The following is a 144,179-nucleotide window of genomic DNA, read 5'->3' on the forward strand; positions in this document are numbered from 1 at the left end:
TAATTGGAGGTGTCGGTACTTGAGGAACAATCACAAACCATTGATCTACCAATATCAAACATTCTGACGATCAGAAGAAAAACACTAACAGGCAAACAAACGAAGGCATGAGAAACTATTTCCAGGGAAAACGCAGCACTAGAAACAAGGGTTAAGTAAAGAAGATTTCACAAAATCATGTAAAAATGTGTTATTTATACAACTATAAATTAATCAATTATGTCTCTTGTGAAGGGTTGTCTCATTGGAAATCCTATCACACCATCTTTTTTAAACCATGATCTAATTTTAAATGGTATACACAAGAAAAAAAAATAGATGAAATTGAACATCCTTTTTATATGGTATCAAGTGAATATCATATTACAAATTTTATTATAGACACTTCCTACCACTTATGATTATATATAGATAACCGTATGACAAAACACTGTGAATCGATCAATTTTGATTCAGTCATACTTTTATCAAATCCTAAAAAAAGAATTCTACTTGCTTTTTAACTGTTTAAAAAATCCCCAATCTACAAGAATGTTATGATAAAAACATGAGTATACAAGTCGTTTTTCAAACAAACATCTGAAACTGTAACACAATGAACGAATTACAAACACGAAGTGCTAAAAGATGTGGATATAGCCTGAGAAAATGTGGCGACAATTTTTACAATAAATACTATCAGAAATGTTTATCATCTTGCTACCCTTCATTTCTCGGGAAAACAACGGAAGATATTTCAAGATACTTGGTGCTCATAATCGTCACACTGTCGTCAATGCAAGGATACATATAATAAGAAAACATGAACATTTTTAGATGTTCAATTGTTAACACACTACCCGCGGTTTAATTTTGTGCTGCAAGAAATTAACCAACAGAAAGACAATGTACACTACGGGTACCAACTGAATTATTCTTATTTTACAGTTGCTGGGACATAAGTAATTTACCTGTAAAACATACACTCAGTGTCTTGTCTGAATTTATGAAGTTCTCAAATTTTAGGTATATCTGTACTATAATGATGGACACATCCTCGTACAATTGACTTAAAACCTTTTTTGCAAATGGTGTTAAGTTAATAATGATTTGTTTATCTCATGACATGTCATTACTAATATTCTACAGGAAAATTTCGTGGTGAACATGGATTGTAATTATAAGCCTCAGTTGCGGCATTGGATTGAAAAAAAGTTAACAAAAAATCTGCACTCAAACGTAGATTAAGAAAGGTGTTGAAGTTCATCAAACTGACAAAATCAAAAATTATCAAGCAACAAAATGAACTGAACAACAACTGTCATAAGATTAGATTAATCTATTATTTAGATTCTGCTATCGTATCTATTTCAATGTATTTGTTCCTTTGTGGTTTTTAAAACTTGTATAATTAAACAATGAAACACAGCAACTCTCTATGTTTGTTGACTTTTTCTGTCTTGAATTGGGACAGGCACATATAGAATGTGTCAGATTTGAACTAGTTTGGTGGCACCAAAGCCTCCTTAACCTGAGGCAAAAGTTTAACGATACAACATAAGACCTAACTATAAAAATCAGTTGAAAAGGACTTAACTCATCAGATCGATACAAAGCAATCAAACACTATCAAAAACATAGACCGGACGTGGTCTGGTATTTATACACCCCCACATCAACAAAGACACTTAGTCTATATCTTAGAGAACTCGCTGTTACTGACAGCAACTAGAAGTACAAAGCCTATAGCAAATAAAATGAATCTAAGACTACAATTTGTAACATAGCAAAATGTACACATCCAAAATCAAATGGTTGTAGTATGAAGACGTCACAAACCGTAAGGGAAAACATGACCTCCTTCAATGTCAATATTAAAGATATCGACAGATGGCCATTTGCATATTTGTATAACAATAACATTTGGTTTGGTTTTAATTTAATGATTTACTGATAACAACATCAATACCTATATCAATATAAAAACATATCTACACTTTCTTTTGATAAACTTACAGATTTCAAATAATGACTGATGTCTTCTTCTCCTGTATTTTAAATAAAAAAAATCTAAAATTTTCAGTATTAACGTGTTTCCTGTTGTAATCTTGTTATTAAATGCTTTGTTGTCAAAAGCCCATGACAAAATAATTCCAGTTATCTATTTCAATTGCTAACAGTGTTTCTTTTCTTTTTCTTGTTCTGGTTGTGCAATTTTTTTATTGAAATGTTCATTTGCATGTTTATCTTTTTAATGTCTGTGTTTATTACTACGTTTATAGTTTGTTAAATGGTATCACCAAGCCGTTTAGAGCTTAGGTGTATTTATTCATCGTAGTAATGTTTTAAGTATTTGACTATTAAGAAGATACCATCTTATTGCAAAACAATGTAAAGTTTATAATACAAAATACAGCTAAGTTTGAAGTCCTAAAACATTTTTTTTTATCTTAAAGTTTTGAAAACAGGGGCGAAAGATACAAGAGGAACAGCCAAACCCATAAATCAAAAATAAACTGACAAAACCATTGCTAGAAATGAAAAAGACAAGCGGACAAATTATAGTACACAAGAAACAACATAGAAAAATAAAGACTGAGCAACACGAACCCCACTAAAACATGGGGTGATCTCAGGTGCTCCAGAAGGATGGGCAGATCCTGCACCACATGTGGCACCCGTCGTGCCTTTTAGATACATCAGTCAATGCTTTAGATTTTCTGTTTTAGAATACTACTTGCAATATTTGGAAAATTACAATTATTCCATCATGGTCGCATGACCAAAAATTTCTAATATTTTTTTCAAGCACAATGATATTTCACGATGAAATTACTCATAGTTGTTCATCAGGAATATTTAAAAAACAAATCAATTTTAAGTCAAGCTTATTGCAAACCAGGAAGTTTTTGAAAATCTCTGAATTAAACGTAAACTTTAAAAATACATGTCAATTAAACCATAATCAATATGATATAGAATGAAATGTTTCTAACATATTTTGCTTATACTAATGTTCATATGACAAGAAAACATTTTGTATATTTTGATACTTAAAGCAAATTTGCTGTTACAAGATTCAAAAGATAAAAAGCATTCATTTTTTTACATAAATAAGGCCGTTAGTTTACTCGTTTGAATTGTTTTACATTGTCTTATCGGGGCCTATTATAGCTGACTATGCGGTATGGGATTTGCTCATTGTTGAAGGCCGTATGGTGACCTATAGTTCTTAATGTCTGTTTTATTTTGGTCTTTTGTGGATAGTTGTCTCATTGGCATTCATACCACATCTTCTTTTTTATATATTGAAGAATACAATTTATTTTAGATTTGAGTAAGTGTAAGGTTCTAAAGCAACTACTTTATAAACAAAAATAATCTTTTATTTTAAAATCTCCAAATTAAACATTAAAAAGGGGCGCTGGCTGTTAAATTCATTCTAACTGATTTGACTCAAATTCTGATATTTCATTTATAACAAAGTAAACATTTATCCAAATTTAAAAGAGTTTAAAATAAACAATTTACAGGGCATTTACTCGACAATATGGAGCTTAGTTTTGTGTGAATTATAGTCTAGAAGCCATTTAATAAATATTGAGTTGACCTCTAAAAACTCTTGATTGTTATATAAGCGATAATAATATAGATATGAATATATAGCGAACTCGTGTAGTTGAATTTTGTTTTGGTCCGTTAAATTCCATATTATAGACTAAAATATATGTTTATCATCATTTTACCTGTATAAGAATGGTGTTTTGTGGATCGAAATGAGTGATCGTTGTTTCAGTTTCAATATTAACATTTTTTTTAACTTTTACTTTAAATCATAGAACATGAATTCATTTGTTATCCATTTCTAGTTAATGCGTTAAGGTGAAGTTTGCGTAAATATATTTCGCATAATAGTGTGTTCATAACCTTCAAATCTATGTAATTGTTTAAAGACTTATTGTTTTATAAGTTGCTATGCTTGATTCTAATTTTTGAAAACTTAGGCCAATTAGTTTTTTGTATCGTTCGATTGTAGGCCTTATTAACATTAATCTAAATCCATTTAAGTGCACAATTAACTGAGAAATTAAAAAGAAAAAGAATAGAAAAACATTTTTTTTTTCGAAACAACGTTTTTGCTACTGTGATACTTCCCGTTGACTATGTTGTACACAACCCTATTGGTTTTTTTTAGAGATTTCAAGTAGATAGCTTCTGATCACTTCAATAAACATGAATACACTTGTCATTTGATACGTCTCCTTGACAAGAGTAGGTCTAGTCTTCTCAAGTACAACAATAGAGACAGGTGAAGGTCAATTAGTGTTTGATGTATTGGAAAGATTAATGATTAAAAGTGTTTAAGAATAAATGACCCTTTATACTGTTGTCTACCGATATATAAGTATTACATATTTGTTTAACATTTCGATAAGTCTTTGTCTTGGATCTAAATGCATTGCGTCATATCGTATAATATTAATACGAGTAACACTAACAGATCAGTTTGCTGGTCAATCTTTAAAAAAAAACACGCTATAATTTTCATATAGAATACACAATACTGAAATGCATAATTTGATTGAACAGTATGTATATAATGAGTTTAATAGATGAAATTTTTATTAAGATGACCCTCATCTCAAAGATTAAAAACGGAGAGCAAGTTTGTAATTCAAATATCTTTACGAAATTTTGGAGATCGATTTTGAAAAAATCCTATTGCATGCCATTTGATAGATTTATATATCAATTTACTAGGTACACAACATTGAAATCACAAAAATACTGAACTCCGAGGAAAATCCAAAAAGTCAAGTTCATAATCAAATAGCAATATCCAATGCTTAAACACATCGGACGAATGGAAAACAATTGTCATACTCCTGACTTGGTAGATGCATATGTTCGTATGTCAAAAATGGTGGATTAAACTTGGTTTTCTAGCTAATCAAACCTCTCCTTCGTATGACAGTCGCATTAAATTACAAATGACATTTAACGAGAGTATCAAGTTTATTTTAACGATATTAAAAGAAAAGGTTGTTAAACAAAGCTAAGCTTAAAATTATACAGGTGTAATTTTATTACAACGAACTAATAATTAACAAATGTTAGACTTTTGCAAATACCAAACACAAGGTAATGTTTTTCTCGGACTGTTAATGACTTCTTTACACTTAATCCATTTGATGTTGGATGTGTACGGATTGATAGTTTAGTATTATATGCATGATTTATTTATTAGTTGTTTGTGGCTTTGTAGTATTATATGCATGATTTATTTATTAGTTGTTAGTGGCTTTGAACTAGCTGTCAGATAACTGCGAGTACTCTCAGATCTGTTCCTAGTTGTTTTTTGTTGTCGGAATGTACAAGTACCCGGCCACGTCCACTTGAATGTTTGTCCATCTGATGAGTTAAGCCTTTTTCAACTGATTTTTATAGTTCGTTGCTATGTTGAACTGTTATGCCACTGTCACAGGTTAGGGGGAATGTTGGGATACAGCTAACATGTTTATCCCCGCCATACTATTTATGCATGTGCCTGTCCCAAGTCACGAGCCTGTTATTCAGTGGTTGTCGTTTGTTTATGTGTTACATATTCGTTTTTCGTTCATCCTTTTTTTTTTTTTTTTATATATATTTGAGTTAGTTTTCTCGTTTGCATTGTTTTACATTGTCATATCGGGGCCTATTATAGCTGAATATGCGGTATGGGCTTGGCTCATTGTCGAAGGCCATACGGTGACCTATGGTTGTTAATGTCTGTCATTTTGCTCTCTTATGGACCGTTGTCTCATTGGCAATCATACCACATCTTCTTATTTTATATATAAAGTAAAGAAAGTGTAGTTTTTTTCTTTAAAAATAGATATACTCTGCTCTTTGGTCGATTTGTTCTTTGACATGTTCCCTATTTCCATTTTCAATATAATAGATACAGGAACCATCAAAACCGAATGTTTGTCTATACTTCCTCATAATATTGAAACTTTCTTTCAACCATTATTGCTTTTCTTGTTTTATGGTTGGTTATTGTCTGCAGCGGGAAATAGCTTAATACAGTTGTCAGTTGTACCCTGCAGTTGTGGTGGCGATTCATATTATTCTATCCCCCTTTATGCTTTATAACAATGGGAAAAATTATAAATAAAAACAACAGTAGCATACCGATGTTCAAAACTCATAAATCGACAGAAAAAAACCAAATCCGGGTCATAAACCAAAAACCAAGGGAAACGTATTAATGGCAACATGATTTATGGCAACAGATCGTTACAGAAAAAGCGGAAGCTACGAAGGCAATCATCTTTAAATACATTTATTTGAAAGATATATTTAGGGGAAATATATATAAAACACGAATCCAGGATTGGTTGTCAGATAGATATCTTGTTGAATTTTGATACCAATCATGGGACGATATATTTGCAGTCATAAGATCATTTAAGGAACAAATGAAATATGGCGCAAAAAAGTATATTGGATTTACTTTGTCATTTTGATGAGCAGGTATTACTTAATTTATTTCACTAGACGTGGGGTGGGGGGTTTAACCGGTTCGCCTTTTTAAAAACAGTCCATCTATAGGCAGGTGTCTCGGGATAACTCGTAAATAAAGTGTCAAGTTATTCATCACAAAGCACACACTCACTTCATTAGTATATCGGTTTTGTGACACTGATAGGTTATTAGAAATCACCTATAATTATCATCCTTATCACACACATCTTTAAATAAACTGTCCTTATGCAGATTATGAAACGTAAGCTCCGCTCGATCAGTTGAAAGAACATTTGTGTCTCGTTATATCGAATCATTCAGTAAACAAAAAGTAAAAGCAATTCACTATATTTCACGAAATGGGAAATCACCGAAAATATGACACTTGTGAAATGTTTTTTACATTTTTGCATAGTTCTGAGTTTTATTTTAACATGGGTAAACACAGTAAAATAACAAGTGTATAAAACTAAAATAAATAAACAGAAATAGATTAATAAAATAAATATTATAAAAACATAAATAAAAAACTTTGACTCAATAGGCTCACATCAAGTATAAAAAAATCAGACACACATGTCTTGCTAAAATACATGTACATAAAAAAAACTATTACATACATATGAGCAAATTCACTTGCAAAAACATCGCATATCCATATAAATTATTTACAAATACAATAATGTTTAGAAATCACTACATAAACATTCTAGTTAACTGTTTAGGTTTCAATGGCACATCAGGAGAGAAAATTTACAGTATAAAACCGAAGGCAAAATTCAACGCCGATCTATCAATGTCAGTCGTTTATTTGAACAAGTTAATGAACAAAACCAAACCATAAATTCGATTGAATGGTACTACTGGATAAAAGTGAATAAACTGACATAAAAATATCGGTTGTTTTGCCTGTTCCAGACTTCAGATAGACACCTGCTAAGGTACCTCATTGTTCTGTTCGGAGAGATACAATGCCTTGAATTGTTATACATTATCTGGATATTTGAAATATATATTCACAAGATAAGGTAAGTTTATTGTCTCTCTCACAGGTAAAGTCCAACAGTGACTGTTGCACTGGAATTCGAATTCCTGTTTTTCTGATTAAGTGAACGGTTGTTGTGTCTCTAGTTTGTGTATTCTCGTAACTTAGCCAAAGTCGCTGTAACGAACACCAAATGTCTAACTGTTTTTTCAACTACACAACTAAAAACTGAAAGGAAAGAAGATGATGGTCTGTTCTGTCTGCTTTGTATGTTCTGGTACTTATCATTTAAACTATCGCCACATCTTCTAAAACAAGATCCGCATTCTCTAGCAGCTCGTATTTGTGATTCATCCATTTCATGTGTGTTTTATATTATGATTTAAAAGAATCGAAATTAATTTATATAGTCATTTGTGCAGCCTATTTCAAACGACCTAAGGATTTTGAATTTTATTTTTAGAAGCAATTGCAAGTGTATGAATCAGTTAAACAATTATTTTAAGTACAAAGTCATATAGGTAAAAGTAAATATAGATCAGACAGGTGACATTTGTATTAACCAGGAATACATGTTTCATTTGGGGTTTTCATTCCGTTAACATGTTTTCATTAGTGAGTTGCTACATTTATGCTTTACTAATGAAGAGTCATATCAACTACATGTTTAGATTCCTTTGTTCCTAGATATTTGATCAGTTAATTGTTTTGAGTTAGATAGGATTTATTTAACATGTAAACAACTGTAAGACTACTTTCGCTTTGTTGAACGGAATTATTAAAACGAAAACCGTCTGAACTGCTTGAGTAATTTCAAATATAAACAAATATGTCCTTTTGAATTTAAACTTTAGAAATCCTTGGCTTTAATAAATCTGAAAATATGCCAAGGTCGATTATTATCTGTCATATTTTATACGATTCATATACCTACTAAACTATAACGAAAAGTTATTTTAAGATTAATCTAAACATGATTACTCTACCTGAAAAAAAATAATAATAAATCCTTCGTAATGTATTGCCAAAGCATTTACAACAACAAATAATTAAAGATAGTTTTGACATACTAGTATACCCTTCATGTCTTTTTGACAATTAAAGTTGCACTGTCATTTATGGAAATGTCATGTCGAGACAAATGAACTTTTGCGATAAATCTTTAATTTAGACCAAATGTGCGTTTGAAACCTTTTTTAGGCTTCATATATAAAATAGTAAGCGGTTACATTTATAGGAATATAAAGGCATATGAAGGCCGTACGGTGATTTATGGTTGATTTCAGTAATGTTTTGAAATAAACAGTAAAAATAAGTTGAGGGATACCGAAAAGACATTCAAACTCATAAAACCAAAATAGAATGACAACGCTATGGCTATAAATACACGAAAAATAAACAGTAACAATAGACAAACAACAGCGAACAAAAAAGAAAACGCATAAACCAAATATTGAAGTTATTAAAGGAAATATGTAAAGTTAAGCAGAACCAGTCCCTAATGTGGCAGTCGTTGTGTTAAACAATGACCCAGTCAAATTCAGGGGAAAGGGGAGAGAATTGTGGTTACGCCAATTGAAACATATACGTTGTCATCTATGAAACAACAAACTCGTGATGGCATTCGTAGAATATACATTTGTTGTACTTGGGACTTATTTTAAATTTACTACTTACAACTCTAGGCTAAGTAGATTCTTTGAAGGCAGCAATTTTTAAAACAAGTAAATACAAGCCCAGGAATTTCGTATCACCTTGGGGATAAATACTCCTTTTGGAGGTGTCGCTGGAATGTTGCTGATTAGAAATGAAAAGTTCGCAAATAGGAAGATTTGTCGTAAAGTTTTGTTTTCAACCGATCATCATTGTCAGTGTCTAGATGTTAGTCGATATGTAGAGACTTGACTTGAGTGTACATAGAGGCAATATTAGTAAATCACTATTCAAAAGTCATGAATCGATTGAGAGAAAACAAATCCGGGTTTTAAACTAAAACCGAGGGAAACACATCAACTTGAAGAGAAAAACAACTATTGTGTGCATATTTAAAGTTAAATCCGCTAGATGCGTACCGTGTAGAATTATTCCATGAGAGAACACCATCTATATACCGGAAAGGTAAATTGAATACGAAAATGTAAAAGGACGCCACAAAAAACCGTAAATTGTTTATATTTATCAACAAATGTGCAGTTGGTATGATTTCAGTTATCTAAAAATACGTTTTAGTTCTATTTGTGTCGAGTCATACGATATAAAGAAAGTGGAAGCACTTCCACTGAGTGTAAGAATAAGACTTTAAAGATGTTCGCAACTCTGTTGCAAAATAACAAGCTGTTTAAAAAGACTGCTATAAATTGATAGTATTTAATTAAAGAGACTAAAAAAACAACAACAAAAAATTAAGGGTCCGTTTGTTTGTTTTCGAAATATAAGCCTTTGAAAATGAGGCGGGAAAAACAATCTGTTGATTTTTGATTCACTTAAAAATTGGCGTCTTTTTTAAACCGATGAGAAAGAACAAGGATTTTATAATATTTTAATAGATGACGTTTTGAACTTTATGTAATCAAATAATGGAAAGAAAAAGGGGCAAGTGGGCAAACTGTTTTGATGGTACTACATGGTTCAGCAAATTCCTGAGAAACTACTGTTCGGTTTTTTGATTCCATCGTATCTTCTTTATAACTATCATGTTTGTATACTTATTTCAATTTCTGAGGTAATGTTTTTGGATTTGGCTATTGTGTTTGTTTCTTTTGGTCATTTAGCCCTTCAACTGTTTCGGTTCTTTTATATACGTGGCTGTTGATTAAAAATTTGCCTTGATGGTTTCCGATGAAAGTAAATTTAGAGAAAAGCGCGTTTTACAGATGAAATGCTTCAAGTGTTGTTTCCTTTTTTCTAAAGAAATCTGCTTGTCACAAGTGTTTTATTTCCCGTAGCAGCTTTTTATAATATCATATAACCAATAACCTAGGATGTATGGCTTATATATATAGGAAGATGTGGTATGAGTGCCAATGAGACCACTCTCCATCCAAATAAGAATTCATAAATGTAAACCATTATAGGTCAATGTACGGCCTTCAACACGAAGCCTTGGCTCACACCGAGCAACAAGCTATAAAGGGCCCAAAAATTACTAGTGTAAAACCATTCAAACGGGAAAACCAACGGTCTAATCCGTATAATGTATGCATGTACTGCAATTATCCGTTACAGTGTTAGTTTAATATTCGATGTAATTGTGTTCTATATTGAAACAATAGTTGCGATTGGTTTTTTTCTATACTTTTATTTCAACATGAGTATAAATTGTAAAATAAAAATTGTAAAAAAATAAAAATAACAGTTTGAAAAAATATACAATAACAAAATCTGACTGAATAGATTAAAGTTTAACTCCATTGCGGATACACATTTAGTGGCGTTGGGTATAGACATGATTGATAATATGTACACACTAATATTACAAAGCTACTAACAAGATAAACATATATAACATATAGCAAAGGTAAAATAAAACCAAAACATTCATATGAGCAAATCATCAGGAACAAACATTAGCATTTTTAATTAACTAGTGCGCAACTGGTAATGGCTTGATATTAAGTGGTATAAGTACTATTCAATCAATGTTCAAATTTTGATGACTTGAAACATGACCAATATGAATCAGTCTGTAGATAGATACTTGTAAACGCACCACCTAGCGCCAGTCAGATTCATACTATTGCTTGGATTGTTTGTATCATGATTTATACATCGGCATTGTTTTAACGAGTTACGTTACAAATGCCGTCCTTTACTGATAACGTTTATCGGTGAGTGTTGTACTGGATTTGAAATTCCACTTCCTGCTTCGGAATGGCTAATTAGCTGATAGGTGTTTGTTCTCTTAGTTTGTGTATTTTTGCAATTTCGTTACAATCGCCGTTAAGAACATCAAGTATCTAGAGGTTTTCTCAATCACAGAACCAATATCAGAAAGTAAAGTAGATGATTGTCGGTGTTTGTACTCATTATCTAAGTTATCTCCACATCTCTGAAAACAGGATCCACATTCTCTGGCAGTTCGTTGTATTTCATCCATTCTGTTTTACATTACTTCATGTGTATCTGCTAGGATTTAACAAACACATGTATATATAATCACGGTGGTATGAACACATGTTAGAGTCATTGCATGAGATCCAGGCATTTTCAAACCTAATTTAGGAACACGTGTGCATGTATTTTTTATGTGAGATCATTTATCTCTAGAAATATACAATCTATATATAGATTAAGTAAGGTAAAACCAGTAGCTACAAGGAAGAAATAAAACGTGATATATGACGTCATTTACAAAAAAAGTCTTCCATAACGCATACATAAATATCTTATGTACGGGTATCCATGTATTTTTTTTAAGATCAATATCTCTATAGATTTATGGTTATCCAGTTTAATCTATATATATATTGAGTCAGATAAAATCAGGAAGGAATAAAACGTTTAAATAACGTCATTTTTAAAAGTAGTCTTCCATACCGTATACGTAAATATCATAAGTTTACGGGCGTCTGTATATTTTTTATGAGATCATTATCTAAATTTTTATGGTTATCCATTAGGATCTATTTATAGATTGAGTCAGATTAAATCAGGAAGAAATAAAACGTTAGAAATAACGTCATGTACACAATTAGTCTTCTATAACGTATTCGTAAATAGCAAACGTTTTTGATAGTTATGTCATAAGAGGGAAATACAAAATGTCCGATTTTTTATTTAAGGAAATTTTCAATATTTTTGTCATCATTAGTAAAAACTATGTAATATTGTATGATGCATATTATGTATTTCAAACATCTGTAAGGTGATTCATAAATTGTTATCTAATGCTAGTGGACAGCATTGTGGTACTTTATGTATTAATACCCATTCACACAATATTTAAAAATCTTATCAACATGGTTTATGGATAAGTAAACTATAGCGCATTTAGTATTTAAAACAGTTGTGAATAAAACTTTACTACAGTTTTTTAAAACAAAATATAAGTTGTCCTTACGTAGTCAAACGTCAAAAAGCCTTATTTTTGAATACAGTTAAGGGTAAAAGCTAGATTAATCGTCATATGTTATTGGAGAAATATACAAAAGTTTACCTGTTACATACATTTATATAAAAAGAGATTTTTAAATCAATCTAAAAAATATCGATTTTGACATTTAACTATTTAAAAATAATCTTTCAGTATTTATAAATAAGATTCATGATGTGCTTCCCTCGGTTTTAGTTTGTGAACAGGATTTATTTTTTTATTAATCGGTTTATGACTTTCGAACAGCGGTATTCTTCTGTTGCCTTTATTTATTCATAGATACACTAATGTTTTAGTAAAGGGTATTATCAAACATAAATTTGGTTTCTTTATACCCAAACTTCTTTTTCAAACATCTTCTTTGTACATTATAAATAACCATTTACATATAAAAGATCTGCACACTAATTGATCAAGTGAAATTTAATAAAAGAATTTATTCGTATCATAAATTAAAACATTAAAAATAGAATAAAGTAAAAAGTTGACAGTTAAAAATAGCCAATTATGATAAATTTAGATATGAAAACCTTCTGATATTATTCATTTGTCCAGTTTGAGATAATCACATTATTATAAAATCAAACAAAAACTCTTTCACTTGATCTTTAAATATCTCAAATTCCTTAACCACGTGAATAACGATTATATAAACATAAGTTTAATATCGTATGCTTAATATGATATAAAACCAGAGCCACAATGAATCAATCACAAATAAGGACTGCGAAAGAATGTGGACGTTTCTTAAGACGATTTGGAGACAATCTAATTGATGAATACAAACAAAGACGACCTTTATCGTCTTCGTTCATTTGCATTCTTGGGAAAGCAACAGAACAGACTTCAAGATATTTGCTTCGTTTAACTGCTTTAGTGGAGACAATACACGAATTTACAAAGTAGGATTCAATAATCAACAGCCAGTTGTAGATCGAGCCAAATAAGATTTCCAAGTTAATGTAAGAGTAGTGATACTGAATGCATTGAATGCAAAGAGTTATTCATTCACATTAACAATGACAATAGAAAATAAATGTGCCTTAAATATCACATCAAAATGTATTACCAAGTATATGTTTGTGAGCGCACGTAGTCTTGATTCAAATGGAGACAGACAGTTTATTTTTCTGAGCATTGGAAGTTTACATTATGGTTATAAATATTCGATGCAATTATATAAATATTTTACGTCGTTTATATTGTATTACACATATCAACTCAATTAACCAGGACTTATAAAAGTGGCATGAAAACCTTGACGTTGCCATGAACGAGGTTTTCTGTATTATTGTGTGTTTCTGTGGATGATCTCACAGTAGGAGGTGTTAGCAAACATTATGATTATGATATACTGTAGTAGAAATTGTTATGGATTTGTTTTTGAATTACGTTTATGCAAATGACTACAAGTGACATCAATATATATACTTCAATTTTGTAATTGTATATAACTTCCAGTTTTTATCTTTGTGCTACACATGTCAGTTTATCATATAAAATAAAAGTAAACTGAAATTGTTTTCTATTAGTTGTTCAATTTCGTCAAAACCAAGCATTTGAAAGCTAAGGGTGTATCATGAGCAATATTCCAAAATGGGATAACTAATTCTATACCTCCCCCCAAAACAAATAAAAAAGAAAATGTACGCTGAGATCTCCAACATGTTGAGATTTATAAACCGATCAGTATTTATAGCACGTAAAAGACAGGCTAAAAATAACAGCAAGACTTATTCTCCTATGCTATGAAAACAGACGTAAATCGTTCAAAAGTCAAACATCGAGAAACTAGAATAACACAAAAGCTGCGCCGATGTTCAGACAAATATACATTTTGAGATTATCATTTCGTACCGACTCTTCCAGTAGGTAACACATGACACAGGGTGCGAATTTCGGCAATAAACGTCTCTCCACTGATGCTTGAATAAATTTAAATATAAACAAGTACGGACATTAACTAGCACACGTCCTTCACATTGGTCTTTAAACCGTTATCAGTACATAATTTGTATAAGTAAATATAACTTATTGTAATTGGAGATTTTTAATACGTAGCAATTGTCAGTCAAATGATTTGAAAGAACTATATACGAACTATTATCCATTAGATCAATTTCATGACTGGCACTTTGACAAGTTATTATTTATATCTACAATTCCATATGAGGAAGTTTTGTTTCAGAGAAAGACTTAACCTGATATTGTGTGTGTATATTCCTGCATATCAAGTAACGAATCCTTGTATTCAAATACGAAGTATGGTCACAGTACGTAACACTCATTTACTTTTAAAAGAGAAAAGAGTACAAGTCCCTTTCATTTTATTTCCAAATCACTTAAATAAAGTGGAGCAGCCGCACTTGTCATCTGATACGTCTATTTGACAAGTTCACTTCTAGTCTTATATGGAGGGTCAATTTAAATTTTTAAATTGATATTTGGAGCATTTGAGAACCAGTGAGCCATTATACCTTTGTCTACAGATATATAATAATTACTAATTTGTAATTGTACCTTTATCACACGAAGACAATCTTTATCATACAGCGTAAAACTGTAATACCAAGGCGTACTGTCAAATATGTTGACATACTGTATTAACCATTGACCTTTTGAAACATCGATACTAATATATTAAAGGACTTGATGATATTCAAAATAAGGCCCGTTTTTTTTTATAGTTAATCTTTATTAGATAAAAAGAACAAACGGAAATACGCTTTTTGTTTGACGAAATGTGGATAATGATATAATGGGAAAAGATCCTTAGTATGAAAAGGACACACAATTCAATTATTTAAACAAAAATCAATATGTATTCGACACATATTTCGGGAAGTCGAAAATGACTTTGCAATAATATAATTTAGTTATGTTGTATATTTGCAATGTATGTTTACACATTTTTTGCTGCCGGATACTAAGTAAAGCCACATGGATGCACACACTATTTTGCAAATATATCAGAACTATATACGACTGTCCTATATGTGAGAAAAACAATAATCTTTCAATATCTTTTAATCAACCATTTATAATGCAGTGGTTGTCAAAGTCAGGAATTTTATAGTTGTTGTACATGTACAGTCGTTTCATGGGTTGCCTTATTCAATAAACATGTACACACAAATTTTATAGTCAAACACATCACATAAACTTAAGCAAATCACGAAGAACACATATTCGCTTAAAAAAGCATATTTTTTTAGAAACAGATGCGGTAGGATATTAGTTGAATAAAATTATATAATATCAAAATCCCTATAAATATAATATTATCTAGATAAAACTATTTTAGGTATAAGGAAAAAACCTATAATTTTGAAGTTACTTAATTTGAAAGATTAGTCAATCGCAATGTCCGAAGAGGAACTACATAAAAGTTTTAAGATTGATTAAATTAAAATTCGTCAGATAAATTATTTTGATAACATATGTGTCATGCCAGCTGTAAATTCTATATCACAATCGGTTTATTTCTTACGAACACCGATATACTACTGTTGCGTTCATTTATTCATGTATGCACTAATGATTTAGTAAAGGGTATTAATAAACATAAATTTAGTTTCTTTATACCCAAACTTTTTTTCAACATCTTCTTTATACATTATAGAAAACCATTTACATATAAAAGATATGCACACTAATTAATCAAGTAAAATTCAACAAAAGAATGTATTCTTACCATTATCACACAGTGAACAACACATAAAAAATAGAATATAAGGAAAAATCGACTGCTAAAAATATTCAATTACTATAAATTTAGATATGAGTACCTTACCATAGTATCAATTTATCCAGGTTGAGATAATCATTTTATTATAAAATCAAACACAAACTCTTTCACTAGATCTTTAATTATATTTAAATTCCCTAAACCACGTGAATAAGGAGCATATCAACAAATGCTTAATATCTTATATCAAATTGATAAAGAGTAAACCGTACAATGGACGAATCACAAAAAAGAATTTCTAGAGAATGTGAACGTTTCTTAAGAAAATTTGGAGACAATTTAAATAATGAATACAAACAAAAACCTTTATTGTCTTCCTTCTGCTCAATTCTTGGTAAAGCAACAGGACATACTTCAAAATACTTGCTTCATTTAACTGCTACAGTGGCGACGATACACGAATGTACAAAGTAGGATTAAATGGACAACAGCCAGTTGTAGATCGGGTCAAAGAAGATTTCCCAGTTAATGTAAGGGTAGTGACATTGAATGCATTGAAAGCAAACAGTTATTCGTTCACATTAACACAGTGGCCATGTACTATGACAAAAGAAAATAAATAAACGTGCCGTAAATACCACATCAAAATATTACCAGGTATACGTAGTCTGAATTCAAAAGTACAGACAGTTTATTTTTCTGAGCAGAAGAAGTTTATATTATGGTTATAAAATTCGATGCATTGATATAAATACTTTACTGTTGGTGATCTCACAGTAGGAGATGTTAATAAACCGATATAAACAATTATGATAATATTTAGTTGAAATTGTAATTGACGTGTTTTTGAAATGAAATTTCGTTTATGCAAATGACCAATGCAAATACTTCGATGTTGGAATTGTATATAACTTACATTTTTTTTTATCTTTGCGCTATGTAATCAGTTTATAATATAAATGCATATTGATATTGTTGTTTTCTATTCGATTTATTCGGTCAAAACCAATCATTTGAAAGCTAAGGATGAGAAATATCCAAAAATGAGATGAACAATTTTCTTTTTCCCCAAAACTCATAGAATGTACACAAACCAATTTAAACCACCTTTTCAGATTTGTAAACCGATCAGCATTCACAACTCATCTAAAGAAACATTGACGACAGTAAAAACTATCATAAAAATATATAATCTCATAGTTGGATGATCAACACTATGACAATGATTTAAAATAGACGAGAAAAAAAAAGGCAAACAGCTGTACACAGCAAAGAAAACTAAAGACCGAGGATCTAAAACCAGAAAAATAGACATTTTGAAATAATCATTTAGTACCGACTCTTTCAAATAAACGTTGTAGATTAAATAAGGCACAAGGTGCGAATTTTGTCAATACAAGTCTCTTCAGTGATGGTCGAATCATTCTAAATATAAACACATACGAACGTACACTAGCACACGTCCTTCACATTTGGTTTTTAAATCGTTATCAGTGCACTACGTATAAGTCAATATAACCCACTTGTCATTGGATATTTTTTATACACAGTAATTTTCTGTCAAATGATTTAAAAAAAACTACACATAAAACAATTATCAATTAGATCAACTTCATGACTGGCAAATTGACAAGTAATTATTTATATCTACAATTCCATTTGAGGAAGTTTTGTTTCAGAGAAAGACTGAACATGATTCCTTATATTTAAATTTCAAACTTTATCGTCTTCCTTCTGTTCAATTCTTGGTAAAGCAACAGAACATACTTCAAGATATTTGCTTCGTTTAACTGCTATAGTGGCGACGATACACGATACTACGTATACCTGGTAATATTTTGATGTTCCTTTTGAAATAAAGAAAAAAGCTCTCAATTGAGCGTTAAATGTATTGACAGGGTATCGATATTGACTGATTATTTGGTGAGAAGTGTATCATAGGTAGCTATCCCTACCATGAAAGGCTTTGTTGTCAAGTGTACATGTACATTGATTTAAGTTTTAATTGCCCTTGATGTTCATTGCACTGAAACTATTTTTGCTTGTATTAACTTTATTGTTCATTTCGTTTTTATGCTTTTCAATTTTGTTTTTGTATATTCTTTTCTACGAAATTTGGATAATAGTGTATTCAAATGAAGAGATGTATCATACTTGCCAATAGATACAATCATCTACCAGATTTAAAACAAAGTGGAAATGATAGGATGATGTGTGTCAGTCAAAAATGAAAAAAAAAACCACATCGTGTAAAGTTTATCAAAGGCTCGAAAAAAAGATATGAAACAAAACACTTTACTCATTAGACAATAATATGATAGACATATACAAACTACAACCACTGATTACCGGCTCCTGACTGTAAACAGACACAAAAAGAATTTAACGGGATTAAACATGTTTTTGAGCGCTCAACAAGAGCTCTCTTACAAGAAAACAAACCCTAACATTAAACTATAAAGTAATTCACCACACACAGCGAGGCACGAACTTTACTATTTACATTTGGGTATGAACTTTTTCAGTTGACATAATTATCCTAGTTTTTTTTTAATCGACAAATGGAAAATAAGGATAATTAAAAAGGCACAAGATTATCAATATGGTTTTCCGTTTTTACATCTTTACTGTTCTGTCAGTAAATATATTGGTTACGATTAACAATTTGTTTATTTTAAACGTGTTAGTATTCTTTGTTGAACGGAACAGCGTATTCGCTTCTGTAATCGTTCCCTTTAATCATTATGTACCTATAACACTAAACATTAGTGTCTTAAAAAGTTTTCAAGTGCTATAACGCTTCCAAATCACTGTATTTAACGTGAACATAGACAGACTTGTTATTTGATACGGCTTTTTGACAAGATCAATAATAGTTATCAGTGCGACGATAAACGAGGCGTGATCAAGTTCAATAGATTTTTGTCGCGTTTTTGTAGATTGAATATACAGCGTTTACGAACAATTGAGATATCATACCTTTATCTACAAATATATAATTATTACTAATTTTTTTCTTTTTTAATAAAATAGATTCTTTATTGCACAATTCTCTGCTGTTTACAACTGACTCAACTCACAGCATTCAGTCGGGTATTACTAATTATTATTACTAATTTGTTATTGAACCTATTGACACGAAGAAATCTTAGTGATATAGAGTTAAACTGTTATAAAATGGCATATCTGCAAATATAATCATTTTTCGTTCAGTGTATATTCATCTGTTTGTGTACGTGAGTCTTTTGTTTGTGTTAATCCATTTCAATAGATATTTTACTGTATATTTCTATCGAAAGTCGTTTCTTTTTTTTTTCTTTAGATAAGACCGTTGGATCTCCCGTTTGAATGGTTCTACATTAGTCATTTTATGGGCCCTTAATTGCTTTCTGTTCGGTGTGAGCCAAGGTTGCGTGTTGAAGACCGTTCTTTGACCTATAATGGTTTACTTTTATAGATTGTGACTTGACGGTAGAGTTGTCTCATTGGTACACAAATTACGAAAATGGATAGACATGTATCTGTATATCTAATCATCAATACATTCAGTCGATGTTTGAATCAAGCTAATGTACAAAGTACACGATTCTTTTGAATGATCTTCCTCGATAAAAGAGGGACGAAAGATACCAGAGGGACAGTCAAACTCATAAATCGAGAATTAACTGACAACGCCTGGCTAAAAATGAAAGGACAAACAGACAAACAATAGTACACATAACACAACATAGAAAACTAAAAAATAAACAACTCGAACCCCAACAAAAACAAATCCGTTAAATAGTCTAATTCAGTAGGTCACATTTATGAAAGGGAAAGGGATTGTAGTTACGACGTAAGGAACATATCCGATATCATTTGTGAAAAAATGTGTACACACAGATATTGCCACATTATTTCCTCAGAATTTGATATTGTTTTCTAAATAAAAAAAGTTGTCGATAAAGCAATTTTAATATACCTGCTTGTTCCATTTTTAATTCATGAGGTTTAATTCGCTGTTAAATATTCGTATTTATATAATAAATGTATTTATATCTGCAAAACAAAAGTCTCGCAACGATTGTTGAACTGGCACTTGAAATCCTGCTTCAAGCAACGGAAATATATAAAACAACGGTCATTGGTCGGTGAGTTTGTATATCGTCGCATTTTCGCCAAAGCCTCTGTTAAGAACAGCAAATTCCTAGATGTGTTTTAGATCACAGAATTCATACCACATCTTTTTTTTCTTTATCTTATTTTTATATCAAATCAGATAGAAAAGATGATAATGGTATGTGTTGGTATTCATTTTCGAAGTTGTCTTCACATCTTCGAAAACATGATCTGCATTCTCTCTCAGTTAGTTGTTTTTCGTCCATTATGTACGTTGTGCAAATGACTTTTTTGTTTTTGTTTAAATTATGAACCATTTGCTTATATACTCAACCATTATGGTAGTTGGCAGACAACCTAGGATTTTTTTTTAGAATCAGATGTAATAGTATATTCGTTATATAAATAAAAAAGAAGATGCGGTATGATTGCCTATGAGACAGCTGTCCACAAGAGACCAAAATGACACATACATTAACAACTATAGGTCACCGTACGGCCTTCAACAATGAGCATAGTCATCTATTAAAGACCCCGATATGACAATGTAAAACAATTTAAACGAGAAAAATAACGGCCTTATTTATATAAAAAAATGAATGAAAAACAAATATGTAACACATAAACAAACGACCAACACCGAATTACAGGCTCCTGACTTGGGACAGGTACATACACAAATAATGTGGCGGGGTTTAACATGTTAGCGGGATTCCAACCCTCCCCTAACCTGGGACAGTGGTATAACAGTACAACATAAGAACACACTATAAAATTCAGTTGAAAAAGGCTTAACTCATCAGATGAACAACAATACAAGTAGACGTGGCCGGGTACTTATAAATCCCGACAACAAAAATACAGTAGGAACAGATCTGAGAGTACTCGCAGTTATCTGACAGCTAGTTCAAAACCACTAACAACTAATAAAAATATCATGCATATATAAGTTATATATATCAAAATCTCTATAAATATAATATTATCTAAAACGAATTATATTTAGAAACAGAAAACAAAAAAAACAAAAAAATTGAAGTCACTTTTTTTTTTAGAGTTACGTCAATCGTTATGTCGTTAGCGGAACTTCATAAAAGTTTTATCAGTCGATTAAATTAGAGTGTGATGGATAAATTATTTTGATGAAGTTTTCGTCATGTACGGTGTAAATGCATTATCATGATTATTGTATGAAATCATTGTAAAATTAAGAAAAAAAAAACAAACATATTTTCGCTATGTAAGAACACGCGTTTTCTATTTTGTTAAGGGTTTGGGAATGTTTTATAAAATTTTGAAAAAAAACCTTTTATCAATCAAATCATTTCCATTTTCGGTAATCTTAACGAATAAACAATAATTGTATATTGGCATTGTATACAATCGACAAAGATAAAACACTCAGAAGAAGACCAAAAGAGATATGTGAGGTATAACTTATAATGCAGGTTAACCAAAAAAAAAAACAATAGCTTTTTTTTCAACGGCAACTCGCTGATTACAGTTATGAGAAATAAAAAGAAACTTATCATTTGATATTTAAATTTAAATATTTTTGTAAATAAAACAGTTAAACGTGCGTTAAGGTCAATCGTTATCGTACGGTACAGTATAAATCGTTGACCTACAATACAATTATAAACATAGACTCTTTAAATTACTACAATTATGACTAATACACCCGATTTATAATCGTAATACAATGCACCATAACGTAGTACCAGAACTTTAATAACAACAAGTATTTCCTAATTATTTTACACACACATTTTCCTACATCTTTTGATAAACAAATTCTACTTGTCAAGATAATAACATGCTGAAGTCATTTTAAAAACGAATAATTGTCGAATATAAATCGTTTCAATTAAACCCCACGCATGTGTTTTATCTTAAATTAATGTAAACTGAATTGAAGCATGGTTATTAGACTTAAATTTATGTATCTAAAAAATGCAAATTAATATTTGTGTCATTTATGTTGGATCTATCTGCCATCATATTTGGAAAACTTTTGTGAGATCAAACAAACATAAAGTTTTGAACAATAAATGTTTAATAATATGTAGCAACTTGTGGTAATCCAAACGGAATTCTAAACAATTCTGAAGATTCGTATCACAATAATTCAGTAATATTAAAACGAATTTTTATCGCTCGTCACTATTATTCACCATACTCTCTTAAAAAAATTGAATACATAATCTTATTTGAAATTCTTTTTCCTAAATTGTCGTAATTTTAAAGTTTTGTAGATATTTTGCAATTTGAACTAATGTAATCCATGGATTTTTTTTATTGATTTTCATAACCAGAAAATGAAACGAAATTGAAAAAAAAACAACATTCACCGTTGTCTAAGTTGACACGGTTATAATGGTTAGCACGTTGAATGAAATAAAAGATAAGGATACAGAACAGCGGATTTCAGATCCTTATTTGAACCAGATGATTATTAGTATTTGAGGAGTTATGGTTAACATTTCTTATCATAAACCATGTAAGCGCTTAATTCTTCCCGTGACATTTTTATAAAGCTTGTCTTTGTTTTGGTTGGGGTTTTGCTGCCCAATCTTAAGTTTTCTATGTTAACTGCATTTGTAAACGTTATTTAATTGTCGACTGTCATACAAGTGCGAGTTTAGCGCTATAAAACCCCAGATTCAATCTACCATTTTCTAAATTTGAAAATGCCTTTACCAATTCAGGAATATGACATTTTTACTTTTTGTTACATGATTATTATCAGAATGTCCTCTTATAGTCTCCAACGCCTTTTAATATTCAAACTCAAATGTGTTGAAATAAACTGCAAATGACAATTTCAATATTGTCAAATAAGATAATGATAAGAAGTATGGTTTTTTTTTCTCAATAAAAAGAATACAAACGGCAAAAGATATATATATTTTTTAATAATTATTTTTACACATAAAAAACAAATGAACATACATTATGAAAAAAGAAATGATTAAAACATTAACACAATAACAAAAAACAACAGATTTTGTATTTTTCACTCCTCATATTTCAACATCGCACATGCTTGTGGAGTGGAATCATCGTCACTTTCTATGTGACTATCTACGTATGAACATATGTTTTTGGAGAAGTCTATGTCAACATAATTTGTTCTGTTTTCACTACCATGAATGTGAAATTTGTATTCGTTTGGTTTTGGTTCAAAACTAACTTCAATATAGCTAAGTCTATCAGGACCCTAGAATAAAAAGAAGAATGCATATTCAAATAGTTTATAATATTGTACATTTGACATCATTTCCCTTCCTCAACATAAAGTTATTCCCATAGAAAAAAGAAGTAAGTCAGATGTTTCTATGTTATCATTTCTACCGCAGTTTTGTTTTCCTGCTGTAAGTAACTCGGGCGCAATCACGAATTGGTTGACCGTTATTAGAAATCTGTTTGACAAATAGCAATGTACATGTTCAATTTTCAACACAATACCGTTGTCTAGCTACCAAATCTGACCTACCAATTAAGACGTATCACCCAACAGGTTTGAGCATCAAGTTGGATGCCACATGTTGATCATGATCTGTCTACACTTCGTGAACACATAATATCATCCCTAGTTATTGGTTAGGTTCGTGTCTCGGTCTATCAGGTGTTATCTGTCTTAATTTTGTGTTTCATATATCGTGGTCATTTTCCGACTATGAGTTCAAATGTACCTTTTGTATCTTTTGTCTCTATTTTGTAATGTTTCTTCTATTTAAAGTTTCATTTGATTTTCCATACCACATTGCGACATGTATTTGACAAAAAAAAGATATATTATTGCAATCTTTATATAAACTACACGAACCTTCTTTGTCGCCGGGTTCATAGTTCTGCTAGCCTCTCCAACAGAAGCTACAATAGAAATTCCCTTGATGAAATAATATCATTTTCAAGAAAAGAATTCAACTATAGTTTCCCCAATAACACCAGGTTTATCCTACAGTATGATCACGAATGCAATCAACATATTTTTGTTAAACTAGAAATAAATCTAGATCTTTGTATTAAAATTCAGACAATTATGCGCATTATAATTTAAAATGTGGTATGTCGTTTTTTATCATTGTTTATAGCACAGGGCCGAATCCGCTAACTGTTTGTGTGCTTAATTAAGTAGCCCTTGAGAGTATTACAAACTAAGGAACAAGTTATTGTGAACCGTTAATTTTTATGAAATAACATTCTCAATTTAGAATTATTTAAATTGATAATATTTTGTATAGCTCTTTGTGCAGGTGGTATTGTAAACGCGATTCGTTTTTTTTTATTGTTTACATCTTATCCGCCCTTGATTTTATATTGTACCTGTAACAAAGTAATGACCAAAATTAAAATCGATACTACACACATAAATTTGTTGAACGACACAACATGTATGTGTCTTTATACACTAGCAACATTTTTGAAATCTTTGCTCTGAATAGTCGTTACTTTTGTCATTTCATCAATTGCGTTCTTTTCCCGCCTTCGACAATATGAAAATAAAATTATTATTAATGGGTCGGAGTGGGGATTGCCATGGCGGGTAAAAGACACGCTAAATGTATCAGAAACGATTACTATCTGGCACATCCGGTAGCGCCGTGTAGACCTTTGATAACTATTTATTTATTGTTTAGTTTGATTTTAGTGCACATTTAACAATAAAAGCTGATGGAATTGCATCACTTACCAGGACTATAATTTAATATGCCGGACGCGCGTTTCGTCTATATAAGACTCATCAGTAAAACAGTTTGCAAGATAGAACTAAAGGTATATTAATTGTTTTCTTTTCAAGGATCTAAGCTGCGATGATACTACTATCACTGAACTAGTATACATATTTGTTTAGGGGCTAGCTGAAAGGCTCCTCCGGGTGCGGAAGTTTCTCGCTGCATTAAAGACCCGTTAGTGGTTTTCGGCTGTTGTCTGCTTTATGTTCGAGTCGTTGTCTCTTTGACACATTCTTCATATCAATTCTCAATTTAAATATGATTGAATTCATTAATTCGAAAGTATTTATCATTATACCAGACATTAGAACATAATTAATACAAATTATACAATTATCTATAAATAATAAATCAAACATATCCGATTTAATCGAGCTGGAGCAGTACCAAATCTCAAATACAAATGTTATAATGTAAGAATGACGCAACGCATGCAAATAGCATGAAGTTATAACATTTCACAATCTAACCTCCATTCTCTTGGCGTTTTTCAAGATAGTTTCCTTTCCGTTTTGGTGTTGTCGAATACGAGACGGTCTGTCCTATAGTAAGATTTGCTCGTCTGTCAATAGAAGAATATACAGGGACATCTAAGTTCTGTGCGACTGCATTTTGTGCCACTGCATTCTGTTGTACATTGTTCTGCATCTCGTAAACATTATTTTCAACAGCTCCAACGCCAACTTTAAATAAAGCATTTTAAATGTACAACTAGATAAAAATGAACTTGGAAAGTTATTTTTACAAAAGTTGTTTCAACACGTACCTGTCAAACGACTACCAATAAGTGACTGTGTTTTATTATTTGCAGGCTTGATTCTTTATCAATTAGACTTAAATTGAAACAGTCAAAACATAAAACTAGATAGAAAATGAACTTGAAATTTTATTTCTACAAAAGGAGTGGTTTCAATATGTACCTAACAAACGAGTATCTGTGATTGCTTAATTGTTTGCACGTAAACATTCGTAATCATTTGAACATTAAAGTTGGATCATCAATGCTCTTCAACTTTGTATTTGTTTGGCTTTATAACTATTTTGATATGAGCGTAACTGATGAGTTTTATGTAGACGAAACGCGCGTCTGGCTTACCTAATTATAATAATATTCACAGGAAGGACTTATATTAAAGACATAACACATTGCACATGCCAAAAAATAATCTTCTCGCAAGTGCACAATATTAGTACAAGTTTGCAATTGACCGTAAAAGAAATGTTAAATGGGAGGACACTTACAATCTATATTTTCAACATAAAATTAGCAATATTATCTACCAATTTCAATTAGAATGACATTTCCAAATATATATTTATATATATTCATAAAAAGATAAAAATCCAGTTTATTTATTTTGCATTATATTTCAGTGAGGTGTAAAGCATACCTTGGTAAATGAACTGCTGCCTTTTGAAGCAACTACAAATGTAAAAGTATAAAAAAATAAATTTAAAATATGGCTAGACAAATTTAAATGTTGACGAGAGAAACATGTTATGTTCTTATGTTGTACTAGCACACAACTGTCCGCGGTTATGGAAGCTTGTGCGCAACCCCGTCACATTATGAATGTGCTTGCTCCATTTCAGAAGCTTGCAGTTTGCTTGTTGTCATTTGTCTGTGTATCACATTTGTTCTTTGTTCATTATTTTACACATACGGTAGGCCGTAAGCTCTCTCATTTAAATTGTTTCACATTATTCAGTTCTCGTCCTTTTATAGCTGACTATCCAGTATGGGCTTTTGCTGATTGTTGAAGGCCGTACTGTAACCTTTAGTTGTTCATTTCTGTGTTAAGTGGCATTTAGGTGTTATCTTCTTGGCAATACTATTTATGAAAATGGAAGCAAAGCCTACCTGATTCTCTCAAGTGCTTTTAAGTTTCCTGGAAAAGTGAAATACGCAATTGATATTTATGAACTAGAATACAGACTATTTAGATCTTGACGTTTGAAATGTATTCATTTAAACATGTTGTTTTTGATTATTTATGTATATTTACATATCGTAAATGGAAAATAACTTATTTTGCTAATATGTTTATCATTTTAGTAACGCTTTATAGTAATATTCTATTTGAAATTCTTGTTCCATATTTATTACTTTTTATAGTAAGGAAGAATTATAACACAATGTTGACTGTTGTACTACTATTTATGACGTTTTAGACTATTATAACTGTTTCATTTGTTCACACATTGTTGTCAACTTAATGGAATTTGACGCGACTGCCATACAATTGATAGTTTGAGCTATCTATAAATCCAGGTTTGATCCACCATTTCTGAAAAAAACGAAAATGCCTGTTCCAAGTCAGGTATATGATAGTTGTTATCATTTTACTTTATGTGTTTGAGCTTTTGATTCTACCATTAGGAACTTTCCGTTTTGAACTTTCCTTGGAGTTCAGTATTTTTGTGATATTACATTTTCATAATATGAGATAGAACAAACATACCTTGACATACAGACACATTTATGCACACAATATATATTGTTGAAATTTTCTGTTTTGTCTAATAATGTACCCGAATCAATTGATGTTGCAGCCCTCTCTGTAGTATGGACATCTGTGTAAACAGATCTCATTGTAGCATGTAAAGTATTTGACTAGATAAACCTACCCATTTTATACTGCCAATACAGGACAACAATTGCTATTAGAAATGGAGCAACAAATACCAAAAATACGAGAGTCTTACTGTTACTGTCTTCTGCAGATCCTTAAAGAAAATATAATGTAATATGTTCGTTATTACCTCATTATATATACATGAAATATATAAATTATTTGCATTACTAGTTATCGTAGAAGACTCATGCATAACCGATTCGCTCTACATGGTGACTAAATTCGGCTCTCTTTGATTTCAGTATTATGTAATAGACTTAATGTGAAGTTAAAAGAATTACAAAACTCTCTGAATAATGATGTTTACCTGTTCTGATAAGTTTCATATCTGTAAAGTTACTGTCCCCTTTTATGTTTTTGGAGTACATTCGCATCAAATATTCAGTTCCAGGAGTAAGTCCATCGATAGAACCAGTGTGCATCCCAGGATCTGAGACAGGTATTGTATTCCAGTACTGAACATCACGTCTACGATACTGGATGTAGACTGACTGTGGAAATCCACCATGAAACCTTTCTCGCCACTGGATAAGGACCGTACTTTCCTTAGGAATTATCTTCATAATTTCTGGTGTTTCAGGACAACCTACAGAAGCAAATACATATCTTTTAAACGAAATGATGTTCGTTTTTTCTTATTGTATGATTCAATTTTTTTAATAGATGCACGTGTTTTTGGATTTGACATACCTCTGTAATTTTAAAGCACGACAACATATTTCTAAAGTTTATGAATGTAAATTAAATGTCACAATATATATATCAAGTCATGTACTTGTTTAAAGGTGATAATGTTAAAAAAGTAGTAGAAGGAATGAAACAACTAGTGGAGTAATATTTTCATGTTCAATTAAAAAAAAAAAAAACTTGAAGTTAACACACTATCTCATTTGATAAACTAGTGAGATATTAATGTTTTTGCAGTATTGTATAATATAAAATAAGGACTAAGTAAAAAAATATTACAAGTATTAAGATGATTGCTTACTTGCTGAACGAAGGGAAATGTTGAAGTTGGCTGATCCTAACTTATTACTCAGTATTACTGTATATGACCGGAAGTCATTTTCATTTTTTATGTTCATTGGTATGACCAGTCTACTCCCATTCACAAACACAGTTTTATTATATACTTTGTCCATTACCCTCCAAGTTTCCAGAATATAATTGTCTTTATAGTATTTCATATCACCATCAAAAACGGTAAAGTTCGTAATATCTGGAAAACTAACAAAGTCAACGGTAAGGTTGCCCTCTTGATCTTTAATTCCATATTGTGTGTTATTGTTGGAGGTAACAAAATACGGGTGTCCTGGTGAAATAAAAATATAAAATTGCAAGGCAAAACATGTACATAATATAATATTAAACAAGACAAAGATTGTGATCTAAAAATGTGTAATATGTTGAATTATTTAATTTTTAATAAAAAAAGTAAAACATCGAATAATTTATAATTACATCAATGGGAAAACAAAAGATGAAATTTAAGGTACAAATCTCATTATTGTAACAATGCTCATCTGGTGCAAGCAAATTAGTACCGTTTAAGATATCACGGTCACGTAAGCTCTTTTTATACTGTCATAATTATTCAAAATACTTTCATTTAACATACTAACGCAAACAAACTTGCAAAGAAAATTATAAGTATTTAAGGTGGTACCTAACACTACAGGGAGATAACTCTGTAAAATCATCTAAACGTTTTAATTACGTTGTGTTTTTAAGAGAATATTAAGCTTCTCAGTGATCAAAATTAGTGTTTGTCAAACTGCTATATAACCTGTGTGATTTTTCTGACAAAACGGTTGGTTCAAAAATGTTTAAATTTTTATATTTTTGTTAAACTTTGACAAAATTTTATGAAAATTGAACGAGCCAAACTAATTTTAGTGAAAGTGTTGGGTACCACCTTAAGTGATTCCTCGGGGCGTTAAATAAAATCACTAATCAGTTCAAATATGAGAAATTTTAAAGAAGAGAGACTTTAAGGAATGATATATCAAATTGGTATTCCTACCAAGAAGTCAAGAAAAAAAATACTGACCCTGTGCATTGAGAAAAAATTCTCCACGAATGAAAGAGTGGCTACCATTCAACGACACATTATTAGAAGCGTGACAAATATAAAATCCTCTGTCGTGATGGCGATCTGTCTCTCCTTTGGTGTTTGGAAGTATTAGTCTACCACTACCATTGTCGGGTAGATATCTGATCAGATCAGAATATTCAGACCTATGTTCCCACTGTGTAAATATGTAGTGATTTGGTACTCCATGAGCTGAACAGTGCAATTGTTTGTAGCTACCGCGGTCTTCAAATATTACATGTACCGTTGGCGGATCTGTGAGTATACAAACAAATTATGTGGTAAATTGAGGCGACAATAGTTTACCAATGCTTAATCATGGAGAAGGTTCTTTAATTTATATTATGAAACGAAAATAATCTGCATCATTATGTTAATCAGCAATATTAAGTGAAGATATATGGTTATACTAAACACTTGATTTTAGGTTAAATTTAAAGTGCACTATAATAAAGTCAAAATGTTTGTGACTAAATAATTGCATTTGTATAGTTTACTCAAGGTGTTTTCCTCTGGTATTATTGTATGGATGAGACGCAGGATTGTGACCTGCCATCAATCACGTGGTGCTTTCACCATCCTGATATTGAATATTGAACAATGGATATAGTTGACAGACTTACAATAGATATTATCTAAGTGAAATGACAATAGTATCATGCAAAACGAACTCAGACGGTTCATACTTAAAATGGGCATGTTTTAGTGTTTTGTGACAATCTATTCAGTAAATTATCATTTTTGTTTCAATATGTTGTGTTTTTCTTTAAGCAAATGTTATTTCCTTACAGGCTGTATTACTATTTTTGCCAACATTTTTTCCGGAATCCCATGACCCTTATCGTAATATTTGTAATTTAGAAAAAACGTGGGGGTGATAACAAATTTTCAGTGTGTATATATGCAACTAATGGACCATATATATCATGAGTATGAACATTATGAATTATATGCAATTATGTAAATTTTGGCAATTTGATAATGTTATATTGTGAAATTAACAATAATAGAACTTACAGTATACTTCAATGGTAACGATATCTGAAGCGCTGCCGGCCATATTTGTGACGGTGCATCTGTACTTTCCTGCATGTTGCCTATTTATGCTCTTAATGCTTAAATACGGTGATCGCTCATCCAGTGGACTTTCATGTTGGAACATTTTTTCCCATTTCAATTCTTTCACTTCGTGGTTTGAACTGTAGTTGCAATACAATGTCAAATTTGCTCCTTTCGGAATGCCCAGGGTTTTATTTAAGGAAATTGAAACAATTGGTGGCACTATTTACAAAGAATACATGTACATGATTACATAGAATGTTAACAAATTGAATGTCCATTGGATAAAACAACAATATACAATGTCTCGAAAAATAATTCAGCATTTAATTGATCTACAAGCTAAAATTGGGAATGGAAATTGGGAATATGTCAACGAGACAACAACCCGACCATAGAACTGACAACAGCAGAAGATCACCAACAGGTCTTCAATGCAGCGAGAAATTCCAGCACCAGGAGGCGTCCTTCTTAATACCATTTTTGATTTTCACATAAAACTTTATGAATATTATGGGTCCAAAGCGTTCAAAATTAGAAACTTAGGAATGTGTGCGTACAGAGAATCTTGTGTAGCGAAAGGACAGAAATAACACGAAAATACGAATAATCGAAAGCATAAAACATTCATCGACTTTCTACGACATTTTCATGCTACTTATACATGATATACAATATCTTTAAATGCATCTTTTTAATAATTCATGTTCAATAATAAAACGACAAAGATCATTATTTCCGCCTAATTAAAATGTTTCTTATTTATATACCATCAAAATGACAAACAATAAAACAACGATACCAAGCATCACTATAAACTATATCTAAGACTTGATGATTCAGCAAACATGTGTTACCTAATTTTCTTTACATAGTTATAAAAAGATGGGGTATGAGTTCCAATGAGACAACTCTCAATCGAAGTCACAGTTTAAACGTAAACTATTATTGTTCAAAGAACGGTCGCCAACACAGAGCACACACCGAACAACAAGGTATAAAGGACCTGCAACATGACTGGTATCAAACTATTCAAACAGAAAACCAACGGTCTAATCTATAAAAAACTAGTAACACTTAAGATCCACAGGTATATTAATAACACTGTAAAACCTAAATTAATATACTGGTGAAGACATTTCATTTTATAACATTCCCGCGGTAAAAACAAAAAATCAAAGAAATCTGGAGTGTTAAGTTCTAAACAAACAAACTATATATTAGACCTTTGATTTTCACGTTTGATTGGTTTTACACTAGTAATTTTGGGGCCCTTTATAGCTTATTGTTCGGTGTGAGCCGATGGTCCGTGTTGAAGGCCGTACATTGACCTATAATGGTTAACTTTTATAAATTTTTATCTGGATGGAGAGTTGTCTCATTGGCACTCACACCACATCTTCCTATATCCATAAATATAAATATGTATTAGTACTCACTATAGACAAACAATTGAACCGTGCGCTCCATAGAATATCGTGCTATATCACTTTTTGTCGCACATGTATAGTTTTGCAAATGGTCTTTTTGCTTTGGTTTGAAAGTATAAACTAACAACGGTGATGCTACTTCCTCAAGAATTTCATTGTTAACCAACCAAACTAATTTGCCATTTGGAATCCCATGAATAACAGTACAGCTCAATTTCAGTGCACGATTCAGATATCCGTACACAATGTGTTGAGAATCTTCCTCTAGTATCGTTAAGTTGCTTGGACTTGCTAAAGTATATCATAAATGTATACCTTTCATGAATATTTTATTCCAAGAAAAGTTACATTATTAATCAAAAACATATATGGATCAATTTATCAAACATGTTCTATTTAAGATAAAAATAGTTTAAGTTAAACCTATTGTACACCAACTACAATGTTTATGTACAAAAGGAGAGGAATTCGAATGCTTTTTACTTAAGCTTGTAGTCTTATAAGTTCGTGAATATATCTTTTTTTATATAAATAAATCATAAAACATTTGTCTATTTGTTTACCCGTACATATTTTAGCCTTGCAAGTTAAAATAGATAAGTAACCACTTTTATAAAAATACATTTAAAAACTAGGTACTTTCACTGATATGTCATGTATCAAATCATGATCACAAATGATAGGGCATTAAAGAAAAAAGATAAATAATCTATTTCTATTAACGAAAAAGCTTGACTGACCGGAGTTATACTTGGTGTGCAAGGAGCGTGTTTTTTTTTTCTACAAAATGTTTACAAATGACAAACAAGTTCTCAATTAATCTACAAATGATAAGTTTTTCGTTTTAATCAGATTAAGTTTTTATTGGCCTATTTCGCATTGCCATTGTTGCTTGTTGCAAATAATGGTCCGTAGTTGACCTCTTCTTTAAGGTTGGAAAAATAAAAATTGATAAAGAAAACAAACCAAGTAATGGCTTCGTCTATCGTCAGGTGCCTATATCCAAATTTGTCTAGACAATGTCACTAAGTAAATTACAAACACAGGACAATAGTAATACAAATATGGAGTTAACGATTGATTCAAAATAGTATGTAAAGGATGTTTTATCTGCTAGAAAACTTTGAAATTGTTGGTGATTTTAAGTATGTGTATACCTATTATAACAACTTACCTCCAATGTGTAAGGTAAAGAATTCATCCTTTGATGATTTGCTTCTGATACATTTGTACCGCCCTTCGTCTTCACTGGAAAAATGCCGAATTTGCAAGTTATACTGTTGACTTCCATTTACATGTATAATGGATAGTCTTTTGAATTTAGCCAAATTGGGATCTATGTTTTTTCCGATTGCATATGTGGACAATTTTTTTGGTCCCTGCCATATTATCGTTTCATTTGACGATTGATGACATGGTAGAATGACTGTATCATCTTCAAAATGGTACACAACTGTTTCTGCCAACGATTCTGTAATAATTTTACTAAATGAACTCATCATAGAAACCAGGACTAAATGGTTTTAAAATATCACGACATTATAAACGTTCACTTTTTAAACTGATTATATAAAACGAAAGTTCACATGTAAAAATATAAGTATTATAAGTTTAACGCGTTAATCCGAAGCATGAACTCTTAAGCCAATACTAGCCAATCATATTATATGTTTTTGGTTCATTAGAATGTTTTAGGGTTTAGTATTGCGCCCCTTTGCTGAAATAATATACATTGAAGGCAAGGTGCATGCCTAAGTCCGTTTCCTGGTGCAGGATTTTCTTGCTGTGTAAAAAAACGAAATGAAACCTGTTCTAAGATTGGTTTGTGCCATTGTTACACATTCCCTATTTTTATTCTTTATTGTTTTCATCATCCTCAACGTTGGTTTTTCATTTCTAGGCAATAAACGTATGATTATTTTTTAACATCTGTTAGTGACTAAAGAGGCTGCACAAGAAAATATATATACAAATAAATGATGGGAGATAAATTGCTTTACTTGTTACGCTTTGAGTCTTTGGAAATGAGTTAACGAAGTTACCAGGCTTATAATTTAATACGTCAGACGCATGTGTCAACTACATAAGACTTATCAGTGACGCTCAGATCAGAATATTTCAACAGTTTAACTTATAAACAGACATGCTAATAGGAAGCCATCAGGTTCCTTTCGTGAATACAGAACACACGACTGTTTAAATTTTCAGAAGAAAGACGATATATACAAAGTGAGTAGAAAATTAACTGACAATACCTCGGCTAAATAATTACAACAGTAGTAAGCCGATGTTCGAAAGTCATAAATCGATTGTGCGAAAACAAATCCGAATTACAAACTTAAACTGCGAGAAACACATCAAAATAAGCTAAAAAAGAAAAGACAAACGTACAAAGAGAAAACTATTAAAAATTTAACTAAACATAAACAAAAAAGAGTACACAAAACATCATGAAAATATATAATGCGACGTTTTAAAACAAACAGTGGTATTCAATCTTACCTGAAAATGTAAGGAAAAGACTAAACAGTTGTGAAATTCTCATTTTGTTAAGGTTTGTAAATCCCTAAAAATATAAATATATATTTACCATATCTGAAAAGATTGAACAACCTGTAAATTCGTTACCTTTACTCATTATTGTATTTTTGAAAATATCATAAAATCAACTTCAGTTTCGGGAATTTATTAAGTACTTTTAAACATTAACATAAAAAAGAAAATAAAATTACAAAAACACCGACCTCCAAAAATTCTTACGGAAAGTCCCTAGGCAAATTGAAAAATCAAAAATACATCTATCGAATTAATAACAGCTATCATATTCCTGACTTGATACATGCTTTTTTTGTAGAAAATGTAGGATTAAACCCGGTTTTATAGCTAGCTAAACCCCTCAGCATGACAGTCGCAGAAAACTATTATATTGACAACGATGTGTGAACATAACATCAAATAAAAAATCTTATTTCTGAGTTCGCAGTAACTGTTGACCCTTCAAACTTTACTGTGGCATTTCAGTCTCATGTTTTCTGTAAAATTGTTCGATGATCCCTCAATTGTTTTTGCCTTTTGAGTGACATCTCACTTTTGCATATTCCTTCTTGATGAAAACAGATAAATTGTATATATTTAAAATGTCAAATACTTACCATTATCTCTATATCATGATACAATACATGGCTTTAATTAAAAATTTCCTGTTATCAAAGTTCAAAATATAACAAAAAACAACCAACAAAAAAAAAAAAAAAAAAATGGTCTAGTAATTTCCTTCCTTTCATCTGACAGGAAATATTTATGTAACACATGTTTGATTTCACGTTACAATAATTTGAGTTCAATTCATTATGATTATAATTATTATTATTATGATTTTTATCATGTCTTTTATATAAAATCTGAAGTAGGTAGCATATATTTTTTTAAAGAATCCATTTCGATGTATGTTGGCGTTTTTTGTGTTTTGTACCGTTTTGTTTCCTCTTATGGTTACTGTGTTTCCCATAGTTTTTATTTTTCACTCGGATATGTTTCGATGTGTTTGTATTTTATCACATTTTTGCTGGTGTGTTTTGTTTGTGCGACTTTTTTGTGTTTCTTTGGTTCATATAACGTTACTCTGTACTTTTAAAGATCCCACGATTATGTGATTGTTCTATTATACGTCATGATGTTATTGTTCTATTATGAATTTGAAAACATTTTGAACGAAAAAAACAGTTTTACTTTTACTTGTGTAGTGGTTTTAACTAAATAATATATGTGAATTCTTAAAAGTTCTAAAGAAGTTCTGGATAGATTTAAATTTCGGTCTGTTTCTGAAATTAGTTATAACATAACTTTTGTCTTTTAACCCTGTATACCACCATTCCTCGTTTTAAATTATATATTTTTTTAAATACTTTGAACGACAAAATTATTTTATACTCCTTCCTATTTGACGTTTTCATTACTAACGTCAAACACGCAAAGTAATGAATATGATTTTTAAATATGATAGATACTTTTCATGCTTTTTTGTTAAATATTTGTTTGTTTTCAGCATGTGACACATGGTCTGTATCCATATTTTGACTTTTACCTATCATGTCTGTTTTGTTCACGCATTGTTGTAAATATGTCTGTCATACAAATGAGAGGTTTAGCGTTTTACAACCAGGTTTGATTCACCATTTTCTACATTTGGAAAATGCCTATACCAAGTCAGGAATATGACAGTTTTTGTCCATTCGTTTGATGTGATTTATCATTTGATTTTGACATTTGATAAGAGAGTTTCCGTTTTGAATTTTTGTTTAAGTTCAGTATTTTTGTGAATTTATTTTTTTCAATTAATTTTGATTGATGATTATTGAACAGATGAATAAGTTCCTCCTTGATTATACATATCATTCTCACAACACTTTTAAAAGAGGGTTGAAAGATACCAGAGGGATCGTAGATTAAAACTAAACTGACAAGGCCACAGCTAAAAAGAGAAAAGACAAACATACAAATAATAGTACAGAAGACACAACATAGAAAAGTAAAGACTAAGCAACATGAACTCCACAAAAAAAAAAGGATATCCCAAAACGGCACACCAACTCGTGATGGCGACCATTTGGAAATCTTGGTTTAATTGCTTCCTTGTGAGCAGAAATCCTTTATCAAAGAAATCATGATAGGATATAGAAGTCCGGGAATATCATATCAATTTGGAGATATTTACTCCGTATGCAGGCGATGCTGGTATGCTGTTACATAGAAGAAATCGAAAGTTCAAAATTGGAAAGCTGAAATAATCTTTGTTGTCGAAAAGTTTTGTTTTCAACCGACCCTCCTTGTGAATTTCTTGATGTGGTTCAAGATATGAGGCAGATTTAACTATCATATCTGTTGTGTCTTTAATCTGTAGTTCTAACATATCTAAAGCATATTTTGTGGGTATCACGGGGTATTTGTATATTATATATTTTATTTTATTATATAACATGTATTCATATATAACTTCTGAATTTTAGGTTTTGGTGTTTGCATATAAAGTCAAGGAAAAACTCAGAAACATCTTGGTCCCGTCTGTTTTCACGAGCATAAACTTGATGCGACATAATAGAGTTTTGAATCTGATCTAAAAACATATACTGATTTTTTTCCGTATATTATATCGTATCCTGTACTGGATATGCTTTCAATTCTGTATCTTTTTCTAAATATTTAAATTTTTACATTATCATATAAAAGATAGTTAATGAAGACTGATATATGTGACTGAATTTTTTAAGATTGCATGAATATTAAATTAAACCTAATAAAGTCGGGCCGTGCGGCAAAGCAAAAATGCGATTAATTTGTTCCGTTAATGCTGTCACTGTAAGTTATGTTGTGCTCGTAACATAAACTATAATAATAAAAGGCACGTTTCCTTTGGATATACTTTTATTAATTATGACATGTTTTTTTCGTGGTCTTTTGCTGACTTGTTATTACAGGTTTTGCTGTTATAGTGTAAATCTTGCTCGAATTTTAAGATATGCTATACAAACTCATTGTTCTACAATATAATCAAATCAACATTGTAGTAGATTGTCAGATTCAGTGTATGTTTTATGCGAATTTCGATCAATTTTACAGGTTTTTTTAACGAGTATGATGTGTCTCTCCATTAACAAAATTGGTATCTATATTGGTCATTATCATTTATTATTTCATATCGGTTGAGAATAAGATTCTCTTATTGGATTAAAAGGGGTCACATGACATTCATTATTCTTCAGTAATAAATTCCATCGGTCATTAACAGAAAAAAACGGACAAGAAAAGGCGGTCGTTTCTTATTGACAACATATTTGTTGAATTTGGAGGTAGACTTTTTCAACAAATTGTCGGCATTCCTATGGGAACGAACTGTGCGCCTCTCCTTGCCGACCTCTTCTTATTTTCATATGAATCGGAGTTCCTTCAGACACTTGTCAAAAACAAGAAGATCAAAGAAGCCAGGTTATTTAATTTCACTTTCAGATATATTGATGATGTTCTTTCCATTAACAATCCGAACTTTTCTGATTGGATTCCATTAATATACCCACCAGAACTAGAAATTAAAGAGACCACAGACACGGCTTCCTCTGCCTCATTTTTAGACTTATACCTCGAATTTGACATACACAGTCATCTCAGTACCAGAATCTATGACAAACGAGACGATTTTAATTTTGAAATTATCAATTTCCCCCACCTTAGTAGTAATATACCAACTTCACCTGCATATGGAATATACATTTCCCAACTTATTAGGTATTCAAGAGCTTGCAGCTCCTATTCAGACTTTGTAAAACGTCACCAGTGTCTGGGCAGAAAATTGATGAACCAGGGGTATGTCAAAGAACGTCTCGTCCTTTTTCTAAAAAAGTTCATCGGAAGATACCCAGAACTTGTTGATAAATATTCCGTATCAACTTCACAAATAATACAAGATGGTCTTGAAGTATAGATTTTGCGTACTGACGTTTGTTATCATCTTAATTACGTATTATAGTATTCTTTTATATGTCTTTTTTAGATATTCATTTGAAGTGACTCTGTGGTTACGTAAAACCACATACTTTGAACGGCAAAATTATTTCATTTATTGATCTTACTTTTACTTAAGGATCTTGACATACTATGAATGACTAAACTATTTTATTCAATAAGACTACTTTTTCTGTTTAGTCTGTTTTTTATTATATACATTTGACGTGAAACTGTACTTATGTATCCCGTCATACTTTGAACCACACCATTATTTTATTTATTATTATTACTTTTACTGTTAAATCTGGTTTTTGTTATATCTACTTTACGTGAGTCTGCATTCATGTATGCCGTCATACGACAAAATTATTTTTATGTCTACCTGTACGAATTTCAAACGCGCAATTTTACACCAGTAATGAAAACCTTCTATCAGTTATGGGTAGACTTTACATAGATAAATTCAGCCGTATTTGACGTGAAACTGTACTTATGTGTCCCGTCATACTTTGAACCACACCATTATTTTATTTATTATTTTTACTGTAAGTCTGTTTTTTGTTATATCTACTTTACGTGAGTCTGCATTTATGTATGCCGTCATACGACAAAATTATTTTTATGTCTACCTGTGCGAATTTCAAACGCGCAATTTTACTCCAGTAATGAACACCTTCTTTCATTTATGGGTAGACTTTACATAGATAAATTCAGCCGTATAAGAAAAGCAAAATGAGAATGTTAAATTTGATGTATGCCTTTTTGTGCTACGTTGTTACATTTGTTGTTTATGTAGTGATATTAAGATGATAACACAATATTGACTGTTGTACCCCTATTTTTGACATTTTTACTCTTTGAGTATGTTTGTTTTGTTCATGCATCGTTGACAATGTAATGGAATTTGATGCGACTGTCATACAAGTGAGAGGTTTAGCTAGCTATAAAACCAGGTTCAATCCACCATTTTCTACATTAGAAAATGCCTGTACCAAGTCAGGAATATGACAGTTGCTATCCATTCGTTTGATGTGTTTGGACTTTTGATTTTGCCTTTTGATTTTTGATTTTCCTTTTTGAATTTTCCTCGGAGTTCAGTATTTTTGTGTTTTTACTTTTTACATGATAATGACCGGTGGGGCGTGGTTTCCGTCTGATAATGACCGTTGGGGTGTGGTTTTCGTCTGATAATGACCGTTGGGGCGTGATTTCTCTGTAAATGACCAGTGGGCGTGGTTTCTCTGCTTAAAGAGATGTGAATTTTATAAAACATGTTCCTGTTTTTAATATCATATCTAAGTTGTTGAATTGTTTATTATATGTTTTCGTTAATTATAAAATTAAAGATAACTTGATTAAGTATTTATTGAAATGAATGGCAGTATTACTAAGACTGGCCTTCACTCTTTGCCATAGAAATCGTACAACTACTCGAGTTCACTGTAGGCATTTTGAATTTATGAGAATTTTCCAAAACATGGTTTTTCAATGAAATACACATAATAGTTTTTGAAAAACTGGTCATTATCGTGATACTTGGACTGCCCATAGGACAGTGGTATTGACTGCGACAGCAATAATGACCTCGACTTCGGCTCAGTCATTATCACTATCTTAGTCAATACCACTGTCCTGTCAAATGGCTCGTTGTAGATGCAGCAATGCAGGATCACTTCTAAGGACACTTACGCAATGAAATTCCTGGAATCAAACAATATGACAAAACAATTCGGCGTTTTGCGTTTTCATAGATTTGCAACTCTATACTCTGTATTTTGCCCTTTAATTTTCAAATTCGAACGTCAAGGATAATTATTATGTAAACGAAACGTGCGACGGACGAAAATATTGTAAATCATTGTTACCTTGCATGACTTATTGGTTATACCTCTATATCACCTTGTTTTCCCTTGGTCATTGTGTCTTTGTTACAACCACAAACATATCATTCGTTGGTGTCCTTAGCTCTACCTATATTGCTTAAATCTTAAGTTTTGCTGTGTAACGGTCACTCTTTACAAATACCAAACCCCAACCCTACACCACACTCATTATATCTATATTTTCTAGTGTTTTTTCTCTCTTTCCCTACATATCGTCTCTCCGTTTTCAATGTTTATGTCTAGCAAATCGTAAATACTATTTACTCCAACAATTTGTTTTTGAAAACACTATATTACTTTTGTAATAACATCACTGGTTGCATATTTGATCTTAGAATATCTTAACAGTTCTGCCGGATTTGTCAGTTTTTTGGAATTGTAGGTCCTCAATGCTCTACAACTTTGTACTTGTCGGCTTAATAACTATATTGATCTGTGTATCAATGATGAGTCCTACATGTATGTAGGCGAAACGCGCGTCTGGCGTATTAAAGTATAAGTCTGGTCCTTTTGATAACTATTCTGCTCATGTATTATGAATAACAAATTCATAACCTCCTTTTCAATTTATTAATTTATAAAAAAAACAGTCCCATTTTAATTCGGTCCGATACGCGATTATTTCATTCATAATAAGACAAAAGCATCATTTCGGCAATAGCTACACCTTCTTTTAATTGATGGTCTACCCTTTATTTTACAATTAATCAGAAATATCCAGATTCATTTTACAACATTAAATACTTTGCTTGAAATGTAATCGATACTAATGTCAAGGTTTGGATTACACGTATAACGTCTTGTTATGTAGGTGGAAAATAATTTGTATATGTACGTATGTATATCTTTTTATATATTTTTAATCAACTTCAATTGTTATGACATTGTATGTATTTATGAACATTTTGGTTGTGATTATTATTTAACTGGTAGATTATGTTTCGATAGCACTTGCATATGTGTTAGGTTTATTAGAAAACCAAAATTAAAGGTGTCTATTTTGTTTTAAGTAAATTCAATTTTCCGAAAATCCGAATCCCAAATACGTGACTTAAAAAGAATCAATGATCTACTTTCATTTTCGCTTCCTGCTTTACTAGGAATTTAAAGTCCTTGGTCTCCTACTTTTGTAATATGTGTTTTGATATAATAAACAGAAATAAAATCGTTAAAGGTAAGAATCATGGATCATTGCTTTTGAAGTTCATTATACCTGGTAAAGAATTACGTTGTATCTTATAATTTTGAATCTAATAATATTGTCAATTATATATATTAACATAAGATTTCACGATATTGACATTAAAACTTAATATTGCCTCCATACATGGCTTAAAATTTATGTTCTTTATCAAGAATGTGAACTGCTGATTAGTACGTATATTTGCATTAACAAAATATAATATTTTTCCCTCTTAATTGGTTTTAAATTTATTTGCGTTGGTTGCTCGAAATATGAATTTCATATAACACATAGAACATATCATATAGTTAAAGAAAACCACATCCAGGTGAATATCACATTTCACTCATATATACTAGGCAAAAAAAGAAACGTTACATTGGTTTTTTATTTGAAAATATCACATATATTAATTTCAAATATTTTCATGATTAAAACTAGTAACCTGAATGATTTATCTATCAAATTTACTCATTTATAAAAATATCGGAAATGACGTGACGTCATTTTCTGATTTCAAACAAATAACCATTTTTTCAAAAATTTACCTGTATAGAGTTTGAATCGAGTTGTCCTTTTTGTCATTTATTGTGTCGAACACGATTGTTAACAAAAGGTCGCATTAAAAAATTGAAAAAAGTTACACGTAAAACAATGCCCCGTCTACGCCAAAATGAGAGAGAACGAGCTATTCGGATGTTGGCAGCAGGAATGATTCAAGTGCAGGTTGCAAATCATATTAATGTCTCTAGAATGACTATTGCAAAGCTTAAGACTCGTCTTAGAGATACTGGCACAACAAATGATCCCACCCGTAGCGGCAGGCCACGTGAAACGACGTTACGTCAAGACAGACACATCCGCATCATTCATCTCCGGAATCAATTTGTAAACGCGTCACAAACTGCACGACAAACCCACGGAAGACATAACAACAGAATATCTGCTCAAACAGTTCGTAACCGATTGCGTCAAGTTGGTATAAGAGCTCGTCGTCCATTGAAGGGACCTATCCTTACGCAGCGTCACAGGATGGTGCGACTTCAATGGACACGGGTACGGATTCGATGGAATAGGCAAACGTGGAGACAGGTTCTTTTTACCGATGAATCTAAATTCAACTTGAAATTTAGCGACGGCAGAGACAGGGTCTACCGGAGATGCAATGAACGATTTTCTGATGCGTGCGTGCAGGAAACAGATCGGTTTGGTGGTGGAGGAATCATGGTATGGGGCGGAATTACCTACCAGGAACGCACCGAGCTCAAAATCATGGTTGGTAACCTAAATGCAACAAGGTATATGGACGAAATTCTGGCTCCAGTTGTTCTCCCGTTTCTTCGAAGACATCGTTTTAACCATGTTTTTTTCAGCAGGACAACGCCCGTTGTCACGTGGCACACATTTCGATGACCTTTTTGGAGAATAACCGTATTCGTGTGTTGTCTTGGCCAGCAATGTCTTCAGATTTATCACCAATTGAACATCTTTGGGACGACCTTAGACGACGTATCAGAAATAGCCAAAATCAACCGGAAACGCTAGCCCAGCTCCGGACAGCACTTTTCAGGGAATGGAACAACATCCCTGAAGATTTTATTCGACGTCTTATTGATTCCACGCGACGGAGGTGTCAGGCGGTCATAAATGCAAGAGATGGTCATAAAAGGTATTGACATGTTAACCCGAATTCTGTACTCGTCCTGTTAAAATTGTTCGAAAATGTGCAATATTGTTTTCAATAAAGAAAACTTGTTATTGTTCTCTTCAAAATCATGTTAGCTAACTATTCCATTATTTTTTTGTTATCAATTTCTTGTTATAAAAAATTTAAATGATCTTATAAGCATGTAACGTTTCTTTTTTTGCCTAGTATATAATGTTTACGTCGGATAATAAAACACACTCTAATGTTTTGGGACATTGAACAACATAGTTTGAAACAAATGAAAATAACACTATAGAGATAATATTCTTTCAAATTCCTTCTTAGAAATGAGTGCGGGGTGGTCACATAAAAACATATGTTACACACCATATCTGCCTTCCCAATCCAGGAGCCTGTTTGTCAGATGCTGTAATCCGTTTTTATCTGTAATGTTTTATTTTTAAGTCATTGTTTTTTCGTGCCTGTTCTAATGTATTGTATAATTTACTTCATAAATGTTTGTTATCTGAAGCTTGTATGATACCCCCACTGGTTATATATATTGACTTTTAAATATTAATTTATTGGTATTATAAATAATAGTCATTACCTACTTATTTTATTTATAATGAAACAAATAGATTAGTTCAATATTCGATCTGATATGCACTTATGTTATTTATTATAAGAAATAAAATCCTTCGTCACTACTCATTATATCTTTATATTGATGAACCTCTTTAACTGTTTATTTCAATTCATATGCAATATTCAAATACGGTGAACGTTCTACACCAATACAAAAACTTTGCATAATATGTAGTCCATGATAATGTCAAGGTTTTTCATTACACATACAAGAAGACGTTATTCTTATAGAGTGGAAGGGAAATTGCCAAGTGTTTTATCTGTATGTATATCATATCTTTTAATAATGTTTTGATTTTGTTTTGAATTACCTAAATTGTTTTTGCATTGCAAATATTTAACATTTGTTTTTTATCTTTCTTACAAGTATGTATTAACTGTCTGAGGATGATTTTAAACAAGTAGACTTTTTAAGACAAAAGTCAATTCTTAGTATAAGACAAACGAAAAAGGAGAAAGTACCTATATTCATCTTATCAAATTATTGTATTTCACATTCGCTTTCTGATCTACCGATAATTAGACGTCCTTGATCTAGTACTCTTAGTATGCGTGCATACAAATGATATGATAATTGAAGTTGGCATTCGCAAGCAGGAAGACTAAACACTCCTGCTGTTAAGTTGTTCTATTGTATTATTATTGTATTATTTAAAAGAAACATCATCAGGAACTATATTGTTTACCTTTGAATCGTTATTTTTATGTTTTCATTGATATATAGCTGTTTAGTCAGTACACAACCTAGCATTTATATTTACAAAAACATTATTTTTTTAAAGAGTTTTAAAATGATAATTAATATGCAAGTAAAACTTTATTATTGTTTCCCTTTTATACTATCGCGGTTTACTGATCAAATTACCTGTCTGATTAAACCTATGATAATACTTTAAATAGGACAGGTAAATATATACGATTACATATAATTAAAAGTGTATAAGTGCAACAGGTGAGAGATATACACATTATTAAAAAGGCGGAACCGTAGTTGTAAATTGAAAAGTCATTTGGTGATTCAGGTCTGTATAATATTTTACAAATTAGTAAAGTAAGTTTTCAATAAAAGCTGGTACAGTACGTTTTTGGAAATATGTTTTCACTTTGTAAAGTGACTGCAAATTGAGGCCTTGATGTATACGATTATTTATTATTGTGAATTAATCAAAGCGTCTTTATTATCGATATTTCTATTAAGTATGTGGAAAAACAATATGCTTATTCTAGAAATGTTTTTGTTAAATTAATTTAACTGCTTCAATTATTTTTTTCCAGCGATTTTCCAGAAAATTAAACACAAAAATCGTTGAGATCGAACTTTTGTCATGTACAATTAAATTGTTAAAAGTTAAAACCTTAAAGTGTTGTATATTGAGTTCTAGACATTTTATTTTCTGATATTGCGTTGCTTGAGTTTAAATTGATTGTTTAACCCTATTGTAATCAAATAACTGCATTGATAAAGCGAACAGTTTTAAACTGATTTTCAAACGTAACAAATTGATTGAAAGAAGACAAATCTGGGCTGCAAGTTGATACCCATGGAAACATATCATTTTCAAGAGGAAAACAAAGGAACTACAGGACAATTTTAGTGCAACGAAAACAAAAGTCAACATATATTGAAACGAACGATAATAAAAGATAATAGCTGCCATATTCCTGACTTGGTAAAGGACATTTTGAGAAAAAAAATGGTTGAACCTGGTTTAATGACTAGCCAAACCTTCCTCTTTATAGCAACATTATGTGACAGAAATACAGCACAAACCACAAATCCACGTCATTGATCGATATGATGTAACCATTCTTTCACTTTAAGTTATTTAGTTTTACGGGTTTTCTGGTTGACTATTTAATTTTCTTCCAAGTAAAGAGAAAGTTTGAGTAAGCAAATGCACACCAGGTCTATATCGTAAACAAGTGATGATGCGACTGATTAACTGAGGTTATGCTTGCTATAAAACCAGGTTTATTCCACCATTTTTAAGTCAGTAGTATTTGATATTTAAAGTAACCCAAATAAAAAACACGCGAATGAGACCTTCACCTTTTCCTTGTGTTTTTATTTAGCACATTTGGGACCCAGTTTGAATCGATTGACTGTTCAATACGATTACACTGCTTGATCGTGTGAGGATATACTCGCTTGGGTACATTTTTGATATTTGAAAATAAAAAAAATGCACCAAATCGCAGTCTATGTTACTTTTTCTGTACCGTTGTCAACTCCAAAATCTAGAATTATACCATGTAATAACGTAGAGTGCTAATCATTTTGAGATGTATAAGAACACAGCCACGATAATTCATAAATGTCTTAATTATTTTTATTTATAATCATTATTATACTACTATCATTTGGAAAATGAAAATATGCAGCCTCAGTTGTCATCACGTTCCTGTCGTAAAATTTATGAATGTATCTCCCACACAGTCTTAGTTTTTAATATCATAACTTTCGTCAACTGTCAAATTTTATAAATGTACTAGTCGATATCGTACATTACATTTTCTCTTAGTCGCACACGCATTTAGTCTCTTCTGTAAATGCTTAACTTACGACATGTTAAAAAATTTAAAACGATGAAATCGTTGTAATGTTTGGTCAAAAATCATATAAATTTAAGATTGTTATAGCTAGAATCAGATTAGTTTGTTATGATGAATATTACATTATAATCATACTGATGAAATATATGTGTTATCCGATATGTTTTAAGATAACTTCACTGATTGTTTGCTTTTATTTCTATTGGTGTTGTGTTGTATACTTTTGAGGCGTTAATATATATGTATTTATACCACATGAACTAATTCATTATTAAAAGCTATAAAAACTACTAGATACAGTTATGCCATTTGTTCCGTGATAACACGTTGTGTAATTAGCACATCTTATTAATCTAATATGTATATAAATCCCTCTGATTATATCAAAATACCAAATTTATTTAATACAGTTATTTATTCACTGTGTCTAAACCACACCGTCAAAATTTGTTCGGACTCGATGGTATCTAACATCGGGCACAATGACGGAACATCAATAGACAGAAGAAAGATAGATTTCTCCTTATTTTCATATTTTTTTCATGATATCAAAGAATATATATACATATACAACTATTTTCTATTGTGATATGCAATATTTTCTACAACTGTTCTATATTAACGGAGAAATAAGTAAAAATGCATGTCAAAATGACGAATTGAGTGAACCTTGCCTCGAAATTGTTTAATTTCTCGTTAAATTGTTCACATTGTACGGAAAGAAAGGTACGGAAAGATAGATACTGACACGAAGATTGCAAATTTAGTTATAATGAGCTTCTCAATACTTCTATTTCTGTGTATGGAACGAAAGAAAAGGGTCATGTCAAATTAAAATAAACCGGTTTCGTCAATGTTGTTTACTACACAATCACCCGGTTTCGTCTATATATATCACCCGGTTTTTTTTTTGTAAACAAACAAATTAATAAAAGGCAACGTTAACACGGATCTGAACATTGTTTTTTTGAGAATTTAATATATATTTATTGTAAAGTAAACTTGGCGTGTTAAAATATATTTTAAACGGGCACGTTTTGACATAGGTAATTATGGTAATACACATTTTCCTAATGAAAGGTGTATCCCTTATTTCACTTAACTTCAAACTAATTTTAAATTTGTCAAGGAGGGGAATTTTGTACCATAATTGGCAAGTAACAGCTGCGCCATGACCGCATGATACGCCCGTCGTCTTGTGAGTGAAGTTGTATGCAATAATCAGAAATAGTTTCTGGCGCACCATGTAAAAACCCCTATTCTTTTTTTACAAAAAACTCAATAACTCTAAAATAAAAGTTTGAATCATCACCAAAAAGTATAGAGATCTTAAGATTAATGTTAATAAGAAGTGAGTAAAATTCAAACAATAATCATAAACAGATTTTGAGATACATCGCCATAAGTGACCCCACCCCTTTTTGTTTAACCAAAAACATTCAATCAACCTAAACCAAAATTTTAAACATCACCAAAAAGTAAACAGAAGTTTGAAAGATTTATATAACTAAGAAGTATGTAAAGTTTGATGCAGTTATAATACTTCGTTTTTGAGATATGGTGCGACATGTTAAAAAAACCCACATTCCTGTTTCACTTACATTTCCTGTAACTCAAAAAGATTTAATTTGATTTTCACTAAAAGGTTTACAGATCGTTTGACCATTATAAGAAATGACTATGTTAAATTTTAAGAAATAAGATAAGCTGTCCTCAAGTTACGGTGCGAAATGTTTATGCTTGACAGACGGATAGATGGACGGATGGACGGACCGAATGACTGATAGATGGAAACGCAAAGAAATGGAGAAAAAAAACTCGTAATTAAAGGTCAATAAGTTTTATTAGGATGTCGGCCAAGTCGACTTATTTGTATATTTTGTCTTCCTTATCATTTTTGCTATTCAACTTTTAAATACATTTGAAAAAAATGTATAGAAATCGATAAAAAGAACTTGAAATTCGTCACTTATCTCATAAAGTGTATACCGAATTAAAATTTTGTAAGAAATAAGAAAACAGGGACATCCGCGAAATCGGATTATGTGAGTTGGATCATGTTTATTATAAACAAGGAAGAAATCGTAAGATCTGTGTACCATACTTGTATATGTTCCAGTCAAACCTTCTAACTTTTGACACTTGCAGCTTTATACAAATAGTTCAAAACGCTATGAATTCGAATCACTATGTCTCGCTTGTTTAAAAATACCAAGGAGAATGTTTATAATAAACATAATCCAACTCACATAATCCAATTTCCCGGGTGTCCCTGTTTTCTCATTTCTTACAATATTTTAATTCGGTATACACTTTATAAGATAAGTGGCGAATCTGGAAAACGTATAGGTTGCACGCCCTCGACCCCCACCTTTGGTTACCAAAACTATATTGATTCATGTATTTAACGATTTTGTAAAGCAAAAAATAATCAAAATATTGTTCAACTCGGCGGTATGTAAAAGCTGTTCGAATAACGTCCACTTTGAAATAAACTGAATCCGTCTGTCCGTATATATTGTCAATATATACTCATATAGAAAACGCATATTTAGAGAGCTTTAACCTCAATCTCCTGTTAAAAAATTTCGGCATGCAAAGTAAAATTAAAATATTTGTGTTCTATAAGAGTAGGAATTCAAGTGTTTGCTTATTATTTATTTAAATCTGAGACTCATATAAATAATAAGCCGTTGTCCGGTGAAAGAAGTTGCATGTTTTCCAACGACCCACAAAAGTCCTTTTCAACGCAGAAGTTAAATAATCAATTATAATGTAATGCGATTATGATTTTTTTTATTTGACCAAACCGGGTTATGCATTGTGAAATCTATGCCGAAACCGGGTGGTAAACATTGACGAAACCGGCCAGTTCCATTTTGACATGACCCATTTCTTTCGTTCCATACACAGAGATACAAGTATTGAGATGCTCATAATGACTAGTTTTGCAATCTCCGTGTCAGTATCTATCTTCCCGTACCTTTCTTTTCGTACAATGTGAACAATTTAACGAGAAATTAAACAATTTCGAGGCAAGGTTCACTCAATTCGTCATTTTGACTTGCATTTTGACTTATTTCTCTGTTAATATAGAACAGTTGTAGAAAATATTGCATATCACAATAGAAAATAGTTGTATATGTATATATATTCTTTGATATAATGAAAAAATAAGAAAATAAGGAGAAATCTATTTTTCTTCTGTCTATTGATGTTCCGTCATTGTGCCCGATGTTAGATACCATCGAGTCCGAACAAATTTTGCCGGTGTGGTTTAGACACAGTGTTATTGCGGTGCGTATATATCCATGTTCTTTGTCAATAGATTTGTCTTATGTAATTACTCGTTTTTACTTTTTAAGCAAAATATTATTTGATAACCTTCACATGTTTCTTTTTGCATATATACCAATCACTTTTCTGCATTTACGAATTGTGTGTTTTAAAAGTCTATATTATGGTTTTACTGAATCCCTCATAAATGTTCTTAAATTGGTGAATATTTGTTGCCTCACTATCACATAAAATTGTTTGATCGGATAACATCAACACACTCATTTTCCAGTGCATAAGAGTTATGATATCCCATAAGTTTTCACTTTTGTCTAAATCGAATAGTTTTGTGTTGTGGCTACATAGAAATATATAAAATATGTCCGTTTATCAGAGAAATTTTTCTTGTTCTATTTTATATGCAAATATCATTTGAATTAGAAAAATAATTATTTTAAAATGGGATGAAAGAAAATGTTATTCCTTATCGCAGCTTTCATGTGTTACATAACCGCCAAACATTTGGACTGTTGTGAAAGTGACAGGTTTAGCGCTATAAAACCAGGTTCAATAAACCATTTTCTACATTTGAAAATGCCTGTACCTAGTCAGGAACATGACCGTTGTTGTCCATTCGTTTGATGTGTTTTGTCATTTTATTTTGCAATATGATTAGGGAATTCCGATTGAATTTTTCTCGGATTTCAGTTTGTTTGTGATTTTACTTTTCAATAATGATTAATATAACTGTTTTCTTGTTTTTAAGGTTAAATGGTGATGGAAAAACATAACTGGCAAGTTGTACTTGTTATTGGGACACCCATGGGAAAAATTTCCAATATTAGTAAAATGTTAAAAGATCATATGTTTATAAAAGGTCTGCAATCAAATCGTTTTAAACCGTTTTCTTGGCACGTGGAAAGTGCAAAGTGTTGTGGAACACGCAGAACTGTGGATACAGTAGAGGTACTACACATGACATATTTAAGAGAAACCAATGCAGCAATTCAAACACGGTATAAGTGTGACCGTCATCGGATTACAATTTCCTACTTAGTATATCTTATAATGAAAAAACGTTTCAAATGCATTCTGGAAGTGCAAATGGAAAATATGAATCTAATTACTCAAGTTGAAACGTTTCGTGTAATTAAAAACTGGGAATGCTTTGCAAGCAACCGATATATCATCCCATCGTTTCATCTGCCCAACATAAACAGACAGAGTGGAGAAGCTGAACATCAAGTTAAAAGCATATTAAAGAAAATACAACGTAATAACAAATTAACAGAGTCACATTCCAAGAATTTTATAATGTAAGTAAATAGTCTATGAAAATTACATTTACTCAGATGAAGTTTATTTTACTAATTTATATAGAACGATAAAAATATAAAATGTGTTTGGTGCGTGTTGTCCACGAATGTTATCATTTACTATGGTATAAATCATTACGTTTTTCTCATTACAAAGGAAATGAAATTCCCCGCTCAGTATTTAACATAGCAAACATTTTTATTTTTTTCCTCTTTTTTAAAGAAATGACATTGACCTTTTTGGATTATCACTTTCATAGCTGGTCACGGATATGTACAATTTTTTGTAACCCCAATCTTTCTTTTAAAATTCTTTTTTTTACCCCAATCTTAAACCGTGATGTAATCGAATATTTGTGATTAATGTTTATATATAAAACATAATTATGGTTTCTATGAAAGATGGATTAAAAAATACCAGAATAACAGTCAAACACATAGATCGAGAGTAAATTGACAAAGCCATTGCTAAAAAATAAAAAGACAAACAAACAAATAATAGTACACAAGACACAACATGTAAAACTAAAGACTAAGCAACACGGACCCAACCAAAAATGAATAACTATTGACATGGAGAGGATATCGAAATTCATATACTGAGGTCATATATAACAACATTACTAAATTGATATACATTTCATCAATTGTATGCGTATTTTCGTCTCAATGACGTTAGCAAATAATAACTTACACGACTAGCATAAATAGAAGCGTCATATGAAATGTGTGATTATAAGTCATATATCTGAATAGAAATTTCGATTTCGGTATTAGAGTTCGTGTTGTTTCTTCATTATTATTTATAACTGTTGATGTAAATGTCTTTGGTTTTTTGGAGTCTTTGTTTACTCCTTGGTTATTGTCTTGTTCATCCCGTCATTTGTGATTGTGCTATGGTAATTTTTGTATTCGTGTCTTTCGTGTTTGGTTGTGAGGTTTATTCACATGACGTTTTGTTTTTCTTTGTTGATTTTTCTCTTTTGTTGTTTATAGTTATTAAGATTACAACTAAATATCCCTATATGAATACTTTTACCCTTATGAATGTTTGATTTGTTTATATATTGTTGTCAATATAATGAAATTATAGCCGATTGTCTTACAAGAGAGGTTTAGTTAGCTATAAATAAAGGCAAAGGTAGTATACCGCTGTTCGAAAGTCATAAATCGATTGGAGAAATAATATTCGGGTTACAAACTAAAACCGAGGGAAACACATCAACTATAAGAGGAAAACAACGAAACAACAGAAACACAAGCGCAACAAAAAACTAAACGACAATACAACACACAAAAAAAACAAAAAAAAACTATAAGATAACAACTGCCATTTTCCTGACTTGGTGAAGAATATATTCAGAAAAAATGGTTAGTTGAACCATGTTTTGTGGCTAGCCAAACCTCGCACTATATGGCAATGTTAGTCATGGCACTAATATGACAACAACATTACAGTACTACAGTACAATAAAATTGAGAAAGGAAATGGTGAATATGTCAAAGCGACAACCACCCGACCATAGAGCAAACAACAGCCGAAGGCAACCAATGGGTCTTCAATGTAGCGAGAATTCCCGCACCCGTAGGTGTCCTTCAGCTGGCCCCTAAAATATGCATAATAGTACAGTGATAATGGACGTCATACTAAACTCCGAATTATACACAAGAAACAAAAATTTTAAAATCATACAAGACTAACAAAGGCCAGAGGCTCCTGACTTGGGACAGGCGCAAAATTGCGGCGGGGTTAAACATGTTTATGAGATCTCAACCCTCCCCCTATACCTCTAGCCAATGTAGAAAAGTAAAACAATAACAATACGCACATTAAAATTCAGTTAAAGAGAAGTCCGAGTCTGATGTCAAAAGATGTAACAAAAGAAAATAAATAAAATGACAATAATACATAAATAACAACAGACTACTAGCAGTTAACTGACATGCCAGCTCCATTAAACTGATTGAAAGATTATGTCTTCATCATATGAATATCAGGTACAATCCCTCCCGTTAGGGGTTTAGTATCATACTATCATAAAATATATGAGAAGAACATAACCCGTGTCATGCCAACAACTGTTTTTTTAAGAAATAAATGTGTTTAGTTCCGATGCAAAGACCCTATCAGTGAATCAATGTTAAAGCCAAAATATGCAATCTTTAATGACCTGACAACAGTATCGTAACTATATCCCCTTTTAATAAGTCTATTTAAAGGTTTTGTTAGTTTCTGAGGAGAATACTGACATTTTTGTGCTTTATAAAGAATATTTCCATAAAATTTTGGATGTGAAATACCTGAACGTATAAGATGTCTGCATGTTGAGTTATATTTACGAATTATTTCCTTATACCGGTGATAAAATTTAGTAAATGTTTTGACCAGTTTGTGATATCGAAAACCCTGGTGTAATAATTTTTCAGTAATACATAAATTTCTCTCGCTAAAATCTAATACATTGTTACATACACGAGCGAATCGTACAAGTTGAGATATATAAACACCATAAGATGGTGACAAGGGAACGTCACCATCTAAAAATGGATAATTAACAATAGGAAATGAAAAATCATCTCTTTTATCATCTCTTTTTGTATCAAGCTTCCCGTTTATGATATAGATATCAAGATCGAGGAAAGGGCAGTGGTCATTGTTATCATTAGCTTTATTTAAAGTAAGTTCTACAGGATAAATTTCTTTAGTATACATACTGAAGTCGTCATTATTTAGAGCCAATATATCATCCAAATATCTAAAAGTATTGTTAAATTTTTGTATCAAATGTTGTTTTGATGGGTCTTTGCTAATTTTAGTCATAAATTGTAACTCATAACAATACAAAAACAGGTCCGCAATAAGTGGTGCACAGTTAGTCCCCATTGGAATTCCAATAACTTGACGATATACGGAATCTCCAAAGCGAACAAAAATGTTATCAAGTAAAAATTCAAGTGCATAAATAGTATCAAAGCATGTCCAATTGACATAGTTCTTTTGTTTATTGCTACTAAAAAATGATCTAAAAGAGTTTGAACATATGTACTCGCATTCCGACTTTTTAAATGCCCAGTTAATTAGGGATGTGAATTTTTTCTTAATAAGAATATGAGGCAAAGTGGTATATAGGGTGGAAAAATCAAAACTTTGAACAGATTCAAAATCACCAATATATGCATGCAATTTATCAAGTACTTCCAACGAGTTTTTGACACTCCAAAAGTAATTAATTCCACTATTTTCAAAGGCCTTATTTGAACAATTTATTATCAGGTTTTTTATTGTACCAAGTGTACTAGTAAGTAAAACAGACAATTTAGTAGTTGAACAATGGCTGGAAGATGAAATAAATCTATATTTGTAAGGTTTTTTGTGCAGCTTCGGAAGCCAGTACATAGATGGGACTTTCATTGTGTTTGGTTCTGCTTGTAAAGAAGTAGCTAAAAGTTTATGTTTGTTACAGATGTCTGAAGTCAGTTGGAATGTTGGTGAATTCGTGATTTCCTTTTGCAGAACCTCTATATAAAATTTACGTCAAACAATAATGATATTATTAGCAGCTTTATCAGCCGGGACAAAAACAAATTCTTTGGCTAGTTCTGTTAGTTTATTTTTGATACGCGAAATAGGGTTTTTATAGTTTTTGTTGAGGGTAAAATGTTCTTTAAAATGTTGTACAAGTTGATACAAAAGAACATTCAAGACAGTGAAATACATGTCAATTTTACAATATAATAGTACATTTCTACATGCTAATAGTAATCAAAGGTACAAATCTTATACTTTAAAACGGCAGACGCACGCTTCTTCTACATAAGACTCATCAGTGCCGCTCACATTAAAATAGTTAGAACGAGTACAAAGTTGAACATTGATGAATAGAAATTCCAAAACGTTGTGCCAAATACGGTTATGGCTATCTATGTTTGGCTTTCAAAAATCCGTAGCATGTAGAAAAAAAATCATACATTTTTGTACTTTTGCAGACAGTAAATTGACAAAAATAACCATATCATTGATATCCATGTCAACACAGAAGTACTAAACTGAGTTTAATTCACAATTGTCTACATACAAACGTGTATGTATGAGTTAGTTATATGATAGTTTATATTCATTCGTTTAATGCATTTGAGCTTTTAATATTACTTTTGAATTGAGGACTTTATGTTTTGAATTTTCTCCAGAGTGCTTTATTTTCTCGTATAACATGTTTTAACGCAAGGTTTGATATATGATCGCTCACAGTATAGGTTTGTTTATTTCACAGACGGTGTAGTCTTTCAACCAAATATGTATTACTAGTCATTATAGTACTATGGCATGCAGCGAAAGCAAACAGCGGAGATCGTAAGTATATTTTGAAATAAATTATTTTTTTCAGTTAAAAAAAAAACCTATTTGTTTAAACAATGGTCAAATAACTGAAGGGTACTTTCATTATTTCAAGATGATAAGGTTTCGAATTTATTTCAGTTACAATGACTAGCCACCATATAGTTATAATATTTGAACTTAGTGGATAGTTGTTTCATTGGCAATCATACAACATCTCCTTATTGTTATACAGATCATAATGACCGTTATAGATCAACATTGTTTTAATAGTGTGTAATCCCCGAGTGTTTGTTTGTTACTTTCATTTGCATATTCCAACAAAAAAATAATGAACCACGGAAAGTATTTTTTATGGCTGCTGCCGCTAACAATTTTATGTCCAAAACTTACCTGATTTCCAAAGGAAGAAAGCATAGATGCATTGGAACACACAAGTATTGATTGCATAATTAATAGCTGTTTAAACGATATTTAGTTCATAGTTTATCTAATTATACAAGTTTATGAATACAGCTACGCATTAATTTAATTTGAGGACATTCTTTTTATGCAACAGAAGTAATACAGTGGAAACTAATGACTAAGCCTGTGTATTTTGGAAGAAGCGTTATTCTTGAATGCATTATACATACAGAGGACAAATCTGCACCAATGTTATGGACTAAGCTACCAAATGGAAAAACATTAGCCGTCAATAAGATCTCAAGATACAATGAAAAGTATGCAGTTACAGTTGAATATCATGAGACGAAAATGATATATAATCTAACGATCAAACACTTTAACTCAAGTGACGTAAATCAAATGTATAAATGTGATTTTGGATTTCACTCTTATTCAGGCAATCTCATGCTAAATGAAAACGATTTTATCTGTAAGTAACTAATCATCATAACTTGAGGTGTCTTATATCCTCTACTTGTATTCGTTTCTATAAAGGATTAAGGGGGTAAAAGTATTTGTGAAACTTACTCTTACCATAACCCTTATCATAACCCTAATCCGTAACTTAATCCTAACCATAACCCTTATCATAACCATAACCCTAATTCTACACCCTAACATAACCCTTACCCTAAACCCTTACTTAGTTCTTATCCTTACCCTAAACAGTTATCAATGGTATCAGGATTATAATTTAGTACGCCATAAAAAATGTTTGCTACTTATAGTATAACTAATCGCCGTATTTGAATATAAAAAAATAAGACAACGCGTGACCGAACGACGCATGGATTAAACGAGTGCGCAGCACGAGTTTAATCCATAGCGGCGTTCGGTCACAAGTTGTCTTATTTTTGATATTCAAATACGGCGATTAGTTATACTTTTTATTACATTGTCAAATGGCTTTTTTTTATGAAATTAATGTAGAAAATGTAAGGGACTATATGTTTTTCCTACGCATTTACAATTTGTTTTGATCCGACATTTTCGACTTCTTGACAACGCCTATTGTTGTATGACGTCAGAGAGTGAAATAACCACGTTTATTTCACATGTGAAATTATCGGTTTTTATTTAACTGGGAAATCAATGTAATTTATTGCAACCAATGTAATAATTTCTGTTCATTAACATTTTTTTAAAGATAAAAAAGGTTTGACGTCGGAAAATACATTACTCATCAGCTGATTTATTTCAGTATGACTTTTGAAAACAATAATTATTGACAAATATTGTAGAAATGGGACGAAATATACAAGAGAGACAGTAAAACTCATTGATTAAAAATAAACTGACAACGCCATGGCTAAAAATAAAAAGACGAACAGACAAATATTAGTACAAAAGACTTAGAAAACTAAATACTCAGCAATACGAACCCCATCATTAACTTGGGGTGAACTCATCTGCTCCGGAATGGTAAGGAAATCCTGTTTTACATGTGGCACCCGTCATGTTGCTTGTGGTATTACAAGTCCGGTAAATTGTATTATTCGGTAGGTCACATTCGTGAAAAGGGAAGGTTATTGAAGTTACGAATTAAGAACATATTCAATATCATCTGTGAAACGTTTATTCCATAAATGTCAACTAAGTCGTGAGGGCGTCCGTAAAATTTACGAACTCATGGTTTAATATACATGTTGTCTTACATACAAAAACATCGTTGCTGTTAAAAGCTTTTGTTTTTATTAATTTTGTTTCTTTGTTGTTGTCATCATTTCGTATTTAATCGTAACACTATATTTAAATATAATCTGTAACTTCCAATAAATATGGTTTGGTCTGTGAACGTAATTTCTTTGTCTTGTCAGCTGAACCATCAGTAGAACATATGAAGAACTTCAGTCTATATGACAGGAAACTAAATGGCATTGTGATGGTTTATAATAGTTATCCAAAACCTATGTGCTCCGGAAAATTTGAGGTAATAGCATTATATCATTATCTGAATAGGTAGATGTAGCCTAACGGACAAATCGTATTGGATTTGTCTTGGATTTTATTATTATCTTTTTTTTCTAATAATTTTTGGTACATTTAACTGGTTCAAAGCTCATCGGTCTTTTGGCGCAAGTATTCGAAAAAGCCTGATCTCTTCGACGTGTGTGATGTTGTTATAACAATCTCGTGAAGACGAGAGTTACAAACACTTATCAGATAAAGTGTTTTTCCCGGTGTATGCAATTAATATCATGAGAGAGTTTGGAGAATTCATTTCGTAATGAGATAAACAAACTCTTAAAGTCAAAAGTGAATTTGTTATTGATATATCTCTTTTTGAACAAAATTTAGTTAATCTTTAGGTTGAGAAAGAAAATTAAATTGGAGATTTATCTAGCAAAGGTTTTTAACACCTATGTTTAAGACACATACACATTAAGAATGATTTTTTTTCTTAACAAAGGTCCAAATAATGGTTTAAGTATACGTATCTAATAACAACCTTTATTTCAGGGAGAGGAAATATCACAGTTTATGAAAATTAGTATTAAGAACATTTCAATATTCTACGAAACAAAGATTGAACTTGACTACAAAACAGATTTGTGTACAGGCACTGTCAATGTGACATGCAGTTATGGTAACCACACAGTGCTGATTACTCAACTTGTTGATGCTTGCACAGGTTAGACATTCTATACGTTTAGACATTCCAATGATTTAAAACAGAACATTGAAGTTTGTTCGAAGTAAATATATTCTATTGAAATAACATTTTACAAGGAACATTCATATATAAACCAGTTAATCGGCATCGGTAGAAATCAATTTCTTTTATGTTTGAATTGAATAAAATTCTGCAATATATTGGTTACGTGAAAGCAGTACTTTCCAGTTGAAAACGCTAAAGGGTTTTAAGCATTATTTTTGTCGATTTGTATTGACTTTCATGTTCTCGTTGGTTTTACATTTTGATTTACCAGTTTTTATTCACTAAACTATCTGAAGAAAGTTCATTATACTGTTACAAAAAAAACTAAAATCATAAAAATTCTGAACTCGGAGGAAAATACAAAACATATTAAAAAATCGATGGCAAGTCTCATTTTTGACACGAATCAATTTACAGTGACTTGACTTGACTATGAATGTTACCGTTGTGATTTTACTTTTTACCTGTAGATATTTTTCAACCAGATTGAAACATTGACAATACAATAGGGACATTTTAATTGACCAGTTGGTATTGCTAGATTTAAATCTACCTTGATGCTACCTGTACAGTTTTTTATTCACCTAACCCAAAGTTTTCAGCATGCTTTTATCCTGATTTTGTTAACCTATCACTTCACCTGTTTAATTGTTACTGTTGTAGTGTAACTGAGATAGTTTTTGTTTAACTTATAAGTTTTTTATATGGCATCAAGGCTTCAATTTTTATCTTTGTTGAATAAGATAATATGCATTCAGTCTAAATTAGTTTACATGGTATGAATAAAGCTAGAATATGAACACGTATATTTGAAAACTGGACACAAACTTATTTCATGTTCTAACATTAACTAAACCGGTAATGAAATTAAAATTATTATTTGTCTTTTTGGTCATGGAAATGGATGTTCTCCCTGAAATAATTAATCATTCAAGTGCCAAAAAACACAACATTAGGACGGAAAAAGAGATTTTATTTTACTGTTATTTAAAATTTTAGAAGAAGGCAAGCCAGATCGAGACTATATTTTTTATAAGGGAATTTAATTGCATGTCATATATAAAGGCAACAGTAGTATACCGCTGTTCAAAACTCATAAATCCATGGACAAAAAACAAAATCGGGATAACAAACTAAAACCGAGGGAAACGCATTAAATATAAGAGGAGAACAACGACATAACACTAAAATGTAACACACATAGACAAAATCCCACGAGAATAACAAATATAACATATATATATATATATAACATGAAAACCAAATACATGAATTTGGGATAGACAAGTACCGTGACACGTCTTATCGCAATGTGAATTTACACTCAAAAATAAGAGAAAACAAACGACACAACGTTATAATGTAATACACACAGAAACGAACTATAATATAACAATGACCATATTCCTGACTTGGTACAGGGCATTTTTAAAGGAAAATTTTTGGGATATATTATAAGAGTGATTCACTACATTTCCTCTTGAAAGTTTGCATAGCCAACTACTATGAGTGCTTAGATTTCTTGTATATTGTTGAAAAAAACCTTTTAAATATCTGTTTGGCTCTTTAATGGAAAATAACTCAACATAATTTGTTTTTTGACATGTTCCTTGTACAGATTGTTAATGTATAATCATATTGAAATATCAAACTCATATTTTAATGAACTATTTTATTTACTCTACATATTTTATATCTCATCCGGTTGTATATCATTTTCTTTATCTGAAATAACTTATAACATTTTTCTAATTAAATGAGCATGATGAAATTTTTCGAATATTTGTTCATGCTTTTGACTATATAACTAGATGTTCTCTCTATATCAATATTCTGTTAAATTTCCCATGATATATATATCCCTAAAAACAGGTACAGAATTTTGCAATATTTGATTATTTCCATTATCACATTTAAGATGAGTATATTCACTTTACACATATTTTGGATAAGTTTATTCATATATTTTCACTTTATCACTTGATTTTATTATATCCACAGTATTGAATTTTTATTTCATTATCATGTATATATTCCAATTAAACAATATTAGATCCAGAACTTTATAATGATTATTTCCAATTTGACATTCATATTATCCCAACATTAGGAATATTTTGGAATATTTTACTTTTTCATTTCACTTTATCACTATATATGACTATATAAACTTTATGAATTTAACATTTTGTTTCATTTCCATGATAATTCCCATGACATATATTCCGTTTAATCAGGTGAATCACTCTTATAATATATCCCAAAATTAATAATGAATGTGTTGCAATTATTTCTCTATCATGCATTCAAGTTTGATTTTTATATTCTTTTAGATAACTTATTCCATATTATGAAAATTGAATTTTCTTCAGTAAAACACAGTATTTTTTCCAAAAAAAATCCTCTTATAATAAATTTAACATCACAAATATCATAATCAAAAAATTATAAAGAAATGCACAATATATAATCCATCTGAAAATTGAAACTGAAATCACCTGGATAGCTCTTTCAGGTGTCACTGAGAAATGAACAATACTATGTATGAGGGTTACAAATTTAAAGAATCATTTATTATTTAAAAACAGTTTTAATTTTCGTACATATTAATATGCAGTTAACAAAATATTTTACTGATTAAGATTTTATAAATATTATCCATACTGGGGATTCAAAACAATGAAAACCTAAAAATATTTCTACCCTTTCAATATTTTGATAGCATTATCTTAGAAAATTTTCAGGAAAAAAGCATGCTGACAGTTTTGGGCTAGGTGAATAAAACATTTTACAGGTAGCATCAAGGTACAAATGTAGATTTAAATCTTAAAAAACCAACTGGTCAATTTAAATGTCACTATTGTATTGTCAATGTTTCAATCTGGTTGAACAATAGCTACAGATAGACAGTAACACTTATAGTCAACTCACTGTGAAATGAAATACTTTCAAACCCATCGTCTGTATTGAAATGACGAGAAATGCTATTTTATTTTAATTAAAACAACTTATTATTCCATGCATACGATTAAATAGGACTTAATTTTGTGTATCAGAAATTACAATAATAAAACAGTTGTCATTAAAAGATGTATGTTTTACATTTAAATTGAGAATGGAAATGGGGAATGTGTCAAGGAGACAACAACCCGACCATAGACAAAACAACAGCAGAAGGTCACTAACAGGTCTTCAATGTAGCGAGACATTCCCGCACCCGGAGGCGTCCTTCAGCTGCCCCCTAAACAAATATATACTAGTTCATTGATAATGAACGCCATACTAATTTCCGAATTGTACACAAGAAACTAAAATTACAAAAAATACAAGACTAACAAAGGCCAGAGGCTCCTGACTTGGGACAGGCGCAAAAATGCGGCGGGGTTGAACATGTTTATGAGATCTCATCCCTCCCCCTATACCTCTAGCCAATGTAGAAAAGTAAATGCATAACAAAACGCACATTTAAAATTCAATTCAAGAGAAGTCCGAGTCTGGTGTCAGAAGATGTAACCAAAGAAAATAAACAAAATGACAATAATACATAAATAACAACAGACTACTAGCAGTTAACTGACATGCCAGCTCCAGACTTCGATTAAACTGATTGAAAGATTATGATTTCATCATATGAATATCAGGCACAATCCTTCCCGTTAGGGGTTTAGTATCATACCATCATAACATATATGAGAAGAACATAACCCATAATGTCATGCCAACAACAGTTTTTTTAATAAATGTGTTTAGTTCCGATGCAAAGACCCTATAAGTGAATCAATATTAACGCCAAAATAAGCAGTCTTTAGTGACCTGACAACAGTATCGTAACTATATCCCTTCTTGATAAGTCTATTTAAAGGTTTTGTTAGTTTCTGAGGTGAATACTGACATTTTTGTGCTTTATAAAGAATATTTCCATAAAAAAATGGATGTGAAATACCTGAACGTGTAAGAAGTCTGTATGTTGAGCTATATTTACGAATGATGTCCTTATACCGATGATAAAATTTAGTAAATGTTTTGACTAGTTTGTGATATCGAAAACCCTGGTGTAATAATTTTTCAGTAATATGTCTATAACATTTAATCATCATGTTTGAAAGTGATTGACTATCATAAGGATTAAATTCGTATAGCAAAGACGCGCACCGGACGTAAAAAAGTAAATAACAAAAATCTGAACTCCAATGAAAATTCAAAACAGAAAACCCATAAACATGCGACAAAATCAAGTAAATTAAACGAATGTAGAACAACTGTCGTATTTCTGACCTGGTACAGACAGTTCCTTATGTAGATAAAGTGGTTCAAAAAGTAAAATCACAAAAATACTGAACTTCGAGAAAAATTCAGAATGGAAAGTCCCTAATCAAATGATAAAACACACCAACAGATTGTTATCCGTGTATCGTTGATACGGTTTGACCCTTTCAAGTCTTATAGTCAGTTGATTATATTTTACTGATATTTGTGTCTGGTTATTTGTGACCCAGTGTTTTGATAATCCTTTTGCATATCGTCAAAACTTCTTTTACAATTAACGATGACAAAACATTGAGAATGAAAATATAGAATGAGTTTAAAGATACAGCAACGCAACCGAAGAGCAGATAACATCAGACGGTCTCCAATGGGTCTTCAACACAGCGAGAAAATCCCGCACTCGGTTTCGTGGCCACCAAACAACAATTTGAACAAGATCAGTGATAAATTACGTCATACTAAATTCTAAAATATATAAATGAACAAAAATCAAAAATCATACAAGACTTACTGTTACATATTACTAGAAATGCAAAAGTAGTACGTTGGATTTGACGTTGAAGTTTTATTCATTTTGGCTAAAATTGTATATATCTTATTTTGAAGATTCATCGGAAACGAGTAATACAACTGTACTGATAATTGTAGCAACATTAGCAGGTTGCATGCTTGTGGGTTGTTGTTTGGCAGTCTACTGTTATCGGAAATGGAAACAAACAAGATTTCCAGCACCTAGTGTTCAATTCAATGCCATTGCGCAATAGATATAGGTTGTTTTCCAAATGGTAATAAACATTTACTACAGACCTGTATATCAACGCAGAAAAAATCCAGGTTATATTATCAATGTGTTCAAAATCTCTAATGATTATACAGATAGATATATATTTTTATTTTGAAATGCAGCTTGGTATTCATACATTGAATACAAAATATTACAATTTTTAACATGTGGAGTCAATAAACATGTATATTTATACACACCAGACTTTACAGGAGTATGATGTAGTGTCATTAACGTACAAACAGGTACATGAATAAATTAAAAAATCATAGTTATCTTATCAATGTATATCTGAGGCTAAATTCCTTTTAGATACAATGTAATTACTATATATCAGATGTATTTAATATTAAATTATAAAATGAAAATGAAAGAATCTGACTAATTATTTGTTTGATAAGGTTAGTGTTGTTCAATGAAAAGTAGGAAGATAAGAGTTGTCTCTCTGTGTGCTATCCACAATGTATTATGTGAAAAATAGGATTGGTAAGAACAGATAAAAAAGACTCTATCATCCAGAATTTACTAAATTCTAACAGTTGATCTATATAATAATCATTTGTCCCATTTGCTGATAAAGCAAAATAGTATGTAAACACTATCTTTTGTTAAAAACGTATAAATGAACATGTTAATGCACACATGAAAAAATCTGACACTATTCATCAAAAAAGTACATGACAAGCATTTGTAACAATGCTCATCCAGCAATTAACAGACAGGACCCTACATAATACAATGCAGCTATTATAAAATAAATCAAACGTGTTTATGCTAACTTTGTTATATACATGGTCAAAAGCGCTGGACACGAGGCTATGATATATGTGATGCTATAGTGTATCAAAAATGTGAGTTCCCGTTGAGTAAAAACGTAAAAACGTCAAAAGTTTGTCAGCCCAAAAATCTGTTTATACTGTCGTTGGGTTTTACATTCAGACTTATATACATATTTGTATAAATATTTGTAGTAACCTTGTATCTCAACACACACGGGGATTCAGTGGACATATATATTGTATGGTTGTCACTTGCTTAGACTTGAATGTATGATATACTTATTGGTAACGACTGCATAATGAACTGAATCTCTATGTCGTACGATATACAAGAGAAAATGTTGAATAAGTTTTAAAAAAGTCAAATCACAACAAAACTGATCTCCGAGAAACATTCATAACGGAGAATACCTACCTAAATGGCAAAATCAAAGGCTCAACCACATCAATCTAAATGATAACAACTGTCATATTCCTGACTTGGTACTACCCTGTTGAAGACAATATATTATTTTACAATATTGCGATCTTCAAGTATGTTTTTCCCTTGTGGACTCCTAATTAAAACATTTGAATTAACTTCATTTTTTGTAGTTACTAGTGTCATGCATTTGAATTTTTGTTTGAATTGTTTCGATTTTTGGCATCCTTAACTTTCTAATATTTGGATTTGAGCGTTAATGATGAAGGTAAATACTGAACACTACATTATTGGGCAATATTCAGTTGATCATTCAATTATCAGACCTTCTACAACAACCTCAAAAGTTGTGTAGTTCAGTAGTTGATTTTCGTATAATACATTTTTATTAATCTGGCCGTTAGTTTTCCGAATCAAATTGTAAACAAGTCGATGTCTTTTATAGGCGACTATAAGGTATTGGTTTTTGTCAAATTGAAGGTCATATGGTTGGATCTAAGTGCTTACGTCCACTTCATAAGAACTTGGATAGATAGTTACATTGTCAAATACACCACATCTTCTTATTTTTATATAAAAAGTGCAAACTTGAATATTGAATTCTTAGAAGTACACATACTCTAGATTTCACGTATTTTTTTTTTGGAATATACATACTCTAAATTCCATATGAAATGAACACGTATGCCTTATGCATTTGTTGACATATTTTTAAGAAGTAACGAAATTTTCTCACAATGACTTTTTACATCAATACGCAGTAAGTCACACATGTGAAACAGAGTGCAGGCTACTAGATTTGATGATTGACTGGTCGACTAAACGTTGCCTAATAATGCAGTGTATAGTATTTTAAATGCCATTCAGAGGGAAACAACTGTTACATTTATTGTTATGTTCATTACTGATAGTTACTTCACCAATAATATCACTAAAGATATTGTGAATTATTCCCCTTTATACATCTTTTTTCACAAATATTCAGTTTATTCAGTTTATTATTTACGAAAGTTTCAGTTTTGTAGATGTCATTGTGTAAAGTTATGACATTGTATAGAACTGAATCCTAAGTAAAAATCATATACATACAACCAACAAGGACCCATATATTGTAATCGCTGTCTTTGCTAGCTATGCATGGCTATGAAATTGAGATATCAAGATTACGACTAGATACTGCTCTTTCCATTACAGAGTTGTGAAATATATGTTTCCTAATTAACGTAGCAATTAAGCTTGCATAATGATGTATCATTTGTACCACCCCACGGCACTCCACAGAGTTTGATTAGCAAAAATGATATGTTTATTCCGTAAACATGGTAAGTTTTATAGACTTTTCAAGCATCATGAATCAAAATATTGCAATATTTTTATTGGTTATTTGTTTGGTCATTGGTGACTTTTAAACATTTCGAAGATGAAACTTTTAATACATGGAAACGGTATTTAGTAGTTATGCAGAGTAACCCTTGGTTGACTTTGACAAAAGGAATGAAGCAACAAAGATTTTGTTCTATTTGTCTTTATTATTATAAGATATTTAAAAAGGAATAAATTTCACAACTTGAATCACCAACGTATCCCTATCATATGTTAATGTGTCTCTGAGGAATAATGAAGCCTGTCAAAACTTGATTAATATTAAAAACAACATGATGCATCATTATGCAAGCTTAATTGCTACGTTAATTAGGAAACATATACAACTCTGTAATGGAAAGAGCAGTATCTAGTCGTAATCTTGCTATCTCAATTTCATAGCCATGCATAGCTAGCAAAGACAGCGATTACAATATATGGGTCCTTGTTGGTTGTATTTTACTTATGATTCAGTTCTATACAATGTCATAACTTTACACATTGCATTGAATGATTAAGTGATTTTGGGGCCCTTTATAGCTTGTTGTTCGGTGTGAGCCGACGCGCCGTGTTGAAGGTCGTTCATTGACCTATAATGGTTTACTTTTATAAACTGTTATTTGGATGGAGAGTTGTCTCATTCACACTCATACTACATCTTCATATATCTATTATTACATTTTTTTTATTCTGCAAACTACATTCACAATTCTCTCATATGTTACCATGTATTGATAGAATAACTAATCGAAGAATTCAAATAGAGAAAAATATTCAACGAGTGACCGAACAACACATTAATTCACGAATGCGCGAAGCGCATGAGTTAATTATCAGTGTTGTTCGGTCACGAATATTTTTCGATATTTGAATTCTTTAATCAGTTATTCTTTTTATTAAATTAGTAAATGGCTTTTTCAAAAGAAATTAATGTAACAGTTATCAAAGGTACCAGGATTATAATTTAGTACGCCAAACTCGCTTTGCGTCTACATAAGACTCATCAGTGACGTTCATATCAAAATATTTCTAAAGCCAAATAAGTTCAAAGTTAAAGAGCATTGAGGATCCAAAATTCGAAAAGTTGTGTCAAATACGGCTAAGGTTATCTAAGCCTAGATAAAGAAAATCCTTAGTTTTTCGAAAAATGCAAAAGTTTTGTAAACAGGAAATTTATAAAATGACCACATTATTATATTCACATGTAAGGAACTATATCATTCTTCTACGCATTTACAATTTGTTTTGATCCGCCGTTATCGACGTCTTGACAACGCCTATTGTTGTATGACGTCAAAGAGTGAGATAACCGCGTTCATTTCACATGTGAAATTATCGGTTTTTATTTAACTGGGAAATCAATGTAATTAATTGCAACCAATGTAATTAATTATAATTATCCATCAGCTTATGCTAATTTTATCAGAAACTCTACTAAAAAAAAATGAGTGAGTGAGAAATGCACCAGTGTTCGATATGGTTAGTGTTCTATTTATTTCTTTTTGTTCGTAATGCTTCTTTTCGATATTTGTCAAATAAAAACCAACGATCCTAACCCTTATGCACTGTAAATGTATTATGAGAAACGGTTATATGTGTTTGTTGAAAGACATTGTTGATTTCAATTTAAAAACTATTAATTATCAGCAGTAATGTCAGGGACTAATTGAAGTGAAAATAACTAGATATCAATAGGTTGAATCATACTATTGAAAACCTACAGAATGATTGATTCACGGTTCATCCGGGAAAAGATAATCATATATCCACTTAAAATGTCAAGAGAGGACATCCTTGTCAAGTTCAATCGAAAAAAAACAATAGACAATCCATCCGGCAAATTTAATTGGGAACAACATATAAATCAATATAGATACGACTACGGAAGTATTACAAACCATCGTAGATTCAAACCGTTCAAAACAATAACGCATTGAAAAAAAATCAATTTATTTTGTACTCGAATGTGTTTGTGGTGCCAACTTTCCCATTGTGATAAAACGATTTTGTTAGAGAGGTGTATCATTGGCATAATCACAGACAACATAAAAAGACTTAATGATTTCAATACGTCAGAATTCATTAGATTTAGATTGTCAGCAGTGGTTTGCATCATTCCTGATGGTTGAGAATTCAGAAATGAACTTCGCACACACGTCATATATAAGATATGAAAAAACAGTTCATGAATATACGAAAATGTGGTATGATTGCCAATGAGACAACTCTCCATCCAAGTCATAATTTATCAAAGTGAACCATTATAATTCTAAGTATGGTCTTCAACAAGGAGCCTTGATTATCACCGAACAGCAAGCTATAAAGTGCTCCGAACCATTAACATTACTAGTGTAAATCATTAAAATGGAAAATCCAATGGTGTAATCTATATAAAAAAAAACATGAAACAAGAAACTCTTATGAAGCACATTAGCAAACGACAACTACTGAACATCAGATTCCTGACTTGGACAGGTGCAAACATTTGCAGCGGGTTAAACATTTAATTCATATTTATACAGACTGACGATTACCAAATAAAATTGACAAACGTCCCATTTATCAGACTATTACATTGTTGCCTCCTTCTTATGGTGTTTACATTTGTCAATTAATACGTTGCAAATGTCAAGCTCAGCGTATGCACTTCATACACCTTATCGCTATTTGTCCGCCATTACCGGATATCACACAGGTTCCCGTAAAATTTTGACGTCATAAAACAAAATATCTGACGCCACAATTGAAAAGTGATTGTTGTATGCGTCAAAAGTTCAAGCGGCCGGGTCAACCGGGATTAGCGATAAGGTGTATTCTAACTGGTAGGCTCCTGACAAAAAAACTGTGTCACTCCGACTTAACGAAAAAAATTGACAAAACATATAACAAATCTTCACGGCGCCATATGTTCATGTACTTTAGCTATATCTCAATTCATCAACAACATGTGTACGTGATCTCTAAAACATAAGAATAGACGTTGTTTCTGTTTATAAACTTAAACAATACACTTATAATTCGTACACAAAAGTGCAACGTTATCATTCTTCATATACAATTATTATTGTATAATTATCAGATTTATTTCCACAGCCCTTCTGTGTTGAAAAAAGAGGGACAAAAGATACCAGAGGGACAGTCAAACTCATAAATCGAAAATAATCTGACAAAGCCATGGCTAAAAATGAAAAGGACAAACAGACAAACAATAGTACACATGACACAACATAGAAAACTAAAGAATAAACAACACGAACCCCACCAAAAACTAGGGGTGATCGCAGGTAATCCGGAAGGTTAAGCAGATCCTGCTACACAGCGGCACCCGTCGTGTTGCTTATGAGATAACAAATCCGTTCAATAATCTAATTTGGTAGATCACATTTATGAAAGGGAAGGGGATTGTAGTTACGACGTAAGGAACATATCCAATATCATTTGTGAAACGAATATTCCATAACGGTCAAGCAACTCGTGATGGCGTCTGTAAAATTTACGAAAAGATAATTTCAACTTCACCCTTTTTGAACTGATTTGATGATTTCCTTGTAAGCAACACACCTCTATTAAGAACATCATGAAATAGAAAATGTAAGCACGGGAATATCGTATCAATTGGGAGATAAATACACCGTATGCAGGTGCTGCTCAGTTATCATTGATATTTTCATCATTATAAATTAACTGTTAACAACATTTTTCAATTTTTGAAATACTAGGGCTTTTCTACCTCAGGAATATGTTACCTTAGCTGTATTTCACAAAACTTCAAGAAACTTTTGGTCCTAAATGCTCTTCAGCTTCGTACTTTGGCCTTTTAACACTTTTTATTCGAGCGTCACTGATGAGTCTTTGTAGACGAAACGCGCGTCTGACGTATATACAAAATTTCAATCCTGGTATCTATGATGACTTTATTTACAACCAATGGGTCGATGCCACTGCTGGTGTAGATTTATGTCCCCAATGGTACCACAAGCCCACTAGTCAGCACTTTTGAGTTAAATTTAGTTATCATTGATATGTTCATAATTATAAATTAACTGTAACATTTTGAATTTTTGAAATACTAAGGCTTTTCTAGACGAAACGCGCGCGCGCGCGTCTGTGTATATACGAAATTTTGATCCTGGTATCTATGATGAGTTTTTTTTTATTTTTAGTTTCTTTTATATTATGCGGAGTTTAGTATCAACAGCTTCCAATAGCTTTTGAGCATTACCATATGCTGAAGTCAATGGGAGTTTCGGATAAGCGAGATTTCTGAAATAAGAATGTTGGAAGGCAACACTTTTTTAAGATGAATTTAATACAATAATGTATTTATACCTATTTCTTATTTTTATATAATATTATTTATTAAAATTGCAGTAGTTATTTAATTATCTCAGTTAAGACAAGAAGAATAAGAATACATAATACACATTATCAAGGAATAATAACTGTTTATCCAAATTCGGATAAGAAGAATACATGACCTACTGCATATGGTTACGTATGCAATATGACGATCCTTATCAAAATTCGGATAAGTATTAGTATATCTATATTTAATATAAAGTCATCTTGGTCGTTATACGACTTCGGATAAGAAGAATACATGACCTACCGCACAGGGTTACGTATGCAATGTGACGATCCTTATCCGAATTCGGATAAGTACTAGTATATCTATATTCAATATAAAGTCATCATGGCTTGGTAGTTATCCGAATTCGGATAAGAAGAAAAACAAATAGTACATAGGAGAAGTTTTTATGATTTTCTTTTCCGAATTATAGGTACTAGAAAAAATGTGTATATCAAGCAGCCTTATTATGAAAGACTATATTGTACATTAATTTTCTTATCCTAACTAGTAAATAATGTGATTGATGATTTATTGTTGTTTGTTTTGCGTCCAGTGGAAGAAGATATTCCGAAATACTGCATTTTAATACAAAAGAAAATAATATATGAATATGCAAGTTTTTGTTGTATTTACAGATTCTAAGTACCCAGTTGGAAGTATATATCTTGGATATTTAGATACGATTGTTCGTCTTGTTTCACTTTATAATTTGGAGGACCTTTTTACCATGTATCTGAATCGTTTGTCAGTAAACAAATTATATATTTATGAAAGTTTTAATATGTTACCAAATAGATAATTAAAGTCGTAATGTAAAGTAAGAGATGCAGATCCAGGATTTGAAAAAAAGGAGGGGGGCTAGGGAAGGGGGGGGGTTCCCCTACCTGGAAAAAGTTTGGAGTTGAATAGGTAAAAAGTGTGGATGATGCAACAGTATATGAAGCATCTCAAGAAGGCGGATATATTTCTTGTCGTCGTAACCACAGGCTCGTTCTCCGAATGTGACCTACAGATCACGATTTATCACCAGTTGTGAACTTACATGAGCAATACGACTGTTGCCACATTGTTGCATGATCTACGAACCATTCCAGGGCACCTGTGATCACCTCTGTTTTTTTGTAGGGTTTGTGTTGCTAAGTGTTAAATTCTATGTCGTTTTTTTTATATTTTAACTGTTGTTTGTCTTTGTCTTTTTTTGCCATGGCTTTGTTGGTTTATTTTATACTTATGAGTTTTGATGTCTCTTTGGTATTTTTCGCTTCCCTTTTACAAAGGCATGCGTGTTTAGGGCTATGAATTGAGTATGCCTTTATATAACAAACAATTTAAGAAGATACTTAAAATGAGAAAACAAACTAATGTACAGTGAAACCTGACTAAACCGAACCCTTTCGGGACTTGAGATTTCGTTCGGTTTTGGCAGGTATTCGGTTTCATCAGGTTCACAATGCATAAATGTGATATGATTGGTCTTCAGAACAAGTTTGGATTAGACAGGTTTCCGGTTTATTCAGGGTTCGGTTTAATCAGGTTTCACTGTATTGCCTTTTATAGCAAACATTACGGTATGAGTTTTTGCATTGTTGAAGACCGTTCGATGTTCTCTTAAAACTTTCATCCACTTCATTTTAACCTTTTGTGGATAATTGTCTCATTGGCAATCATACCACATCTTCTTTTTTTAATAATGGTTACTTATCGTTGAAAAACGAATCTAGATCAGATGATAAACAATCGCCTTCTGCTTTGTATGCATCACCATGTAGGCGAATCCTGACTAATTATTTTGCCTCTTAAGTAAAACAGGTTTAAATACGGAAACGTATAAGCGCCACATAATTATTCATTTTAACATCGGATGACCGAGAAGGCATTCCAGTGTATTGATGCCATAGTCATTTCTACCCAAGTGACTTTCTTTTTTGACTGATAATCGAACTAAAAAAAAAATCTTTATTGCTTATTATATATAATTGTTTTATCTGAGTGTCACTGATGAGTCTTGTGTAGACGAAACGCGCGTCTGGAGTATTAAATTATAATCCTGGTAGCTTTGATAACTATTTACACCATTGTTTCAATGCCAATGCTGGTGGACGTTTCGTCCCCGAGGGTATAACCAGCCCAGTAGTCAGCACTTCGGTGTTGACATGCATATCAATTATAGGTTCATTTTTATAAATTTCCTGTTACAAAACTTTTAATTTTTCAAAAATCTAAGGTTTTCTTATCCCAGGGATAGATTACTTAAGCCGTATTTGGCACAACTTTTGGGAATTTTGGGTCCTCAATGCTCTTCAATTTAGTAATAGTTTGGCATTATAACCTTTTTGGTCTGAGCGTCACTGATGACGGAACGCGCGTCTGGCGAATTAAATTATAATCCTGGTAACTTTGATAACTATATTTATCAATTTCTTCAATGAATATTGAGGAAAATATTTTTTTAGAACATAGATAAATGATATGAAAATGTTCTGTCGTGAGAAATATATCGTGATCAATAACAAATCAAGGATACCGAAAATTTGTGTTAACGAATGCGGAAGAATATTTCAAGAAACTTTGCGGGAAAATATGAATGCCCACTCAAGTCCAATTAATTAGAAAAATCCAATTAATACAGAAGAGTGTCCACCATGCACTTGCACTGCACTATTATTAGAATAGCAAAAAAGAATGCTATACAAATGGGGAAAAAAATGATGTATACAAAATATTTATATAATATATAACAACAAACCAGAGTATACTAATTTGTATCACTACACTATAGTAATTATTACGGTAAGGTTGAATACCCTGTCATTTATTCATCATCCACGCACAAACTTCTCTCTCTCTCTCTCTCTCTCTCTCTCTCTCTCTCTCTCTCTCTCTCTCTATATATATATATATGTACCTTAACCTCACTTTTTTCTGGGACAAAACGTTTGTGCTTGTGACCATCGACGATAACTTTCGGTCATCCGATGTTTAGTACTTCAGTACTTTGATGTTTTACGTTATAGCGCAACATTTGCGTTCAGCGTTATGATATAAAAACATAATATGTGGTATGATTGCCAATTAGAAAAGTTTTTACAAGATACCAATTGACACCGAAAGTATGGCCTACAAATATGAACAAAGCCCATACTGCATAGTGGACTATAAAATAATCTGAAAAGACAAATGTAAAACAATTCAAACGACCAAAGGTAATAACGCAAACATAGGAAGAAAAAGAAATATGCGGCGCTAATATGCTTCGGTACAAGCACATATTGAAATATAAATATACGGTTTCAAAAAACGATGAGATGTGGTATGCATATGATTGCCAATAGTTATACTAAATTTTGTAATTATAAATATAGCTTTCTTACAATTTGATGAAATCATACGAATTATACGTTAGACTCGTTTAAAGGGATCCTTTATTTTGACATATTTATTAAATCTTAATCGAATCGTCATGGAACTTCGATGGTGTTTTATCTTCATGTTTGCCTATTTTAAAAGGACTAATACACTGCATGTAATGGCACGTGTTAAACTTGATTTTTCGTATAAAAAAAGGAATTGCATGACGTACGAAAGGTATTTATTAAAATTTCCTTAATATAGGCTCGGCAGGAAAAAAATAAAATACCGAAAAAACAAAAGAAAGGTCCACAAGTATGAGATGATTAAAACAAATAAACGACGTGTAAAAGAATGTTATAATCAACTGAAGATAATAAATAGTATTATTAAAATCTGCGGAATACTACGGCACCGACTATAAACTTGTTTATTTTGAAAACAATTCCCGCGCAAATGTGTGTAATCGTGATAAACAATAGTAACGTATCGGACATAAGCGTATTTGGATACCAAAAACGTGTTTTATTTGCAATAGGCTTAATTTTTTAGAGACAAATGTAATTCAGACTAGAATGCCGTTTTACCGGACAAATCACAGACTCTCAGCATTATCTTAGAAATGTGTAATACATGCTCCCTTTACGTTCGTTCGTTTTCTTTTTGCCAAAATGTAAGAAAGCTCTAATAAGACAACTAACCACCAGAGTCGTAAGGATGTGGTCAACAGGGTAAAGTAAAACCTTTACAGTATTGTCTGAGCACGCATTTATTTCATGGTCAAGAATAACACGTTGTCTGAATATTCTTTTTTAATCTCAAACTGTTCAGGTAAAATATTGCATCCATGTTACTGGTCTATGTGATACAAAACAAGATTTAGTTTCAAATATAACATGATATATCGAAATGAGTTTATTTTGGATTAAAACGTGTTTTTTTCACATAAAGGTATATGTCGCCTTTCGTGTTTTTCATCTAATTAGGGCACATTATTCAAAAAGAAGTTCACATCAAATGGACGTTTTAGCCACCAGTCCTTGCTTGGCCGGCCCTGGCTTGCGCCTTTTTGAGTATTTAATAATTTAATTTTCCCAGATTGCAGTTGAATATAATTTGATTGTTGTTGTAATTAAGTTTTTGTGTTTTGGTCTATATTTTCTAAACTGTATGCAATAGGTCTAATAATCACGTCCATTATCACTTAACTTGTGTACGATTTTGTTTAGGTGCCAGCTGAAGGACTCCTCCGGATGCGGGATTGTCTTGCTGTTATGAAGTCCTATTGCTGTTTTTCGGCTGTTTTCTGCTCTTTTGTCGGTCTTTGGTGTCTTTGGCACATTCCCAATTTCAATTCTTAATTTTGAATATATATTAAAATTGTCTATGCTAATTTTATTATGAAATGCTACTCTAATTTATAGGTATTATTTAATAAAATAAGGAAAAATTAAGTAAACAAAACATGTAAAGCTGTAATATAAAAATTAAATATATATATGTTACAGTAAATAGGTGAAATTAGGAATTACATGTAATTACTAAAATTTAGGAATTACATGTAATCCCCGATGCACCTAGTAAATACTAGTAATTCCTGAAATGGCCTAGTTATTACCAGTAATTACTAATTTTAAAATGAATTTTTACACCTATTTACTAACTGGTAAAACAATGTTGTAATATGGTCAGCTGATCAAAAGTTAGGGTAATACTGACTATAGAAGATCAGTGAGCAGTCTTTTAAAAAGTGATTAGCCTAAAATGTATCTTTTTTTTATAGGAGCATTAGCTACGAATTATACAAAAAAATATTTTTTTTTGTTAAATCATTAATGAAAATGATATAGTGAAATTATAATTCACTTTTAGCAGTCAATCTGGATCTAATTTACTAAAAATAAGCTGAGAAACCTGCTTGATGAGTTGTGCACTTGCAAGTGAATAAATGGACTTCATTAAATACTTATTCATGTGACCTTCAATTCAACCCCTAGCTGTAGATAAGTTATCGATGGATTCAGATTTAAAATTGTAAGGGTTTCATGGAACCCAGTATATCGCCTACATTTGCTGTTAGTCGCAGGCTCAACAAAAATGGGGAAAAAATATTAAAATTTTCCTCCATATACTATCTTTTGTCTAGGACTGGAAGAAGCTTTTGTCCAAATTTGGTTAAAAACCAGGATGGTTTATGAAATCTAATAAATGTTTAAGAAAAACTTTTATTGGAGAGTGTATGTAATGTAAAATGGAGAAAAAAGAACGAAGTACATTTATAAGGAATATACGAAAAAGGATATTTTTTTCCATCTTTACTTCTGGATATTATCTTATGATCATAAACAAGCTTCTGTCCAAGTTTGGTAGAAATTCAGGATATTTGAGAAAGTTATTAAAATTTTAAAAACTTTAACCACAGTGTGATTGTAATGTTAACTGGCATAAAACTAGATTTATAAGTAAAATACGGAAAAACTTAATTTTATTTTTACAAAATTTACTTGAAAAATATCTTATTATCATAAACAAGCTTCTGTTCAAGTTTGAGAGAAATCTAGGATAATTTAAGAAAGTTATAAAAATTTGAAGAACTTTAAGGGGTAGGCCTTCGTAACACCAAAATTTTCCTCTCGTTTAATTTTTCTTATATTTACATCATTGAAAAGGTAGGGGTCCATGCATCATCTGCCAAAGTCTTGCAGAAATTCACCGTTTCATTTTATGTTTAGGGTATATTGAATATGACCAGTTTTGGGGTACCCTACAAAACGATCGAAAACACTTGTAGGTAAAAATCATTGAGTGTTTTTGCACATGTTGTCACGATTAGAAATACCTATGACTGTTAAATTGCATAGAAGAAACATATTTTAAAGTAAATCTGAAACATAATGGTAATACAAATAGCCTGAATGTTAAAAAAATACAGGTTTTAATCATTGGTACGGCGAAAAGTCTGGCCAGCTCAGATAAGACATTTTTTTTCAAATTTAGGCAGAAAAACATTTGTCGTTTAATTCCTGCAAAAAAAACGTTTAAACACTTGTTGGTCATCACTCTTTAAAATCACAAATTTTTGCTTTATCGCATGTCTATCATCAAAAAGAGGTGGCGAAGTTGCCTGTAAACTTCTCACAATATTTTTCAATTTTGGAATGATATCATTTGTCTTGCATGCTGAACATGATTTTTAGGGAGTTTCAAAACTTTAATAATAACCATTTTCCAGTTTCAATTCACAAACACTACAGAGTATACACTGTATGTGTCTTATATTCCTTAATCCTTAATTAAGTAAGCTCTAAAATACCTACCCTTTACGTTCTTATTTTGTATCTTGATTTATAACTTTAATTTTTAACAAAAATATCAAGTTAGTAAATAGCTGTAAAAATTACAAAAAAAATCAGTGAATACCAGTAATCACTGAAACAACTAGTAAATACATGTAATTACTAAATTGGCTAGTAATTACAGGTATTTACTGAAATGTTTAGTAATTACGTGTAATTCCTAATTTCACCTATTTACTGTAACAGGTAAAGAATAAAAGTATGCATTATAAAAAAACATATTGCTAAAAGGAACAAAATATTCTACTTCTGTAAATTTCCATTTTGTTCTTTTTTCATCATTTTTATATCATCAATACTAGAAAAGTCATCATCACTATTTCTCTCACTTTCTGCAAATGAACAAATTCTTTTCGAGAAATCAATGTCAACGTAATCAGTTTTATTGTCACTGCCGTGAATTTGAAACTTGTGTCCGCTCGGCTTTGGTTCAAAACATACATCAATATAGTTAAGTTCATCAGTACACTAAAATAAAACAAAAGGAGAGTGTTGTACATACAGAAAATGATATTCTACAATTTAGCTTTGAATTATACAGACATTATTACTTTAAGTTTGTTAGCATGCAATTGACATTCATAACCCATATTTGTTTTTGGTACGCATGTCTTCACCAATTCATTACTAAGGACAAACGTCACTAGTGCACTTTATGTTTTGTCATGTGTACTATTGTTTGTTGTTTTGTCTTTTTTCATTTTTATCCATGACGTTGTCAGTTTATTTTCGTCCCTCCTTTAAAAATCATCAACACATCCAGACAGTAATCTTATAATTAAAACAATTGATCAAAAACAATCGCATACCAAATATTTTTACTTTAACTGAAGCAATAATGAACAGGAGTTGGTTGACAGTTATGTTATACCTGTGTTCCAGATGACGGCAAAATTATTCTAATTCTCATACAAAAGTAAACAACAAGTTATAAACCCATTAATATTTTCTATCTCTTTTTTCAAATTTCTTGGCTTAAGTTCATAATCATCAAATAAGTGTTATCAACGGATTTGTACATAAAGAACATAAAGAACATTTGTTGGAACTTGCATGTAATTCGTTATATTTGTTGGCTATGGTGTGACAGTTTTTCCTGGACTTTTGAGTTTTGAATATCCCCTTAGTATTTTCTGGATCAACATTTTAGCTATCAATTGACTCCAGTAGCCTTATCTTCAATAATATTCAAGATAATAACACAAAACTGCAAAATTTCATTTAAACAACCAATTTAGTGGCAGAAACCCAAACAAATGGTTGTTTGGTTTGTCTGAACATTTCCGGGCTGATAGATTTTGACCTTTTGAACATTTTAACTCCATGTCAAAAACTGCATTTCAGCCATATGTTCTATTTTAAGCCATGATTGCCATGTTTGTTGATGGTTTAAAAATTCGGATACATTTCATAAACCAGAGGAACAATTATTAAAAGGTAAGACGTATTAGGCACAATAGTTTCAGAGGAGAAGATTTTAAAATGTTAGCAAACTTGATGAACAAATTGTGTAAAATTGTCTTAAAAAGGCAATAACTACTTCAGGGGTCAATTGAAAAAAAATGGTCATTTAACTATTTGGTAGATCTCATTTTGCTGATCATTATTGCTATATACATTTTATACATATTTATAATAATGTTCAAGATTATCACAAAACACTGCAAAATTTCCTTAAAACTACCAATTTAGTGGCAGCAAAACAAGTACGAGTTATTCAATTTGTCTGAAAATTTAAGGACTGATAAATCTTTAAAAATTGAAAATTTAACCCGATGTCGGATTGGCTCTACATAATTTAGTTTTTGAGATATAAGAAAAAACACTGCATTTCACCCATATGTTCTATCTATCGCCATGGCGGCCATGTTTATCTATGGATTAAAACTTCGGATACAAGTTATAAACTAAATAGCCTAAGGAATATTTAGTAGAAGTTTGAAGGTATTTGACCGAGCAGTTTCAGAGGAGAAGATTTGTTTAAACAGTTTACGACGACAGACGACGACAGACGAAGGTTGCCAAGTGATGGTATAAGCTCATATTGACGTTGAGCTAAAAAGAAATCATTTGATATTTAACGTGATAGCACGTTCTGTTTCAATCTTGCACAAACCTTCGACTCAGCAGTCTTTGCAAATCCGGATGACGCCCCAACAAAAGCTAAAAAGTAAAAAAACATTGCTTACTAAATGAATGTATTCTTAAAAGGCCCTCACGCAACATACCATTTAATGATAATTTTGGAATGATATCTATAACAGTTTAATGACCAGAAACACTTACTTGCATTATTTTTTCAAGGCGTTAATGTTAACAGTAAATCATCAAACCCAAACACTGTTTTACTTGTGTCCACTACTTCTTCGCAACCGTAAAAGATTACGACAAATTTATTTAAAAGAATTGCTTGTTATATCCTTCGCATGATTTGTCCTTTTTTTGACCTAAGTTTTATGAACGCTCAATATGAGAGTTATTTCCCCTTATGCATTTGATATAAGTGATATGCATTTCTATCTTGTAAACCATAAGTGATAGAGACCTAGGATCTTTTAATTTGAGGTCCTTGGTCCAAAAAAATGAAAATAAGGTCAAGTCAAAGGTCAAGGTCATATTCTTATTTTTGAATTTGGCTTATTTTGCATTATTCCCAAAAACCGTATAAGTATAAGATATCAACAAATTATTTTTACTAAATTGTTAGTTGCGACATGTCGTAACACGTAAATTTTGATTGCAAGGGTACGTTGAACGTAAAAGGGAGTTTTGTCCCCTCTTGTATTTAAAAATACGCGTATGGTGATATAACTCATTAACCAAATATAATTAAGACCTATGGTCTTTTGATTTGAGGTCCTTGGTTTATGACCTTGAAATTGATCTCAAGGTCATAGTTTAATTTGACGTTCTTGATTTTGACCTTTGCTTTTACCTCATATGTATACATGATAAAGCCATGAGACTATTGGCAAAAACAATTAAACAAAATGGTTAACCTTGAAAAAAAAAAACCGGAAGTGACCTTGAGTAAACCGGAAATAATTTTTTTTTGGACTTAATATAAAGATATATAGAACCAGATATGTTTGGAATCAGTGTCAATTAAATATTCAAATATTATCGGAAGTAGCATGTTTCAAACCGGAAGTAACAAATTAAATCCCTTATTTAAAAATATTGTATAGAAACCATATATTTTTGGAATCAGCATGCAATAAGCTATCATTTGACGATTGCACTGACATTTTAAACTTAATTTTACAAATTTCATATTAAAATACATTGTTTTTGGTGGAAAGACCTTCAATTATTCTGTGAACAATTGGTTTTTAATTTTACCTATATCGTTTTTGCGTTTTCCAAGTGGATTCGGCTTTCTTTTTGGCGTTGCCGAATATGACACGCACTGTCCTATGCTTAGATGTGCTCGCCTCTCGATAGAATTGTAAACAGGCATATCCATGTTTTGAGCGGCAGCATTGTGTACTTCATTGTTCTGATTTTCATAAAAATTATTCTCAACAGCACCAATACCTCCTTAAAAATTATATAAGTGGAGTGTTTCTTTATGTTTATCAACTTGTATGTTTAATTTCTATTGAATAATTATAAACAAGATTAATTAAAAATATGACTCATTGTTTAATTATTATTTTATGCTATGTACTTTACTGAATGTATCAAAATACAGGAAAATGCATTACAATTTGTCAATTGGACGACTAAGTGTTACTATTTCATCCTATTTTTACAATTTTTACCTATTTTGTTCGTTTTTTGATATTCACACATCGTTGTCAATATAATAGAATTTTACGAGACTGTCATACAAGTGAGGGTGAAACTAGCTATAAAACCAGATTTAATCCACAATTTTCTACATAAGAAAATGTCTGTAATAAGTCAGGACTATGACAGTTGTAATCCACAAGTTTAATGAGGATGGGCTTTTTTTTGGCCATTTGCTGATAGAGATTCCGTTTTTAATTTCCCTCAGAGTTCAGTATGTTTGTGCCTTTTTCAAACAATTATCTACCAACAGACGTAACAGTTCTAGTAACAAACTATAGACCACTCTCAACCACGAGCAAAATAAAACCTTATTGTCAGCTTTTAAAGCCGTCAGTATACCAAAATATTCAACAATACAAAACTAGAAATCAGAACTTTTCTAAAATTTAAATTCTTTAATTCTCGTATTCACAATTTCCTTCTATCATATAACGCCGAATCTACCGCTGTTTAATTGATTTCATAAAAAAGCGGTTGTAATCAGGTATACCAGCTTGTTATTCATGTAATGAAAAAGCTAGAAGATTTTGACGAAAATATGTAGTATTTGTCCATCTGCCAAACAGTTTCAAATTACAGGACGCGGTTCAATAAAAAAAAATAAGGTAATTTTGGATTACAAAAAATTTAGAGGATAGATAACTTTAATTCATATTTGTGTTTTGTAAATAGCGTTAGAATGAAAACTTGCAATAACGAAATATAATTATTAATTTTAAACATACCTGCGTCGATAAAAGGCTGCCATTTGCAGCAACTAAAAAGAAAACGAGTCATTTAAAGATGCCATACTGCAATGAAACTTTATCACATGCAACCGACTTGCGTTGAAGCAGATATATTTGATTCTGGTTTTTTTTACAATTTCTGTCATTCATGAATAATAGTTCTTTTTTTTTTAAATAAACTGTTTTATATAATATTTCATTTTTCAAAATACTCTTTTTCCTTACACAATATGTTTTGCCCAGCCTAATTTTGCACAAAAGTTTCGTAATATTTTATGAGCACCTGAGATCACCCGTAGTTTTTGGTGGGGTTCGTGTTGTTTATTCTTAAGTTTTCTATGTTGTGTCATGTGTACTATTGTTTGTCTGTTTGTCTTTTTCATTTTTAGCCATTGTGTTGTCAGTTTGTTTTAGATTTATGAGTTTGAATGTCCCTTTGGTATCTTTCGTCCCTCTTTTATAATCATGAGGTTTACCAGTATATAAATTCGGCTTCTCAACTATTTTGATTTGATCCTGACTAATGAGTTTTTTTAGACGCAATTTGAATTTGGCATACCAAATAATTTTCTAAAAATTTTAATAATTATTCTTATTATCATAGCTATCAACAGTTTCCATGAACTCCCCGTGGTACTTAAGATGTATAGCCAAATGCAATTACAGAACCAATGAAGGATTAAATGTCGTAAAACGATTCAATTCATTTACTGGTTTTTTTTTATACTGTCGATTACTTTTTAGCAATGTTTTTTTCTCTTTATGTTATAACTTGCTAGATATAAACCATGAATATTCAATAATCTAGGAGAAAACTTTTTACCAATTATGTTTCTCTGTTTTGCTCATAATATTGCAAATTCAGTGAAATTGCATGCCACTGTCATATACGTTAGAGGTTTAGCTGGCTTTAAAACGATGTATTCTAATTGTACATTTGTCCTTATAGTATATCATTATTTCTATCGTTATTCAAAGAGATGACTGACACTTTCTGCCAGTTAATATATTTGTGAATTTATTCAGCTGGTCATTCTTGCTGTTAAAAATGATATTTGAAATACTTTTCATGATTAAAAAATTAAAGCAAACCATGGGTGCAAATCGTCCATTTCAGAAACAAAACACATTAGCAAAACAACATTCGCAGTACTTATTCGTGACGATTGTAGCCATCAAACTAAAATGTTAAAAAAATAAGAAAAATAATACAGAATTGATTATCAGATTTTTCTATTAGATACATCTTAATTGTTTGTTGAGCAAATGCTCTTATTGATTTTGTCTTTGATAAACAAATTAAACAAACAAAGTGTAAGACCCCCCTATCTTCTTTTTTTTAACCATTGTCCCTTTATTTTTTTTATCTGACAGGCAAATACATCGACAGCGCTACTAAAAAATATATATGATATATCATTCATCATAAATCATTACTACACGTTTGGTAGTATTTCAACATTTGTATTAATCTCAGAAGAGGAAGTTTTAGAGAAAACTGAAGGAATAAGATAAATCGGATACTGTTACAAATAAAAGCTGACAGTCCTATAAATATATTTGATATCACATTTAAAGTTTATGCTTTACATATTTTATTGTTTTCTATATTATATTGTATACCTTCCGCTTTTTAACCTATTTGTTAAAGATAAATTATGGTTCAAGGACGTCGATCTATCTCTAGGGTAACACATCAGTGCACATCTAGAGTATTCGAGACATCATACATAATACTATTACATTATTAATTGTTTTAAGACGGATATGCAGCATATATCAAGTTCAACGTTGTCATTAAGAAAACATGCTGTAGGAGAAATAAGTCATCTTCCTTCAGCACCCGTAGTTACCCATATTATATGTCGGGGTTCGTATTAATCAGTCCTTGATTTTCCTTGTTGTGGTTTGTGGACTTGTTTGTCTTTTTAGCATCTTACGTTAATGTCATGGTACTTTAATGCTCTCTTCATTATCTAAACATATAATTTGTATATTCAGAATCTGATTGTGAAGCATTACCTCTTAATTGATAGAAAAGTGTTATCAAAATGCAAACTTTTTGTGAGTATACAGAAATTAGTTTAGATAGAAAAAACTTTGTATACCTGAGTCTCTCAAGTGCCCTTAATTTTCCTGGAAAAGCAATTATACATATATTGAATCATTATGAGCAATTAAAGGCATTTTAAAAACCTATATTTGTACAATTAAGGTAGCACAATACAAAGATTTTATAACTCCAACTCCCAAGTTTTAAAATGTTGTAACTTTCTTAATAATGATTGAAAATTTATAAAAGTGGTAGTTTTGGATAGCTAACAGATTACTCTTTCAAATTAATGCAATGTTAGCATTATGCAACAATTATGTAACAAATTATAATGTTAACTGTGTCTAAAATATTTTTCACGAAATTTCCACTTTCAAATAAAATTAGCTTCTGCATAGGTATCCCTAGAGGGTTGATTTTATTATATGTTGTTCCTATGGCCATTATCTACAAAAGGGTGTCTCAGATTTCAGATAGAATGTATAAAACAAATTTTACACCTAATCAAACATTATCTTCTTTTATGTGGTTAGGATGTTTACACTAATTAGAGATTTATGAGAGAATGGAATACCATAAGAACAATTTGAGACACCCTTTTGAAGCCCATGATGTGTTGATTAAGATTTCGTTAAAATTTTCTGTATGGTTGAAGAGATGATAGAGCTAAATTCATTCAAGTGAACTGACCCAGATTTTGCCACTAATTACATAATAATTGATTACATAATGATTGCATAATAAAAATATTGCAACTATTTAAAAGATTAATCTTTTATCTTTCTATATATGCCTCTTTTATTATTTTCTATGCATTCATAAGAAAGTTACAGCATTTTAAAGGTTAGTGATTGGAAGTAAAAAAATCTTTGTATTGTGCTACCTTAAGACTTATTTACATGTCAAATGTTTTGTTTAACTATAAAACTAAAGAAAAATATTTATGAGGAAATAACAAATTATATTGCAATTATAGAACTCCATAGCACCCAACCCCCCTTAAATCCCCCCAATATAAAACAAAGGAGAGGGGAAGAAACCACCCACCTACACAAACAAACAAAAAGTGTGGTGTTTAAAAACCTTTCAACCGACGTTTTTCATTTAATAACCTATGGATAATATGTCGTCTATGGATATATAACTATACATTTCCTTTTTGCCTTAAGGTGGTCTATATAACAATGGCCGTGATATTTATCTATTGAATTGATTCAAATTATGCCTTTTTGTGTCCTTTTATAGCGTACTTAACATTTTATTTTTTTTATTTTTTGCAAGATGTTATATGGTGTATAGTGTCCTGCAATATGTTACTACAGTAACTTCAAAATCAAATAACAAAACGCATCAAAAACGAATGGAAAAGAACTGTCATATTTCCGACTTGGTACAGGCATTTTCAAATGTAGAAAATGGTGGATTAAACCTGGTTTTATAGCGCTAACCTTCTCACTTTGATGACAGTCTCATCAAATTTCGTTATATTTACAATGATGCGTTTACTAAACAGACACAATAAATAAAATAGTCAATATATGGGTACAGCGGTCATCATCGTGTAACAATTTTTAAAAGGAACAATTTAACACAAACACATTCATTGATTTGCGTGTCTGACGTCAGAAAATTTTATACGTCACATATATTTGTTGTTCAATGTACAAACAAACAATTTTAAAATTTCACATAGGCAATGTCAGCATAGAGGGTTAAAAAATCAAAAGTATATAAGAATAAATTTTAGAAATAGATCGAGATTAAAAAATAGTCCAAAAGTTATATAGAATTTATAAGGATCCACAAATGGTTAATTCCAATACGCGATTGAATGATTTTGACGTGTGTGGTTCAACGTATTTTGTAATTCATAATAGAAATATATCATAATGACATAAAATAGAACAATATCAAACCGAAGGGATCTGTTAAAGTACAGAGTCATGTTATAAGAACCAAAGAAATACAAAAAGTCGCATATACACAACACACCACCAAAAAATGGAAGACAATACAAACACATTGACAGGATGTATAAATACCGGGCCACGTTAAACGGATACCACATAAAACAATTCGACAGTAAAAGTAATATTAATAATAGAACAAAGACAAAAGACAAATAAAAGAACAATAAAACACGTTGTTAAGACGATAAACAACATCAGTACGAAGAATCTATACATCAAGACCATCATGTATTATTTGTGAAGTTGATACGGAATATTTATCAACAAGGTCTTGGTACCTTCCGATGAACTTTTTTAGAAAAAGGACGAGATGTTCTTTGACATACCCCTGGTTCGTCAACTTTCTACTCAGACACTGATGACGTTTTACAAAGTCTGAGTATGAGCTGTAAGCTCTTGAATATCGAATAAGTTGGGAAATATATATCCCATATGCAGGTGAAGTTGGTATATTGCTACTAAGGTGGGGGCAATTTATAATTAAAATTGTCTCGTTTGTCATAGATTCTGGTACTGAGATGACTGTGTAAGTCAAATTCGAGATATAAGCGTTAGAACTATAAAGCACTAACTGAAATATCATCGAAAAGGTTAAGTGTTGCTGCTCTGCGATATTTTTTTCATTAGTATTTCAAAAGAAAACTTACCCTTTTTGTACTGCCAATACAAAACAGCAACTGCTATTAATAATGGAACAATCAGGAGAATGAATCCAAGGTTGTCGTTTTCATGTGTAGCATCTGAAAAAAGTTGCACTCAACAATAGCTAACACTAACTTTATAATAATCTTTCAGCTAGGTTTCGTCATTTCTAAATGACATACATGGCATCGAATATGCTAATGCAATCAACACATGCAACAAGAATTTCCGTGGTAAGCATACCAAAATGGTTTGGAATTCGTTATGCAAATTACCAGAAAACAGAAAACAGCTATTTGACTTATCCGAATAGCGCTTGTCGCCTGAATGATCGTGACCAAATTTTAATGTAGTATGCTCAGTAGTACTAGTTATATTTGAAAAGTTATTTCAACATAGTGAAAAAATATATTAACCAATAAATTGTTGGTTTAAGACAAATGATAACATAGCTCAAAAGTTACAACTTGCTGATGTGTGCCTGTTAGCTTAGGATAAAGTTGTTATACGTACTATTACTTAAGAAAAAGACGACATGATAACAATTTGTTTTACGAATGGAAAGGACAGACACTGTGAATGTAAACCAACGAATACAGTTACTTTGAACGAGAAGGAGGATTTGATAGAAGGTGAAAACATATATATCGATCAGCAAAAGTCACTTTTTAGGAACCACCTGAGTGGTCTCTTCATCCAGTGCGATAGTATCTCAGAGTAGGGTGTAATGTCTTCATTAGGAATGTAACATTGTGATATGTCACGGTAGAATATGAATTAACATGTCGTGTTCGAAAACATTAGCGGCTACAATTCACATTTTGCATCCTAAATATGAAGTGAAATATGAAATAAGTTTACGCCACTTGATGTTGAACAGCCATTAACATAGTTATCATCATCATCACCAGCATCATCATAATCATGAATATCTTGTTCTTTTGTTTGGATACATAAACATTTTATGATTATATTTACCTGTTATGAAGGGAATTGCATCTGACGAACCACTGTCACCTTTTATATTTCTGGAGAAAAGTCGAATTAGGTATTCAGTTTCAGGAGTCAGTCCATCTATAGAATAAGTGTTCTGGTTGTGGTCTTTGATATGTATTACTTTCCATTTTTCCTCATCTCGTCTACGATACTCGATAAAAAAGGTTTGTGAAAATCCACCATTGAATCCCGCCCGCCAGCTTAACATGACCTGACGTTTCTTAGGCACTATATTGACTATTTCAGGAGTTATTGGTTTACCTGTGAATTCAGATATTGAGTATTATGTAATTGCTCATACGAAAATTTATTCAAAATTGAAATTTATAGTTATCAACTGATGTAATTGTAAGTATCTCAGCCGTAAACACACGGTAAAACATAAGCAAGAAATGTTGCATTTTTTAGCGATATAAAACAGATTTATAAATGTAATATATAGATATAGGAAGATGTAGTGTGAGTGTCTATGAGACAACTCTTCATCCAAATAACAATTTAAAAAAGTAAACCATTATAGGTTAATATACGGCCTTCAACACGGAGCCTTGGCTCACACCGAACAATAAGATATAAAGGGCCCCAACATTACTAGAGTAAAACCATTCAAACGGGAAAACCAACGGTCTAATCTATATATATAAAAAAACGAGAAACGAGAAACACGGATAAATTACATAAACAAACGACAACTACTGTACATCAGATTCCTGGCTTAGGACAGGTGCAGACATTTGCAACGGGATTAAAGATTTTAATGGTACCAAACCTTCCCCTTTTTCTGAAACAATAGCATAACATCACAACATAGAAAAACACACGATAAAATATCAATTTGCAGGCTTAACTCAATCAAAAAACGTAAATTAATACACTATGAACGAATAAATTTGATCTGCGATATCTGAATATATGAATAGATATGGTTAGTAAATCCCTGTTATGCCATAAAAGCTACTGTTGGACATTGTAAATATTTAATAAACCAAAATGTGTTCGTTGTGATCTGTGGGCTGTTTTATGTTGTTGCTTGTTTTAACACGGTGATGTCTATTTTTGTCCACAAACGTTTGTTTCATTTAGTATATCCAGTATTTTGGTTGTCATCAATCCTATTTGATAAACAAAGCTTATGTATAAAAAAAAGAAATACACAGGTTCATTTAATCATATTCTATTATAATTACGCCTTACTTGCTGAGCTAAGGATAAACGTGAAGTTTGATGATCCATTTTGATTAGACAGTTTAACTGTGTACGGTTGGAAAAAGGTTTTATTTTCAACCTTCACTGGTATGGTTAGTCTCCTGCCGTTCACATTAACACTTTTGTTGTACAATGTATCCAATACTGTAACATTTTCAAAAGTATAGCTGCTATTTGAATTCGTGATATCAGGAGTGATGGAAAAGTTTGTCAATTTCGGAAAGCTTACAAAATCAACAGTTATGGAACTCATGTGGCCTAGAAGTCCGTATTGTGTTTCATTGTTCGAGGTTACAAAATATGGTTTTCCTGAAGTAAAATAAAAAATGTGATAATTGATAAAAAAAATTAAAAAAAATAGACATACAAAGGTTGTACAATATATTTGTTTTTCATATGTGAACACCATGTTTTTATCTTTAACAGCTTTTCTCGGTAGGTGTATGATTAACGAAATTAGATTAAGGCATTATACTTGAGATCACCCAGGCATTTAGTATGATTCTTTTGTTTAGTGTTAGGTGTTCTATGTTGTATTTTGTGTACTGTTGGTTGTCTTTTGATTGTTTTTCAATTATTGCCGTCACATTGTCACTCTGTATTCGGTTTATGAGTTTTGATATGTTTCGTCACTCTTTTACATATGAGTAAAATAAGAAAATAACTTGGTTCATAACGATCAAAATATGTTCATATTCACTACAAGATTCCACGTTCATTTCACAACGTTTACTTCCAAAACTTACTATAGCAGAGCCGACTCTTGAAATGTTCATACAGTAATATTATATATCTTTTGTAACATTACTCTTTGTTGATGTTTTATTTGAAGACTGTTTTATACAATTTATAATAAGTTTTCACGTAATGTACTTTTACATATGCAGGAGCAGCTGATGGTTATTGTGCCTATAATGAGTTTGTGTTGGTTTTATTTAGATTAAGTATAAAGCAGTAGGTCCGGTAAGGGCCGATTTTGGCCTCAAATTTCAAGTTCATCTGACGAATGATTGTAGACACTTTTTAAACACTTAAGTGTTTATTGTATTTGAATTAATTAGTTTATGGGAAAGATTTTAACTGATTAAAACATTTAAAACGCTCCGATTCTAGCAACTTACATTTCAATATTAAGAATGAACACGAATGCGACCATTTTCAATTAAGACGGAAACCGTCTAAAATTTAACTAAAATGCTAAAATTGTGAAGATTTCAGTAATTTAGCATGACTTAATGATGCTGACACCCGATATATGTGCATTGTATTGTCAAAAACAGCTCATATTTATGTAGCAGAAGCATTTTACTTTCCAATGAATAACTAAAAGTTTACATCTTAACAATTTTGTAAAACTGCTAAATTTTGGGGCCAAAAAGGGGGCTTACTGAACCTACTCCTTTTAATGATACCCATCACTGATTGATAATATCAAAAACTAAATATGCATTTCGGATGAATATCGAATAAATAAAAAATAATGGACTAATTATAATCTGTATAAATAAAAAGTATTTGTTTTCGGACACATTTTAAGCAACAGATTTAGCCATTGATATGACAATTCAATGTGTTATTCAATGGTTAATTCCTTTGTCCAATAGAACATGATGGTTTGTCTCCACAACTTAATATTGAATCCACGAGTTACCGCATACTGAATAGATTTTGGTCACTTTTATTAGTATCGTTAAACAGGTACGCACCATCAGGTTGAAGTAATAATTCACCAGCAGTGAATAATTCATCTTTTATGGACACATTATTGGAAGCTTTGCAGATATAAATTCCTCTGTCCTGATGTCGGTCAGTTTCACCCTTTATGAAGGGGATGTTAATTGTACCAGTTTCACTGTTAGGCAAACTTCTAATCAATTCTAAATATTCAGACCTGTGTTCCCACTCCTTAAATATATAGACATTCGGGATCCCATCAGGTATACAACGTAGTTTTCTGTCGGTTTTATTTCCCACAAAACTGACTTCTATCTTTGGAGGATCTGTAAGTACGTAACTTGCAAATAGTAATACTGGATGTCTTTATAAAAGCTAATTAGAAAACAAAATAAATGGTGTGTAACAATTTGTTGATCTATTAGTCTGTGGTTTGTGTTTGCATTTTTTACTTTCGATTTCACATCCCTTTTCTTATTATTCAGCTAAATATGATTTTCATCGGAAATTGAATGATTTGAATTGAAAAATGTCATATTACATGCCGAAAAATCTTTCTTTTGTTGTTAACCATACATGAAGACTTCTTCACAAGTATTGGGGTATGTCCTTGTTTTGGTTTTTTTAATATACAAATTTAAACTTATATTTGAAAATCAGAATTTCTGTGATTTATGATGATGTGCAGTTATACTTAATTAATCTTGATACTAAAAAAATCACAAGAATTCGACATTTTGTTAGTAAAACAAATTCTGCAGACAAAAATGAATCATCTGACACTTTAACTATGAAAATGCGCTTTTACAATGAACAATACGTTTGTTAAGTGTTCAAGACGTGTTAAATAAAGGAACAAACTGTTGTCTTCATGATATAAAATTGAGAATGGAAATGGGGAATGTGTCAAAGAGACAACAACCCGACCATAGAAAAAAAACCAAGTTCAGTGATAATGAACGCTATATATAGTCTATTTCACTTAATGAAAAGTAGTCAGTGTAAGCTAAACAAAATCATGCCATTTTACTACATAATTAAGAGATAAGTTGTTGAATATGTTGAATACATCAATCCAATCGGACTAAAAATAAAGGATACCTCATATACCGGCAACCATACTTTGACCTATATTTTGAAATTGACGTGACAATGAGGATCTTTTGTGAACAAAATTGTCCATAAACATGATAAATGCGGATGATTTCAGTTCCCCAATTGCATATTGTCTGAGTCTATGAAGCAGCGTTCACATAAAGCAAGCATATTAGTATGTAATATAGAGTGTATATCTACCAATTGATACAATATTTCCGAGCTTGCATTTCTTTGATTACATGGAAGTTATTTGTTCAAAGAGTCTTAGTAGTTAAGTTGAAGTCATATCTTGTTTAACGTGATCAGCTTACAAATCCGGACGCATTGAGACCATTCCAAGTTTTTGATAGGAAATGCACTGCATAATATTATTATTGTTTAAGAAGTATTTTGTGAAATTGTTCACTTTTTCGTCACCTTTCTTTTTTAAACATAGTGTTGTCACTTTTCATCTACTTATGAAATCTAGGTATTTTGTTGTTGATATTTTATGACTCCTAGTTAAAAAATTCTACATATCATACAAATCAAGGTATAATCATAAAAGTGAAGGAATCTCCAAAGTAAGAGAGACGGGAACTCGACAAAATAAACGTCTTTTTTGCTGTGCATGCATCATGCACCCTGCCAGACACATGTAGTTAAAATTGACACAACATTAATATTTATATATCATATTACGGATCAGGGTTTATTAGCTACAGAGGATGTAATATAAGTTATCTACGTTCATATCCGTAGATATGGATATTTTAACACCCTGAAGTACCCCAGTACACCGTGAGGCGTAGCCGAAGGGTGTACAGGGTACTGAAGGGTGTTAAAATATCCATCTCTACGGATATGAACGTAGATAACGAATTTATCCCCGGTCTTAGTCCGAATCGGGCGAGTTTTATGGAAATTCGGGTACAAAGTGTACAGGTAGTCAAATATAAGACGTTTTTAATACGGAGACAGAGAAACTGGATTGAGTCAAATTTGGCGCTCAATGTTGTGAGCGTTACGCCATAGATGGTGTGACGTCAACGTTGGTATTTTGCATAGCTAGGTCAGTAGTCCCATTCCTTGAAAATGTTACAGTCAAGTGATGCATTTAATGACATGAGTGTAAATGATCGGCATAATAGGACACAATCGTTAATGAATCAAATATTTAATTACAAACATCATGGATAATCTACAGATTTCAATATTTCACTAGGAGCAATCATGGAACTAAGGAAAACTTGCGTGAAGTTCCCCGGGATAATGGTTAGCAACGTCCGGGGATATGGGTTAGCAACACCCAGGGGCTATGGGTTTTGTAACGACGTGCGTTAACCAATCAAAATCCTAGATATATACTAAGCCGGGGATAAGTGATTTTATTCGATATATACGGGGTCAGTTAATTTATATATCAGACGATATCGAGCGAATAGGTTATTGACCTTTTTCTTAAAATTTGCCCAATAATAAACACGTATGTAATATGTTTTATTTTCAATGAAGTTTTAATAAAGTGCGTTGCGGATAAAACGACAATGTGATGTTTGCAAAAACTAAAAAAATCAATGGTATTCAGGGATCTCCATGGCCTGTTTAACGATGGCGCCCCGCCATCGTTCAGATGTCTTGCGCCATCGTCAAATGACTCGCCCCATCGTTAAAGTGTCTTGCGCCATCGTTAAATTGTCTTCCGCCATCGTTCAAAACTTCATCATTTTTTTGTAGCCCAACGCCATTTTTTTATCAATTATAATCAAATGCATGTAATTGCATAACCCTTAGGCTTTTTATGTTATAATCCAACACAGTTCTAACGCCTGAGGGATATCCGGATTAAGATCGCTAATCACTTGTACCTGAGCTTGTACAGGTAGATCAACAAACCAGACAGGAGAATACTATTTGAGGATAGACGATCCATTTGTCGAATTAATCAACTAAGTTTCAGCAAATGATTATGATAATTTAGATTAAATAAATAAATTAATAATCCAGTTACAAAGAAAACAGTTTAACAAGTCGAACACGTGCTTTATTTTGACTTACGCAATCAGCATCCCCCTTTTTTAAGAAGTACAAAATAAGACGCAAAACAGTAAATATTATTTCATCACAAATAACTCGAGTACTGCTGTAACGATAATTTAGAATGACTTTAAAAGTTTAAAAGTGAAAACTTAAAAATATTTCCTGTAAAAAAATATCGTATCGTAATTCCGAATTCATTTTGTATATAACAATCAAATTGATACATCCGCGTTTCCGGTTTCTATTCAGACTCGAAAGATGCATGTTGCACAGCATCAATTTGTCAGATAAAGTCATTAAAAACCTTTTCATTTGCTTTACAAATCTCTTTCACCTTTTACATAACCCGTACGAATCGTTTTGTTGTTGCTGCAAATCAGCCATACCGGTAATGGGTTCTGAATTTGACAGTGTCCATGAAAAATAAGCTCCACATCATATGATTTTTAACCCCCATAACAATTACAAAAAATACAAGAAATCTACATGGGGACCTTCATGACAGCTTTTGGTCATTCTCGACTAAGGGGGGACCATGAAGACTTGGCATTTGAATGGTTAAAAACGGCAATAAATGAACATATTGATATTTCTAATTCTATAATAAAAATTCAAATAAATATAATTTAAACATGTTAAATAAGCAATGAATTAGCATGTTCACCATTCCTTGTATGGAGGGATAAAATACTTCCGGTCGCGCTACACTGTACAGTGTAGACACGGTTTGTAATGGTGAAAGTTCCTCCATGGTTCAATTTTCATCCATGGAGATCCCTGGGTATTTCCCTTTGTTTAAATTTTAATCAAATAGTTTTTATTTCCCTTAATATTTATGTTGCGTGTACTTCATCCTGATGTTTCAAAATATGTTATGATGAGTAATCCTAATTAAAGAGGGACGGAAGATACCAGAGGGACAGTCAATAATAACATAATATATATGTTTAGATAAGGGATTTCTTTCTACATTTCTGATGTTGCATATAGTAAATATCTTGATCACAAATAATCCTTGTTCTAACAACTTACAATGTACTTCGATTGTAACGCTATCCGAATCAGTGCCTGCCATGTTTGATACTGTACAGACATACTGTCCTCCATGTTTTCTCTTAATATTGCGGATACTTAAGGTTGAAGAAGACTGAATATTTTCAAGCTGACTATTCATTTGGACCAATCTGTCCCACTTCAATTCTGTGATTTCTAGTTCTGAGCTGTAATTGCAGTATATTGACAAATCATCTCCTTCCTTAAGTATAACTAGCTTGTGATTGGGGGAAATCCACACATCAGGAGGCACTGTATGACATAGAGTTGTTATTAACATCACTAGATGTAGTTCGTTGTACTATATAAACAGTGAAGTTCACACTATTCTAATGTTTAAATTAAGAATATTTCACAGATACATGGACATGAATCTTCATTTATGTAAAAGGTCGAACGGTATGTAAAAAAATAAACAAATTTACATACTTTAATTCATGAATTATCCAAAACTCAAAGTAAAACTACAAAGTGTTATTGTTGTCTTCTTTTTATAAATTTGAATATCGTTTTAGTATATTACGCCTACGTAAACATAGATGTATATGAACTGAGCAACTGTTGTATCAATAAAGCAAAAAGCGTTGCCTTGAAAGCGCTTTTCTAATGTAACCTTTATTAAAATATGTTTCAAATTTGGGTAACCCTGAGTAGTATATATATAGTAAATGAGTGACATGAACCAACGTAACATATTCGGAATAGTCAAAACCATCGACGCTTAACATTGACAGACAAAATTGATCATCAACTTTCTAAAAACTTCTACATTTTTCGACGTATTTAAATTAAATTTAATGTCGCAGGAATAACCACTGGCCTAATGATAATAAAATGGACTACCAGCGCAATTCATGAAATATTTGCAGATTTTTCGCGAAAAAAATGAAATTGCAAGATGAAAAAAATCTATACCGAAATATTACCTCTGGTCTTATTTATATATGGTTATATCTATAGTTTATATAGACTTTGTTAATAAAGATATGTATATACATGATATAGCTATCTGACTTTTGAGTACACATTTCACGCAGACAAATGTAATAATATAAAAGAGGTTTGAATGTTCTTTGAAATTAAGCATGAACAATATTTATTGTATAGGACTATATTATATATAGGACTTATGTAGTACTCACTGTAGACAAACAATCGTACAGTATGCTGTAATATATGACCCGTAGTATTACTTCTTGTTGCACATGTGAATAGTTTCAAATGATCTTTCTGCGTTGGTAGAAAATAGAAGACCAAAGATGACACTGCAGCTTCCTTTACAGTTTCATTGTTTGTTATCCAAACTAGCTTTCCCTTTGGGATCCCTTCAATGACGTTACATGTCAGGCTCAAAGTTTTATTCAAATAACCATACACAGTGTTATTAGAACTTTCGTTTTTTATCGTTAAGTTCCTGGGGGCTTCTACAATATACAACTGATTAAAAAATACCGAAACAGAAGAAGAAAGATGCGACATGATGGTCTACTATTATTTAACCAAAACAATTGTTTTATATTTAATCGAAAAACGAAAATTAGAGATACAAATCGATATTTAAACGCATAGGTCGAAAACAAGCTGAAAATACCATGGCAAGAAGAAACAACAAACAAAGTCAATCGGACCAATCATGTCAAAAAGATAAAAGATTTGAACACTTTAACAAAAAATATAATAACAGAGTCTTTACAATATTCTACAACTTCATAACATTTATATAACACGCAATAGACCTCTAACGTATTTTTTTGTATTAAAGATAACAAGTAAAGACTAAACAAATGTGCATGCATTGCATCTAATACAAAATAAGTAAGATAACAATAATAAAACAGCAATCAATCGAAGATGTAATTGTTTAACAACAGGCATAGCCTGCTATCCATGTAGTAAATTTGTATAACTTGTGTTGAACTTACTTGCCATTTCCAAATTAAAGTACATTTCCTGAACTTTGTCTTTTGGATCTCTTCGAACGCATTTGTATATCCCTCTGTCGTCAATAGAAAAGTATCGAATTTTTAAATTGTACTGATTTGTACCGTTAGTATGTACAATTACAAATCTGTCTGATTTTGGTAACTTCTGATTTATGGTTTTTCCAATGGCATAAATAAAGAAGTTTGGTGGTCCATGCCAAATTATTGAATTATTCGACAGCTGTTCACATGGTAAAATGACAGTTTCGTTTTCAAAATGATATGACACGTTTACAGCCAATAAATCTACAAAATTGAAAAAAGAAACGACAAAATGTAAATCTTTTTATGCAAAGTGAAAAGTTTGAAACAATTTATTGCTATTATAGCATTGGGTGTGTTAGAAATACTATTACAGATCGGGAATATTATTTGAATATGCTGAAATTGGTATTCTTATGTCCTTGCAAATGAAATTCTTTTTTTACGTTTAATGTATACCACGCAATTCATTTTTATCTGGGGTTTTGACCAACCCACTGAATAAGTAACAGTGCAGGATTCACTACTACATAATTATGATCAACCGAGACACGTGTTATATTTTGAACTACTTCTCATTTTCATGATGCAGAGCGGGATAAAAAAAATAGTTTTCACTTTTTGTATCCACATTTATAGTCGTGATATAAAGTATTCATTCCATGTTTAGATTAACGAAGATGTTCATTTGCAAATGTATGAATTATTCGAAATTCTAAGGATTTTCTTATCCCAGGCATAATACCCTTAGCCGTATTTTGCAGCCCATTAAGAAATTTTGGGCCCATAATGCTTTTTAACTTATACTTGTTCGGCTTTCTAACTATTCTAATCTGAGCATCGCTGAGGAGTCTTATATAGACAAAACGTGCGTCTAGGGATAAAACCTTAAGTCTGGTACCTTTGATAATTATTTACACCACTAAGACGGTGGCATTGCTTTTAACTTCGGTGAATAGTTGTTTCATTGGCAGTCATACTACATCTCCTTATTATTATATTCAAACATCTTTCAAAACGATTGGTTTCCAATTATCTTGATAAAAAAAAGAGATACTAGTATTTACTATAGAATACTGAGTGTGCTATTTTTCTATTTAGAATTTGACAGGTTCAGAACATGTATTAAAACTATATCTGCTGATATCATATTTCATCAGAACTGTTATAGTTATAAATGCTTGTCTGAAAATTTGTACAAAAAACTGTCAGTATTGAGTTTTGACATATTTCAGTTTAGTTTAACTTTATCTTTTTTTTCTTTTCAAACTGATCTCTTTATTTCTGCAGGTAATGATGCAATAGTTTCCTCTATCATTGTAAGCAGCTGTACTTGCGTTTTGTTTTCAGCTTTGCAAAGTTCGTTTCCTTTTAATATAGATACAGAAATTTTTGATATTTTTAATTAACTTGGATATTTGCCAATGTTAATGAAATCATTTATGATGCTTTCCATGTTTATGTGCGACAAGGACGTTAACTTGGATATGTTTTGTAAACATTTCAGCGTTGGATCTTTAAACCTATGATGTTTTTCTTATCTATTGGACACAGTAAGTGTATACTTGGGTAACTTCATTAGAAATGTCAATTTTCAATTGAAATTAATGCACATGTACAATGCATAAAAAATAACAACATTTTACAAGGCGGAACAGAAAGTCGAATCGTGAAGATTGTAAACAATACTATTTTTAAATCTTAGCATGCACGTTGAAGATTATGTTATATATTTAACATTAAACACATTTGCTTAATAATATAAACACTTTTATCATGAAAGTCCCAGACACTATATAAGTTGAGAGTTTTACCAATAATTCCAGACGTGTTTTGAGTCGTCATGAACTCGTAGTAGCAAACAATGCATTGTAATTTATTGAGTCGATTGCATTGGTCAGTTTTTAAAGGATATATTAAAATCCTGGTACCTTTGATAACTATTAACCTTCTATTTGGGAAATTACTATGCAAATATATTCTGACGTCAGGGTATCTAGAGTGTCCGACCTTTATTAGTTTACAAAATAATGTGAAAAACATTGAAAAACTATTTATTTTATAGTTTTAAAATGGTTGTGATTGACAATCAACATGATGAATATGCATTTGTTTAACAGAATTTACATTTTCTCCTTCTAGTTTCCTTGTCTGATCATAAATGGCTGTCGATCGGTAGAAGTGCGAAAATACCTAAGGAACATTCAAACTCATTAGTCGAAATAAAGCTGTACGCTTGGTCATATACTTTTATATAGGATGTATTTTCGACTACCATTCAAATGTGATCGGTATTAAAAAGAGAAAGTTAAATTGTGTATGAGTATTTTCTCCTCAACCTATTGTTTTGTTTACCATGTGGTATCTTTAGTTTTATTAATTAATTTATTTTGTAAAACAACAATGCATACAACCAGTGTTTTTTAAAAGATATCAACTAGATCATTTAGATAACTGATTTAGATTATGTACAAATGGCTGCTACAATTATAATGTGCAATAAATACACAATGTTTTTTTTTTATCTTACCTTGAAAAATAAAGATGAGACATACTATTTCTGTCAGCATATCAGCAAATTGTGGTGTTATCCTACAAACAAACTGTATTGTATAAATAACAAGTCATGTAAATAGTTTCAAGATACACAAATTGTATGATCAAAACACCAATCATGTCCGTACAATAGTTTTGACAATAATACAAATAAACGTCACTTTACCAGAATGAACTATCAAAATATGCAATTCCTATGGGAGAGCATTGTGAACATAATACATAACCAGTTGGTGTCATGGTCAGTTATTTCATTGTAAAGGAATATGTGGTATGAGTGCCAATGAGACTACTGTCGATCAAAGTCACAATTTGTGAAAGTAAACCATGCTGTGTGTTATTTTACGATGTTTATACATTTTGTACATTACACTTTACATTAAGTGACCTGATCAAAACTAAAAAAGTAATTGTAATAGTAGGTAAAATCTGTCAATGTCCCTAGATAAAAATTGTATTCACATGACAACGTTAAGTGATTTGAAAGATTTGTATACGTATATAGACCTCAGTTTTTTGTATAATACATCATTAGATATCAAAAGATCTGGTATGAGTTCCAATACGGCAACTCGACATCCAAGTTACAAATTGTAAAAGTAAACCATTATTGTTCAAAGCGGAGCCTTGGCTGCCATCGAACAGCATGCTTTAAAGGACCCAAAAAATGTCTAGACCATTAATACAAGAAACCAACGGTCTAATCTATATAAAAACGAGAAACGAAAAACACATATGAACCACATCAACAAAAACAACCACTGACCATTGGGTTCTTGACATAGGACAGGTGCAAACAAATGCAGTTTAAACGTTTTAGTTTGTACCAAACGTCACATTTATCTGCAACAATAGTTATAAATCAAACATAGAAAGACATACTATAAAATAGTAATTGAAATGGCTTAAATCAATCAAAGACATATTGACAAAACAAGTTAACATACACTGAACGAATAAATGTGATCTATGACTCAATGAAATAAGGGCTGAAATGTTAAACAATATCAGAAAGACAATCATAACTTTGAACAAAATGCCGCCAAACAAAATAACGTGCACAGATTAATGAAAATAATATTCACACCAATAAAATTGAGAATGGAAATGGGGAATGTGCCAAAGAGACAACAACCCGACCATAGAAAAAAAAACAAAAAAAAAACAACAAAAAAAAACAAACACAACAGCAGAAGGTCACCAACAGGTCATCAATGTAGCGAGAAATTCCCGCACCCGGAGACGTCCTTCAGCTGGCCCCTAAAAAAATATATACTAGTTCAGTGATAATGAACGCCATACTAATTTCCAAATTGTACACAAGGAACTAAAATTAAAATAATACAAGACTAACAAAGGCCAGAGGCTCCTGACTTGGGACAGGCGCAAAAATGCGGCGGGGTTTAACATGTTTGTGAGATCTCAACCCTCCCCCTATACCTCTAGCCAATGTAGAAAAGTAAACGTATAACAATACGTACATTAAAATTCAGTTCAAGAGAAGTCCGAGTCTGATGTCAGAAGATGTAACCAAAGAAAATAAACAAAATGACATAATACATAAATAAAAACAGACTACTAGCAGTTAACTGACATGCCAGCTCCAGACTGCAATTAAACTGACTGAAAGATTATGATTTCATCATATGAACATCAGGCACAATCCTTCCCGTTAGGGGTTTAGTATCATACCATCATAAAATATATGAGAAGAACATAACCCGTGTCATGCCAACAACTGGTTTTTGAATAAATGTGTTTAGTTCCGATGCAAAGACCCTATAAGTGAATCAATATTAACGCCAAAATATGCAATCTTTAATGACCTGACAACAGTACGTAACTATATCCCTTCTTAATAAGTCTATTCAAAGGTTTTGTTAGTTTTTGAGGTGAATATTGACACCTTTGTGCTTTATAAAGAATATTTCCATAAAAAAATGGATGTGAAATACCTGAACGTATAAGAAGTCTGCATATAGAGCTATATTTACGAATGAAGTCCTTATACCGATGATAAAATTTAGTAAATGTTTTGACTAGCTTGTGATATCGAAAACCATGGTGTAATAATATTTCAGTAATACATAATTTTTCGCGTTAAAATCTAAAACATTGTTACATACACGAGCGAATCGTACAAGTTAAGATATATAAACACCGTAAGATGGTGACAAGGGAACGTCACCATCTAAAAATGGATAATTAACGATAGGAAATGAAAAATCATCTCTTTTATCATAATTTTAGTATTCAGCTTTCTGTTAGTGATATAGATATCAAGATCGAGGAAAGGGCAGTGGTCATTGTTAATATTAGCTTTATTTAAGGTAAGTTCAACAGGATAAATTTCTTTAATACACATACTGAAGTCGTCATTATTGAGAGCCAAAATATCATCCAAATATCTAAAAGTATTATTAAATTTGTTTATCAGATGTTGTTTCGATGGGTCTTTATATTTTTGTCATAAATTGTAATTCATAGCAATACAAAAACAGGTCCGCAATAAGTGGTGCACAGTTAGTCCCCATTGGAATTCCGATAATCTGACGATATACGGAATCCCCAAAGCGAACAAAATTGTTATCTAGTTATTCAAGGGCATATATAGTATCAAAGCATGTCCAATTGACATAGTTTTTTTGTTTATTGCTACTAAAAAATGACCTAAAAGAGTGTGAACATATATATTCACATTCTGATTTTTTAAATGCCCATTTTATTAGGTGTGTGAATTTTTTCTTAATGAGAATATGAGGCAATGACACTTATCAAAGCTGATATATTTCAAATATAGAGAGACGATATATATGAAACACTAAATAAGTAAACATTAAACAACAAATACGCATTACAAATTGCATCAATAAGTCAAATTTATACGAAAGTACAATTACCCCTATAAGCTGCGATAAGGGTAACCCGAAATACCTCAGAAAACCATCAACCGCTAGCGGTATCGAGATTTAAAAATATTTTATATGTAATGTTGAAACAGTTTAAAAACACATATAGAACGAAGCATAGCGACATACAAACAATTGTACAATCCAAAATATTATTAAAGTATTCAAGTAGTCGGATTTTAAAACAGATAAATTTCTTTCGTTTAATTTAGTCATTATACAAAAAAAAATAGATCTTAGAATACCATTTGTCAATGATTTTAAATGAATAGACCATTGTCAAGTTTGTCCTTCACCGGACAAAAACTATTCAATTATGCGCGCCTTAATTTATGACGTCGTTAACCAGATTGAGGGGATCACCTGTATCCCTGCCCTTTTTTACGTTCATCAAGCGTTTTAGTGAACAAGTCAATGTTATAGTGTCAGCTTTTGATTCTCGATAAATAACACTAAAAATGGAGAGTTGCATATACAGTTAAGGTGGGGTCAGCAATATTGATATATAAAAATGCGTTTTGTTTAAATATATTTTTTTACTTTTTTGTTCTTTTGGAAAATGTTGTTTGTGCTGTATTTAGACCCTACTACAACGAATAAAATTGAGAATGGAAATGTGGAATGTGTCAAAGAGACAACAACCCGACCATAGAAAAAACAACAGCAGAAGGTCACCAACAGGTTTTACCTGCATACGTATAAAAATTGCGTTTTTTATCCAACGCAATCATAGGTTTGAACGTAGTTTTCAATTTAGACTCGTTTATATTTTTTCGTTTGTGCCTGTAACATATTTTCCCTCCGGTTTATATCATCCGTTCATCCTATATTGACTCTTAAAATTCAAGAGTCTATCTACAAATTAGGGTACATTTTATATGGCCTTTCAAATACCGTTTCGATCCCTTACATCACTAAAGAGACATTTATTGTCGGTATTCGGATCTGGTGTACCAAAAAAAATATTGACACTTTATGTTGGTGGCATAACATCGTGGCCACAAGTTAATTGTTTTCTGTTTAGTATTAAATTTATATTGAGATCCATGTTGTTACATCTTGTGATCAATTTTATTTGGCAATCGCCAATGGCAGTCAGCAGGGTTAAATAACATCAGTTGTTCGACCTGTTAGTCAAATGCGTTCTGTTTAAATATACTTTTCCACTTTTTTGGTCTTTTGGAAAATGTTGTGTGTGCTGTGTTTAGACCCTTCTACAACGAAATTTGTTTTACATGAACATTTATAAAAATTGCGGTTTTTATCCAACGCAATCATAGGTTTGCACGTAGTTTTCAATTAAAACTCGTTAATATATATATTTATATAAAAGTCTCTGCGCAATGCTAGGCGATGTTGTCGTAGAAGTTAGAAATAAAAGTACAGGTTCCAGCCCCTGCGCCTGGGAGGAAGTTACGAATCAAATCTACTCTTACATCGTTAGGTTGATTTTCTAGGCACTTTATACATATTCTAACGCCTGGTATTTCTTAATCATAAGAAATCCGATGGACAAGGTACACATAGGCAGAGATATACATATATTAATTTACAGTGATTGTATGCTTTAAAAATAGATTAGCATGTAATTATACTGAAGAGATGAGTAGATGATCATTTATGTACACTAAAAAGAATACTTCGTGTATTGTATCAGAGATCTTTGTTTAATTCCTACGACAAGGTAACACCTCCCGAAACGAAAGCTTATTTTTATAAGCTAGAGTTAGAGGAGGGGATAAGGTCTCTGCGCAATGCTAGGAGGTGTTGACGTAGAAGTTAGAAATAAAAGTACAGGTTCCAGCCCCGGCGCCGGGGATGAAGTTACGAATCAAATCTACTCTAACATCGTTAGGTTGATTTTTTAGGCACTTTAGATATACATGTACAAGTATAGATGTACGTTCTTGTATCAGTAAATGTATGTGGGGCACATGTGTGTATATATATTTATATGTGTTTTGTTTACATTGCGTGAATACAAGTTTATTATGTTTATGTGTTGTTAAATATTTTGTGTTTTTTTTCGTTTTCGTTACTAACGTTTTCATTCATTTTTTTCCCATTTATGATGTTTATTATTATTAATTCATCTTCGTGTGTGTGTCTTCTCCTTTATACAAACGATACACAAAATAAAAATTTAAAACGTACAAATTGAAAAACAAAAAATTGGAGATTTACAGAACTCTGATAATATATTTTTCATTTCTACTTTTGCAAAAGTAATTGTTCATTCTTTGTAAAGCATGGTGCTTTCGAGAAAAACAATTTAGGGGTGGGGGTAACTTTAAGTTAAAAATTGAAACATTGTGAAACAACTTTTACGTATCATAGATGCACATCTGTATGCTCTGATATATTGTGCTTGATGATATTAATATTATTTATGGTACTAATTTTTAACCTCTTTATTATATTATCTCGGCTATACCTATTGGTAGCGTCAACTGCAGGGGCTTATCAAGAATTGATATATTTACAAAATATAAGGACTTATATGATATAACTATATCAGTAGACATCCATAGCACATCTGAAAACGAAAAACAATGGCTTCATAAATGGGGGGGGGGGGGGATATGTGGGGAAATTTAGTTCTTATTCTAGTAAAAGAAGAATGGTAGCTTTTCAAAAATACTTTCGAATTCAAGATCCATGAGGAAACTATAGACATGATGGGTAATTTCATTACACTACATATCTACATTCAGGACTACAGTATAACTTTGGCAGCTATATATGGACCGAATAATGACCCAGTCTTTTTTGAAAACATAAAACACAAAATATCCCACTATGGCAATTCGTCAATTGTAGTAGCGGACGATTGGATTGTTGTTCAAGATTATAACTTGGGCACATTACATTATAGAAGTGAAAATAACCCCCAGTCAAAAGCCAAGATTCATGAGGTAATGCATGAACTAGATTTATTAGATATATGGCGCCAGCAGCACCCTTTTGATAAGAGGTATTCATGGCGGTGTCCAAATTACAAACAAAGTCGTTTGGACTACTTCATGATATCTTGGTAAATTTTTCAAAGTTGAAAAATAAGTTGAAAGTTGAAAACAATACCGATATTCTGGCCCAGTCCATATGGCTAAATCCAAACATCAAAATGGATGGCAAGATGATTTTGAAGGGTAAATATATTAAAAATTGTATATTTTGTATCAATGATCTGGTGTCAGATAATATTACATTATTCTCATATGAAATATTTGAGAAAAAGTATAATATCAATAATAATTTTGTAGATTTTATGGTATTTTAGGTGCTATTTCAAATAGATGGAAAAGTAGGATTGAAGGTAGTTCTAAACTTGATAGTATTGAAAATAAATTAGTAGATAAAGGTAAAAGAGAACCAAAATCTTGTAAATTTTTCTTTAATTTATTTCTGGAGGACAATAAAGCATTATCACTATCTTTCCGTAGCAAATGGGAAAATAGACTTAAATATACAGATTGAAGATTGGAATGCTATTTATTCCATGCCCTTCATTATAACCATAAATTCGTTTTTACAAAATTTCAATTTAAGATTGTTTATAGGATTCTACCATGTAATTCCTTTTTATATAAATGTAAGTTAAAAGAAAATGAACTATGTACATTTTGTTCAAAAGTTAAAGAAATATTTTTCACACTTTTTTGATAATGTTATGTAACACAAAACGTCTGGTTTTCCATTATAGATTGGATTAGAAATTATGACATCTTCGTACCTTTTAGTGCAAAAGAGGTAATTCTAGGTGTGTCTGAGGATTTTGTCAACAGTAAAACAGTTGATAATATCTTGTTGTTACTTAAATACTATATATATGTTGTGTACAACTTGTAATGTTGTACAAATTATAATTTGTACGGATTTTTTGTACAAGTTATCAGTGTTTTATGACCTGCTGAACAAAAATGGATGCTGCTTCGCATATTTCTGTCATATTTTCACAATTGCATACTACAGTCTAATACTGAGCATTGATACAAAACAATATAAGACCAGACAAAGATTTTGTACGGATATGAATTTGTTATACGGAAAAACCTGTATCACCTGTTGAAAGCAGGTAATTGTCAACAAACTTATAACTTGTACAAAAACCCTGTGCAAATTATAATTTGTAAAAACTTACATCTTGTACACAACATATACAAATGTAGATGTAAGAGCAAATGCCCACAACATATGGTGGGATAGAATATTTAAAGTATTGGATTAACATAGAAATAAAACTCTGTATGTTTCTTCACTCCTACACAAAAAATAAATATGGATCAGAAGTGGCAATTGTTAGAAGCAGCATTTCATTAACGAAATCAATTGTAATATTTATGTCTTATAATACCGGTATGAATTAATCGATCTTACAAGTCTCAATTAACTTTTTATACTTTGTGTCTAATACTGTATTAAGTAATTTCACATGTTTCATCTTGAAAAATAAAATAATTACAAAAAAAGGCGTCTTAGTGATCATCACAGAGCAGGATAAACGAGAAATAATGTGTGTTCCGTTGGAACTTAATCACAATTTCCTAATGATAATTATGATAATTCAATTTGTCAAATAATTCGTGAAATATAGCAATGTAGCATCATAGTTAATCATCCACTCGCTCGACATGTGAACGAAAGTGGCAATGCCCCTAAACGCACGAATGATGTTCGCTTAAACCAACGTTTTTACCGGAAATGCATTGAACTCGAAAGTTGTCTATTCATAACTTGTTTTTATATTATATTTCCCTTTGCATGACACCAATGAGGAAACATTTTTTTATATAAACTTCCGACGACAGGAAGGCAAATTTATTGGACACTGCTAGCTAGCTAAAAATAATGGAAAATCGATTGTCATGTGCGTTTGGATATAAACAAATACATGCTATTGTTTCAGAAACAAGAGGCTCTCAAGAGCCTGAATCGCTCACCTGAATTTTTTTGGTTTAATCTCTCATCAATGATTATTTTGGCTTTTCAATTTATTTAAATGTTCTTTGAATCGTCCTATTTTCTTCAAAAGCAAAAAAAAAATCATTTTCTCCTATGTTCTATTTTAGCCATAGGAGCTATATTTCTTGACATACAAGGAAATGAAATATAAAATTTATACTAGATACTCTGAAACTCTGAAACTCATTTAGCCTAAGTTTGGCTGAAATTGATACAGCAGTTTCAAAAGAGAAGATTTTTTAAAGTAAGTCAACATGATGAACAAATTGTGAAAAAAGGCTTTAAAGGGCAATAACTCCTAAAGAGGTCAATTGACAATTTTGGTCAAATTGACTTATTTGTAGATCTTACTTTGCTGATCATTTTTGCTGTTTACAGTTTATTTTTATCTATAATAATATTCAAGATAATGACCAAAAACTGCAAAATTTCCTAAAAAATTACCAATTAAGTGGCAGCAACCCAACAATTGGATGTTTGATTCATCTGAAAATTTCAGGGCTGATAGATATTGACCTAATGAACATTTTTACTCCATATCAGATTTGCTCTTCATGCTTTCGTTTTTGAGATATAAGCCAAAAACTGCATTTGACCCCTATGTTCTATTTTAAGTAACGGCGGCCATGTTTTTTGACGGATCAAAAATCAAAGCACACACATTGTGCAGGATAATCTAAGGAACAATCATGCTAAGTTTTAACCAAATCCATTCAGTAGTTTCAGAGGAGAAGATTTTTTAAAGTTAGCAAATATGATGAACAAATTGTGAAAAATTGTCATTAAAGGACAATAACCCCTTAAGGGGTCAATTGACAATTTTGGTCATATTAACTTATTTGTAGATCTTACTTTGCTGATCTTTTTTGCTGTTTACAGTTTATCTTTATCTATAATAATATTCAAGATAATGACCAAAAACTGCAAAATTTCCTTAAAATTACCAATTAAGTGGCAGCAACCCAACAATGGTTTGTTTGATTCATCTGAAAATTTCAGGGCTGATAGATCTTGACCTAATGAACATGTTTACCCCTTGTCAGATTTGCTCTAAATGCTTTCGTTTTTGAGATATAAGCCAAAAACTGCATTTGACCCCTATGTTCTATTTTAAGTAACGGCGGCCATGTTTTTTGACGGATCAAAAATCAAAGCACACACATTGTGCAGGATAATCTAAGGAACAATCATGCTAAGTTTTAACCAAATCCATTCAGTAGTTTCAGAGGAGAAGATTTTTTAAAGTTAGCAAATATGATGAACAAATTGTGAAAAATTGTCATTAAAGGACAATAACCCCTTAAGGGGTCAATTGACAATTTTGGTCATATTAACTTATTTGTAGATCTTACTTTGCTGATCTTTTTTGCTGTTTACAGTTTATCTTTATCTATAATAATATTCAAGATAATGACCAAAAACTGCAAAATTTCCTTAAAATTACCAATTAAGTGGCAGCAACCCAACAATGGTTTGTTTGATTCATCTGAAAATTTCAGGGCTGATAGATCTTGACCTAATGAACATGTTTACCCCTTGTCAGATTTGCTCTAAATGCTTTCGTTTTTGAGATATAAGCCAAAAACTGCATTTGACCCCTATGTTCTATTTTAAGTAACGGCGGCCATGTTTTTTGACGGATCAAAAATCGAAGCGCACATTTTGTGCAGGATATACTAAGGAACAATCATATTAAGTTTCATTCAAATCCATTCAGTAGTTTCAGAGGAGAAGATGTTTGAAAAATTGTTAACGACGACAGACGACGACGACGACGACGACGACGACGTCGACGACGACGGACGCCAAGTGATGAGAAAAGCTCACATGGCCTTTTAGGCCAGGTGAGCTAAAAAGGGATAAGGTTTGGTACCATTAATACGTTTAATCCCGCTGCAAATGTTTGCACCTGTCCTAAGTCAGAAATCTGATGTAAAGTAGTTGTCGTTTGTTTATGTAATTTATACGTGTTTCTCGTTTCTCGTTTTTTATATAGATTAGACCGTTGGTTTTCCCGTTTGAATGGTTTTACACTAGTGATTTTGGGGCCCTGTATAGCTTGTTGTTCGGTGTGAGCAAAGGCTCCGTGTCGAAGGCCGTACATTGACCTATAATGGGTTACTTTTTAAATTGTTATTTTGATGGAGAATTGTCTCATTGGCACGCACACCACATCTTCCTATATCTATTTAAGAAGATGTGTATATATATTTGTTGTTCGTCAATTTTCTTCAAGTATATAACGGAACTATAAAAGACTGTCATACAATTACCATGTTTTACCGATGATTTTTTTCGAAAAATCTTTAAACATGAAGAATATAACGGTTATTTGTTCACTCGTTCTCTGGTTAAAGCATTTGATTTTAACAGTTTATATAGATTCCGCCGTTTTGAAATTACCTTGGAATTCGGTATTTTGTCATCCTTACTTTCAACAAAGGTTTTTAATTTGGAAAAAAAATTACCAAGGGTCAATGTATACTTTTATGACAAATTTTAAGAGTTGAAATTCAACGGTTGTAAGAAAATATAAGCAATAGTACAACCTTAAACAATGAGTAAACCAACACCGTAAACTTCTATTCAGATATAAAAGGCCCCAATATTAAACAGGTGAAACATTTCAGACGAGAAAACTAACGGCCTAATTGATAAACAAACAATTTTCGAAAAACAATTATGACAGACATGAACCAATAACAACCACTGTACAAGTAATAATAAGAAAAAATACGACATTCACCAAATGAACTGGAAGAGAGAGAGTAAAGCCAAGACAGTTACACATTGCAATGAATTTAAGACAGTTTAAAAAAGAAGATGTGGTATGATTGCCAATGAGACAACTATCCACAAAAGACTAAAATGACACAGACATTAACAATAAATTGTATGTTTTTCATGCATGATAAATTGTCATAAATCTATTATGATTCGAATTCAAGATCGTAAAAATCTCAATGAGAGCAATATTGCCTATATTATTGTTTATGTGATATTTGCACAGACTTCAATGAATTGTCCTTTCGGGTTTTTGATCATTAAACATCAATCATTTAAAAAAGACATTGGAAAAAATATCTAAATAGCATCATATTTTGGTTTTGTTACTGTAATTTCTATCTAAGTGAACGGATGCATAGTGTGTGTGAATGTGCAGCAACTACATTTCCTCATTATTCTTACACTTAGGTTATAATATACTTTATAAACATAACTATATTGCTTACCATTATGTATACAGTTTAAACCTGATGTTTTTTTAAATTCTATTGCACACTACAGTTTATATGATCACGATAGGGAAACACGTGATATTAATGAGTTTCCTATCAAACAAGGAACACTTTTTCAACAAAGTTATGAAAATATTGGAATTTATTTAGTTGTTGAATAGGAAGAACGTCCAGTTAAATCATAGTTTGAATTTAAAATAGTCTTCGAAATGTAAATCATGTGTCAAATATAATGATTTATACTATTCTTTTATTTGTCTGGATGAATATTACTTTTACTGTTTATTCTGTTTTTATTTTTTTATTTTGCTAACGTGCTTTGATGTGTTTGAGCTTTGATTTTGCCATTTGATTTGTGACTTATCTTTTTGAATTTTCCTCGGAGTTCAGTATTTTGGGAATTTTATGTTTGTCTATAAGCATTTTGGTGTTTCTTTGATAAATATCACGTGACTCTGTACTTATACATCCGATTGTTGTGCTATTGTTGAACAATTTTGTATTCTTGTTTTTCATTTTTGCTGGTGTGCTTTGTCTGTATGCCTTTTTGTGCTTCTTTGATACATAGATGACGTGGCTCTGTACTTATACATCTCGCCATACTTGTATTATTGCATTCTTGTCTTAAGTTTTTGCTTTGCTTGGTCTATGTGCTATCTTGTGCTTCTTTTTATTCATTACATTGTGTCGCAGGGAATCACAATTCGTACTGACAATTGTATGTACGCAATATTACGCAGCTATATCTTGTCTTTACGGCACATACAGGGCTTGTGGATTAATAAGCAGGTCAGTAGAATGGAAATTTAACTAGCCCCACAGACTAGTAAAATAATTCAATTATTGTTAAACCCTGTCAATGAAAGATTGAAATAAAATTAAAAACAAATTCTTCACAGAACAATTGAAGGTCTTTCCACCTCGATAATGAGAATGAAATTGTATTAAAAAACGATGTTAGAAAATGTCACTCCGTGTTGATGTAATGTGGTAAATCAAACTGATAAAAAAAAAGATTAATAGGTTTATGCAGAAGACTTAATTGTTTAATAATGAACCAGAAAGAACTTTTAGCAAAGGTCAAAATCTAGAACGTCAAATTAACCTTTGACCTTGACCTCAATTTCAAGGTCATATGTAAGTGATCTCATATCAAAAGACCCCAGGTCAATCATTTGTATGGTTGTGGAGAAATACTGATTTCAAATACAAAAGGGAAGAAAACTCCTGTAAGGGTTAACCAAGTTGCACCTTTTTATAAACAGTTATTTGTCAAACACATCATATCGTTTACTTAACAGTTTTTTGGAAAATCAGCAAAATCGTAAATTTATTACATGACCTTGACCTTTGACCTTGACATCAATTTCCTTCAAATGGACTACGGACTTCATATCAAAAGACTGTAGGCCCCTACGACTTATAACGTATGTATTATCTTTTTCACTATTTTGATCTGAGCGTCACTGATGAGTCTTATGTAGACGAAACGCGCGTCTGGCGTATGAAATTATAATCCTGGTACTTTTGATAACTAATTATCCAACAAATTGCCTATCTGAAATTTTCAAAGGGAAATAACTCCCATAAGATGTCTTCCGATCATTCAAGTCAAAATTACCCAAATCAATCTTAAGAGTAGGCATACAATTTGGTAAAAACAGTTTGCTAAAATCTTTTACCGTTTAAGAGATATAGCGATAACAAGAAAAAGGGGACGCGGGGAGATAACTCATATAAGAATAAGTGTTCGGTAACACGGGGTGAGTTTTGAAACCCCCATTACTGTACAACATCATTGGCCAAAAATCCATTCGATATGTTGTTGGACGAAAAGTGGAAAGACCTAATTATAATGGTTTGCAATTATGCATACACTATTCTTATTTTTCAACAGTTATAAAAAGAAATGCAAAAAAATATCGATCTCCGAGCAGGATGGCGTCTGGAGTACTAAATTATAATCCTGGTACTTTTGATAACTATTTACACCACTGGGTCGATGCCACTGATGGTGGACGTTTCGTCCCCAAGGGTATCACCAGCCCAGAAGTCAACACTTCGGTGTTGACATGAATATCAATAATGTGATCATTTTTATAAATTTCCTGTTTACAAAACTTTGAATTGGTCGAAAAACTAAGGATTTTCGTATCCCAGGCAAAGATTACCTTAGCCGTATTTGGCACAACTTTTTGGAATTTTGGATCCTTATTACTGCTTTAACTTTGTACTTGTTTGGCTTTATTAATATTTTGATATGAGTGTCACTGATGAGTCTTGTGTAGACGAAACGCGCGTCTGGCGTACTATATTATAATCCTGGTACTTTTGATATCTATTTACACCACTGGGTCGATGCCACTGCTGGTGGACGTTTCGTCCCCGAGGGTATCGCCAGCCCAGTAGTCAACACTTCGGTGTTGACATGAGTATCAATAATGTGATCATTTTTATAAATTTCCTGTTTACAAAACTTTGAATTTGTCGAAAAACTAAGGATTTTCTTATCCCAGGCATAAATTACCTTAGCCGTATTTGGCACAACTTTTTGGAATTTTGGATCCTTATTACTGCTTTAACTTTGTTCTTGTTTGGCTTTATTAATATTTTGATATGAGCGTCACTGATGAGTCTTGTGTAGACGAAACGCACGTCTGGCGTACTAAATTATAATCCTGGTACTTTTGATGACTAATCACATTTCAATGTAGATTGATGTTTGGAATTAATAGTTAAAACATCATTGTATTTTATTCACCAGCGTCAGGCCTCGAAAGATCAAGTGTCCGAGATGAGGGACATGCCAGAAAAGGGTATAACCTAGACTAGAGCTAAACTAGTATTCCACAGATTCATATACAGACGCTAAAGCCCATAAATGCACGAATTAAGCGAGAATAGTATTCCCTACTGAAAGATGGCAGTCCCCCATACTTAAGTATTACTAACGTTTTGGAGGGAAAGGGGAGACAACATGATAGAGCAGCGATGATTCTTCACCCTTTTTCCCGCATTACACTCCTATAAATAACATATGTCAGAAACAGGACAGTAGAATTCCTTAAACGAATGTTAAATATATCAAACAGTGAGATCAAGGAAAAGGCATAAACTGATTTAGTAAGACCAACAGTTGAATATGCAAGTTCATTATGGGATCCTCACCTACAAAAAGACAAGCATAAGACAGATATAATGCAAAGTTAACACCTCCAGTTGAATCAATACTGCAAAAACCAAAATGGCCAACTCTAGGAGTAAAAAAAAAGAATGCAAGACGTACCCTTTTATACAAATGAGGAAGTTAAGATTGATGCCAGCGACAAACTGATACCACCTGACATATTGTTAAGGCATACTACTTTCCAAATTCAATCTTGTAAGACCAACATCAGGAAAGAGTTTTTCCATCCACGAACGATTACAGATTTGAACACCTTAGCTGTTACCGTTACAGAAAGTATTGACTCGTTCAAGATATAACTGCACAGAATACATTTCAACTCCCTTGTTTTTATTTGCACATATATAAATGTTTTGTACAGCACAAAATGTTTCATGTCTGTTAAATTAATTTGTTGGACTAAGTATGCAAGCACACACTAAACCTTTAAAAGGATGGTCAACCTAATGACGGTGGTCACTTAGTAGTAGAAGTAGAAGAACAAAGTCACTCTGACTCAAACAAAAATTTCTTTGAAACTGACTTAATTTCTTGATTGATAATTTTTTCGTTATAAATGAGTGCGTGTTTTTCAACATTGGCATTCCAACGGGAACCAACTATGTCCTTCTTATAGACTTGTTCCGTTTTTTCTGATGAGACTAACTTCATACAGGAACTTTTTAAGGGGAAAGAAAAAAGTGAGAAACATCCTTTTAACTTTACGTTCCGCAATATACATGATATATAATTAAAAATTTGGTGACTATATAAAACATATCTATCCCGTTGAACGTGTGACAAAGGTTACAACAGATACAGGTTAGCCTCATATCTTGACTTTCATCTCGAAATTGACAATGAGGATCTGTTAAAAATACAATTTTACGATAAAAGAGATGATTTCAGCTTCCCAATTATGAACTTTCAGCACCGCCATTAAATGAGGTATATCTCCCTGTTGATACGATATTCGAAAGCTTGTAGTTCTTATCATAATTTCCTTGATAGCGGGTTGCTAATCGCAAGGATTTTCATCAAAGATAATGAAAGACAGACGAGGGATGATGGACACCAAGTGTTGAGAAAAACTGACTTGGCCTTTGGACCAGGTGAGCTAAAACTAATTAAATGTTGAATGACAAAATCATAGAATTAATTATTAAAATCAGACTAGATTTTATTAAGTTGCTTTTGACCTTTATCGGTACCAGTTTGACAAAAGCGTAAATCAAACATATAAGCACTGTTGGATTGAACACATTAGAGATTACCAATAATTTAATTCTTGATGCATTCAAACAAATTTTAACATTTAAAATCTAGCCAAAAATCAAAAATCTTAAACATTGTTGTACCCAACATCGAAAATGTAAATAACCTTTTAGAAAGAGCATATAAAAGAATTTAAAAAGAAAAAACCGTTTAATTTTGGACCCTTTTGGATTTAACATATATCACACAAACACTTATAACTTGATTTTTTAAAACAAAAAGTTAAATTTTGGACTCTTTGGATCTTTTCATGTATCAGATTCAGCATACTAAAGGTTGCAATTCTGTAAATCACAATGTAAATATAGACAACGCAATTTCCCATAGGAACTCCCTTTTCGGCTTACAATGTGCCACTTTTACTATGAAGTTTTATGAAAAATTATATCCCAGAACAGACTACTATTTCATTCAAAGGTCTAAATATAGGGCTGTCTACGGCATTTTTGTTCAACAACTGGTGAAACAGATGCATTTACAAAGTGCAATCTACAAAATGATCTATACAATCATTTATTCAAATAGATCAAAAAGACTTTTACGCACAATAATGTTTATTTATCAGAATTATATAGCCTGCATTTTAAACCCCAACTTGTTTCAATTTTTTAAAGAATTTAAAACTAGAGGCTCTAAAGAGCCTGTGTCGCTCACCTTGGTCTATGTGAATATTAAACAAAAGAAGCAGATGAATTCATGTGTTTTGGTGATGGTGATGTGTTTGTACGTCTTACTTTACTGAACATTCTTGCTGCTTACAGTTATCTCTATCTATAATGAACTTGGCCTAGTAGTTTCAGTGGAAAATGTTAGTGAAAATTTACAAATTTTATAAAAATTGTAAAAAATTGACTATAAAGGACAATAACTCCTTAGGAGGTCAATTGACCATTTCAGTCATGTTGACTTATTTGTAAATCTTACTTTGCTGTACATTATTGCTGTTTAAAGTTTATCTCTATCTATAATAATATTCAAGATAATAACCAAAAAACAGTAAAATTTCCTTAAAATTACCAATTTAGGGGCAGCAACCCAACAACGGGTTGTCCAATTCATCTGAAAATTTCAGGGCAGATAGATTTTGACCTTATAAACAAATTTACCCAGGTCAGATTTGCTCTAAATGCTTTGGTTTTTGAGTTATAAGCCAAAAACAGAATTTTACCCCTATGTTCTATTTTTAGCCATGGCGGCCATCTTGGTTGGATGGCCAGGTCACCGGACACATTTTTTAAACTAGATACCCCAAAGATGATTGTTGCCAGGTTTGAATAATTTGGCCCAGTAGTTTCAGAGGAGAAGATTTACGAAAAATGGTTAAAAATTTACTATAAAGGGCAATAACTCCTAAAGGGGTCAACTGACCATTTCGGTCATGTTGACTTATTTGTAAATCTAATTTTACTGAACATTATTGCTGTTAACAATATTGCGGACACATATTTTAAACTAGATACCCCAATGATGTTTGCGGCCAAGTTTGGTTTAATTTGGCCCAGTAGTTTCAGAGGAGAAGATTTTTGTAAAAGTTAACGACGACGGACGACGGACGACGACGGACGACGGACGACGGCGGACGACGGACGACGGCGGACGCCGGACGCAAAGTGATGGGAAAAGCTCACTTGGCCCTTTGGGCCAGGTGAGCTAAAAACAAGACTTCAATTAATGTCAGCTTACTCTTTGTGCATGTTTTCTAATATGAAATGTCTAGAGATTGTTTTAAACTATTCTTATAACAAATTAAAAGCATTTCAGAATACTATTAATGTAAAGTTCAGTTGTTAATCCTTCCAACATTTACAATTATATGAAGAATCCAATCCTGCCTTTGTCTCCAGTCCACATCTTCCTGTATGCCTATTGGTCAATTTAAGTTAACTGTTTCACATTTCTACCTCAAATCGGCAATACAGACTAAATGTTGTCACAACAATTACATCTCTAACCATTTATCTAACATAATTTAGCTAATATTTGAGCAAGAAGTGTTTAAACAAAGCCATGTTTTCAATAAGTTGTACATGTGTATGTATGAATACCAGTCTAATGTAAAACTTCACTAAAAGACTGCTTAATATCTGTCTTTTTGCACTATTTCAAAGCAGTTATTGTTTTCTATACAGAAAATCGTTTAAACAATAAAATCATAGCATTTACTATATAGGTAAAGTTATCTGTTTTGTGACCCAGGGGGTAGACATTTTCTGTTTGTTTTGCCACTTGGGCCTAATACATGTTGAACTATTTGTAGATCTTACTTTGTTGAACATTATTGTTGTTTACAGTTTATCTATATTTATAACAATATTCAAGATAATAACCAAAAACGGTACAATTTCCTTAAAAATTACCAATTCAGGCATAGCAATCTAACAACCATTTGTTTAATTCGCATGACAATTTTAGGGCAGATATATCTTGACTTGATTAACAATTTAAACAAGTTAAATTTGCTCTAAATGTTTTGGTTTCAAAGTTATAACCCAAATCTACATGTTACCCCTATGTTCTATTTTTAGTCATGGCGGCCATCTTGATTGTTTGGCCGAGTCACCCTTCACATATTGTAAACTAGCTACTCCAATAATGATTCTGGCCTTGTTTGGTTAAATTTGGCCTAGTAGTTTCAGAGAAGAAGATTTTTGTAAAAGATCACAAAAAATACGAAGAATTTGTAAAACAATGACTAACCCCTGCATGGTTGACCATGGTTATCCATGCTTTTGACCATGGTTCGACAACGGTCAACCATGCTCAACCATGGTCATTTTACCACAAATCATGGTTAACTATGGTCAATCATGGTTCATAACGACTGCCACAAACCATGGTTGACCATGGTCAACTATAGTGTCTTATTTAACAAACCATGGTTAACCATGGTCAACCATAGGTAATATAACCATGGTTGACCATGGTTAACCAGGGTCAACCATGAAACATTTCACAGAGGAAAGGGCAATAACTCCTTAAGGGGTCAACTGACCATTTTGGTCATGTTGACTTATTTGTAGATCTTCCTTTGCTGAAATTTTTTGCTGTTTACAGTTTATCTCTATCTATATTAATATTCAAGATTAATAACCAAAAAAAGCAAAATTTCCTTAAAACTACCAATTCAGGGACAGCAACCCAACAACCGGTTGCCCGATTCATCTGAAAATGTCAGGGCAGATAGATCTTGACTTGATAAACAATTTTACCCCATGTCCGATTTGCTGTAAATGCTATGGTTTCAGAGTAATAGGCAAAAATCTACATTTTACCCATCTGTTCTATTTATAGCCATGGAGGCCATCTCGGTTGGTTGGCCGGGTCACCTCACTTTTTTTTTTTAAACTACATACCCCAATGATAATTGTGGTAAATTTGATTTGATTTGGGCCAGTAGTTTCAGAGGAGAAGATTTTTGTAAAAGTTAACGCCGACAGACGACGGATGACGGACACCATGAGAAAAGCTCACTTGGCCCATTGTGTTGCGGATAACTTTTGTGTTATTGACAGAACATAAACACCCCACCAATGATATTCAGAAAGGATCTATGATTTTCAATGACAGTGAAGAGTATAAATAAGCACTTTTGAACAATTTAAATAAAGGCAACAGTAGTATACCGCTGTTCAAAATTCATCATTCAATCGATTGAGAAAAAAACAAATCCGGGATACAAAATAAAACTGAGGAAAACGTTTCAAATATAAGAGAACTACGACACAACAGAGACACAACATCGAGACGTAAAACACAGGAACGAGCTATTATGTAACAATGGCCATTTTCCTGACTTGGTACAGGGCTTTTTATGAAAAAATGGTGAGTTGAACCTGGTGTTGTGGCATGCCAAACCTCCCGCTTTAATGGCAGTGTTAATTATATACATGCATACATTAAGAATTTATTTTGAATTTAGGCCTGTAATTAAACTATGCATACTGTAAACTAAATTTGTACTGTGTCATCATAGTTAAAGCTCAGGATTTTCTCAAGGCCCCAATTAAAAGAATGTCTGTTTCCCCTCCCCCGGGTCCTTCGGCCTGTTAATTCCTTCATCCAGAACAGCACCCTTCCTGCAACCTGTTGCTGGACAAAAAAGGAATGTCCCATATCAAATGGAAAAATCAAAAGCTCAAACACATCCAATGTCAGAATGGAATATAACCATGATAACTGAAACAATTGAAAACACTTACTTGAAATCAATAAATTGTATTATAAAAGAAATATCGAAAGTAAAGTACTATGATCATGAACAATGCATGATGCTTAAAACATAACAATCAAAATAATTGTATTTGAGAAGATTTTCTAAGATCTAAATTTGACAGTGATTAGCCTTCAAAAATTGCTTTTGTTATATAATATTATTCATAATGCATTAATTAATGCCAAATTTCTCCAAGGGCAGTTTATTGGCCGTTTTCAGTATAAAACATATAAATTAGTAAGAAAGAATTAAATGTCCAAGATTGTCTGTATATTGCCGAACCAGATGCTCCGCAGGGTGCAGCTTTATACAGCAGCAGAGGTCGAACATAGAACAGTTGGAGCAAGTATGGACACTACATTCCAGCTCGATACAGCTCTAAATTTGGATTGTGATTAAATAGTTGACACAGCATAGGTTTCTGACACAGAATGAATGTGGTCTAATGAACTTAAGCAATATTTGTTTTTTGCTTTTTTTTTTTTACCTTAGAGCAATTCACTATGCTGTTGAATATTAATCCTCTCAAAAAAATGTTTGAAGAAATTTTCTTTTTATTTATGAAATATGAAATGAGAAAAATTTACCCCCCCCCCCCATTTTTTTTTCACATCCCCCTTTTCCTTATTCCAAAACTGATCTCAATTCAAATTTCTAATGGATAAAATTGAGAATGGAAATGGGGAATGTGTCAAAGAGACAACAACCCGACCATAGAAAAAACAACAGCAGAAGGTCACCAACAGGTCTTCAATGCAGAGAGAAATTCCCACACCCGGAGGCATCCTTCAGCTTGCCCCTAAACAAATATATACTAGTTCAGTGATAATGAACGCCATACTAATTTCCAAATTGTACACACGAAACTAAAATTAAAATAATACAAGACTAACAAAGGCCAGAGGCTCCTGACTTGGGACAGGCGCAAAAATGCGGCGGGGTTAAACATGTTTGTGAGATCTCAACCCTCCCCTTATACCTCTAACCAATGTAGAAAAGTAAATGCATAACAATACGCACATTAAAATTCAGTTCAAGAGAAGTCCGAGTCTGATGTCAGAAGATGTAACCAAAGGAAATAAACAAAATGACAATAATACATAAATATCAACAGACTACTAGCAGTTAACTGACATGCCAGCTCCAGACTTCAATTAAACTGACTGAAAGATTATGATTTTATCATATGAACATCAGGCACAATCCTTCCTGTTAGGGGTTTAGTATCATACCATCATAACATATACGAGAAGAACATAACCCGTGTCATGCCAACAACTGGATTTTGAATAAATGTGTTTAGTTCCAATGCAAAGACCCTATAAGTGAATCAATATTAACGCCAAAATAAGCAATTTTTAATGATCTGACAACAGTATCGTAACTATATCCCTTCTTAATAAGTCCATTCAAAGGTGTTGTTAGTTTCTGAGGTGAATACTGACACCTTTGTGCTTTATTAAGAATTTTTTCTATAAAAAATTGGATGTGAAATACCTGAACGTATGCATGTTGAGCTATATTTAGGAATGATGTCCTTATACCGATGATAAAATTTAGTAAATGTTTTGACTAGTTTGTGATATCGAAAACCCTGGTGTAATAATTTTTCAGTAATACATAAATTTCTATCGTTAAAATCTAAAACATTGTTATATTCACGAGCGAATCGTACAAGTTGAGATATATAAACACCATAAGATGGTGACAAGGGAACGTCACAGTTTGCAACAATAACTACTCATTTAAATACATCATAAAATATTAAAATGTAAAAAAAGTGCTTGTTATCACTGAATGGTAAAGACTGTTTTAATTTATCAGTTGGTAGTAAAAGTGAATATACATTGTATATTGTATAAAACAATGATTTAAGTTGATTCAACTACTATTCTGGACGAAGAAAGATAAATCCAATTGAAAATTTCTTGCTATTGCACAATATTGTGCAATTAGATATTTCTTGCTATTGCGCAATACTGTGCAATTGAAAATACTTGCTATTGCACAATACTGTGCAATTGAAGATTTCTTGCTATTGCGCAATACTGTACGTGCAAATGAAAAATTCTTGCTATTGCACAATACTGTGCAATTGAAGATTTCTTGCTATTGCTGAATACTGTGCAATTGAAAAATTCTTGCTATTGCACAATACATAATATAATAATTTTGGATCCTGATTTGGACCAACTTGAAAACTGGGCCCATAATCAAAAATCTAAGTACATGTTTAAATTCAGCATATCAAAGAAGCCCAAGAATTCAATTTTTGTTAAAACAAAACTTAAAAATAAAATTGAGAATGGAAATGGGGAATGTGTCAAAGAGACAACAACCCGACCAAATAAAAAACAACAGCAGAAGGTCACCAACAGGTCTTCAATGTAGCGAGAAATTCCCGCACCCGGAGGCGTCCTTCAGCTGGCCCCTAAACAAATATATACTAGTCCAGTGATAATGAACGCCATACTAATTTCCAAATTGTACACAAGAAACTAAAATTAAAATAATACAAGACTAACAAAGGCCAGAGGCTCCTGACTTGGGACACGCGCAAAAATGCGGCGGGGTTAAACATGTTTGTGAGATCTCAACCCTCCCCCTATACCTCTAACCAATGTAGAAAAGTAAACGCATAACAATTCGCACATTAAAATTCAGTTCAAGAGAAGTCCGAGTCTGATGTCAGAAGATGTAACCAAAGAAAATAAACAAAATGACAATAATACACAAATAACAACAGACTACTAGCAGTTAACTGACATGCCAGCTCCAGAAATTAGTTTAATATTGGACCCTTTGGACCTTAATGTAGACCAATTTGAAAACTGGACCAAAAAATAAGAATCTACATACACAGTTAGATTTAGCATATCAAAGAACCCCAATTATTCAATTTTTGATGAAATCAAACAAAGTTTCATTTTGGACCCCGATTTGGACCAACTTGAAAACTGGGTCAATAATAAAAAATCTAGGTACATTTTTAGATTCAGCATATCAAAGAACCCCAAGGATTCAATTTTTGTTAAAATCAAACTAAGTCTAATTTTGGAGTTTGGACCCTTTGGACCTTAATGTAGATCAATTTGAAAACAGGACCAAAAATTCAGAATCTACATACACAGTTAGATTCGGCATATCAAAGAACCCCAATTATTCATTTTTTTATGAATTCAAACAAAGTTTAATTTTGGACCCTTTGGGTTTATAAACTGTTGGGACCAAAACTCCCAAAATAAATCCCAACCTTCCTTTTATGGTCATAAACCTTGTGTTTAAATTTCATAGATTTCTATTCACTTATACTAAAGTTATGGTGCGAAAAAACCAAGAAAAATGTTTATTTGGGCCCCTTTTTGACCCCTAATTCCTAAACTGTTGGGACCTCAACTCCCAAAATCAATCACAACCTTCCTTTTGTGGTCATAAACCTTTCGTTTAAATTTCTTTGATTTCTATTTACTTATGCTAAAGTTATTGTGCCAAAACCAAGAATAATGCTTATTTGGGCCCTTTTTGGCCCCTAATTCCTAAAATGTTGGAACCAAAACTCCCAAAATCAATCCCAACCTTCAAAGGCAACCTTCCTTTTGTGGTCATAAACCTTGTGTCAAAATTTCATAGATTTCTAATAACTTAAACTAAAGTTATAGTGCGAAAAACCAAGAAAATGCTTATTTGGGACCTTTTTGGCCCCTAATTTTTAAACTGTTAAGACCAAAACTCCCAAAATCCATCCCAACCTTCCTTTTCTGGTCATAAACCTTGTGTTTAAATTTCATAGATTTCTATTTACTTATACTTAAGTTATAGTGCGAAAACCAAATGTCTTCTGATGACGACGACGCAGACGACGAGGCCAACGTGATACCAATATACGACCAAAAATTTTCAATTTTTGAGGTTGTATAAAAAGGGGCGGTGTAGGTGGTGGTGGTGCTGCAAGGTGATTATTTAGGGAGTCCCTGAAGCATGACCGGTGCAGACCTCTACTTCTGGATCTTCCACTGAATGCAACTCCACTTCACGGAGTTTTTACAACATTTTAAAACTTTTTGATATATACACATGGAAAAAAGTATTGCAACAACTTGATTTTTTAAAATTTGAAAAATCTGCCTCTTTTTTTTTGATGGAATATAATAAAATATGTGTATAATATCATTGAAACATAGTTAACGATAACATTGGCATTGCAACGAAAAAAAAATGTTTAAAAAAAAATTATTTATATAACCACAATTTCAATAACAAAATGAAGTGTTTTTTGTACAAAAAAACGCATTTGACAAGTTTCAACTGTAGTCGAACTTTACAATGTCAGACATTTCAAAATTAATCTTCAGATGACTGTTCACATCATGGTTGATCGTTATACGCCAAAGAATTAGTACTTTGTGCGCAGCCTCCATTCAAACGGATAACCGCATCTTAACGTCTTCTGATTCCTGCCATAAATCGACTAATTTGTTGCTAAGGTAGCAGCAACCATTTCTGATGAAGGGAATTGTTTATTTCATGTTGTGTTTGAACTGGGGTGTCCTTTCGCTCACTTTCCGCCCAGTAGTGTCCCCTATAAGCTCAATATGGTTCAAAGCCGGGCTACGATCGGGCCAAGCAAGATGAACCAAATTCCATTTGAACATTGGATCTTCCTCCACGATGCTAATTTCCAACTTTAGCGAGCTCTGTACTACATTGGATACGGAAAACTGTAAGTCTGCTCGTTAGCAAAGGTCTCCGAAATGGTATTATCGCACGGTAACCAGTAGCGGTGAGTTGATCTCGAACAGTTCTTGTTAAAAGGCTCTTGTATGGCCACCACTCTTATTTTAGGATTGTCTTGTATGCAATGGGTTTCCTTCTGACCAACCTTCATTATGCTTGATTTTCTCTAGCAAATGGTATAGGGGGTCTTCATTATCTCGGATGGTCTTTTACAGCGTTTATTGCCAGATTTTTATTCTCAAAACGACTTCAGTGGAATGGTGATGACCAACAATGCGTGCAGTTGTTACAGCGACAGCCCTGCTTCTCTTATGCTGATAATCTGCCATCTTGCTGCAGTTAAGAGTTGTCAAGGACCCATTATAAGGTGTCAATCACATAATTTTAAAAACTTGGTTATTTAAAGTGCTGAAAACAATGAGGATCAAAACATCTTTTTTGCTGTTTACGGGTACAGTAGCTGCATGTGCAGATAAAAACTTATCGAGTCGATATTTATTGATTAAACTCAGGTGATACTTAAATAATGTTAACTAGTTCTATTTTACCAAATTATATCACAAAAAAATAATGAGTGTTTTTTTTAATTCAATTTCAATTTGGTGTTGCAATACTTTTTTCCAGGTGTATATATCTGGATATGACATGTATGATTTGGAACGAATCCATGATATCTCACACTATAACAAAATCGGACTATAACAAACTCGGCCTAGAACATAATCGGCCTTCCAAAATCGGACTATAACAAACTCGGACTACTAGAAGAATATAAGTATAATGTTGGTTGTTAAATTGTTGTTATTGGAAATTAATTTTCAATTCTTAATTAAAAATGATTTTTTATTTTCTATTAATTGAATAATTTATTTTTGAACATTTTTGAAGGGAATATAAAAAAATATGTTAACCAGATATATATAAAAATAAAAGTACAAAAAACTTCTTTTGGATATTGATATATTGAAATTTACCACTGATTTGTCTTTTCAGTATTATTATTTGTAATAATGTCCCTCTCAGAATAAGTTTTTATTATATGCATATCTTATTTGATTATGACATCATGCCACGTGTATCGTTGACACCTTTTTAATCAACAAAGGTTAAACATTAAACAACTGGCACATGTACTGTTGACACCTATCTAATCGCCTAAGTCAGGACAAAACTACCTGTTATTACACGAAATTGGGAACTAAATATCCAACTAAATATGTCTTGTCTTGTATTGTCTATAACTGAACTTCAGTTTTTTTTTTTTTTACAAATCTTGTGTTATTATAAGACAATTCTGTGAATTGTAGTTTTTCTGGTTTCTGATTATACTTTGTATGGTGGACTCTTGGTGTGATTTATCTGTACAATGTAATACTATTTAATAAAGAAAACATAGGGTTTACAAATTTTATTTCAGTAGATGTCTATTTTTGAATACATGTATAATACATGTTTGCCTCGGCTTGCCTTTCTAAAACATTGTATCTGTTTGATGTGACCATTTGAATATAATTCCTTTTCAATTGCTGAATCCATTAATAAAGAACTACAGATTAGTGGAATTGTTAAGAAGCCATTTACTGTCAATCAAATTTGTCTTTGTTTATTTACTAATCATAAACACCCAAGGATTAAACATAATAAAAACACGAACACACGCCAATCATTAAAATATCTTTTGTCAATAAACATAATAAATCACAATGATATTTCAAATTTAAGTTAATTATCCTCATTTAAACATATCTAATTCAACTCATATAACAAATATTAATCATTTCTATATAGAATCTACGTTCTTTTTTTTCCCAAAATATTCATTATAATCTCATAAATTCGTATATAATTTTAATATATAAGTTTTTTTTTATTAAAGTAAAAAAAAATCGTAGTCCGAGTTTGTTCAAAATATTTCTGCATATAAATAATGGTAGGCCGAGTTTGTTATCGTCCGAGTTTGTTATAGTCCTAGTTTGTTATAGTTTTTTATAGTCCGATTTTGTTATAGTCCATTAGTTTGTTTTAGTCAGAGTTATCCAGCAGCGTTTGGAACACCTAACACTTACCTTTAGGTAAACGGACAGAAAGTCACAGGACAAAAAGTCACAGGACATAAAGTCACAAATTTGGTAGGACAAAAAGTCACAGGACAAAAAGTCACAAATAATATGTTGACAATTCTTTTAATATATAAGAGAAATATCTTGAAATAATTCCTTATTAATACATATACAGCTGTATTCATATTAAAAAGTTTAGGCAATGTGTTATTATATTTGAAAAATGAAGATTTATTTAATTTTAATCATGCAAAAGGAAGATTTCTGGGCACCATGAAGCCATTTAAGTGCCAAGTCACTCTGACATTTTGTTTTTTAAACAATTATTTGTTCATCTTTGACATTTTTTTGATAAATTTTGTTAACCAAGTTGGTTTATATACAATAGGTCAAGAAAAATACAAAAATATTTTTGTAGAAATAAGCTTTTTTTTATTTAAAGAAAATAATCAGAAAAAATGAATTGTGACTTTTTGTCCTGTGACTTTTTGTCCGTGACTTTTTGTCTGTGACTTTTTGTCCTGTGACTTTCTGTCCTACATTCTACCTTTACACATCATTTTTCAAAATTTGTGATTTTTTTTTAAAACGAGAAGAATCTACAAGATCAAATTAATTTTTTGTGCATAAAATCAAGTTTTAATAACATTATCTTAATTGTATATAAATTTGGTTGAAATTCAAGTACAAAAAGTTAGTTTCTCAAAATTTGTGATTTTGTGTTACAAAATTTGGATTTTACCCAAATTTTGGTCCAGATATCTCAAAGTTACTTATGAGGCATTCCTTCAATATAACACAAAAGTGTTTCAAATAATAATTAGGACTTAGAATTGACCTAATTTAGTTCTATAATTAGTAATTAGTATTTACATTAAACTTTTCCCAGGAAATCTGGGTACAGTTATCTCCCCTTTCTGAATATCCAAAAATATTCAAGCAAATGATGAAATTTTTCTTTAAAATGCACGGTTACCCTATGTTTTCTTCTTCTTTTTTTAGATCTATATCTTTGCTACAATTTTAGAGAAAATAAGAAAAATCTGTCTCATGGAATATTTTTCTCAACTAGGGAAAGATTACAAATGCCGATTTCCCTGTAATATTTATGTAAAAAACTTCAAAAATACATAATACTTTGGATGAGGGTACTGACCAAACAAGCACGGTGACCCCCATTTTTTATTGGTTTTTTTCGAAAGAGTATTTAAGGGTGCAATCAACAGTTTTTTTCTATGACGTCATGTTTTGAGGGACCATGCATATGTGACCCTTACTGGTGGACTGATTAATAAAGATACTTGTATAAAACTAGATATCACTGGAATCAGAATGTTCTCTAGTTTATAATGAAATAAAAATAATGTGTACTTTTAATTTATTATAAAAATTTCATCCAATGAACATGGGGGAAAAAAGGTATAATTTTAACATAAAAAACTTGAAATCAGGTCATGTGCACACCCATGAAGACATAATCCATACACATTTTTCATAATCAAAACTGTATGAATTTTGTAGGTTTTTACCTGGCCTTTCAAAAAAATCTTGTTTCAGGGTACGGTCGCCTGCTCCGAAAAGAGCTACAGTGGCTGCAAATAGGTTTTCAATTTTCACTGCTAAAAAAACAGACTGTTTACAGTGTTGTCTCCCCTCGAAACATGTATATTTAATATAACTTTTAAAATTATTTCAATCATTCAACCTGTTTTAATTGAAAGCTAATTAACTAATTTTTACAATCAAATACAAAAAATATGATACTTTTTCACCAAGTAAGTAAATAAACAGGGGTTTCCCTCCATGGTTATTTTTAGTCGGGGAATAACCCCTAGTTTTTAGTACGAAACTGTTTATAGCACCCTTATCAACTGCATTTACATAAAATATAAAAAATTCTGTCTCAAGAAATATTTAGTGTTGATCCACCTTAAAATGTGTACAGAATTTCTCTAACCAGTTGTACAATCTACGTGTATCTAAAATTTATTTTTCACAATTGGATGCATATTCCTGGTGGAGGCACAGGGCAATTTCCTCCATTTGCACCAGCAAAAATGTTATGTGTACCCATATTCATGATCAAATAAATTGGACTGAAATACTGAATAGGAAAAAACTCTGATTACTGATTTAATGGTATCAAACATTTTGTCAAACACTAAATTTGAAGAAAATTTTAAGGTAAAAAACTTAACAATTTCATGCATGAATAGTATGGGTACAAATAACATAGTTAATAAAAGCCCTGGGTGGGAATCGAACCCACTTACCAGGAACAGCAATCCTACTTCCGTTACTTTTAGGTTGAATGAGAGTCTTATAACAACCTATCTTATATACTATAGCAGTATACACTTGGTCTGGTTCTTCCCCTCAATCTGAGACAGAGGACAAAGGAAGATAACTCCAATTAAAAAAAATAAAGATTACTTTTACAATGTCAACATTAATATTATTTTATTAACATGAATTGCAACTTTAAAATCTGCACTTTCAGCATGTACAGTATAACGAACCTGATACTCTTGGCATGAGTGATAGAGTAATGTGCACATCAGTATCAGACGATATAGATCCACTCTGCAATAATTCCCGTTTAGAAGTTATAGCTACTTTCAACATGTTCAATGCAATATGTCAGCCAATGCTTTGACAGCAAAAATACACTGAAGTGAGCACTTTTTTACTTTACATTGAACTATTGAAAAATAATTCCATGTTTATTTGGTAATAATTTGGTATAATCTTTTGAGCGGTTAATAACACTTTCCATACAATACATTTTGGTTAGATAGTGTTGTGCGTGGCACAGTACATTCTATTGAAAATATACTATTTTCTTTGTAATAGAAAGTGTTGTGCACATCACAGAACATTTCAGTACAGAATAAACATGGAATTTATTAAAAATTTCAATAACAAGAAATCAAGCAAATTCCATAATTAAAAATAATTCCAAGTTCAAATAATAGCCTGTTATGTACTATTGAACTATAGTATCATCTTGAATAACAATTAAAAACCTTGATGAATTAATTATGATTTATATATTATAGATGTACATTGTATGTTGAATATTTATAAAATAACAATTAATGTTTTTTCAATCAGAGTATATTTTGATATGAAATTCATAATATCTGGCTATCTTACCATGGATGTCTAATAAGCCATTAACATGATTAAGATGGACAATTTAGTGTGAAATTTCAAAAACGTCACTCCAGTGCTAATAACTTTATATGATTTTTCCTCTGCCGGTATTAAATTTCCAGTCAGAGTTGTGCCCCTTACACTATATTATATATCAGAAAAGAAATCTAATGAATGATAAAATATTTTTTCTCTCCTCATGGAAATAAAGCAATCAAAATGACAATAACAATAAAGTAATTCAATATTGTTCATTATTTAAATAATTTTATTGACATATCATTTAAGAGGGTGATAAAAGGGTAGCGGGAGGGGGTCTGAACATAAAAGCACTGTGAGTGTGAAATAAAAACCTGAAAAAAAAGAAGCACAAGAAATAAAATTGTAAATATTAAAGTAAAAGGTACTACAAATTATTACTCAGTCGTTCTTAGAGATCATGCAGTCATGATAGACATGACAACCCTGAATTTACATTTAAGCATACACTAGCAAATGACTAGTTGCACATGATTAAATTCATGGTACTAATATGACGGACCTTATTAAATACATAACCTGAGACTATAGAATTGCAAAAGGAGAACAGAAACAAAATGTACATAAAAAAATTCCATAAGTTAAGTCCAGACTTAGTGACTTTTAGTCAAATGTGTTACAACTATGAGAAATAAAGAGTACTTACCCCAAACATGGAAAATAAGTACTGAAGTAAGGGGAAACATGGAATCAAACATGAGAAAAACCAGAAATAAAACACACAAACAAAATGAAATGAAAAACCCAACAACATTGCACAAACAAAAACTTACTCATTACCCCATTAGAGAACACTGGAAATGAAAGGGACGACAGCGTTGCTAAAAAAATAACTCATTACTACCCTCTTATATCAATAAAATACATTAAACTGATGTATATCTCTTTTTCAGTTACTGAGTTAAAACAACGAAACATTGATTTCTTCTTATTTATGATTTGCAACACAGTAAGTATTTTTCATTTAGTATGTAATAGCAATAAAGTCAAATGTCAGTGATGGTCTGTTATCATGGTTATATTTTTTTTCATATCATCCTTTGAATTTTAATATTCCTTCTCTAATACCTATAACACTTCCACTGCATGTCACAAGAAAAAAATGAATTCAGTTTATATGCATGTTCTTTTCTCTCTCTCTCTTATACAACACACACTTTATAGTGTATGCACCTCTTGATCCTTATTCACCCTCTGCTTTATGCTAGTTGGCTTTGTAACATGTAAGCATGGTGAACGATCTTAACACATATTCGTGTGGATCATTAATCAGGCTCTGCAAGTGTTATGCAACCTGAGGGTTCCACTAGTGCTATAAATTGAATTTTCTTAAATCTATGTATAAAAGTTTCATATATTTTCAGGAGCTTATTTTTCATTATCTGTATTTGAACTTTGAAGTTGGACTTTGATATAACTGAAGATAAAAGGAACTTGGTAAGCTAATGTTTAGATATTTTAGATTAAGAGATAACTGTGTTGTAAAACAAATGCACTTTTAATTTTTTTAAGAAGGAACCAATCTCTTCATGAGAAATTTTAACTTTTGAGTTATTGAATAAAATTGAGAATGGAAATGGGGAATGTGCCAAAGAGACAACAACCCGACCATAGAAAAAAAACAACAGCAGAAGGTCACCAACAGGTCTTCAATGCAACGAGAAATTCCCGCACCCGGAGGCTTCCTTCAGCTGGCCCCTAAACATATATACAAGTTGAGTGATAATGAAAGCCATACTAAACTCCAAATTGTACACCAGAAACTAAACGTTAAAATAATACAAGACTAATAAAGGCCCCAGAGGCTCCTGACTTGGGACAGAAGAATGTATTTTGTCTTTTTGTTATCTATGACTCACTGTATGTCATTGATTTGTTGTCTAGCTTATTGATGTACATTTGTACATACCACATCTCCTTTTATTCATATAACAATTAATAATTATGAAGTAATGAAGAATCTTTAACACTAAAATACTTATAATTTGCTCTAAACTATCTTGTTTGTGTTTACTTCTTTTTTCTAATTTCTTTTTCTGCTGTTCCTCCCTTTGTCTTATAATTGCTACATGACTTTTAAAAAGATAACTCTTTCTCTCTTTCATTATTTTAATGTTACTCCTGTTAGATTTTCTTGCCTCAGGCTCAGATATAATATTTTTCTTATCATCAGAAGATTTTTTCTCTAACCATGCACCAGTTTTATTACCACTATCATGACTATACATAGGAACAGCAGAAAAAGAAATTAGAAAAAAGAAGTAAACACAAACAAGATAGTTTAGAGCAAATGAGAGATATTTGAATTTGGGAAGATAGAAATAAAATAAATACAGATCTAGAGAAATGTCGAACCAAAACTAAAAAAATTAAAGCTTTAACAACAATTTAACATGATAAAGGAGTTGGTTACAGTAAATTGTGAACAGAAACATTTATTTTTATACAGTTGCAAAGGAAAACCATACAGTGAAATGAAATTAGTAAAAAATCTTCAACTTTTGGATATTGAAAAACATCAAAGTTCTCAAAATTCATCTGAAAATGATTTTTATTTGGCAAAATTATCTAAAGAACCAGAGCTACTTATTGGGTACCAAATTTGACATGTATGGCATGATGATGAAAAACAGACGGACTACAACTGGCTAGGAAAAATTCTCACATAGGACAGCAGAACATTTAAGGTTATTCATAATCTAAAATTAACATTTTTTTTAAATGGTGGATCACAAATCCTTTTCAACATAGCACATTACCAGTCCAAAATTAAAATATGAATAAAACTTTCCATGATTTAACTAATTTATTAAAACATATTGTCATTGAAAGCTTAAGCATATAACAATAGTCTTGTCACATTTATTGACTGTAGATTCTAGCTGTTGCATAAGCCATGATTTCAGTAAAGTAAAGAAGTTTAAGATCATATTTGAACACAACCACCATGCATGTCTTATATTGTTGCTTCTTATCTGCATTCTTTTCACTATGGTGGAGGTTTTGTTTGAAAGAATGACAAAGATGCATCCATTTTTCTTATGTATTGTTATGTATGTCTAAGCTTAAGAATATTATATATATTAAAGTTGTTACTTTTATATCATATAGGAGATAACTATCATATTTTGAAAGAATTAAGCTTTAAATATATTCAGTATAGATTGTATAAAACAAATTCAAAATGGGACTCAGCTTGAACATTTTTATAAATTAATGTTGAAAGATTTGTTTCAGTCATGATTTTGTTAAAGAGTTAATTTCTGCTATACTGAGTACTAGTATTCATAACTTTATGGATCATCACATTTTTATGTCTTAATATATTACATATTGAATATTGGAACTAAGACATATCAACCAGTAGTAGTAAAGAGTGCTATGATATGCAGATAGAAGAAATAGTGACAGATTATAAGAGTGGTAGTCTGCAGTTCACGGGTTAATATTTTATTTAATAATTTTGTTGAAAAACTAGAAAATACCCCTTTTTTTAATAAATAAAAGCCTACAACTCGGAAACGTAAGATCTAGCTTATAGAATTTATAAAAACTGAAAGAAGGATACCTCAATAGATATAAACAGTTCACCAAAAGTTCATGAAAACTGCTTAAAGCATCTGTGAGTTATTGTTCGAAAATTGGAAAATATCCCTTTTTTGATGTATAAGAGTGCACATGTAACAAACAATTTGTTCCGGTGTGATATTTGTTTCACCTGAACAAATTACTTAAGGTTAGGTTACTTACGGCTGTGAAAAAATTAAAGGGCTTTAAAAGCATGAATACAAGTAATTGGAATTTTATCAACCTTAACATATATATTTCTGATCGTTTACCCACCTATTCCCATTGAAACCGGGTGGAAATAGGCATCATTATAACAGCACTTGGTTGTAAATATTGTAAGGATTCTTTATTAAAGGTCTTTACACTTCAACAAAATAACAGTAGTCTCATATAAATCCCTTACAAAACACAACTATAAAATACTATAAATACTAGTGCAAAGAAAGATAACTCTGACATATTTTTGAACAAGTACATTGCACTGTATACATCCATGGTATATCATTCTAAGTAAAATAATATTGTCATTCTCTTTTGTGTCTTACATGTATCTGTTTATGCATTTCATAAACTTCACTGCAACAAATTTGCTGTTATCATGTAAATGATATACATGTACTCTTGCTACATGTCATGAATATTCAATGAATATTAATAAACTAAGCAAAACAGAAAAGCATGAAAATATCTACATGCAGCAATTGAGCAAAGTAAAGTAAGCAAACTAAGGAAATTATTAACTAAATTATAAAACTACATAAAACAACTCTTTGCTTACCTCAATTGCTAATTTGAAGGTCACCGCTGGTCATGTGTAGAAGACTACAAATGTATGAACATAAAATGTATGGCTACATCAAATATTAACCTGCAGATAAATATGAATTTATAATAAATGTGCTCCATGTCTACTATATCATCTCATTATATGAACACAAACCAAAAATAAGAAAATCTGCTCCCTTAGAAACTAAAACATATTAAATAAAGGTTTAAATGAATATTTAACTATTTAATTACTTTTAATTATTTAGCACAAGAACACTGACTTTCTTTCTATTTTATAACATTTCACACCAAAGCTCCATTATAAGGGTATACGTTTCATACACCTTATTGCTATTTGTCCGACATTACTGGATATCACACAGGTTCCCGTAAAATATTGACGTCACAATACCAAATATCTGACGCCACAATGGAATAGTATGCGTCAAAAGTTCAAGCGGCCAGGTCAGCCGGGATTAGCGATAAGGTGTATTGGGGAGTTGTGATCAATTCTCATTTTTTTGTAATTTCCCATGTCACTCTTAGGGGACGACCATTTGATATTCTGGGGGGGGGGGGGGGGAGGAGGGCTAGGAGGATTTTGAAAATAGATAACTCAGCCTTGATAATCACAAAAATAAATGGTTTGCTCTGTGGTAGTTTGAAAATAAATTACCTGACTTGCAATGTATAGAAAATAAATAACTCAGCAGGTCTAATTGAAAGTATATGAGATGGCACCAGATTCTTCATAAATTCATCTTTTTTCCCAAAAAAAATCGGGAAACACTTCCCAAATTTTTTAATAACAAAAGTATAAATATTATTTAGATATACTTGAAATGTCTGAAAATTGGTTTCATTTAACTTGAAGTATATTGTCTCAGGAAACCTTATCTCACCTTTATTTTAACAGGGCTGTAACTCCATGTAGGAGATTTCAAAACCAAACGCTTGTCTCCATATCAAATTGTGTTCACGGCCTTGCAAGAAGAAAGTTCTGTTTTCCCTCAGACTTATAGCCCTGATTTTTCGGGATCAATGTTTCTTATTTATTTGTCTTTTGTTCATTGATTGACCTTCTGTATTCTGTTAGTGTTGCATTCCTTTTGTAATCTAGTAATTTTGTTATGAACTTGATCAGGAGTTTAAAAAAAAAAAACAGCAGCCAGAGGCTTAACTATGTGAATTCCATTTTTGCTTTATCATGCACATTGGTCTTTTGATGTTTTCCCTAGAAACTTCAGTCTTACACTGAATTTATACATTTTGCTTTGAGACCAAAATTTGTCAAAAAATTATTAAAACAAAACTTCATTTTCAGATTATGAAAGGGTCTTCCGAACACCCAGAAAGCATGATTTTGCATCATTTGTTCTAACGTGACGGTACCCAAATTGCACCTATTTTGACAGTTTTTTCATCTACGTTTTTTTATGATAAAGACAAAAATGTCCATTCTGTGTTTATTTTGTAGCCGTTATATTATAAAGGTACACCAATTTGATTTTTATTCCATATGGAATCATAGAAAAATTGGTCTAAACTGACCTCCAAACCATCAATGATTCTGAAATGAGGAGTACCCAAATTGCATCCATGCTTAAATTCACATCGTCAAAAGTCTAATAACAGAGCTTTTGTTTAATTTCTTCAAATATTTTGAACAATTGGATATAAGTCCATGCTTACTCTTCATGATTTTTTAAATGGATACTTGTAACATATTGTATTTGCTCATTTTAAAAAGATGACGTTTTGATGACGTCGCATGGCGACGTTTCAATACATTTTGCTTTTTCAGTAAATACTTGAACTTCATCTGTTGATAAATAAGGTGAACGTTTTGTGCATATCTAAATAGTTTTACCTATGTTGAAAGATGTGCTTAGTATCAAATAATAAAAATACAAATTGTTTAGTCTCTAGGAAATCTTGTAAGATTTTCGCTGCTAGTTTTGCTAAATAGGTGCAATTTGGGTACTCGGTGCAATTTGGGTACCGTTACGTTATAGCTTCTTGGGCCTTCAGAAGACCTCTAATAAAAGCATGTTATGGTTAATTAATTCATAGATGTAATACCCATTACATCTATGATTAATTGTATTTATCATTCATAAAGGTCAGATACACACTACAGATTAATTTCTCCATTCAAACAATCAAGTTGAGATCATGGGGAAAACATATTTCGTTTCATTTCGTTTCGTTTTACTGTATTTCGTTATTTTGTTTTGATCTGTTTCGTTTCGCACTTCACAGGTACCCAATAATCAAATGGCTACAAATTGTCTGTAGTTAAAAATTGAACCGTTAAAATTAGTATCTTACAACAGCTAACCTTAAACAGCTATTTATGCAACCAGTGAAAAAAAATATGCGTTTACAACACACGAGCATGACTGTCAGACTGATTGCATTGTGGACACATTAACAGGATACACACAACAAAATGTACAATAACACTTATCCCTCTCTGTCTTTATTTTTCATTTGAAGTTTTCATTTATTACTTACGACTACTTTCATATGTATGTATTTCAGTATGGAAAACAACCCGCATCTAAGGCACTTAATTTCGTCGATATGGAATTATTTTGTGAAGCGTATGAAAGTTATTTCAGCAGTCAAGCTGGAAAATAGTCCCAGAGTCACGCGAGTACAAATTTTCTACTTCTTGTACTACGTTTCAATGTCATCCAATTTTTTGTTTTTATTTATCAGTTTTAAAAAGTATACAACCATACATATATATATTTTTAGTATCATGTACGCGACGCAATAACTCTTCCTTTATAAAAGGGAATATTTCCCTGCGTATTTTTTGTCACGGTGAATATTTTGATTACGTGTATTGCCCAATCGTTACTACTTTTACAACTTATTTATAGTCTTCACCAGTTCATTGTCATGTGACATTTAACTTGAATTGTTTTCTTTTCTTTTCTGGGCAGTAAGAGTTATCCTTCGTTCCATATATACAATGTAGGCAACTGACTCGATCTCCTCATAAAAAATAAAAATACATTTGTATCTGTACAGACTTTATTTTTCATTCACATGTTGTACTGTTAAATCAATCATCCTTAATCAGAACGGTATTTGCATATGTTTGTGCATGTGTGAGTGTATGCGAGTGGGAGAGAACGGCTTTTTATTTTTACTTATGTGATTACATGCTTGTTATGAGCACGGGGGGGGGGGGGGGGGGGGGGGATTACTTCCTATTATTGGGTATACGGGGATGTGCCAAAAATATGGGTCATAATTTTGCGAGATTTTATATAAAAATGACCCTTCTTTTTAATGACATCCTATATTAAAATGCATTTACGTTTGATAACTGTATATTGATTTGGGTTATGATCTACATATCATATTTAAATATGCTATTGATATGTGCACCAAACGATGTCAATTCCTATATAAAAACTTAAGGGTAGCTGGTATATTTATGAATTATGAGTGATGATGAGTTACTGCTTACCTCCAAACCATCCCAGATTCTGTACATAATGAGGAGTACCCAAATTGCATCCATACTTAAATTCGCATCGTCAAAAGTCGATTCTAATATGACGTGCTTCTTTCGCTTTGTAAACAACACCGTGATAAAATTCTCGATATATCTATACTTAGCGCAGACTCCAAGATGTACACAAATGGCTGTTTAAATATGCCTCCCACGTAAATCCACATGTATCGTTACCTATGTGTAAACGGTTGTGGATTTCGTTGTATAACAGTTACAATTGAATAAAACCCTACAGAACATTTATTCTGATTCTGACGCATAACAAAAAGAATTTACACATTAGAGAACGGAAAAATGGACAAAAACAAAATAAATTAAAATTCCGCGAAATTCCAGTAATGATTTTGGCGCATTAACGTCATTTCAAAACATGACGTCATACGTATGAAAACGTCAAAGCTGTAGGTTTTTCTATTGCGTTTACCTTCTAAACTCGGATACAATTGCATTAAAATAAATTATTGAGGTAGGTGTTGCTTGTTTTCTGTTCTATTGCATTATTCGCACATTTACTGATTTCAGCAAGTCAACATGGCGGCTCCTTGGTTACAACATGTCAACAGTGAATTTGACGGTAGCTTACGATAAAAAATGTAAATTTAAAATTGCAAATGTTGGGTTTACTGAGAAGTAACAAAAGGAATCACATTTTTTTTCTAGCGGTTAGTTAAGAAATCATTCATGCAGGTTTATTAAATTTGTTTTACATTTATCGAACAGTGGGTAAAATAGAACAGCCACACACACGGTGTACGTATACCCATCATCGCTTCAGTTTTTTAATGATCGTATTTGTCCTATTAGAATCGAAATAATTCATGGAAGCCATAGATTTGTTGTAAATTTACACATGGCCTGGGCCGTGATATTCGTTAATTTTATCCCTCGCTAACGCTCAGGATAAAATTCGAATATCACGGCCCAGGCCATGTGTAAATTTCCAACAAATCTATGGCTTCCATGAATTATTTCTTAAATAACAGAGCTTTTGTTTATTTTTTCAAATATTTTGAACAATTGGATATTTGTCCATGCTTACTCTTCATTTTTTAAGAAAATGATACTTGAAACGTATTGTATTTATTAATTTTAAAAAGATGACGTTTTGATGACGTCGCATGGCGACGTTTCAGTACATTTTGCTTTTTCAGTAAACACTTCATCTGTTGATAAATATTGTTAACGTTTTGTGTATATATCTAAATATATTTACCTATTTTGAAAGACATGTATAGTATCAAAACATAAAAATACAAATTGTTTAGTCTCTAGGAGATCTTGTAAAATTTCCGCTGCTATTTTTGCTAAATAGGTGCAATTTGGGTACTCGTTGCAATTTGGGTACCGTTACGTTATGCAGACAGTACAATAACTTCGTGCAACCAGAAAGACCTGGTATAGTAATTTCAATCCCGCGAAAATAAGAAAACACAATTTGTATACGAGATTCATACTGGGTTCGGGGGGTTCGGATGACCCCCCCCCCCCCCCTTGAAACCAAATAAGCACTGTTAAAGTCAGTCAACGTTCTGTTCAAATTGTGACTGTTAAAGTGGAGTTCATGAGTCCAAATACTCCCTTGAAAATTCCTGGCTAAGGGCCTGCTAAGGCGCCCATATTCATATTACTAGCCTCAGTTACTAGCAGAATAATCATCGTAATATTACAAAACAAAGCGTACAGTACAACATATTCAATATCGATAGAAATGCAGTAGGCTTATGTTTATGAATGGGTCGAAATTGAACTGATAAATAAACATATATTCACCTGGCTGCGGAAAAAAATATATTCATGTACATACATGTTTGTCTATTATTTTCTCGTTAGTGGGGTGTTCATTTTCGACATATCTTTCCAGGTTTTCTTCAGTTTATGTTTAGGTCTTTATGTTTTTTAAGTATAACTTCAAATGCAAAATATTCTTAGCTTGAAAACGTGTTTGTTTTGAGAAAAATCATCTGAAAAGTTGGATTAAAGGGTGTTTGAAATTTCCTGATGTTTTGTCAAAGGGCGACACATATTCGCCGTTTTTACACATCTATTTAAAACCAAATAAATGCAGCTTTAAACAATATTTATGTCACAGGGTAAATAGCCACTTGGTTTTTGTAAATAGGGCGTTGAATAATATTGTGACGAAATAACATGTAGCAAACCATTTATTTCACACTGATAATACATAATTATAATAAACATTTATTTCAAATGTTAACTTGAAGTTTCCTTTTAAATTGAACTATGAATTGGATAGATGCATAACATGCATAATGATAATAAGGCCTAAAAGAAAATGTGCTTACCTGAAAATAGGGAAAATGTAATGTGTCCCTTATGCAGCGTTCGGGCTAAAGTGTGAAACTCGTATTAGTACGAGTTCACCGTATATATAGTGCTAGAAAAAGTCACCTTTTCACAGTATATATAGTGTTAGAAAAAGTCATTTAGTCATGCTAACTTACTGAAATCTTCACAATTTTAGCATTTAAGTTAAATTTTCGACTGTTTCCGACTTAAATGATTGAAAGAGGCCGCATTCGTGTTCATTCATAATATTGAAATGTAAGTTGTATTTGATGATAATACATAACATATATAAAGGTTGTGGATGAACACTGATGCGGCCACTTTCATTCTTGACAAAAACCAACTGAAAAGTGGCGATTTTTTGCATATTTGAGGGATTTTTCATATTTAAGCTTGAATTTGAGCATTTTTAATGACTTAATCAGTTTAAATCTTTCACATAAACTAATTGAATCAATTGAAATAGACAATCAAGTGTTTAAAAAGTGTCCAAAATATTTCGTTAGATGAACATGAAATTTGAGGCCAAAATCGCACCTTACCGGCGGACCTACTCCTTTTGGTAAAAAGTATGATCACAAAAATACTGAACTCCGAAAATTTTCAAACGGAAAGTCCCTATAATCAAATGGCAAAATCAAATAATAAAACACATCAAACGAATGGACAACAACTGTCATATTCCTGTCTTGGTACAGGCATATTAAAATGTAAAAAATGGTGGATTGAACCTGGTTTTAAAGCGCTTAAACTCACTTGTACCAAAAACGTAAATGTTGCCATTACATACATTTCTCTCGGAATTTGGAATAAAACAATTACTTCGTTTCGGTAATAATTTTGTGATATTCACTGCGTTGAGCGGGCCAACATATTTCCCTCATAAAAAGACAGAAAGAGTGTAATATTTTATTTTGAACTAGATAGAATAACAAAATAATTTAATGATTAGTAAGATTGTTTTAAAATAGGCTGACGCAATTTTGCGGCTCTTATTGAAGTACAATGTATCCGTATTTAAGTCGGCACAATGGCATATTTCTATAGAAATGGATATTTTGCCGGCACCAGCAAAATATCTAATTTGTTATTTTGCAGGTTTTTTGTAAAAATTGAAATTAAATAATTACTTTTGAAAAGTACTCTGAAAATTTGCACTGTCAAAAGAAAAGAATGAAATAATTACTGATATACCAGCAGTTAAATAAGAAAACAGGTAACAATATTTGAGACACATATAATTGTTTAAAACATTAATCGGTAAAAGTTTAAATACATGTAACTATTTTAAAAGAATTTATAACAAGATCTGTTTTTAGCATCTACGTGTTGCAATTAAATCATACTTAAGGATGTACTTAGGTGAGGTTTTGGAAATTGGTGTCAGATGTTCGGACTCCTTGGGGTTTTTCCATCAATACAGGGTTAGATATTTTGCCCCATAACACCAATTTTTCTTTTCATAAATGACTTCAATAGCTCAGAAAAGGTTATTTTCCAAAATTTAAGCAGATTCTTAATTTTTGTTCTTTCGATTTGAGACCCAAATAATACCAATGCAAATGTAAGGTAAAAATCCGAGTCAGCCTTTTCCCGCCAATTTTTAAAACTCAAATAACTCGAAAAGGAGCTCCATGACCTATCAATATTTTTAGCTTATTTTGTTCCATAACTGTGTTATAAAAAAAGAGTTAAAAATCTCATTGCATCATTAATTTGATTTAACATATTACGTCAATATAACAAGGTCAATCACATAGCTTTAAAAATCAGAAAAAATTAAATGAAACTTTCTTTTGAAATAATTGTCATTTCTTTTAATTGCATGTGTGTGTAAACTACATAGTTTTTAACTGGTTTCCGCTTACCAAATGCCAGCAAAATAATGTATTTTCTATTTTTCCAGCGCTGGCAACAAATTCACTATGCTGCTGCTGATATTAAGATATCTTTAAAATCAGAGCCGGCAAAAAAGCCACTCCCGCCTATAAAAAGGGAATACGGCAGAGATCCGTTTGCGCCAAAAATGTGTCCTTCTGCGCCACAGCTTTTTTCTCCAATGCTACGTTTGCGCTACCTGTTTTAAAATTACATGGTATCATTTGCGCGAAAAATGAAAACATATGATTGCGCCAATTAGAAGAAAAATGACTTCCCTCCTTTATTCGGATTTGGAACCGGCAGCTGTTTTCACGGCAAATGTTTCCTCCAAAACATTCATATTGCAACATATACAAATTCTATTTTCTCTTTGAGTATTCAGATAACGACCAACTTCAACATATAATCTATGTGTGCCGCTACAATTTTGTTAAGATAGATACATTACAATGAAAATCTAAGTAACTTTCAAAACCATGCAAATACTATTAGTTACATAGTGTGCTAGTGACCTAATACGGTATATATGGGGTCAGTAAATTCCATATGGGGTGAGAGTGAAGCTCGAATCCCCATATGGAATTTACTGACCTCATATATACCGTATTACGTCACTAGCACACTATGTAACGAATTTATCTTACCGACTATCTTAATGTGTAAAGTTTAGACTAGTGACCTATCAAAATGAGCAAGTCTTCAATACAGTTAGCATTAACATGATGTCAACAATGACAACTTGTTGGATTTAAATGTGTTTTCTGAATTTATTTCACTTTATCATCACTTTATCATCACTTTCTTCGTCTGTTGAAACCTTTAAGATTTTTTCTCAGTACTGTTTTGTTTTTCTAAAGGGACGTAACACCACTACTAACCGTGTATGAAATAAGCCCCGCCTCCTTATTACCTTATATGGAATATAAAGGGACGTAACTCCACTACTAACCGTGTATGGAATAAGCCCCGCCTCCCAACTAACCTAATATTGAATATACACGGTTTCCACGAGAACGCTTTGAACCAATCATATTCCTAGAAATGTATAGGAGGTAAGATAATAGTTTATATCGTTTATGAATACAAAGTTTGTTACATTCTTCTAAAACTGAAGATTCCACTGACATATTAAAACAGACTATTTTTACCGTTATGTTAATTAATCTTAATTACAAAAGGAACGGTTTGATATATTGGTTACGTCCCCTTGTGATATGGTTGCCTGTTTTTTTTGCTCTTCAAGTTTTGGAATATTTTATGTGTTATATCAGAGAAGATTATACAGGATTTAGTGAGAACATTCCATAATCATACATTATCCTAGACAAATAAACAGTTGACTTTTAAAAACTTATAAGTCATATTTCGAATCAAAACAAAACTTTGTTTACCGGAGTGTCCAGTGAGAAGTGATCAATTTAACCTCAATACAACAGTTGTGGTGTCATTAAGTCAACCGATACATTATATTAAAATATATCAAAATCAAGAGGGAATCATTAAAAAAAAAAACAATGGAATCACAGACATTTACAACTTTACAACCAGTTTCATTTGAAAATTATGACAATTTTGACAATTCTGAATGTTACTCTAATCAGTCTCAGCTCTTGTGTAACTATTTCCTTAGTTCAGCCATGCAGTCATCTCCCACAAACGATTGCAACTCTGTCACAGATATATTACAAAGTCTAGATGATCTCCTGTCTCAACCAAAAGATACTTTTATTTCAAAACTACTAAAAGTTACCACTGAAAATACTGACGTGCTTGAAATTTTGAGAATTGAACTTTTTAAGTCGGCGAAAATTGTAACGGATTTTCCTTACGAACGTAGCTCCCTAAAACGTAGACTTGAACGACGCACGAAAGATGGAGATTCGCTATCCGTAAAGCTCGCACGTGATTGTTATGTTCTGAAAATTGCATCAACAGGGTCGTTTGTGAATGAATTGAATGATGTGCTAACAAATAAAAGTACAAAAACCAACACTGTCAACGAAAATTCAAATTTAAATGACTTGCCAAACGTAGCGAACTTGAATATAAATGAAAATATCAGTCGCATAGACCGTGATTTGATCACCCTTAGAGGGGAATACACACAAGACAGTGAATTTTTAAACAAAGCTGTAACGTTCATATCAGAAAACAACACAAAATTAAACGATGTCACAACAAAACATATGTATCTAGATTACAAAATCTCCAAAATCAAATGAATATAATTAGAGATGGAAAAATACTCAAAAATCATTCCTTATTAGAGGAGCGACTAAATGCTGTCGAAAATAGACTAGCCGAAAAATCGAACTTAAGGTGGCTCGGCCCTTTACCAATGCGCATATTTTAACGCATGTTTCTTACGACGAGTGCCTTGGAAACGGTCGCTTTAAGGGGTCTTCTCAAAAATAGCTTTGACGACCTTGGAACGCGGGCGTGTATGAAAGCACCCTTGACGATGTAAACAAGTGAGGCAAAACGTTCTTCAAAACAGGAAGTACGAACGGTCAGAGCGCTTTCTTCATTTTTCGCATAAAAGTCTAAAAGGAGAAAAATATACATGATTTAAGCATAACATTAAAAAAAAAAAGAATATAAATTATAAATACTGACAAAGTCACATGTATGACGTCGACGGTATTTGGTGCCGCTTCGCTCCCAAAACGCATTCTCATCTTACTTGGGTCCGTTCGTACCATATTTTGAATTCACTTAAATGCCGGTTGAATTAAATGATGTCTTGGAGATTTATTTTTGAAAATGTTTTGCCAATGACGCAATTATTACGCATCGGGGCGGGTTTATTTCAAGCTATAATCTGTTTGGCGTTTTATAACAGTTTGTTTCTGTCATAAATCTATTTAAAACTTGAAATATCTTTATTTCAAAGTATTTTTAGGAGTTTATTCCCGAGTATGCGATACATTTTACCACTGCAAAATTTTGATAATTATAGTTAAATATTTTAGATTTTCCCCAAAACAAATTTGAACATGTCAATTTTCTAACAGACTTAATACTTGACAGGCACACCTAACATTTTCATTTAAAGATTTGTTTACCTTATCAAATAATGAGCACGAAAATCATCTGATAATTTTTCTCGTATCACAATTCCATGATTTCCGGAACACTAGACTAAGTCCTATAATCTAAGACCTCGGGGCCAATGTTTTCTAGTTTTATGAT

At 31.7% G+C, this 144,179-nt stretch overlaps 3 protein-coding genes across 3 annotated transcripts; 1 reads left to right on the forward strand and 2 right to left on the reverse strand.

Moving 5' to 3' along the window:
* Positions 1-23,110: 23,110 nt before the first annotated feature.
* On the reverse strand, positions 23,111-35,524 carry LOC139528885 (nephrin-like). Its single transcript, XM_071325120.1, has 14 exons — positions 35,458-35,524; positions 34,808-34,871; positions 33,480-33,776; positions 32,315-32,596; positions 30,834-31,097; positions 29,775-30,071; positions 28,713-29,036; positions 28,032-28,310; positions 27,717-27,815; positions 26,950-26,977; positions 26,480-26,511; positions 25,559-25,771; positions 24,179-24,225; positions 23,111-23,569 (listed from the first exon to the last, which is right to left on the reverse strand). The coding sequence occupies exons 1-14, from the start codon at positions 35,458-35,460 to the stop codon at positions 23,366-23,368; spliced, it is 2,433 nt and encodes an 810-aa protein (XP_071181221.1). The 5' UTR covers positions 35,461-35,524; the 3' UTR covers positions 23,111-23,365.
* Positions 35,525-44,318: 8,794 nt separating this feature from the next.
* On the forward strand, positions 44,319-64,170 carry LOC139528888 (uncharacterized). The gene is made up of 7 exons (XM_071325125.1): positions 44,319-44,427; positions 50,761-51,310; positions 55,582-55,661; positions 56,206-56,523; positions 57,911-58,023; positions 58,554-58,725; positions 63,625-64,170. The coding sequence occupies exons 2-7, from the start codon at positions 50,766-50,768 to the stop codon at positions 63,780-63,782; spliced, it is 1,386 nt and encodes a 461-aa protein (XP_071181226.1). The 5' UTR covers positions 44,319-44,427; positions 50,761-50,765; the 3' UTR covers positions 63,783-64,170.
* An 11,267-nt stretch (positions 64,171-75,437) lies between these two features.
* LOC139528882 (neural cell adhesion molecule 2-like) lies at positions 75,438-99,204 on the reverse strand. Its single transcript, XM_071325117.1, has 13 exons — positions 99,148-99,204; positions 96,576-96,881; positions 95,796-96,077; positions 94,633-94,905; positions 90,516-90,809; positions 88,798-89,118; positions 87,586-87,864; positions 86,613-86,705; positions 84,051-84,078; positions 81,940-81,971; positions 80,762-80,959; positions 79,536-79,582; positions 75,438-77,887 (listed from the first exon to the last, which is right to left on the reverse strand). Exons 1-13 carry the CDS (start codon positions 99,185-99,187, stop codon positions 77,663-77,665), a joined length of 2,418 nt encoding a protein of 805 aa, XP_071181218.1. The 5' UTR covers positions 99,188-99,204; the 3' UTR covers positions 75,438-77,662.
* Between the last annotated feature and the right edge of the window lie 44,975 nt (positions 99,205-144,179).

The sequence above is a fragment of the Mytilus edulis genome, chromosome 6 (assembly GCF_963676685.1).
Source record: "Mytilus edulis chromosome 6, xbMytEdul2.2, whole genome shotgun sequence".
NCBI lineage: Eukaryota > Metazoa > Mollusca > Bivalvia > Mytilida > Mytilidae > Mytilus > Mytilus edulis.

Coding starts and splice junctions, on each gene's coding strand:
- LOC139528885 (XM_071325120.1), bottom strand. Junction 30,072..30,833: donor CGTTACCATTGAAGTATACT/GTAAGTTCTATT, acceptor GTATACTCACAG/ATCCGCCAACGGTACATGTA. Junction 29,037..29,774: donor ATTTTTTCTCAATGCACAGG/GTCAGTATTTTT, acceptor TTATTTCACCAG/GACACCCGTATTTTGTTACC.
- LOC139528888 (XM_071325125.1), top strand. CDS start 50,766: ATGGTGATGGAAAAACATAACTGGCAAGTTGTACTTGTTATTGGGACA. Junction 51,311..55,581: donor CATTCCAAGAATTTTATAAT/GTAAGTAAATAG, acceptor TTTATTTCACAG/ACGGTGTAGTCTTTCAACCA. Junction 58,024..58,553: donor TGTGCTCCGGAAAATTTGAG/GTAATAGCATTA, acceptor CCTTTATTTCAG/GGAGAGGAAATATCACAGTT.
- LOC139528882 (XM_071325117.1), bottom strand. CDS start 99,187: ATGCTGACAGAAATAGTATGTCTCATCTTTATTTTTCAAG. Junction 96,078..96,575: donor CTTTAATTTGGAAATGGCAA/GTAAGTTCAACA, acceptor TGTATATTGTAG/AAGCCCCCAGGAACTTAACG. Junction 90,810..94,632: donor CGTTACAATCGAAGTACATT/GTAAGTTGTTAG, acceptor ACGTACTTACAG/ATCCTCCAAAGATAGAAGTC.